Source organism: Raphanus sativus, chromosome 7 (genome assembly GCF_000801105.2).
Source record: "Raphanus sativus cultivar WK10039 chromosome 7, ASM80110v3, whole genome shotgun sequence".
In the NCBI taxonomy this organism is placed as follows: domain Eukaryota; kingdom Viridiplantae; phylum Streptophyta; class Magnoliopsida; order Brassicales; family Brassicaceae; genus Raphanus; species Raphanus sativus.
This window is the reverse complement of record NC_079517.1, coordinates 21014257-21158435: the sequence shown is the minus strand read 5'-3', so window position 1 is coordinate 21158435 and position 144179 is coordinate 21014257. Positions and strand designations below refer to the sequence as shown.

Sequence of the window (144179 nt, the reverse complement as noted above, 5' to 3'; positions counted from 1 at the left end):
AAATATATAATAAAATACTAGTATACCATGGTTAAAAACAGGTAAAATCCATGGTATATCAATCTCCCAGAAGTCGCTCGCTTTTGGAAGAGGCGAGAACCTGCAAGATGTCGCATCCTCCTCGAAGCCAAAGATACCGCAGAGCTGGGGGATGGTGAGACCGTCGCCTGAAGCTTAGCCCTGTCGTTGCGGTAGGTGATATGGACAGAGGCCATGAACTGTCGCACCAACGGGACGTGGAGATCGTAGGCGTGCGTGGCTATGGTGCCCAAACCGAGCTGAGCAATCATCGCATACAGATCATCCTCGATCCGCATCTTGTGTGTGACCTCCGGGTCAATGAAGCGTGTGGGCTCGATGTCGACATCGATCCAAGTGTTGTAGTGCAAGCTGTCGTAGTCGTCCCACTGCTCTGTGAGCTCTCTATCGAGACACTCGCTGCTGGAGATGACCTTCCTAGGGTCCGAGAAATCGTGACCCTCTCTGTACTTGATGGGAGTCCTATCCTCACGTGGCCATGGAGGTCTCTCGTCGTCCCTTGGGACTCGTGGCTGCCGGCGGTGTGAAGGGCCAGCGGGATCACTCCTCCTCTTTGTCCTCCGCTCTCTCTCAATGTCCGAATCCGTGCTCATCTGAAAAGAAAAGTAAAACGTGAAGTTAGCATTGGTTCGCAAGGAAGAGTCATATCGACCGATGCACACTCGGGTGTGTCGATCGATAGATTAAATTAGTGTTCATACGGAAAACAAATCGGAAGAGAGGATTTAAGCAAAACAAACTATCCTAGCACTTAGATAATCAATTAAAACATCTAAAACAACCTAGAATTGCACCAAATCAACCCGATTTCACCCATTTCAAAACCCAAACCCTATAGTTTCAATCCAAAGAGAATTTCGGATCAATACCTTGGAGAATGAGAGAAAAGCTAACGAAAATAGATGGAGAACTTGAAGTCGAGTGGTTTTGGGCGAAGAATCGATTGAAATCGTCAAGAAACGAGAGAGAAAAGTAGGTTTTAGAAATCGGCTAGGGTTTGCGAAATAAGAGAAGAAGAGGCGGTTGTCGAGTTAAATGAGAATTTGCCTCGACATCCCCTTGTCGATCGATACAACACGGTTGATATCGATCAATTTTAATGCAATTGTAAAAGTAAATGCTTAGAAAATAATTTAAACATTACTAACTAATAATTATAATTTCTAACTGAAATAAGTAAGTAAATATAAAAATAAAAATAAAAATAAAAATGAAAATGAAAATAAAAATAAAAATAAAATAAGGATGAAAATTAAAATGAAAATGCAATTAAAAATAAATAATAAAGATAAAAAAGAAAAATGGGTTGCCTCCCATTCGGCACTTAGTTTAAAGTCTTTAGCACGACTTAGGATAACTGTATTTAGTTATCACGGGGTGGTAGCAGCGGAAGGGGCTTTATGTCTGGTGGCTTGGCGCAATAATGCTTTACTCGCTGCCTATTTACTGTGAACTCGTCGCTTTCTTCACTAATGATTGTTAGTGCTCCGGAAGGTTTTACTTCCTTGATGGTAAAAGGTCCTGACCAACGAGATCTCAGTTTTCCAGGGAAAAGGTTTAATCTGGAGTTATATAGGAGAACTTGGTCGTTTGGTTCAAAGGTCTAGATATGATCTTCTTATCGTGATAAGCTTTTGTTCGTTCCTTATATAACTTCGAATTCTCATATGCCAAATGTCGGATTTCATCGAGCTCGTTGAGCTGAATTAGACGTCTCTCGGCAGCTGGCTTGATATCAAAATTTAATAATTTGGTTGCCCAGGCTGCCTTGTGCTCCAGTTCAACTGGTAAATAGCATGATTTCCCATAAAGTAAATGAAAGGGTGTCGTTCCCAGTGGTGTCTTGTAAGCTGTCCGATATGCCCATAAGGCATTGTCTAGTTTGCGAGACCAATCTTTTCTATCTATTCGAACAGTTTTCTCCAAGATTTCTTTGATTTGTCGGTTCGAAACTTCCACTTGACCACTGGTTTGTGGGTGATAAGGCGTAGCGACTCGATGGTGGACACCATTCTTCTCAAGTAATCGGTCGAAAACTTTGTTGATGAAGTGTGATCCACCGTCACTAATGACTATTCTGGGAATTCCAAATCTTGGGAAGATAATGCTCTTGAAAAATTTGACAACTACAGATGCATCATTTGTTGGAGAAGCAACTGCCTCAACCCATTTCGAAACGTAGTCTACAGCGACTAGGATATATTTGTTTCCATAAGAAGATGGGAAAGGGCTCATAAAATCTATTCCCCAACAGTCGAAGACTTCTACTTCCAAGATAAAGTTTTGTTCCATCTCATGTCTCTTGCTTATTTTTCCTCTCCTCTGACATCTGTCGCATTGTGCAATATGAGCGTGAACATCGCGAAATGTTGTTGGCCACCAAAACCCTGCTTGGAGAATTTTGGAGACTGTTTTATAAGTGGCGAAATGTCCTGCATATATACCGTCAGAACAGTGCTTGTAGAGATAGGGTTCGTCCCAATGATATCTCCGAACTTCACGAAAGAATTTCTTCCTTTCATAGCCTTTTAAATTTTCTGGTTCAAAATCAGCGGCTAAATAGTTAACTATATCGGCATACCAAGGTCGATCTTTGATGTTTTTTCCAATCGCATGTGCTTCTTGTAGAGAAACATCAGATACTTTATGATTCAAGGCATTACAGGCAACCTTAACTGGTATGTCAATAAATTCTCGTGATGTTCTTTTGCTGATGGCTACGATTGATCTTGTATCAGTAATGGTGGTTGATAATTCGTCATTAGTGTCGTCCAATAATCTGTCAGATTCGAGCGATATGTGGCCTATGAATGACGTGTCTAAAAGAGCGATATTCTCTGTAGGGAAGTAATCATCTATAGGAACTTTATCCTCAATCCGGATTCGGGAAAGATGATCAGCGACTCCGTTGTCTACCCCTCTTTTATCTTTGATCTCAATATCAAATTCTTGGAGTAGTAAGATCCATCTTATGAGTCGTGGTTTAGCATCTTTCTTCTGCATTAAGAATTTGATAGCAGCATGATCAGTGTTGTGGGCAAGGGTCAGGCTGTCCGGAAATATGGAACTGAGGTTTAGTCCAATAGTTCGGATTGGTACCTGAAACAAGAGTAAACCTTTTTATGAGTTTGTATAAGTTTTATAATGCAAACAGAAGCAAATATGAATATGAATCAGAATGATAATATGAATAAAAACAAATAGAAAAGGGATAGATTGATGGAGATGGGATCTTTATTGCTGGACTGAAGTCTCTCTCAACAAGATCAATGGATGGAAGATGGATAGATATGGGATTTGCTTGCTGGACTGAAGTCTCTCTCAAGGCAAATCAGTAGATGGAAATGATGGAGGGATTGAGGACGCCACAAAGCTCTGTGAAAGGAGGCTTTGATAAGTCAGGTTGCTCAAGAGCTGCTTCTCACAACACTCAAAAGACTTAGATAATAGTTTTAAGAAAAACTAGAAAAACTGCATATTCATTCATAAAATTCAAGGGTGATTAAAAGAGACAAACTAAATGAGTTTATATAGGCTCGACCTTGGGACATTCTAACAGTCTAAAAATGACTAAAGGAAACAAATAAAATCGAAATAAAACTCTTGGAAGAAAAGGCTTTGATGGCTCCAAAGAAATAGCCTTTAGCTTGATTTATGCTCTCTTCAAAGGGGAAACTTGATCTGATCTTGTATCTGGACAGCTTCTGGAAGTAGCCACGGTCAAGGAGTCTTCCTGAGATGTCTCTGAGTTGCCATGATGAAGAATATGGCCGTTGGTCTTGAGCAAAAATCAGTAGAAACTCATTTAAACCATTTAGTGTCCATGCTGCCAAAAATGGAAGGTTTGTGCAAATGAAGATCCTCTTGATCTCCTGGGTGCTGGTGCAGCTGAGGACGTCTTGGATGTCTTCTGGATGGTTAAGATGATCTCCTGGCTTCCATAGATAAGTCTGGTTTGGACCAAATCGAATTGGTTGGCAACTTTCCCAAAATAATGTCGGTTTAATCGGTTTTGGGAAATTGATTGTATCTTGGTTTTCCCTGAACCAATTTGCCTGATTCTGGACTCTCTGGATAGATAATAATTCCCTCTTGAAACCCATGATTGATTCTGGATAGGGCCGCTTCATGGTTGGGCTGAAATCATCCTCTAAAGTCTGATACTCGCAACTGGATGGGCTGGAGAACCTCCAATTTGTAAAATCCATAACTCCTTGGTCCGGTAAGCTTTTCTGGAAATTCCAATTGGGCTGGACTCCGTCTTGAGTGTAGAATCTATTAAAATTTGTTGAACTCCAAAAATCCTTTTGGTTGTCGAGATATTTGCCGTGGACTGGACCTATGTCGCTGGCACCTCCAAAGTGGCCGGATTGGATAGTTTCGTTGACCTCCGGTTCAGCTACTGGTTTGATGACCACATCAATCAGTGTGGAAAATAACATGGGCTCCGACTAAGTACTGGCAGAATTTTTCGAAAGCATAAACTACTGCTAGCAGCTCTTTTTCTGTGGTGGAGTAATTCCGTTGCGCTTCGTCGAGTGTGCGACTTGCATAATAGATAGCGTGTAGTTTCTTATCTTTTCGTTGTTCTAGAACTGCTCAAACTGCGAAATCACTCGCATCGCACATAATCTTGAAAGGTAGATTCCAATCCGGTGGTTGTACGACTGGGGCAGTTATAAGAGACTTCTTCAGCGCTTCGAAAGCTTCTTTGCATTCTGGTGTAAAATCGAATTTAACCTCTTTGCATAAAAGATTATTCAAAGGTCTAGCAATCTTACTGAAATCTTGTATGAATATTCTTCTGTAAAATCCGGCATGCCGAAGGAAACTCCTTATGTCTTTAACGTTTGTGGGTGCCGGTAGACCAGCCATCACTTCGATTTTGGCCCTGTCCACTTCTATTCCAGCTGCAGAAATTTTATGTCCAAGGACTATACCATTGTTTACCATGGAATGACATTTTTCCCAGTTTAGGACAAGATTCTTTTCTTCGCATCTTTCCAATACTTTGCACAAGTTGTCTAGGCAATCCTTAAAACTTGATCCGTAAACCGAAAAATCGTCCATAAAGACTTTCATGAAATCTTCGATCATGTCTGTGAATATTGACATCATGCAACGTTGGAAAGTGGCTGGTGCGTTACATAGTCCAAATGGCATTCTGCGATATGCAAATGTTCCATAAGGACAAGTAAAAGTTGTCTTTTCCTGATCTTCTGGATGTATCGGTATCTGGAAAAATCCCGAATATCCGTCAAGAAAACAATAATATTTATGGTTGGCCAGTCTTCCTAGCATTTGATCGATGGAAGGTAAGGGAAAATGGTCTTTCCTAGTAGCAGCATTCAGTTTCCTGTAATCGATACACATTTGATGTCCAGTGACAGTGCGTGTAGGGATAAGTTCATCTTTATCATTTTTAACCACTGTGATCCCACCTTTCTTTGGTACAACATGTACAGGGCTCACCCATTTTCTGTCTGAGATAGGATATATAACTCCAGCATCTAGAAGCTTAATTATTTCCTTTTTCACTACCTCTTTCAGGTTTGGGTTTAGTCTCCTTTGCTGTTCTATAGATGTTTTTGCATCTTCTTCGAGGTGGATGCGGTGCATGAAAAGGTCAGGAGCTATTCCGGGAATATCATCGAGAGAATACCCGATCGCTCTCCTATACTTACGCAGTTTGTTTAACAGAAGTGCAAGCTCTCCATTCGTGAGATTGGCATTAACAATGACATGATATGATTTATCGCAAAGGAATGCATATTTTAGGCCAGCTGGAAGTGGTTTTAGTTCAACCTTGGGTGTTTTTTCTTTACTCCAGCTGGTCGATGAAGAAAATGATCGATCAATAGTTTCCCTAAGGTATTGATCCATGATGATTTCAGAATCATCATTTTCTCCATTTGCGATTCTGATACTTGCGTCCGTAAGGTTCGCATAATCTTCTGTCCTGCTATCTACGCTCAGAATTTCTTGTTCATCAGGAGTGAATGTGTCTTCTGGTGGATTATTGGAACATATATCCATAAGGTATTCCTTTTCTAGCTCAGAAACTTCTTCTGTGTAAAAGGCGTGATCGTCTATTAGAGGGCGTTTGACTAGCTTTTCCATGTCGAAGTTCATTGATATATCTCTGACATTTAAGTTAATCTTTCCTCCTTTAACATCTATGATTGCTCCGGCTGTAGCCAAAAAGGGCCGACCCAATATAAGGGGGTCCTTTGGTACTTGTTTATACTTTAATACAACGAAATCTGTTGGTATGAAGCAATCATCAATTTTGATTGGTACATCTACGAGGATACCTTCGGGTACCCTAATAGAACGATCAGCTAGAACTAGCGTGATTGGCGTTGGAACGAATTCATTATAACCTAGTGAAACTGCCACAGAGTATGGCATGAGGTTTACACTAGAACCAAGATCACAAAGAGATTGAGGAAAGCGCGCGTTTAGTATCTTGCAATCTAGGACAAAACTACCAGGGTCAGTCCTTTTGGTTGACGTTTCTCCTTGTATCATCGCACTTACTTCCTCTGACACCATCATAACGCTTTGTTCTCCACTCGAAGATATCATATCTTTTACGTACTTCTTTACTGAGGGGGCTATCTTAATGGCATCACTGAGGGGTAGCTCGAAAGTGATTTTATCAAAGGCCTTTTTACAAATTGCATGTTTCAATGCCTTCTTAGTCTGCGGTTTGTTTGGAGGGAATGGGGGTGGAGTTCTATAGACTCGTTCAGTCCTGGTAGGCTGCGTATCGCAATCGTTAGTGCCACCAGACTGTTGATCGTTTTCCTTCCCAGTGGATCGATCGATATTTGGTTCGTTTAGATGATCGATTTCGATCTCGGCATCAGGATTCTCTTTTTCTAAGTCTATAGTTCTTCCCTGATCCTTTTTATTTGAAGAGTTCCTCCTTTGTTCGGATGTTCCTGAGTCAGAATCATTGTCAAGAAGCTCTATGGGGTTGGAATTGCTTTTTCCTGCATCATCGATGATTTTTTTATTGCTGGCATCGTCTCTGGCATTTGTTTCAAGGCGTTTACCGCTTCGCAACATCACGGCATATGCTTGGCGTTTTGCCCCAGGGTTAGCATCGGTCCTTCCAGGGAGACGGCCTGTCTCTCTCTTCAGAGTAGTTGCAAGGTTAGCAATTTGGTCTTCCATTCCCCGTAGGTGTTCAATTAATGAATGTATCTTTTGGTTTAGTTTACCGTAAAAGATGTCTATTTTCCCATTAAAGTCGGATTTCATTTTACGGTTTCCTGTAAAAGCTTGTTTTAGATTGTACTTCTCTCTCCCGGTACGAGACTGCACACAGATTTCATAGTCGCGTGTGAAGCTGTCGACGTTAAACACAGAATGATGATCAGTAGTATCTAATTCTTCTGTAAAGTCAAGCTCATCTTCTGATATAGGAGGGGTTTTATTGTAATACTGGCACAGGTTGGGTGGGTTTTGATCAATCAGAAGGGGATGAAGTGAATTTATAGAATTCTTTATTTCGGCTAACTCAGTATTTTCTCTTGATTTTGTAGCTTTTTCTTTTTCTTTATTCATCTCTTCATAAGATCTTCCTGTTGCCATGTTTTCGATTAAGCGTCTTGCCTCTATAGGATTTCTAGTAACGAAATTCCCTTCGCTTGCTGTATCAAGCGTTGTCTTATAGCTCAGAATAACACCTTTGTAAAAGATCTTAAGAAATTGTGATTCTGGATAACCATGGTGGGGGCATTCGAGTTCATAACCCTTGAATCTTCCCCATGCGTTTTTGAATGATTCCTGAGGATTTTGACAGAAGGTAGAAATTCGCCTTCTCACTTCCCAGTAACGAGCATCGTTAAAGAATTGCTTAAGGAAAACGTTTCTAATTTCTTTCCAACTAGTCAGGGATCCTTTTGGTAGACAGTTCAACCATCTTAAAGCTTCCCCTTCTAGTGAAAATGGGAAAAGTCTGCAACGAATGTATTCGTCTGGAATTAATTCCTCTAGACCTTCAATGTGGTCTTGCGGATGTTCCAAAGAAGATCCTTTAAAAGGGTTTCGACGCACCATATTATAGTAATCAACATCAAACTTTTTCGTGGTACCGTCGTCTGGTATTCTAATAGCGGACCTATTGGAATAGTTCCTATTGGGGTTTAAGTAGTCTTGCAAGGGCAATTTAACTTCTTTACCTATGTTTAAGGTAGAGTTTGACTTAACAGGGATTTCAGTCCCCTGCTTTTCAGTAGTTTGGCTAGAAATGTTGCCTGTTTGACCTATTGGTTCAGTTTGGACTACTTTCTCATTAACAGCATCGGTAAGCGGGTACTTACCTGCTTTCGGCTCGGCGGTATCGATCGATGAGGCTTCGGATGAAACAATCGATTTTTCTGTATCTGCGTCGTTCGATTGACAATGTTCCATGTCGATCGATGCTTGGCCGACATCTGTATTCTCCATTCTTTATGTTGTAAAACAAAAGAATAGAAAATTAGCAAAAGTAACAAAGTCTATTCTAAATCCTAAATTAAATCTAAAAGTAATAAGAAAGAGTCCCCGGCAACGGCACCGAATTTGATATCACTCAAATTACCCTAAAAAGTGAATTACTCTCTCAAATAAGAGGTTCATATGTAGTACTTAGGGATCAAATCCACAAGGACTCTAGGATTACTTAAGGTTCAATTAATTAGAGATGAAGATAGACTTAAGGTTTTATATGTTTTAAAGCAGTAAATAATATGGTGATAAAGGAAGTTGTTCAGTAACTGAAATGAAGGTTGTTTCTTATTGAGGAAAATAACTAGATTCAGGTATTTCTCAGGTATGATATTATGCAGTTTGAAAGTGACATTAGGGTTTTTAGTTCTTTGAACTCAAACAATTGGTACGACCAGTAGGGTCTCCTTTGACTAGATCCCGGATCTCAACTGTCGTTTGTTGATCACGGAAAAGAGTCGATCGATATGACTTTTGTCTAATCGATCGATACACCTTTCAAACAATCGATCGCTACAACTGTGGTTGTATCGATCGACGGTAATTCTAGCAAGCATTATCGGTTTGGTTGGAAGCGTTCTCTAATGATCTAGACCACCTTTCGCATGTGTCTAGTCAGTTAGATCACTTTAGTTTATTTCTGGGAATTGAGAGTATACAGTTGGTTATCTCATCAATCCTCAGATCTAGATTTAAGGGTGATCAATCCTAAATCTAGTATTAAGAGCAACTAAAGTAAAAGAACTAATTTGTTCACCCTAACAATTGTCACAATCTCATTACATGATTCACCCTTATGAGAAACCTAAATCTAACAATTAGGTTTACTCAGACATATTCATGAGAGACAAAATCATGTTGGTTTGAATAAAACTTAATATGAAATAAGAAACACAAAGAGTATGAGTAGAATAAAAAGGAAGTTCAAGATCTTCTCTGTTTTGTAGTCTCAGATCTATCTCTCCAACTCTAACTCTTTTCCTAAGGTAGCCAAATATCTAATTTACAAAATATAAACTACTCAGTAATAATATGTTAATTTAAAAAAAAATTCAATTAAAGCTAACCCTAAAGATCTAACCTTTAAAGATATAACATGTTATGTGACTTTTTGTTACTAAACCATAAACATTGTCTCACATGGTTACCAAATCAACATATATTCTTTTTAGTTGTTCACTTATATACAAATTTAATTTATAAACTTTATATTAACCTTTACATTGATGATTAACTAATAATTTCACAAAAAATAATTTTATATATTTTTAAACATAATTAACTAGATCAAATTAAAATGTAAACTACAAATTAATTCAACAGTGTAGACTGTGTACGACGTCTACGGATATGTAGACAATGTTTATTATGTGTAGACTTACGAAGAACAGAACAGTAAAATGACTTTATGTTTTTTTGTTTGGTCACTGATGTCTTGCATATTTACATGTATTTAGCATTCATATCTTATGCATTTTGATCATATAATCTAGGGATTAGGCATCATTAGGATCCATTTTGCATTCATTTGTCCTTATCAGGTGTTGGAGCATGCTTTGGTGTGATTTGAGGTTTTTGGGAGTCTTATGGCCCAAAAAGAAGGTGAAGAATCAAGTTTGGCCATGAAAAGAGAAGTCAATCCATGATCTGGTCGAGACAAAGATGAGCATGGACGGAGGCCTTAGAGATGTCTTCTGTTGCTAAGATTTTGTGGAGACACAGCAAATTGAGTTAGATTTCCAATGTAAGTAGTTTCAAGTAATTTGGAGCTATATTGGAAGAGTTATGATCAGTTTACTAGAAGCACATTAAGCTGGCCGGGGAGAGTGGACCGGGGTGAGGTACCCGGTCGGGAGCTGGACAGAGATGGGCGAGAGAACAGACCGGGTAGAGTGGACCGGGTTGGATTTGTGGCTCGACCCCAGACCGAATTTCAGCCTCTTTTCCTATTGGTTGAAGCCTAATTGACCCCAGAGACCTTTTAGTAATTTTTAATGATGTTTTTAGGTTTTCTAAGCCTTGTATAAATACTCTTGGGTCCCAAAGTTGGGACTTAACTTCTTTTCTATCAAAAACATAATAGATCTTGAAGAAAGCTTGGATATTTGATCCTTTTCATCTCATTTCTTTTGTGTTTATTAGATTATCTTCTTCTCTAATGATGTTTAGCCTTGAATCATCATTGATTTTGCGGTTTTCCATGGCTATTAGTGAGTAGATCTATCTAGGATTCATGGGCTTGGGAGACTAAGGGTGATTAGGTGTAGATCTACGGTGTTCTAGTGTAGATCTATCTTGTTTCTTGCTAGCAGAGTGCCTTTAATGCTATTTTAGAGTTGGCCACTCTAAAGTTGAGCTTTAGGCATTTCATGCCCGAAAGGTGTTTGATGAAATGCCTGAACCAACTCTCCTAAGCTTTTAACATTCTTTACCAAAGAAATTTGTTGTTAAAGGTGTTCAGATGGCTAGTAGACTAGTTCTTAATGATTGCTTAGATAATATTCAGCCTAAGAAATTAGATGCTTGAGTTATCTTTGTGAATGAACATTTCTTCTAGAGATAGAGTTTGTTTAAGATTGTGTCTAGGCCTAAGGTTGCTAGATTGATTGTTGCTGCCATCTTAGATTGAATCTTAGTCACCCAAAGTCAATTCGCTTTTCCCAAGAATCCCTTTGCCTCATTGAGAAAGAAAGTTCAATCTTTTATTGCATTTTTAGTATAGTCTTTGTTCATAATCATCTCTCTTAATGGTTGCACTTAGATTAAGCATAGGCTTGCATTCCCTTTGCATTAGAATCACTTAGAATTGGATTGCCATCTTTTATACTACATCATTTGATTGGACCCTTGAAAAGTCTTTCATCAAATTGGCGCCGTTGCCAAGTTCTAAGTTGATTTTGACATTGGGATTTAGTCACTTGCTTGAGACTAAGTCATTTTTCTTTTATTGTGATATTGGTTCTGCTTCTTCCTCGTCCTTTGCATCTCAGGTGTATGATCACAAGAAGCAGAGGTGCATCAAACTTGGCCCCCACTGTTGAAGAGATTGTTGCACTTGAGAGGGAGATAGCAAGAAAGAGAAGAGAGGAAGAGCAACATGCTCATCTACAAAGGTTGGGATTTGATATGGCGAATCTGCCTCAAGATGGTGATGCCCTAGGGGGCAATGGTCCAAGAGCTGACAATCTTAGACCTCAGTACCAACCACAACATCCACAGCGCCAAGCTAGAGCCATTGGGACCTATGACCAACCCCACATCCATGGTCATAGGAGAGGAATCAGGCCACCAGCTGTGGAGAACAACAACTTTGAGATCAAGTCAGGGATGTTGCATTTGATTGAGAACAACAAGTTTCATGGCCTTGCTGTGGAGGATCCCCTTGATCACTTGGACACATTTGATAGCTACTGTAGCTTGTCCAAGACTATGGAGTCTCTGAAGATGCTTTCAAGCAGAGGCTGTTTCCCTTCTCTTTGGGAGAAAAGGCATACCAATGGGAGAAGGCTCTTCCAAGTAACTCTATTACCACTTGGAATGAGTGCAAGAAGGCCTTCCTAGAAAAGTTCTTCTCCACCTCAAGGACAGCCAAGATCAGAAATGAAATCTCTGGGTTTCAGCAGAAGAATCTTGAAGGTTTTGGTGAAGCATGGGAGAGACTCAAAGGCTATTGGACTCAATGTCCACATCATGGCTTCACCAAGGAGAGTCTCCTTAGTACCTTCTACAGAGGTGTTCTACCAGAGTTCAGGAATATACTTGATACAGCTAGCAATGGTTTCTTGTTGGGAAGAACGAAAGAGGATGCAGAGGAGCTGGTGGAGAACATGGCCAAGAGTGACTCAGTCTACAGTGAGGAGCATGACAGGGTCAACATAAGTGATGATCAGCAGACAAAGAAAGAGATCAGGTCCTTGCAAGAGTCGGTTTGATTACCCAACCAAGCCAAACAAGAGCAAATGAACTTTGTGGGTGGTCCTAGTCAATGAGATTGATGGTTTAGAAGGCCAGGAGGAGTTGTGCTTCATCAATGCTAATGGCACATGGTATAGGAAGGAGCCAAACTTCCAATACCAAAACAACTATCAGCCAAGGCCTTACAACAATCAGGAAGGAGGTTACCAAGCCAAGCTGAATTACCCTCAAGCCAATCAGTCTCCTCAAACACAAGGCAACTCTTCTCAAGCTGAAATTCCAAGTTCAACCATGGATTCTATGTTCAAACAAATCTTAGAAACTCAAGGGAGATTTGCTAAGGACATTGGAGATGAGTTCAAGAGTGTCCATGCCAAGATTGATGGGACTTATTCTGACCTCAACAACAAGTACATGCAACTTGCCTCTCACCTCAAAGCTTTGGAAAGCCAGGTTGCCTCTATGTCTTCATCCTCCAAGAGCCCAAGGGGATCTCTACCAGGGAAACCAGAGAAGAATCCCAAGGAGTCTTGCAATGCTGTCCTCTCTACTACTTCTTCAGAGATAGAGATGAGTGTTCATGAGAAAGAGAAGGATGAGATTGAAAGACTGATGTTTGGAACTGATTTTGGGGAAGTTGAGAGATTTGTTGTAGCCACAGCTGAGGCTAAGGTTGTGAAGGAAGCTGCCAAGAAGGTTGAAGTAAGGATTCTGAAAAGGGATGAGCCTAAGATTGAGAACCAAGTTGAGAAGAGAGCAAAACACCAGTTGAAAGAGGTGAGGAAAGATGATACTGAGGTTGAGCTATCACCCTATGATAAGCCCCCTTTTCCACAAAGAGTTCTCACCAAAGCTTAAAAGAAGGTGATTTCAAAGTTCAGGAAAGATCTTAGTGATATTGGAGTCAAGCTTCTAGAGATCTCGGGTATGCGTAAAGCTCATGTCCAGATGATACTCATCAAGAACATTCTGGAACACCAAGCTGAAGTGGCTGAGCTTTTGGACATCTCCATTCTGAAGATTGATCCACCAATCCCTCCAAAGTCCCTCCCTAAGCTTGAGTCTCAAGGGAAGTTCACATTGTCTTGCTCCCTTGGTAAGATAACCATGGATGATGCTCTTGTTGATAGTGGTGCAAGTGTGAATGTGATTTCCATGGCTATGGTGAAGAGTCTTGGGATTGAAAGCATGGAACCAGACACTTCTTCTCTGACCTTTGGGGATTCTTCTTCTACAACCCCAATTGGTATCATCAAGGACTTCCCCTTGAAGATTGGATCATGCACCATACCTATTGACCTCACTGTTCTGAACATGGCAACAGCAAAGAGAGTTCCTTTGATCCTTGGCACTCATTTCCTCACAACAGTTGGAGCTTGCATTGATTTTCCCAACAAGAAGGTCACCCTCATGCATGTCAACAAAGTTGTCTCCTATCCTATCCAATCTCCCTTGGATGTTAACTATTGTGGGACAATCACTTGTGGTGAACAAGCTGATGAAAAGCTACAAGATGAAGTGATTGTTTGTAAAAAAGAGGGTCTTGATGGAGAGTCTTCTAAGGAGTTGTGTGTTGAGCACTTGGAAAGTGCTAAAAGAGAGGGGATGAGTGGAGTCTCAAAGGCCACTCATGGCAAGAAGAAGATGGTGAAAGAACCTCATCCTCCACCTCTTGATTTGCTACCACACACTCTTACTCTCCATCCTAAGAAGCTCAAAGATGGTGTCCTTGAGTACAAGATCAAGCACAAGGGAAAACCCACACCATTCTCAAGTGCTAGAGCCATCATCACTCCTCAGCTCCAAGATGACCCAATCAAGCTTCAAGAGCTTTTCTCTCAGGTCCTCACCATCACTCTTGAAGGTGGGAAGGATCCTCCTTCTCACTAGTCCAAGAGAAAAGGTAGTCAAGCTAGTGACTCAAAACAAGCTCACTTGGGAGGAAATCCCATGGTTATCCTTGTACATAGCTTTGCAATTTCAATTTTCCTTTAAAATTTTTAATAAAAGTGGTCAAGGTTTTCAGGTTGAGCCAAGCACTAGAGGAGAGAAGACAGGTGGTGAGCCACCTAAGCCTTATGATTGCCATGTAGAAGCCTCCTCTAGTTGCTATGAACCAAGGCAGCTCCTAGCTCCAAACACCAAGCACCACGACCAAATCTCCTTATGTGGTATCACTCCAACCCCTCTTGTATATACATTTGCTTTTGTCTTGTTGGGGTATCTCCTTCTCTCTTACTCACACAGAGACTGTGTGATTTAAGTGTGGGGGAGGTACCGGATATTTGATCATGTTTGTTTTGTGATTTTGAGTCTCATGCATTGCATTGACATTCATATTTGCATAGAAAATCAAAAAAAAAAATTTAAATTTTTGAATCACGTAGATTGCATCACTTGCATCCTTAAGATTGAGTCTAGAGCATATAGGTTGCATTCACTTGCATATGGAGCATTGCCTTGAAAAGACCACTTGTTTGCACTGAATTTGGCACCCTAGTTAAACATATCAAGTAGCTTAAGCATCTTTTGAAAGGCTTGCATGCTTTGAGCCTTGAAAACTCTTCTTGAAACTTGCTTGCTTGCTTGATATTGGCATTGTTCTTGAAACCAGCTCCATCCTGGACTTTGACTTGAATGAACTTAATTTCTCTTGCATATGGGCATTTGCATACTTGATCATGGATCTCATACACATTTGGGTTATCTTTTCCCATTCTACCACACTTTGTTAACCCAAATGGCACTTCCATACCCATGAACCATATCCATTCTTTGAAGCCTACATTGATTTGCATGAGTGAGGCCTTTTCTGATAGTTTGTCATGTGCAAAATCTTGAAAGTATTGGGGGCGACATGGATTTGTTCTCATCTCTTGCTAGCATAGGGTCATCATTTGAGCTAGCTTCTAGGATGGTGAGTGGGGTCTTTGTTACTTAATGGTTTATATCTTGGGTTTGGAATGTGACAATGTTGAGATTGATGAACAAAGAATGTATTGAGAAAGAAACACCCTAGGGACCTAGAATAGAAATATTAAGATGCTCTTGGTTGATGTTTTTGACCTTCCCCCTTCATATATATAAAAAAAGGAAAAGAAAAAAAGGAAAAAAAAAGAAAAAAGAAAAAGAAAGATTCAATAAAATAGTGGGGAAGGAAAAACAAAAAGTACTAGAGCTTAGAAGTGAAATTGTGAATAAGAGGTCTTTAGTGGTTGAATCTGAAAGAATGAAAGTTGTTCATTGGGTGAGTGATGTGAGAATGTTTTCATTTTGGGTTATGGGATGAATAAAAGGGGAGTAGATCTTGTAATCACCTAGGAATTGGGTGGAATGATGAGGATAGATCCATGTATGCATGAATTGCTCCTAGTCTTAGATAAATTTTTCAAAATGATCAAGCTCCTTGAATTTTGAGTGATTGCCACTTTGAAATGATGCATTGAACCCTCATTTTCATCCATATTAGACCATTTGATCACCTAGCCAAATGATTGAGATCATGTGCCCATTTGTGAGAATTCACCTTGAGTGTGTGTGTGTGTGAATCAATGTGAGGGCTGGTTAAGAGAGCATGTTGGTTGATAGGCATTGCATCTTGTGTAGAGGCATAAGAGTAATTGATAGGCCTTGTGAAGGTAGAGTATAATAAGAGGGTTTGCTCATGCTACTTGCTATGTTTCTTTAGGATGTCAAGTTGAGTGCTATGAGTGTTTCTTTTGACTTTGTTCCCATCTTTGCATCATTCCCCCTTGAGTTTTGAAAAGTTTACTTGAGGACAAGTAAAGGTCTAGTTTGGGGGAGTTGATGTCTTGCATATTTACATGTTTTTAGCATTCATATCTTATGCATTTTGATCATATAATCTAGGGATTAGGCATCATTAGGATCCATTTTGCATTCATTTGTCCTTATCAGGTGTTGGAGAATGCTTTGGTGTGATTTGAGGTTTTTGGGAGTCTTATGGCCCAAAAAGAAGGTGAAGAATCAAGTTTGGCCATGAAAAGAGAAGTCAATCTTTGATCTGGTCGAGATAAAGATGAGAATGGACGGAGGCCTTAGAGATGTCTTCTGTTTCTAAGATTTTGTGGAGACACAGAAAATTGAGTTAGATTTCCAACGGAAGTGGTTTCAAGTCATTTGGAGCTATATTGGAAGAGTTATGATCAGTTTACTAGAAGCACATCAAGCTGGCCGGGGAGAGTGATCCGGGATGAGCAACCCGGTCGGGAAAAGAGCAGCTGGATGAGATCTGGCCGGGATGACTAGGCTGGGGAGAGGTACCCGGTCGGAAGAAGGACATTTGGACCGGGGAGAGTGGACCGGGGTGAGGTACCCGGTCGGGAGTTGGACAGAGATGGGCGAGAGAACATACCGGGTAGAGTGGACCGGGTTGGATTTGTGGCTCGACCCCAGACCGAATTTCAGCCTCTATTCCTATTGGTTGAAGCCTAATTGACCCCAGGGACCTTTTAGTAAATTTTAATGATGTTTTTAGGTTTTCTAAGCCTTGTATAAATACTCTTGGATCCCAAAGTTGGGACTTAACTTCTTTTCTCTCAAAAATATAGTAAATCTTGAAGAAAGCTTGGATCTTTGATCCTTTTCATCTCATTTCTTTTGTGTTTATTAGATTATCTTCTTCTCTAATGATGTTTAGCCTTGAATCATCATTGATTTTGCGGTTTTCCATGGCTATTAGTGAGTAGATCTATCTAGGATTCATGGGCTTGGGAGACTAAGGGTGATTAGGTGTAGATCTACGGTGTTCCAGTGTAGATCTATCTTGTTCCTTGCTAGTAGAGTGCCTTTAATGCTATTTTAGAGTTGGCCACTCTAAAGTTGAGCTTTAGGCATTTCATGCCCGAAAAGTGTTTGATGAAATGCCTGAATCAACTCTCCTAAGCTTTTAACATTCTTTACCAAATAAATTTGTTGTTAAAGGTGTTAAGATGGCTAGTAGACTAGTTCTTAATTATTGCTTAGATAATATTCAGCCTAAGAAATTAGATGCTTGAGTTATCTTTGTGAATGAACATTTCTTCTAGAGATAGAGTTTGTTTAAGATTGTGTCTAGGCCTAAGGTTGCTAGATTGATTGTTGCTGCCATCTTAGATTGAAGCTTAGTCACCCAAAGTCAATTCCCTTGTCCCAAGAATCCCTTTGCCTCATTGAGAAAGAAAGTTCAATCTTTTATTGCATTTTTAGTGTAGTCTTAGTTCATAATCATCTCTCTTAATGGTTGCACTTAGATTAAGCATAGGCTTGCATTCCCTTTGCATTAGAATCACTTAGAATTGGATTGACATCTTTTATACTACATCATTTGATTGGACCCTTGAAAAGTCTTTCATCAAATTGGCGTCGTTGCCAAGTTCTAAGTTGATTTTGACAAGGGTTAAATAGTAGTTTTAACATCTCTTTAGGTTGGGTTTGCAATTGATTGAATATGGGGTCTACTTTTAGGGTTGCAATCAATATTTGGGTTGGTTTTAGCAATTTCCCCTTAAAATGTACACATTTTTCTTGATCTGAAAATTATCGGATAGTGTAGACTTCTAATGAAGTTTGCTTATAAGCTAAGGCTAGTAGACTTTATATGAAGTCTACTAAACCACAAAATTTTAAGTAGACTTCATTGGAAGTCTACAAAAATATGATTTTAATTTTTCCTATGTTCTTTAAATAATTTTATCTAATTTTTGCAGATATTGTTCTCCATGGTTGTTATCTCCTCCTCCCAAAAATGTAAGATTTACATCTATAGATTTTAAATATGTGTTTTTATATTTATACTTAAATAAAATTACATATTTTTTTTAATTATACAGATGTATCCTGGCCCCACAGAAGTGGTCCAGACTAGTCATGTGTTGCCACATGTCGGTCCTCTGTCCTTGGCGATGCCGAAATGTTAATTCCCAGTGGCCGGGATTCGAACCCAGGTGACAGAATTCACAGCTGTGAACCCTTTACCAACTGAGCTAGAAGCCCCGGTTAAAAGACATATAGTTTAAAATTACATATTTAAACTATATGTCTTTGATTTATTACTATTTTGTCTTATAAAATATATTTTCTAAAGTTTTTAGATTTAAACTTATTTCTATTTTTAATGTATATATTTTTCAGATTTAAGGAGATTTCATTAGAAGTTTACTCAATTATGATTTTATTTTATCTTACTTTGCAGATATTCTCCTCCAATGTTTTCAAATCATCTTCCAAAAATGTAAGATTTACATTTATTCATTATAGGTATATTTTGTGTTTTTATTGAACATAATTTATAGATTCATACTTTATGTTTTTCTTCTTTACTACAAAGTTGAAAAAAACTACTTTTAAATATTTTACAGAACAAAAAAGTATTTCAAATTTTCTAAATGTACACTAATAGATCTGATAATTTTCCGCTAGTGTAGACTTCAACTAAAGTCTGCTAACCCATAAACTTTAAGTAGACTTAACAAAAAGTCTACTAAAATATAATTTATATTTTTTTCTTATGTTTTTCTCATAACTTTATCTTACTTTGCAGATACTCTTTTCCAAGACTTTATTTGAGGCATCAAGATTATGAAAAATCAAACACACTAAAAACATATTTTAATAAAATGATTTGTAATAATTTCTCATAATAAATTCATTTGTAAGTAATTCTTTGATGCATACTTTATAAATATTGTATTCATCTTTTAGTTGTGTTTCACTTGTATGATATTATTAATTTTTGTTAGGTGTCAATTTTTACACAAGATACTCTAATCAACCAAAAAATTAAAACTCATGTAGTAGGCTTTTGTACCAGACTTGTAGCTGTAACAGACTATGTAATTTGTATGTAGCAGACTTCTGTGAAAATCTTCTGTAAAAGAAGACTAATACTTAAGTCTACTGCTATTATGCAGCTTCTTTTGTATTGGATATTATCAGTATTACTCTTGTTTTCAAAATGTTATCACAAATTCAACGAAAATACAGTAGACTAACCAAGAAGTCTACGTTAAAAGAAGATTAAAAAAAAGTATGCTCGGCCGAAAGCAGATATGTAATAAACCTGTCAAAAGACCTACAAACTCAACATTCATCACATAAGACATCATCCAAAGCAATAATACAATTCATAAGTTCAACACTGACTAAAGACCCACAAATCCAACATAAGTTCAACACATAAGACAACATCCAAAGCAACAATACAAGTCATAAATTCAACACATACGACATAAGACAAATCATAACACTAAACCTTTTATCATGGACAATTAAGACGGGTGTGGCCCGGTTTCTTGCACTGGGAGCAACTATAATCTTTGTTTCCCCTCATAATTTCATGTTTGATAAAATTATAAACTTGATTTCCAAAGACGTCTACACATGTTAGCTAACTACATGCTCAAACCAAAAAATTGATAGTTTCATAATTATAAAAGATTATCTTTTAAAATAACGACCATTATTACTAACTAATAAACATTTTCAAACAAAAAAATCTTGAAAATACATTATGAATACTACACAAATTCACTTTTTATAGATTTTCTAGTGTAGACTTTCTTTTCTGTCAACAAAAATGTAGACTTTCTTATCAGTTTACGACAGTAGACTGTCATATAGGTCTATAGTTGGGTTAGTTTTTGCAATTGCAAAATTCATGGGTTACTATCTATATTTAAAAAAACATTTCAATTTTATACATGCCGACTTTGTTTTCAGTTTACATTTTGAAAAGATTAGTTTTTGCAATTGATCAGAACCCACCCAGATTTGACTTTGAAAAGTAGACGTCATATACAGTCTACAGTTTTTTTTTTGGAACATGTTAGTTTTTGCAATTTACCAAGTTGGCTTTCTACATATTGACTGACACGAACGTCTACAAACGTGTAGGCATTATATGAACTATACGCAATAATCCGAGGGGTCAGTTTTGCATTTGACCAAAATAAAATAGTAGACTTCATATGCAGTCTACTTTTTTCCCGAGTTCAGTAGACTGAATAAGAAATCTACACTTTTTTCCATCCTGGTCAACTTTTTAACTTCTTAGTCAGATACAAAATTAACTTATTCAATAGAGTCAAAATTTGGGTCAAATACAAAACTGACCTTGTGTAGACTTCCCTAGCAGTCTACACTTTGTAGACTATTTGAGAAGTCTACTTTGAAAAATCAAAAGTTCGGTCAAATGCAAAAACTAACCTCTTTACGTAGACCTCTTGGTAAGTTTACGCACTATTTTTTTGTTATCAAAGGAAAAGTCGTAGATTTCCAGGAAAGTCTTCTTTTCAACAAAACTTTATTTTGGTCAATTGCAAAATTAACTTGTGCGTTGACCTGTAGACCGCAACGTAAGTCTACAACTACCCGTAGACATATAAAACAATCTACTTTCGCGACACAGATCTGAAAAATGACGAAAACCATGTGAATAGTTACCTTTTTGCGGTGTGAAACTCGTTTCCACCTTTTTCCACTGTCCAAACTCCAAATATGAGCAAAAAGAGGGAACTTTGAAGACGAACAAGAGAACACACTAGAAATTTTGAAATTGTGCCTATAAAAATGAAAGTTATAGGAGTTTTTTTAGATGAAAATGGAGAGAAAATTAGAGGAAATGAAGATTTGTTTGTTTAGAAACACAAAAAATGGTTGAGAATTGAATTCTAGAGGTGAAAAGAGCTAAAAAATGGTTGTTAATGGTGGTCGAAGAATTGATGATAATGGCATGGTTGTAAATAAGAAGATATTTTTAGGGTGTTGTAGGTTTTTTAGAATTTTCGAAATAATTACAAAATTAATTAATAATGGCAATTCTGTAAATATTTCAAAAACATAGGGATGAATAGGAACTTTCAATGGTGAATAGTAATGACAAAAAAAGAAGGTTGGTTTTGGGGTTGACTTGAATTTGTAGTTTGGTTTTGGAAGCACCCCTACTTTTTTGTTTAGATTTGTTATATGAAGAGTTGATATTATAATTTCCATGAATTCTTTGTCCAATAAAATGTATTTTTTCTGAAGCTGATAAAAATAAATACTTTGGACATTGATTTAGTGGAGAAGTGAATGAAGTGTATTTAATACAAATTTAATTTAGGAAAACACATTAGTCTAAGTGGAAAAAACAAAACATTAAAATATGTAGTATTATTTAATTTTCAATGGCACAATAGTGTAAATTAGTGTGAAAATTAAGGATTAATTTTAAATGGTACTTCTCTTTTAATAATATAGACTAGATCTTGATCCGTGCGACCGCACGGGTATTAATTTTCAGTTTTAGTTTTTATTTATTTATACTAAATAATGTATTTGTAATATTTGATCGTTTTACATTGACTAAGGTAGTGGTGGGTACTTGGGTATCCATTCGAATTCAGTTAAAATCTATTAGGGTTTGAGATTTTCGAGTTTAAAAATTCTAGCTCTATTCGACTTGAAATAAATGTGGATCCTCTAAGACACTTCATATTTCACTTCCCATGCTTAGGAATCCAACCTACAATGCTTCGTTCGGGCATCACCTCTCAAAAAACCATCCATATTACAGGTTCCTTGCCGCTTATGCCTTTGGTTGGAACTGGAGCATAATCATTGGGTTTTTAAAAATCTGTTTAGAAAACTGTTTAGATAAAAGTGTAGAAGAGAGTCAATTTTAATATACCTTTCACAAACAAACTGATCACCTAAAATGCTTCCAGCTTTGGGGGTTAACCTGAGAAGAAAGCGCTTGAATCAGAGAAGATATTGCTCAAAACATCGATATAGTCAGACCAACAAAATATTTAAAGAAGGAACAAATGAATATACCTTGGAATCAAGCAGCTGATGCCCATCAATTGATCTCCTTTTTTGACATTCCGAGCCTCACAAAAACCCAGGAGTCTCGTTTGAACCACATGTCTACAGCGGCAGCCTTCAACTGGGAGCTGTGAAGCTGTGAAGTTGCTTGAAAGTTGCTTGTTTTCGAATATGGTGTGAGTTCGCATGGTAGAAGGGGCGATATACATAGGTGGAGATTCAGAAGTTTCAGAGGAAACGAAGAGGTAGATCGTAATCTTAATGAAGGAGGAGTGGATTAGTCTAGGAAACATTCAAAGTAAATGACGGATTAAAGAAGCTAAGAGACATTACGGGAAGTAAAAGGGGTGGTTAGCTGCTGTTCGGCGAGCTCTTTTCCGCAAGAGGAAGAAGACGGAGAACCTTAGAAAAACAATGGGCCAAAAAATGATAAACTTTTATGATATAGTGGGCTTAAATTGAATCTAAATATAAGCCCGAATTGACAGTTTTGGTGCATTGGACAAAAACAAACGCGTGGGAACACAACATCAACCACAGACGCGCGAGAGAGAGACATAACGTGTGACAAAGAATGCTCCACTACCGATTCAACAGGTGTCGAAAAACTCCCTGCACAACAAAGAGACGTGGATAGCTTAAAAAGACAGAAACTTCAACTTTATATATAAAGATAGATGTCGATGTTAATTATATTGTAGTCGAAAAGTTTATCACTTTAATTTAATGGTTTTGTCCTTTCCTTTGGTCTATAGGTGATGAGTTGGAGTGCACAATAAATTTTTTTGTCGAATAACTGATAGTCATATATATATCATATTTTTTCTTATGCCAAGAATATATGATATGTACGTGAATATCATCTGCTTTTAGATGAAAGTAGTGGATCCCAATATCATAGGAAGTAAAGGGGTTTACAAAGTCTGTTCTTATAAAAAAAGAGTCACGTATACCATGTTGGTTATGTTTAGAAGGTGGTTATGGATGTGATTACATAATATATTTAGATAACAATTTAAATGCAGTTATAATTGAGTTGGACTGAACATATATCAACTGGTCATGATCCAGGTTTAATAGTATTGATGTATGATAAAACAATATGATCGTTTAGTCAAAAAAATGATATGATCTTAGTTCAGATACTAATCAACTATTTTCTGATTTTAGTTCCTGAACTTTTCGTCCATCTCTTCTAACCATACGTAACAGTATTTAAGCTTTTCAAAAAAGTCTAAATGAATTTTTAACTATCATTTTATTTTTAAATAATATATAGTAAATATGATATTTTATAGTTCCTTCGTTTCATAATAAGTGGTATTCTAGTTTTTTTTCTTGTTACACAAAAAATATAACTTTATAATTCCAATGCAAATTATAACTTATTTATCTCAAATATTATTGACTAGAAATATGAAAAATAACAATTTATATATATTTCCGTCATTTTTTAATTTGTGTAAAAAATGTCAAAGTAATACTTATTTAAAAACGGAGGGAGTACTTTTTAACCTATTCTTAAATTTACATTGAAACTAAACTATTCCAATTATGATGACATAAATGTTATATTTAATTCTCACTAAATAACATAGTAACTATGTCATATTATCTTTGATAAAGAAAACTATACCATATCATCACAATTTTGGTTTAAAAGATTTCTTAAATAAAAAATAAAAAATAAATTTATCAGAATTATAGATATTTTTTTTTAAATTGATTGAAAATTTATGTAAATTAATAATAAGTAAATTATAATTTTATCAAGTTTTAATGATGTTTCTAATAATTAATTACAATCGAATAAATTAAAATGATGGAAAAAAACATAGTAATGGTCTCTAGAAAAAAAACACAGGATGGACATGGCGATGGCTTACCAAAGGAGGCAAAGAAGTATTGATTAAATGTATCCTTCTGGTCTTACCCACATATGTCATGTCGACTTTACTTCTACCGCTGGAGACGTGCGAGAATTTAGCTAGTGCCGTAGCACAGTTTTGGTGGAGCTCAAACCCACCTAAGAGAAATATTCACTGGAAGACGTGGAATAAGAATTATTTACCTAAGGAGGATGGTGGACTAGGGTTCAGGATGATTCATGAGTTCAACCTGGCATTACTAGGGAAACAATTGTGGCGATTGGTCCAATTCCCAGATTCCTTAGTAGCACGAGTACTGAGGTGTAGCTCGCCTTGAGACTAAACAAGTGTTCATGTCCATCATATGGTTGGACAAGCATTATGGCAGCAAAACCATTAATCTTACTGGGAATTAGAAAAAAAGTTCATTCAGGGAATGAAATCAGAGTATGGGAAAACCTTTGACTGCCTACAACCCCGTTAAGACCAGCGAGGCCCATTGCCCCGGTGTTCCATCCCATGATGACAGTAAATAACTTGCTGACAGGGAACCCGAAAAGTTGGAAACAAGAAATGCTAGATCAATTTGTAGTCCCTGAGGATATCCCCATGATTCAATCCTTGGCCATAAATTAGGAATTTAAACGGGACGAATACTGTTGGAGTTATACTACTTGTGGCAAATATACTGTCAAGTCAGGATACTGGGTTGAGAGGAACATCCTTAATAAGGAAATGGTAGAAACACAGGAGCCTAACCTTACATTGTTCAAGGCCTTTTTTTGGAAGATACAAGCCCAACATAATTAAACATCATATATGGGAAATGCTTTCGGGTCAGCTAGCAATGACAAGCTCTTTGAATCATCATCATATGCGATGTGATAATCATTGTCTCAGATGTGGCGAAGAAAATGAAACTATTAACCATGCCATATTTGAGTGTCCTCCAACTATTCAGACTTGGGCATATGCAGCAACTCCGACTCTGCCTCACTGTTCCCGGGTGCTAGTCACTTCTCAAACATATACTACCTATTCTGGAGGAAAAAATGATATTGAAGATCCTCAGCTTGATAGACTATATCCTTGGATCATATAGTTCATTTGGAAAGCTAGGAATGATAAACTAATTAGAGGAATTGACAGGGACCCATGGAAACTGTTCGCCATGCTGAATCAGAGTGCAATGCTTGGTTTGATGCTAATCACAAGGAGGAAATATTGAGAAATATACACCAAGAGCCAACTAGACGGGATGAAATATGTATGATCAAGGGATCAGGAAACATGACACACTCTTTAGTGATTGTGGTTGGACATGGACAAACTCGGAGGCAGTAACTCAGTTGTTAAGAGCGAGAAATCAGCTACGACGGGTTTCTCCACTTCATTCAGAACTAGAAGCATTATTGTGGGCGATATATTGCATGCTTAAACATTCTACGTGTCAGGCTTTTGGCACAGATTGCAAGGAATTAATATCGATGGTTCAAGACCCTGAAAAATGGCCTAATTTTTCAACGGAGCTAAAAGAGCCGGCGAAGCTAAAGAGCAGATTCTCGAACTTCTCTGTAGTTTTTTATCCACGTGCTGTCAATGTATCTTCTGATTCATTAGCTAAGATAGCAAGATATTTCCATAGGTGCTTGTACTACATTGATTATTTTATTTCGGTTTGATTTTCCAGACCACCTGAGTAATAGATCAGCCGTTTTGATGAAAAAGAAAGTGGTCTCTAGAGTACCCGACCCTCGTTTTGATGAAAAAGAAAATGGTCCCTAGAGTACCCGGCCCTAGTTGACCTAATCTATACTAATAAAAGTAGGCTTTTGAGGCTTTAGGGAGCGTCTACATCATCGAAAAAATCTCCCAAAAGATGCCACGTGGCACTAATATTTTTTTTAAAGAATATAATATAAAAAATATTACATTAAAATGTCTATAATGTATTTTTACCATTTTATATTTAAAATTTGAATAAATAAATTCTAAAATTAGAATAAAAATATATACAACATAAGAAATGTAGTATTACATTTTTTACATTTAGTTTACATTTTTATTATTTCCAAAAAAACTAAATGTAATATTTCCCAAAATATGTCAGCTGACATTATTAAAAAAAATTAGTAAATATGAAATATAAAGAAAATGAATAATAATTAAATATAAAATATAAGAACCTTTTGAGGCTCCATAGAGCGTCCACCCTAGCGTTAAAAAAATCTCTAAAAAATGTCACATTTAACTATTATTATTTAAAAAATATATAGAATATAAGAAATATTACATTAAAATGTCTATAATGTATTATTACTATTTTATATTTAAAAGTTGAATAAATAAATTCGAAGATTAGAATAAAAATATATACAATATAAGAAATGGTAGTATTACATTTTTAACATTTTTATTATTTCCAAAAAGAACTAAATGTAATATTCCCAAAATATGCCACCTGACATTATTAACAAAATAAGTAAATATGAAATATAAAGAAAATGAATAATAATTATATATAAAATATAAGAAATATAAATATTACATAAACATCTATCGTAGTATTAAAATTTGATATAAAAGAAATAAAATTAGAATAAGTACATATACAAGATAAAAAATAAAAAATAAGTAAATTTTTAATATAAGTGATAGTACTCAAATCACCCAGTAGAGCGTACTCTCTCAAATAAGAGGTACAGCTGTAGTACTTAGGGATCGAATCACGAGGAGCTGGGGAACCACTTAAATATAATCTACTAATCAATCCTAGGTGAAGTTGGTTTTAAAGATGGAAATATAAATAGCAATTCCTAAAATGAGCAAGGTAGTTGCTCTAACTAACAATATGATGGGTTGTTTAAATGAAATGAAGAGTGCTAGATTTAGGGCTTTTATTCAGGAATGGAGATTATAATGTCTATAAATGCCTAACAAGTTGTTTGCATGATATTATAGAACTCAGTTGCTTAACTCTTAGTGATGTCTCACTAGTTAAATAATCTAGATCTCTGGCCTCAACTGTCGTATGTTGACACAGAAAAAGAGTCGATCGATATCCTTTAGAGATATCGATCGATACACCTTTCGCTCGGCGATCGATTCACCTGTCGGGATATCGATAGACGGCTTCTAGATATGCCTAGGCGCGAGCTGATAATGAACACTAGATCTCAAGGAGGACGGTTAGCTCTTCTCCAGAAGATACTAGTTCAAATAGATAATTCAAGATTATCAGAGATCCTAGTGATCTATATTCTAGTTAGCTACTCTAGAACAAGCTTAGGGTGCAATCTATTTTATGAATATCACAACTTAGCAATTATAGTTTGGGGCTAATCTCACAAACCTATTTAAACCCTAGATCTAACAAGTAGACTACTCAGACATATCTAAGCAATTCATGACAATAGATATATGAAAGAATTGCATAGATAGAATAGAGTAGAAATACAAAAGGAGATAACAGATCTCTCCAATATCTCAAAACAAGTAAAACTCTAGTCTCTCTCTCATACTATCTGCTTTGTGGTAACTTAGACTTGCTTCTCTCGAAGGTCTTCAAAGCTTTCCGTCAAAAACACTTAGCAGGAATATTTAAGCATTTTCATTAGGTTAAAAACTCGTCAGGGGCAATCTCGTAATTTGGTGAAGTCTTGGTGAAGTCGTCGGCTAAACCATTTCGTCCTCGATATCGATCGACAACACTGATGTGTATCGATCGATTATAATCTTCTAGTACGCGGATCTTCTCAGCTACATCGATCGACAACTCTGGATGAGTATCGATCAATTCTTATCGCAATGTTGACTTCCGACTTGGTCTTGAATGGTCAACTCGGGTGTATCATCTCTTGTACTCCAAAATGCTCCAAAAACATCACTTTATCACAAAATGCTCCTTAACCTGAAAACATACATAACATGCTAGATTAAAGATTAAATATATAATAAAACACTAGTATACCATGGTTAAAAACAGGTAAAATCAATGGTATATCAATAAGAAATAGAAAAACTACATCAAACATATATCTGAAAATATGTAGTAAAATAAATAATAATTAAATATGAAATATAAGAAATAGACATTTTACATTAACCATCTATCATAAGATTAAAATTTGATATAAAAGAAAAACAACTAGAATAAGTAAATATACAATATAAGAAAAAGTAAAAATAAGTAAATATACAATATAAAAATATAAAAACTAAATTACACACCTATCTTAAAAATTTTATGGTTTTACATTTTTATTATTTCCAAATATTTTTATAAGTAGATATACAATATAAGAAAAATAAGCATACAATATAAAGCAAGAAAATTAGAATAAGTAAATATACAATATAATAAAAATAAAAAATAAGTTAATTAATATACAATTAAGAAATAAAATATTACATTAAACATCTATCGTAAATAGAATATTACGATTTGATATAAAATGTTAAACAATTAGAATAAGTAAATACACAATATAATAAAATAAATAATAATTAAATAAACAATATAAGAAATGGAAAAACTACATTAACATCTATCTAAAATGTATAGTTGTACACTTTTATTATTTCCAAATATTTTTATAAGTAAATAAACATTACAAGAAAAACAAGCATACAATATAAGAAATATAAATACTATATTAAACATATATCATAATATTATCATTTGATATAAAAGCAAAAAAATTAGAATAAGTAAATATAAAATATAAGAAAAACAAAAATAATAAGTAAATATACAAAATTTAAAATTTACATTAAACTTCTATCGTAAAGAGAAATAGAAATATTACATAAAATATAGTAAAAGCCTCTTCTATACAAAAAAAAAATTGTTTGGATAAGTTCACATTTGTGTTACAAAAAAAAAATAATAAGTCCACATGCAAATAGTGAAGAATCAACTTAGATGAAATATTTCTCATATGGCTTCATTGTTGGGGTCAAAAAAGGTCACAACGAAATTAACGTTCGAAAATATTCCTCGAAAAAGATAATTCCCGTAAAAATTACTTAAACTAATTTTTACGATAAAATTATTGAATAGATTTTTCCGCAGCGTCGAAACAAGCTCCAATGGTTCGTATTGACGACGAAGTTAGTATCAAATCATTCGTAAAAATTGTCGACTGTGTCTTTGCGAAAGGTATTCAAGCATTCAAATCTCTACGAAGAACTTTTTGACAAGATCATGTTTTTGTCGTAAAACTGAAGCTTAAATACTCGGACAACGGGTTCTCGAAACAAAGACTTCAATCCGCGGAACAAGCTCGCTCAATACGAAGCTCGCTCAATACCGAGAGCTCGCTCAATACAAGCTCACTCGCTCAATACAAGCTCACTCGCTACAAGCTCACTCGCTACAAGCTCACTCGCTACAAGCTCACTCGCTACAAGCTCACTCGCTACAAGCTCACTCGCAACAAGCTCACTCGCAACAAGCTCACTCGCTCCAAGCTCACTCGCTATAAGCTCATTCGCTACAAGCTCACTCGCTATAGGGAGTGAGCTACAGAAAAGCTGGGTCGCTATAAGGAGTGAGTTACGGAAAAGCTGGGTAGCTATAGGGAGTGAGCTACAGGAAGCTCGGTCGCTATAGGGAGTGAGCTACGGAAAAGCTCGGTCGCTATAGGGAGTGAGCTACGGAAAAGCTGGGTCGCTATAGGGAGTGAGCTACAGGAAAAGCTCGGTCGCTATAGCGACTGAGCTAAAGAACAAGCTCGGTCGCTATAGTGACTGAGCTAGAGAACTAGCTCAGAGCGACCGAGCTCACCAGACCCGTCTCGGCGAGGGCTTCGATTTGATATCTTGATCGTTTTCTGGGTCCTCACGATTTGAGAGAACGGCCTCTTTGAAGTTCCAAGGCAGATTCCTTAAAATCTTGTTTTAAGACAACGATTCTTTAAAACAACGATTCTTTAAAACAACGATTTCTTAATCAACTATTTAAAAAATCAACGATTTCTTAAAACAACGATTTCTTAATCAACAACTTAGGAAATCAACGACTTAAGAAATCAACGATTTAGGAAAGTAACGATTTCTTAAATCAACGGAACAATGTTATCAAAGGTCCAAACATCCGCAAACAAACATCCTAAGAGCATCGTAGCTTCGCAATGGTTTCGGACGCTGGACAACGGATCTCAGTCCACGGCACAAACCCGATCGCAATGGCGATCGGGTCACGAACAAGAGCTCGGTTGCTATAGCGAACGGATCACGAGACTACGCTCGGTCGCTATAGCGACCGAGCTTCGTATATCGATCATTCTCCGAAACGTCCAAAGTCTTCTAAAACGATGATACGACGTAAAACTATGCATTCTCGACTATCCGTATAGCCGTTCTCCGCAACTCGCGACTATCCGTTTCTTGATCCCTTGATCAAATGGGGTCGTCCGTTCGGTTTACGATAAAACCGCGGAAACTTAACTTTATCGGAGAAATCATAAAAACGTCTAAATACGGCCCAAAGGGATCCTAAACTTGATTCGAGGCCCATTTACAATTTCTTGAAAACCCATAAACCTTATGACGGTTTATGTTTGGAGGATAAGCATTAGTTTCCGCGGATAAATGGAAACTTTCCGCAGATAATCATGAAGATCGGAAAAAATAGAATATTCCCATTTTCTCGACTATGACGGCTTAAGGGCAAAAGGGGGAAGCGTAAACCGACCTTGGAGGGAGTATATAAGGAGTTCAAGGCGAGAGGCATAGAGGGATGACTTTTCCAGAGCAACTTAGCACTTAGAACATTTTAGGCAACTTTCCGTTTTTGTTTTTCGAGCTGCGACTCAATTAGGTTTAGCCACCTTCGGGTATTAGAACTAGGATCTCGCCGACAGCTCTCGTAGCCGAAGCACGTTATCCTGTTGTTGTTACACTCATACGCAGGTTCGGAATAAAATCCTTCTTGCTCTCTTTTTACGATTTTTATTTTTATTTTCCGTTATTGTCATGTTCTGATTGCTTGATGTGTGGTTTCTCAGAAATCCGTGACCTCTGGGAAATTAGGATTTTCCTACTTTCCTAAACGCCGTTCGTTTTGTCTCAATCAGTGTTTCCGTTGAGATTTTACGACGAAAACAAGTTGGACTCGTCTCAGCTTGCTGTCACTCGCTGACACCGGACGGCCAGACCGACGTCACGGTCCTGGGCACCGGGCTGCGGGTCGATCAGCGAGTGCGGCATATTCCTCGTGAAACCATCCCGACACTAGTCCAATCACGTACTTTGCATCCTCGCTCGAAGCCACGTAGTGCAAATTCTTAAAATCGTGAATCTAAAAACCGTCGATCAGAACGATCGGGAAAGTTACGGAAAAACTCGGAAGGTCCGGCTAACAAATGGGTTGCAATTCATCGTATAAAACGATTACGGTTACTCTAAAACACCAATCATCTTAACTATACGAGGAATTGGGATTCATTCGGAAGACCGATACCATTACCGTACTTCTTCCAAACAACTTTTCCGAGCAACTCCCGTTGTGAATGTGGTTTGTCTCGACTCTGTCCCGACCAGCTCGCCATCCTTCTCAACCAGTTTCAAAAAATGGAGTGATTTCTATAAAATCACTCGAAACTTAAAACGGTTAATTAAGACTAAACAAAGCCAAAACGAGAGATCATATCCCTCACTGCTAAGACGTTTCCTAACACCTAAGATTTCGCTCGTTACGGACTCTCGACTTTTGTCTACTAATCTTACTTTCGAAAAACTACTCAAAACTCCTTCGGATCAATCCCACGGAAACAAGAAAGTTTATAATTAAGATTAGTCACCAAAATTACACCTCACCGCAGTTAGGGATTCCGATATTAAAATTCGATAACTTTTACGAAACACCTTTCGTTAAAAAAAAAACTTGACAAATATTTCACGAGAAAGATTTTGTACAACTAAACTCGACAAATATTTTACAAAACGACTTCCGTAAAATTAACTCGGCAGCAGTTGTGAAATAACTCTCGAAAAATAAAAGCTCGACAGCGCTTTAGGAAACAGCTTTCGTAAGATCAAGCTTGGCCATATTTTACGAAACATCATTCATAAAGCCAAACAATATCGTATCTGGAACATAACCAGTTCGCTCGCAGCCTGACGAACTGATAGCCTCACTCGAGTGACGCCTTGTCCATTGACCCGTCTTTCCAAACGCCCCTCTTTGTCTGCTTCTCCCTTTGGTTCAACGATTTCGTAAAATGTCTTCGATGCATAAAAAACAATGTCATTTTACCAGATTCTGCCACGTTAAGTCGAAAACATCTATTCATACTGTTTGATAGACTTTTCAACAATATACAAAGCGCACCTGGTCAATTTGGTAAAACCAGAGATACAAAGAAACGAGGACGAACTTGGACATTCATATCCCTTCCTCATTCCGATATTCTCGTCAGGATTTCATCGGAAACCAATTCATATGAAATTCGGTAACCGAATTTTCGAAGTCCATCGACGTTGAATCGAAAGTAGCCATTCCTAAACGCATAAAAAACTTTCGATAAAGTCAGAAGAAAAGAGGAGAAGAAGAAGGAAGAAGGGGCAATCTCGAATCATCAATGGGACTAAGGTACGTCTGACTAAAAATTCCGTGAAGGTTTTAATTTTTGGTAGGAAAGGAACGAAAACGTCTTGAAAACTGCCGTAGAACTTAGGGAACTTAGAACCTAGGTGGATAGTCTAGCAAGCTAAGTCTTAGGCAAATTTTCCAGTCTTGTTCCATTGTTCCTTGACTTTCCAGGCAGAACATGCAAACCGACCTAGTCTCTCGAAAAACCGAGAAACAATCGCCACACATTCTAAGGCACACTCGTCCTGCTTCATAAAGAAAGAAAAACCTTCGAAAGAATGGTTAACCCATTTTTTTTTGTAAAATAAAACAACGGATATCAGTCGTAGATAATTTTTGCTCCATAAGGTTGCTGATTCCTGCTTTTACTACCCTCGGCTACGCAAAGCAGGAAATGACCCTGCAACCAAGTCCGCACATATTCTACGACGATCCGTTACCAACAACTTCCCTAGCTATACGGCTGCACCTAGCCTCCATGCCAATCCAAAACTACTGAGCGACCACCGCTCCAACCGCTTAAAGGCTAACGGCTAAACAACAATCCACGATTTGTCGTAAAACGCCAAGTGACTATTATGCAAGCAGTTTGTCGTATAACCCAGAATAGGAAATCATACGATGAATTCTTCGTGACGAAACTCAGTCCTAACAACCATATGGTTAACGGAAGATTTAAACTTATCATCAATCGATTAAGTTCTATACGCTCCATAAAACGCGGCATAAAAAGAAACACTCGTAACAAAGCTCCTAGAGCTATACGAGTCATTCTTAAAAATTCAAAAACAAGTTCCGGAAGGCCAACACTTCACGAAACACAGTGAAGTTAGACGCTTCTCCCTAGTAAATTTACACGACCCTTCGGTCCAAAATCCTCAAAATAATTCGCCAACTACTAAACGGCTACGACAACGGATCCAGTGTCCACAAAACGATTATCATATCCAGACACATGTCTCTCATCGCTTACACCTAAAAACGCTCGTTAAAAAGTAGCATACGGACCAAGCGACAAAATCAAAATCCGAAGTGACTACTCGGATTCTACCATTTGCACTTGACGAAAGTATAAATCAAATCATAAGCGAAAGCCCATAAATCTTCTTATGGCATAAGAAAAATAAAGTCGCAGCATTGCGAGACGTCGCTTCATGCTCGAATAAACATTTTTCGACCAAAATTTCATACGCCTTCTAAACGGCATCATATCGTTGTTGCTGATCACAACAAACGAACTCTAACGTCCTAAACAGACAAGCCACCTAAGGGTAGGCTCTCTTGCATCCGACCAGGATACCATAGCGCGCTATACAAGAAAACCGAAATTTCGTTTGAGTGCTTCGTAAAGGAAGTAGCTCCGACTCGTACCCAGACAAATCATAATAAGCCGATAACATTTCACGGATTTTAAAACGGTACGAGTCAGGTTAAAATCGCAAACAGGCAAAACGAAAGCCGATTTGTCATCGGAAAGCCTCAGTCAGAAAGTAAACCTAGGTCTTTCCCTAAACCCAGCCTTGCTGGTACTTAACAAGTATCAACACCCGATACGAGATCCCAAAACTTGTCTCTTCACTTAAGTCTATCCGTTTCACGAACCTTCGCGTAAATCATTGACCGTGAAAAATCTAGCTTTGTACAATCGATGGATCCGGTGATCATCGGAGAGGCAGGAATGAGACGACAACTCACACCCTGTCCCTCTAACTTCCATAAACGGAAATTCTCTCGATTTATAAAAACCACGATTTTATAGATTTGAGCAAAATATTTTTTACAGGCCAAACTTGGCCAAAATAAACAGCCTCCGAGGCTACTCTTGCGGCCGACAAAGGTCCAATACGAAATACCATCGACAGCAACATGCTCGAAATAACTAGACAATAAAGTCTCACTCTGGAAAACAGGTCATAAGAATCTTAACTCCAAGACGAACTACGAATGGCTTGATCCCTTTTGACAAAGGGTACGTAGGCAGCTTTCATCAATCGCAGCCCAATCTTATAAGATTCCACTCTTCTTAGAATGAACGTACAACTTTCAACGGACATTTTCAACCGTTAATTCCGCCTAACTTTACTAACTTGTCTTATTGCACGCTAGAACCTCACATATACGATCCACGGTTCTAACGGGCTGGGGGGCTAACTGTTGGGGTCAAAAACGGTCACAACGAAATTAACGTTCGAAAATATTCCTCGAAAAAGATAATTCCGGTAAAAATTACTTAAACTAATTTTCACGATAAAATTATTGAATAGATTTGTCCGCAGCGTCGAAAAAGACTCCAATGGTTCGTATTGACGACGAAGTTAGTATCAAATCATTCGTAAAAATTGTCGACGGTGTCTTTGCGAAAGGTATCCAAGCATTCAAATCTCTACGAAGAACTTTTCGACAAGATCATGTTCTTGTCGTAAAACTGAAGCTTAAATACTCGGACAACGGGTTCTCGAAACAAAGACTTCAATCCGCGGAACAAGCTCGCTCAATACGAAGCTCGCTCAATACCGAGAGCTCGCTTAATACAAGTTCACTCGCTACAAGCTCACTCGCTACAAGCTCACTCGTTACAAGCTCACTCGCTATAGGGAGTGAGCTACAGAAAAGCTGGTTCGCTATAGGGAGTGAGCTACGGAAAAGCTGGGTCGCTATAGGGAGTGAGCTACAGGAAAAGCTTGGTCGCTATAGGGAGTGAGCTACGGAAAAGCTCGGTCGCTATAGGGAGTGAGCTACGGAAAAGCTGGGTCGCTATAGGGAGTGAGCTACGGAAAAGCTGGGTCGCTATACGTAGTGAGCTACAGGAAAAGCTCGGTCGCTATAGCGACCGAGCTCACCAGACCCGTCTCGGCGAGGGCTTTGATTTGATATCTTGATCGTTTTCTGGGTCCTCACGGTTTGAGAGAACGGCCTCTTTGAAGTTCCAAGGCAGATTCCTTAAAATCTTGTTTTAAGACAACGATTCATTAAAACAACGATTCTTTAAAACAACGATTTCTTAATCAACGATTTAAGAAATCAACGATTTTTTAAAACAACGATTTCTTAATCAACGACTTAGAAAATCAACGATTTCTTAATCAACGATTTAAGAAATCAACGATTTAGGAAAGTAACGATTTTTTAAATCAACGGAACAATGTTATCAAAGTTCCAAACATCCGCAAACAAAACATCCTACGAGCATCGTAGCTTCGCAATGGTTTCGGATGCTGGACAACGGATCTCAGTCCACGGCACAAACCCGATCGCTCACGAACAAGAGCTCGGTTGCTATAGCGATCGAGCTTTCGTATATCGATCATTCTCCGAAACGTCCGAAGTCTTCTAAAACGACAATACGACGTAAAACTATGCATTCTCGACTATCCGTATAGTCGTTCTCCGCAACTCGCGACTATCCGTTTCTTGATACCTTGATCAAATGGGTCGTCCGTTCGGTTTACGATAAAACCGCGGAAACTTAACTTTATCGGAGAAATCGTAAAAACGTCTCAAATCAAAAATACGGCCCAAAGGGATCCTAAACTTTATTCGAGGCCCACTTACGATTTCTTGAAAACCCATAAACCTTATGACGGTTTATGCTTGGAGGATAAGCATCAGTTTCCGCGGATAAATGGAAACTTTCCGCAGATAATCATGAAGATCGGAAAAAATAGAATATTCCCATTTTCTCGACTATGACGGCTTAAGGGCAAAATGGTGAAGCGTAAACCGACCTTGGAGGGAGTATATAAGGAGTTCAAGGCGAGAGGCATAGAGGAATGACTTTTCCAGAGCAACTTAGCACTTAGAGCATTTTAGGCAACTTTCCTTTTTTTTTCGAGCTGCGACTCAATTAGGTTTAGCCACCTTCGGGTATTAGAACTAGGATCTTGCCGACAGCTCTCGTAGCCGAAGCACGTTATCCTGTTGTTGTTACGCTCATTCGCAGATTCGGAATAAAATCCTTCTTGCTCTCTTTTTACGATTTTTATTTTTATTTTCCGTTATTGTCGCGTTCTGATTGCTTGACGTGTGGTTTCTCAGAAATCCGGGACCTTTGGGGAATTAGGGTTTTCGTACTTTCCTAAAATATACGAAATATTGACGGTGCGAATTTCGGTTCCCACATTCATCACTCATAGTTTCTTCATCTCTAGGCATAAGTGTCTTGGACATTCTCTAGAAAAAATGTAAATATGCAAAAAAATATGCTCATCATTCAATTTTTCAGTTATAGGGTTTGCAAAGGAAATATAGAGTAGAGACTGCATTTCAAAAATAAAAATATATTGTTTTCAAATCAGTAAGATGGAGAGAATGGCAAGTGAAAGTCATGAATTTTTTACCATGCACATGACTGTTTTCATTATTCTCCTTTCAGTTCATCACACAAATGAGCAAGAATCATTATTTCTTAAGAACAAAAAGAACAGAAAATATAACGAGTTACAACTTTCTGGAATGATGGTAAGTATTATTGAACAATAATTAAAAACCCAAGTCCATATCTATCATAAGCAAACACACCAGCAATAAACACCCACAAGCAATGGTAAGACACAACCAAATCTTTCATCATAAACAATTGCAACACAATGAGTGAGGGACACAACCATCTATTATAAACAAACACACCATCCATAAACACAGCCGCGATTAATATTACAAGTTAAAGAGTATACGATATTGATCTTTAAGATGTACACAGAGCAAGATCTTGAAAGCAACAAGTAGTGGCGTTGCCAAAACATAATGAAAATGACCCCACTGCTACGAACCGGAACTTTAAAAGTTACAAAATAAAATGATGCTAACAAAAAGCAAAGGTGATAATCACAAAAGATTTCATAGATGGAGCACACAGCGAAATCTACCACGAATCTATACTAATAAAAATAGGCTTTTGAGGCTCTAGGGAGCGTCCACATCATCGAAAAAAATTCTCCCAAAAGATGCCATGTTGTACTAATATTCTTTTTATAAGAATATAATAAAAAATATTACATTAAAATGTCTATAATGTATTATTACCATTTTATATTTAAAAGTAGAATAAATAAATTCTAAAATTAGAATAAAAATATATACAATATAAGAAATGGTAGTATTACATTTTTTACATTTAGTTTACATTTCTATTATTTCAAAAAAAAACTAAATGTAATATTTCCCAAAATATGTCAGCAGGCATTATTAAAAAATAAGTAAATATGAAATATAAAGAAAATGAATAATAATTAAATATAAAATATAAGAAATATAAATATTACATAAACATCTATCGTAATATTAAAATTTGATATAAAAGAAATAAAATTAGAATAAATACATATACAAGATAAAAAATAAAAATAAGTAAATTTTCAATATAAGAAATAGAAAAACTACATCAAACTTATATCTGAAAATTTGTAGTAAAATAAATAATAATTAAATATGAAATATAAGAAATAGACATTTTACATTAACCATCTATCATAAGATTAAAATTTGATATAAAAGAAAAACAACTAGAATAAGTAAATATACAATATAAGAAAAAGTAAAAATAAGTAAATATACAATATAAAAAATGTAAAAACTAAATTACACACCTAGAAAAAAACATAGGATGGATTTTAAGTGGTTATGCTAACTACAAATAAAAAACAGCAAGTATGGTAGATAAAAGCATAGATCCATAAGAAAAAGCAAATTGTGATAAACACAAAGATTGCAATTTAAAATCCATGGGAAGAAAAGCTAAAAACGAAACAGACAACATCTTTTAGTGTAGCAAAAAGTAGGAAAGCAAACACAGATAACAACACAGTTAGGCAGAGATATAATCGAAGAGTTTGACAGCCAAATGCTTGGATGCATCTGGAAGCAGACGAGGAGTGACTGCCTTGCAACCAACAAGACCATCGACGGCGTGAGCTTCAATAAACAGCACTGTCATGACTGCTGCATCCGTCTGAGTGGAGATTTGCGGTATTCCCCTGCAGCTGGAGACTATAAAGGGCTTCATCACTGCATCAGCTTCTGCATATCCAAGGTACTTCAGAACATAAGGGATGAGGTTAGCAATTGGGGCGAGCTCGTTCTTCAGCAAACTGTCACTTCGAATGGAGGTTTTGCAATCCAAAACATGGAGAGTGCTCGCTTTTGTATCAATGCAGACTCCAACCCAGTGTTGCCTGTCCATGTTAAATGGGAAATATATCCTCTCGGGCACCTTTGGAATGGGGGTTACAAGCGGGATATTGGTGAATTTAAGCTTCACACGGTCTTTAACTGCTGTCTTGACAAAGCGGGGGTGGTGGTCCATTATAGCAACTGGAAGGGTGATGTCATATATCACAACTTTGGGGCTGGCAACGGGACCAAGATTCACAACTCCGATCAAAGCGTCCACGATCTCGCAGGGTTGAAATCAGTTAGTATACATGTAAAAAGTAGAAAGAAAATAGAGGAGTTTTTCATACCCCCGAAAGTAATATGGACTTGCGATGAGCAATATCACAAAACTCGGCCGGAGTCACTGCATACCCCCTGCGAAGAAGGACAATCCTGTAACATATAAGGTTACCGGTTAGTTGTTCCGTTAACGGTTACGTAAAAAATATCAGGATCTATAATAACGATTGTTGTTTACTTACGATTCATTTAGCAACTTCTCCTCCATAAGCTGAAAACGTTGGTCGAGATCAGGGATTATGGCTTGACCAGCTGTTACTTTAGAATCACACTTGTAGTCTTGGAGACCAATCAGAGCGATCTTAGGCCTTTTGCTCTTACGCTGCACCACAGCGGCTTCATCCTGTTCCATGGGTGCTGGAACGTTGTTTGTCGGATCAGCCGTCTCCTGGCCAACGATTGAATCCTCCTGCGATAGTCCGAGTGAGAAAGACGGCATTTCGAGAAGATAAAAAGGTATATGCATCTGATTTAGTGTAAGCAGGCATTAGCAAAATGATAGTAATATAGAGATAAAAACGGAGCAAAATGATTACCTCATCCATGTCAACTTCTTCTGACACGGTCTCCTCGCATAGAGGAGGTTCCACAGGCACGTCTTGATTGTTTTGCTAAATCGCAAAACAGAGCAACATAAAGGACGATGTTTAGCGGTCAAATAAAAGTTTATGACGTTATTGAATATATTACCTGAACTTCATGTGCATTATCTCTCACATGTCCCTCTATCTGCTCGACCAGGGCTTGAGACTCATCAAAGATTGGGGTCTCTTCCAATAGTGCGGTGGCGTTGGCTGAGAAAAGCCGTGCCTGCACAAATGCGCAGAAATTGACGTGTGAAATTGACAGCAAAATCACAGTTACAACTTAGCGGGGGATGTTTGTTCTTACCTGCTCCGTGTGGATGTTAGCTTCCACTTGCTGATCCAACTGTTTTAATAGTTATAATATTTTTAGCAGACACAAAAAGCATTTATACTCCAAGTTATGTAGTTACCTGATCCATAGGTGCAGATTCGTCTACGTGCTCCTCTGTATGCTCCGCCTGGGGTTGTGCGTCATCAGCGTCTGGTACTCCTTCAGTCTGTGGTACCGGTGAGGCTTCTGTGGTTGCAGGGAGAGAAACATCCGAGACTACATTCAGATCACGCAGAACGTCATTGATGCGGGAATCAGCAGCTTCAGATGGGTTGGTGAAATCAAACACGGGTGGTTCTTTGCCTTCTCCAGGGCTAGCGTTGCTGGTATTGCCTACGAGACCAGCGCGAGTGGAGCAGGGTTCGCCAAGGACATCAATTACACCCTTTATTATTGCAGCTGCATATCCTTCAGTTGACGAACGAGAGAATCACCGATCTTCTTATCCAAGTCCTTGAGGCATCGTGACATGGTAGACTGGAGGAGAGCAGCTTGCTGAGATTGACTGGTAGGAGGAACAAGCTTCTCTAACTTGGCATCCAGAGCTTGATATATACGCTTCTCCAGTGAGCTAATAATATCGAGGAAATCAGAGGATCCCTCGCCTTCTGAAACCTCCGCAGCGTGATCCTTGTCGTTTTGTCTTTCGGTTCTTTCTCCTTTAGTTTCTTTTCTGCCCTCAACCGGGAAAGTTGAATGGCGGTAAGACCACCTTTAAACATTTCCTTCCTGAAAACAAAACCCTCAAGGATCAATCGGACCATGTTGTCAAAAGCCAGATCTTCAGACTCATCATCCCATTGGAAATCTAAGCCAGCAGACCATTCTTCGTATGGATCATCGAGAATAGACTTTACTGGCACCTGAAATATACACGTCAACACATTAGCAGCTATGTAGAAATTTAACGTGTAAATATTTTGGTTACGTTGAAACAATATTTTAGCAGCTACGACATAATTTAGCGGTGAACCCTTAATCATAGTTATTTTAGCAGCTGAGGTGTTAGCGGTGAAAATAAAATCTTAGATGCTATTGAATAATTTAAACTGGCAATTAAAATCTTAGCGGTTAAATAAATTGTTGAAGTGTAAAGGTACCTGACACTCGGAATCTGCGGTCTTAGCGTGACCGGGTATGAGACAGAACTTAGTGGCCTGCGGTGGTTTGACCTGACCGGCAACGTTATCATCCGCAGTCGTTGTTTCTTCGCATGTGTTGGTCTCGCCGTCGCTTTCTGAATCCACTATGACAACACGTTCATAATGGGTGACTTCTTCCTTAAGCTGTGGGATCGCAGCAAGCATAATCAGTTGAATTGCCTCAACATAACCACGTATCGCAACGGAGGTTTTTGATAATGCGATCTCATCTTTCCCTTTAATTGAGGACGCAAGCGTAGTGTACGAGGCTAGGGGAAAGCGAGAAAATCGTCTAGATCTCGAATCAACTCCACATGTTCCGGGATGATGCGGGGTGTGTGTGAAGACGCAAAGAGAGTCGACGAGGTAATCCCAAGACACTCAATTTTGATTCTCAACTCTCTTGTTTTTACGACCTTATTCTCCAACATGTCGATGGCTGTATCGACAGTGCAGAACTTCAACGAACCAAATAGTTCATTCCAGTACAGCTTCTCTTTCAATGGATTTTTTGTCGTCTTCTTCACCGGGATCTTCCCGCAGTTCAAGCCGGTGACGATGGCAAACTCTCGGAGGGATATTCTAATTGGGTTTCCCGCAAACAAAAACCAAAAATCGTACTTTTTGTTGACTTTAAGGACTCTAACGAGGACGTGTTCTCCAAAAGCCCTAGAAAACGGAGGGTTGGCATCAATCGCAAGAATCCTCCCGAATGTAGAATTCATTAGAAACTCCAACTCTTCTTGTTCGAGTGCGGCAATAATTGCTCTGGTGGTCTTGATTTTGTGATACGAGTTGATACGCTCACCCACTGGTTCATCGCCCGCAGCGAACATTCTGGGCGGTAGCAAAATCTTTTCCATCTCGCTGATTTTGATAGTAGGGTTTTCAGAGGGAAATTGGGGATTTTCTATGGAGAGGGCGAAAGAGAAGATGAGAGAGACGCAATACTGTATAAAAGAGAAGAGGTTGGTTGGGGGATTAAATGACAACTTTTGAGAAAATGAAAAGGGAAATAGTACTGTAACACACTTCTTCGACAGGGAATCTGAACAGGCATGAACCTTCTAATTGTCCAATGGTGAAAAGGAGTAGCCTGACAACTCCCTGCATGCGACGCGCGTCTACTCGCCGAAGGGTAGAGCAGTTTTAGGGGCAAAATCGTCAACACGAAAAAGGATTTATGTGGCAAGTTATAGGTATGTTTAGGTGCATTCTTGTCAATTTCTGTAACATCTATCTAAAATGTATAGTTGTACACTTTTATTATTTCCAAATATTTTTATAAGTAAATAAACATTACAAGAAAAACAAGCATACAATATAAGATATAGAAATACTACATTAAACATATATCATAATATTATCATTTGATATAAAAGCAAAAAAATTAGAATAAGTAGATATAAAATATAAGAAAAACATAAATAATATACAAAATTAAAAATTTACATTAAACTTCTATCGTAAAGAGAAATAGAAATATTACATAAAATATAGTAAAAGCCTCTTCTATACAAAAAAAAATTGTTTGGATAAGTTCACATTTGTGTCACAAAAAAATGATAAGTCCACATGCAAATAATGAAGAATCAACTTAGATGAAATATTTCTCATATGGCTTCATCACTCATAGTTTATTCATCTCTAGGCATAAGTGTCTTGCACATTCTCCAGAAAAAATGTAAATATGCAAAAAAATATACTCATCATTCAATTTTGCAGTTATAGGGTTTGCAAAGGAAAAATAGAGTAGAGACTGAATTTTAAAAATAAAAATATTTTTTTTTTCAAATCAGTAAGATGGAGAGAATGGCGAGTGAAAGTTATGAATTTTTTACCATGCACATGACTGTTTTCATTATTCTCCTTTCAGCTCATCACACAAATGAGCAAGAATAATTCTTTTCTAAGAACAAAAAGAACAGAAAATATAACAAGTTACAACTTTCTGGAATGATGGTAAGTATTATTGAACAATAACTAAAATACCAAGTCCAGATCTATCATAAGAAAACACACCAGCCATAAACACCCACAAGCAATGGTAAGACACAACCAAATCTTTCATCATAAACAATTGCAACACAATGAGTGAGGGACACAACCATCTATCATAAACAAACACACCATCCATAAACACAGCCGCAATTAATATTACAAGTTAAAGAGTATACCATATTGATCTTTAAGATGTATAAAGAGCAAGATCTTGAAAGCAACAAATAGTGGCGTTGCCAAAACATAATAAAAATGAATCCACTGCTACAAACCGGAACTTTAAAAGTTACAAAATAACATGATGCTAACAAAGAGCAAAGGTGATAATCACAAAAGATTTCATAGATGGAGCACACAGCGAAATCTACCACGAAAAATCACGCCACGAAACTGCTACAAGGGTATAAATATAAAAATGCAAAAAACAAAGCCAAATGATGATAAAAAATTCTACTTTAGACATCGCTAAACACATAAGGATCCAATTTTAATAGTTGTACATCAACTGATTCATATAATTATCCTATTTTTAGCTATACAAAAGAGAAGTCAAGGCAACAATTACGAAAAATAAAGAAAGAAACTGATCACCATGATTGAAAAAGAACATGAACAAGCTTGAGAGTGAGAAGAAGGGTGAAGGAGAAGAGCAAACTATGCGCTGAAACCGATTCTCTACACCAATATTTCCTTACCCTTAAGTCTCTAATTCAATAAGAGAGACCCTTTTTGACACATCTCACAATTCAAAGTTTGATTGTATGAAATTGGTGATTTTTTCGCGGAAAATTTCAAGAAGCAAACACATAAGAGAAGAGAGAAGGATTTGTTATAAAAAACGGTTTTTAAGTCATCGACAGAGACTGAGTTTCCATGACAAATGAAAATGATGGCAAGCTTAGTTTATGATAATATTATTTTACTTTTTGCATGTGATTGTGTGTAGTGAAAAACAAATTCGAAAAACTAAGTTAGATTTATATTAAGGATACAACTATTAGTTATATGTTTCTTTGTTAAAAATAATCGAAGTGACATAATGTTAGAAACTAAATTAGAAAAAACTTTAAAAACATGATTCTATTTTTGATTTGTAATTTGATTTGTAAAATAATAGAAAAATTTGACGTGATAAAAATATAAAATTAATTTACGAACACGATTCGTTTCCGTCAACGTGGAGATGAGATTAGGATCTGGTTTATGTTTTTGGTTATTGACACTTGATTTGGTTAGGTTAATGTGGATAGGAGATTGGGATCCGGTTTATGTTTTTGGTTTTTAATTGATATTTGATTTGGTTAATTTGAAAGCCAATTTTCATGAACAAAAACAAAATGATAGGAAAAAAATATTTTTAGTCAAAAGAAAAAACATATATAATATCAAATGTTCTGATTATATAATATAAAGTTTCATTGGAAAATATTTATTAAATCCCATAAAAATAATAAATAAGAGTTCAAATATATACAAAACTTTCAAAAGTTAAACTATCACAAAAAAATACAAACAAAAAAATTCAACTATCACAAAAATATTTACATCAGTGTAAAATAAAATAACTTCAAACTAAAAAAATATTCAAATTCTTTATTATGCATTCTATAAATATAAAATATTCATAAAAATTCACAAAAATATATAGTTGAGAATACAACATCCAACGAAATAATTGTATACAAAATATTTGAAAAATCAAAATTGTACCGAGCGTAGCCCGGATTAACCCCTAGTCGCCCCTTAATGACAGCCTTCCAAGTAACATTCGGAATGTTACTTTTTTACATTCCTAATCTCACTTCCACCGCGTCAACTGAGAGAGAGAAAGTACAAAGTTGCGAAGAATATGGCGACCGAGAATGTGAACGAAGCCCTTAAGGCGGCGGAATTACCGATAGAGTCGACTGAGACGCAGGCTCACAAGCTCGAAAGGAAGTGGTGTTTCTGGTTCGATAACCAATCCAAGCCAAAGCAAGGCGCCGCGGCTTGGGGAGCTTCCCTTCGTAAAGCCTGCACCTTCGACACCGTTGAAGATTTCTGGGGGTGTGTCCTCTTCTTGATGTGATCATGGACAAGATTGCTGATGAAGTTAAAGATGGAGAACCTAGAGATGATCCAGCTGAAGAAGATAATGTCTTAACCATTCCTAGAGGTCCCATGACTCGATCTAGAACCAAGCAACTTAAAGAAGCCATTGTAGGACTGATTAGGAAGTCTTTGAAGCAAGAAGAAAGTCTTGAAGGAAGCTTGATACTTCAAGACACTCTCATCACCATTCAAGCCATCTTACCATCAAGCTGAGTATCATCTAGGCTAGCAAGCAATGTGTGCTCTTTTCATATCATTGTTTTTGTCCCACTGGGTTTTGCAATGATAGGATTTTAACGAGGCCATTGTCTTGCTATCTCATCACCTAGTTGATACTCTCGGACCAACCACATGAAGAACCTTATGTTATGTTTTATTTTCCTAAGTACTTATGTCTTTTATTTCGAAAACTCCATCTATGTTGTGTCTTTAATTCTACATTGACTAAAGGAGCGTATTCCTTTTAGTTCGAGTTGATTGGAGCCTGTTCCAAGTCTCTCACTATATATATGTGTGTGCCGCAACCCTAGTAATCTATCAAGTCTTCTTTTAATCAAAACCTTTGTGTTTTCTTCTCCCTTTGCTTTTGCGAGTTAAAGAGAGTGTCTGGTGTGTAGTATCCAGTCTGTTGGTGTGTAATATCCAACGCCCAAGGGCTTTAGAAAGGTGTGTCATATCCGATCTAAGCCTAGGAGTATCAAGGAGCCTTTCCGCAGCCTCTTGTGTCACCATTCGCTCCACAGCCTTGATAAACTTGAGTCTCCGATTCGTTTATGCAAGGATCTATCCCATACAATCCAGAGAAGAGTCCTAGGATCTCATTAAGTGGTATCAGAGCACTCTGGAAGGGGAGTTTCGATTTCTCTTTTGTGTGTTCTTAAGATCTAATATTTGTCGTTTCATATCATTGATCTCTTGTGTTTTTGTGTGTTGTTTCTTACTCGATCTCTTTGTTTTCATTATCAGGATTGATAGATCTGTTGTCTCGTGTTTCATCATTACCAGATCTAAGAGTTTCGATCAAGTTTTAAACAAAACCCTTCGCATTCTTGTCAATCACGTTACGATTTCGTTTGATCTAAAAGTTTCTAGTGTTTGTTTGCTTCGATTTGTTATTACTATCATAGATCCTTGTCTATTGAATCTTGAATCATCATCTGTTGAAACTGATCTGTTTTGTTTCAATCTCGAAAGTGTTTGAATTCGAACAGTTGTGTATTGATCAAGTATCTCAATTTGCCGCTTTGTTTAAATCTTTTTTTTTCCTTATTTAAATTTTTTGTGTTTTGACTCCTTTGAACTACTTACTTGTTCAAGTCTCTTTTGTGAATCAGGAAGCAATGGGATCCGAGGATGATGAGGCAACTCTTATGAGAAGAAATAAACTATTACAAGAAGCAATCACCAAAGATATCCTTGCAGCCATGGAGAAGTTGTTGGAGGATAAACTCGATCAAAGGCTATCTGATAGACAAGACCAGAATGAGGCGTGAGCCAAGGAGTAATAGGCATGGTCGTCGTGAGCATGCTGGTTCAGAAGAGACTGATAAATTCTATGAGAGAAGTAGCCATAGCTCTGGATCAAGACACAACAGTAGGAGATCGCGACATGATCATGAGGGCAGAAGGTATAGGCGCAATGAGCTGTCAGGATTAAAGCTTAAGATCCGTCCTTTCCATGGCAAGGCTGATACGAATGCATATCTTGAGTGGGAAAAGAAGATAGAGCTTGTCTTCAATTGTCAACACTACTCTGAGATTAAAAAGGTTCAAGTTGCTGCTACTGAGTTCAATGACTATGCATTGAGTTGGTGGGATCAGTTGGTTACAAACAAAAGGCGTAATGGTGAGTTTCCTATTGAGACATGGGCTGAGATGAAGTCTTTGATGCGTAAGAGGTTTGTTCCCAGCCACTATCACCGTGATCTTCACCAAAAGCTGAGGCTGCTTACCCAAGGATCCAAGTCTGTGGAGGAATACTTTCAAGAGATGGAGTTGCTCATGTTGAGAGCTAAGATTTCTGAAGATAGTGAAGCTACCAAGGCACGGTTTCTTGGTGGGCTCAACCGTGAGATACAAGACAGAGTAGAGATGCAGCACTACTTGGAGATAGAGGAGATGTTACACAAAGCTATCTTGGTGGAGCAACAAGTTAAGAGAAGAAGTCATGTGCGTAGCAGTTATGGGTCTAACCGATACCAAACCTCCAAGGAAGATAAACCGAGCTATCAGAAGGAGAATAAACCACAGCCTAAGGAAGACCATAAGCTTAGTAGCACCTACAGCAAGGATAAAGGTAAAGCAGAGGTTACCAGCTCGCGTGCAAGAGATGTGAAGTGCTTTAAGTGTCAAGGGCGTGGCACTATGCTAATGGGTGTACCAACAAGATAGTTATGGTTCTCTTGGAGAATGGCGAGTATGAATCTGAAGATGAAAGACCAGAGACTGAGCAAGAATCTTCAGAAGCCGAGTATGAAGAGAAACCAGTTCATGGTAGGCTTTTGGTTGCAAGAAGAACACTCAGCCTACAAAGCAAGACCGAGGACCAAGAACAAAGAGAGAACTTGTTCTACACATGCTGTATGGTGCAAGGAAAGGTCTGTAGTCTGATCATTGATGGTGGAAGCTGTGTCAATGTTGCTAGTGAGACAATGGTAAAGAAGCTTGGCCTACAAACTCATAAACATCCTAAACCTTACCGACTGCAATGGCTTAATGAAGAAGGTGAGATGAGGGTATCTGCTCAGGTTTCTATACCCTTATCCATTGGGAGATATGAAGATGACATCCTCTGTGATGTTATACCCATGGAAGCCAGTCACATCTTACTTGGAAGACCTTGGCAGTTTGATAGGCGTGTCACTCATGATGGCTTCACCAACAAACATTCTTTTGAGTTCAACGGCAAGAAGACTACCCTGGTGCCTCTAACTCCTAAAGAAGTACATGAAGATCAATTACAACTTCAGAAAAAGAAAGAGATTGATCTCAGGCTTGATAAGCAACACAACTTCTATGCCAAAACTGGTGACATCAAAAGATCTCTCTACTCTAATCAATCAGTTCTCTTATTTGTTTTAAAGGAATATCTTGTTAGTCTAACTGATTGCACACCGGTGTATCCGAGTGAGATGTCAGCTCTTTTACAGGATTATCAAGATGTGTTTCCAGAAGATAGACCCACGGGTTTACCACCTATACGAGGGATTGAACATCAGATAGACTTTGTACCAGGTTCTACTCTTCCCAATAGACCAGCCTACAGAACTAACCCGGTTGAGACCAAGGAGCTACAAAGGCAGGTTGAGGAACTGATGGAGAAAGGCCATATCCGTGAGAGCATGAGTCCCTGTGCTGTTCTAGTGCTCCTGGTGCCTAAGAAAGATGGAAGCTGGCGCATGTGTGTTGATTGTAGTGCAATCAACAACATAACAGTGAAGTATCGCCACCCTATTCCTAGATTAGATGATATGCTTGATAAATTGCATGGTTCTAGCATCTTTTCTAAGATAGATCTTAAAAGTGGATATCATCAAATTAGGATGAAAGAGGGAGATGAATGGAAAACTGCTTTTAAAACTAAGCATGGGTTGTATGAGTGGTTAGTTATGCCCTTTGGATTAACCAACGCTCCTAGTACCTTTATGAGATTGATGAACCATGTCCTTAGACCTTTTATAGGCTTGTTTGTGGTAGTATACTTTGATGATATCCTAGTTTACTCTAAGAGCCTAGAAGAGCATATAGATCATATTAGGTCTGTTCTTGATGTTTTGAGGAAAGAAAAGCTATTTGCTAATCTTAAGAAGTGCACTTTCTGTACGGATAACTTGGTCTTCCTAGGTTTTGTTGTGAGTGCAGATGGAGTAAAGGTGGATCAGGAAAAGGTGAGACCGATTCAAGAATGGCCAATCCCTAAGACCATAAGTGAAGTGAGGAGTTTTCATGGGCTTGCTGGCTTCTACAGGCGGTTTGTTAAGGACTTTAGTACTATAGCAGCTCCCTTGACTGAGGTGATAAAGAAAGAAATCGGATTCAAGTGGGGAGAAGCACAAGAGACTGCTTTCCAATGCCTTAAAGAGAAGCTTACTAATGCCCCTCTTCTTATACTTCCTGGTTTCAATAAAACATTTGAAATTGAATGTGATGCCTCAGGAATTGGTATTGGTGCTGTGCTTATGCAGGAAAGGAAACCAATAGCATACTTTAGTGAGAAGCTTGGAGGAGCCACCCTCAACTATGCAACTTATGATAAAGAACTCTATGCTTTGGTGAGGGCTTTGCAGACTTGGCAACATTACTTATGGCCCAAAGAGTTTGTTATCCACACGGATCATGAGTCTCTCAAGTACCTTAAAGGCCAGAACAAGCTCAGTAAGAGGCATGCTAGGTGGGTCGAATTCATAGAAACCTTTCCCTATGTGATCAAGTACAAACAAGGTAAAGAAAACATAGTGGCTGATGCCTTATCTCGGAGGTATGTTCTCTTGAACACTCTTGATGTTAAACTATTGGGTTTTGAGCAGATTAAAGGTATGTATGAAACTGATCCTGATTTTAAAGATGCTTACAACGCTTGTGAAAAATTTGCTGCTGGACATTACTTTAGGCATGATGGATTTATTTTCTATGATAATAAACTGTGTGTGCCTAATTGTTCTTTGAGAGATTTATTTGTTAAGGAAGCTCATGGAGGCAGTCTCATGGGTCACTTTGGTATTGCAAAGACTCTTAAAACTTTGCAGGATCACTTCTTTTGGCCTCGGATGAAAAGAGATGTGGAGAAACTTTGTGAGAGATGTGCAACTTGTAAGCAAGCTAAGTCTAAGGTCTAGTCTCACGGTTTGTACACTCCTCTACCTATTCCTTATCATCCTTGGAATGATATATCTATGGACTTTGTTGTTGGATTGCCTAGAACTAGGACTGGAAAGGATTCCATCTTTGTTGTGGTTGACAGGTTCTCAAAAATGGCACATTTCATAGCATACCATAAGACTGATGATGCATTGCATGTTGCTAACCTGTTCTTTAAAGAGATTGTGCGCATTCATGGCATGCCTAGGACTATAGTTTCTGATAGAGATACTAAGTTTCTTAGTTATTTTTGGAAGACTCTTTGGTCTAAGTTAGGCACTAAGCTCTTGTTCTCCACTACATGTCATCCACAAACTGATGGGCAAACTGAGGTAGTTAATAGAACTTTAGGAGCTCTCTTGCGTGCATTCATTAAAAAGAATCTGAAATCTTGGGAGGATTATCTACCACATTGTGAATTTGCATATAACCATGCTGTGCATTCTGCTTCTAAGTTTTCACCTTTTGAAATTGTTTATGGGTTCAATCCCACCTCTCCTTTGGATTTAATACCTTTACCTGAGTGTGAAAGGGCCAGTATGGATGGCAAAAAGAAGGCCGAGATGGTGAAACAACTCCATGAGCAGGCTAGGCTCAACATAGAAGAGAAAACTAAGCAGTATGCCAAACACGCCAACAAGGGAAAGAGTGAGAGGGTTTTTAAAGAGGGTGATCAAGTCTGGGTGCATCTAAGAAAAGAAAGATTTCCTAAGGAGAGGAAATCCAAGCTTATGTCGAGAGTTGATGGACCTTTTGAGATCATAAAGAAGATCAGCAACAATGCCTACAAAATAGATCTCCAAGGTAAGTATGATGTGAGTAATAGCTTTGATGTTACTGTCTTGATTCCTTTTATTGCAGATGAACCTGATTTGAGGTCAAATCCTTTTCAAGAGGGAGGGGATGATGTGATCATGGACAAGATTGCTGATGAAGTTAAAGATGGAGAACCTAGAGATGATCCAGCTGAAGAAGATAATTCTTAAACATTCCTAGAGGTCCCATGACTCGATCTAGAACCAAGCAACTTAAAGAAGCCATTGTAGGACTGATTAGGAAGTCTTTGAAGCAAGAAGAAAGTCTTGAAGGAAGCTTGATAGTTCAAGACACTCTTATCACCATTCAAGCCATCTTATCATCAAGCTGAGTATCATCTAGGTTAGCAAGTAATGTGTGCTCTTTTCCTATCATTGTTTTTGTCCCACTGGATTTTGCAATGATAGGTTTTTAACGAGGCCATTGTCTTGCTATCTCATCACCTAGTTGATACTCTCGGACCAACCACATGAAGAACCTTATGTTATGTTTTATTTTCCTAAGTACTTATGTCTTTTATTTCGAAAACTCCATCTATGTTGTGTCTTTAATTCTACATTGACTAAAGGAATGTGTTCCTTTTAGTTCGAGTTGATTGGAGCCTGTTCCAAGTCTCTCACTATATATATGTGTGTGCCGCAACCCTAGTAATCTATCAAGTCTTCTTTTAATCAAAACCTTTGTTTTTTCTTCTCCCTTTGCTTTTGCGAGTTAAAGAGAGTGTCTGGTGTGTAGTATCCAGTCTGTTGGTGTGTAATATCCAACGCCCAAGGGCTTTAGAAAGGTGTATCATATCTGATCTAAGCCTAGGAGTATCAAGGAGCCTTTCCGCAGCCTCTTGTGTCACCATTCGATCCACAGCCTTGATAAACTTGAGTCTCCGATTCGTTTATGCAAGAATCTATCCCATACAATCCAGAGAAGAGTCCTAGGATCTCATTACTTCCTCCTTGATTTCCTCATATGTGTTAGGGTTTTGTATTATTAGGGATTCATCTTCTCTTCGATCTGTAATTCATGGTAAAGTTAGATCTGAATGCCTCTTTAGATTTCTCCGATATCTGAGTTTCTGTATCTCAGTCAATGTAAATCTATAGACTATGTTAATTTCTTTTGGCATGCGTTTTGCAGTTTGCACGAGAATATATTCATTCCCAGCAAATTGACACCGAATGCTGATATTCACTTGTTCAAAGCTGGTGTTGAGCCAAAGTGGGAAGATCCAGAATGTGCTAATGGCGGAAAGTAGACTTATGTTGTTTCCAACAACAGGAAGCAAGCTTTAGACAAGGCTTGGCTTGAAACTGTAATATCGTCTACCCTTTTACTATTTCTGTGTTTAGACAATTTTGGCTTTCACTTGCATCTTGTTTATGTCCTAATGACTATTTCTCTCTCGTAATTGGGCAGTTGATGGCTTTGATTGGAGAGCAATTCGATGAAGCAGATGAGATTTGTGGTGTTGTTGCTAGTGTGCGCCAAAAGCAAGACAAGCTCTCATTGTGGACATGGACTAAATCAAATGAAGCTGTCCTGGTAAGATGTTTCTCTTCTCACTATATGTTGTTGTGCTATTCATGATTACCAATGTTGTTTTCTTCTAGTTGTGTGGTTGTCTTTTTTTTTTCTTCACTTTCTTGCTTGTTGGTGGTGTCCGATGAGATGTGTACGTACTATGGACTAGCTTCCTTTGTTGAACGTGTTGATTGCTTTCTACAGTAAAATAGCATAAGCTGTTGAATATATCAAGAACGCTACTCTAAATTATCAACGACAGATGTAGTTGTTGGGGAAAAATATCCAGATACAAGTTTTTTCCAGCTTCCAGATAGGTCCTCGACTTCCGGACCCTTGCTCAAGAAGATACCAGGGATCGATCCCTACCTCGGGTCCGACCCCTAGATTGGACCGACCCCTTGGAGCAAAATAGAAGTTTTCTACCTAAGGGAAAACTTCCATTTTTCCGATTATGGAAGAGTCCTATTACTTGAAGCCGGCATCTACAACTATAAAAGGGGAGCTCAAACCCTAGAATAAGGGATCGACAATTCCAGACTTAGAGATTAGAGTTTAGGCGGCTAGAACTAGGGTTCATACACCATCAAACGTTGTAGTCCCGATCAATAACTCAATAACAACTCTTTGTTCTCGATTTACAACTCTTACAAACAAATCCTCTAGTGTTCCGTAGCACTTAAACGATCCTACACAAAAATATCCTAACACTTTGGCGCTAGAAGGAGGGGAGTGATCCAACTACGTGACAATGGCACTAGAGGACGACGTTAACCAGACGGAGATGTCCCCGAGAGAGATCGAGCTCCTCAACAAGCTCGAGTCTCTTCAGAGTCAGGTTACCGATCTTCACAAAGCTCGGGAGACAACACCCGGAGGTCCTGAACTTCTCCTTGAAGTTCAAACCCTAAAAGACCAACTTGGAGAACACTCCAAGCAACTACAGCAAATCGCCGAGAAGCTAGACGCCATAGAGGCGGAGAATCTTGTCCTCCGGCAAGAGAACCATAACCTCGGTGAAGCTAGCAACAAGCGAAAGCGGTTCCGGACTTAGGTTCGACCCATGGCTTCACTCTACACCCCACGCGATGGCGAAGAAGTACCTCGTCGACCCGCCTCCACCGAAGACGAACCCGAAAGCCGAGGAGCCGCGAATGATGGGACCCGAATACAAGTGGATAGCGATTCCGATATGGAGGACGAAGAGTACTCACCCGATGATCCTGGGATCTCAGATCCGGCTCTAGCAGCCTACTTAGAAAGAGTGGTTTCCGAAAGGTTCGGTACCATTCAATCTATGGTAGAAAGGCTCCCGGGGGCAGCTCCTCCTATTCGAAGAAGCAATCAGGGGTCCTACTCCGATACACCTTTTGTGGAAGAGATTGCTTCGGTGGAGATGCCGCGAAAGTTCTCTTTCCCAAGCGTAAAGATGTACGAAGGTACTGGGGATCCCGACAATCATATTGCTCAGTACAAGCAATGCATGCCAGCAGTACCAATCCCTCGGGATGCACGGGAAGCCACCATGTGCAAAGGATTCGGATCGACTTTGACCGGCCCTGCTCTTCAGTGGTATATCAACTTGCCCACCAAATCCATCAGATCCTTTGCAGCCCTTAGCAATAAGTTCGTAGAGCAGTTCACTAGCAGCTGTGACCTAGAGAAGAACTCGGATGATCTCTATGAGATCCTCCAGCATAGGAATGAGCCCCTTCGTTCTTACATAGCTCTCTTCAACCAAGCGAAGGTAGTTATCCCTGAGTGCAACGCTGATACGGCTATCTCAGCCTTCAAGAGGGGTCTACTTCCAGAGGGAGATCTTTACAAGGAGCTGACCAAATACAAGTGCAGGATTATGGAAGACGTGCTGTCTCGTGCTTGGGCTCAAGTAAAATGGGAAGAAGATGTTGCTAGTAGGGCTAAAGCCGGTCCGAAGTATGATCAGAAGTCATCAAAGCCTACAAGGAGTGACCGCGATGAGCCTTCTCACTCTAAGTCCGCTAGGGAGACTAGTAACCCGAATAGGGGCAGGTATCAGCATCGACCTTTGCCTAAAACCGAAGGGATGATGGTGTCTACTTGGCCTGACATCTCCCATCTTGCGATATCCAAACCGGATGTTGGGGTCAAAAACCGTCATTACGAAGTTAGTATCAAAACATTCGATAAAATAAAATTTTATTTTATTTTTACGAAAGGAAATCGTAAAAATAAAATATCTTACGAAAAGTTCCGCAAATTAAATAAAGTTCTCGTCAAAACACGATCATCGGAAATAACAAAGAGTCGTCAAAACACGAGAAATAGGAACTTGATAATCGCAGGATCATACGAAGCTCGGTCGCTATAGCGACCGAGCTCGAGAACCGACCGAGCTGCGGTAAAAGTTTGGTCGCTATAGCGATCGAGCGCTCGTGCATCGATCATTCTCCGAAATGTCCGAAGTATTCCGAAACGACGATACAACGTAAAACTATGCATTCTCGACTATCCGTGCAGCCGTTCTCCGCGACTTACGACTTTCCGTTTCTTGATCTCTCGATCAAATGGAATCGTCCGTTAAGTTTACGATTAAAACTGCGGAAACTTAAACTTATCGGAGAAATCGTAAAAACGTCTCGAATCAAAAATACGGTCCAAAGGGGTCCTAAACTTGATTCGAGGCCCACTTACGATTTCTTAAAAATCCATAAACCTTATGACGGTTTATACTTGGGGGATAAGCATCAGTTTCCGCGGAAAAATGGAAACTTTCCGCAGATAATCATGAAGATCGGAAAAATGGAATATTCCCATTTTTTCGACTATGACGGCTTAAGGGCAAAAGGGGGAGGCGTAAACCAACCTTGGAGGGAGTATATAAGGAGTTCAAGGCGAGAGGCATAGAGGCATCACTTTTTCCAGAGCAACTTAGCACTTAGAGCAATTTAGGCAACTTTCCGTTTTTCTTTTTTCGAGCTGCGACTCAATTAGGTTTAGCCACCTTCGGGTATTAGAACTAGGATCTCGCCGACAGCTCTCGTAGCCGAAGCACGTTACCTTGTTGTTGTCACGCTCATACGCGGATTCGGAATAAAATCCTTTTTGCTCTTTTTTACGATTTTTATTTTTATTTTCCGTTATTGCCATGTTCTGATTGCTTGACGTGTGGTTTCTCAGAAATCCGGGACCTTCTGGGAAATTAAGGTTTTCCTATTTTCCTAATTTATACAAAATATTGACGGTGCGAATTTCGGTTCCCACAATTTGGCGCTAGAAGGAGGGGGGGGGGGGGTACGGATCAATCTTACCCGCAAAAACCGCTCAACAATCAGACGCGAGATGGAAATCTCATCCTATCTAGACGAGATCTCATTCAGGGAGGAAGCAACGGCCGAACAGGCTAAACCACGCGACGACCTCCTGGTAATTGAGCTGACGATCCACGACATCGACGTCGCGAGAGTACTGATCGACACCGGAAGCTCGGTTAACATCATCTTCAAAGAAACTCTCGCAAAGATGCAGGTCGATCCGTCGAAAATTACGGAAGACTCCAGCCCGCTGGTAGGGCTTTCAGGAGAGCCCACCATCGCGTCGGGGTCGATCAGTTTCACGGTCAAATAGGGGTGGGCATTTTACCCGATAACCGAACCCGTACCCGAACCCGACCGAAAAAACCCGAACCGAAACCGAACCGAAGTAGCAAAATATCCGAACGGGTATTGAATTAGGAGAGATTGGATATCCGAACCCGAACGGGTAATACCCGAACCCGAATGGATATCCGAAGATAACCGAACATATGTATACTTAGGTCTATATTCCTAGTTTACTTCTTTAATTTTATTCAAAATGTTTATTTTTATTATGCACATAGTTCAAAATTAGATAATTTACATATAATTGGAAAAAAGTGAAATTTTTACTCACTTAAAATGCATGTCAAGATTTTTATTTCATGCATTAACAAAAGTTACATCCAAAATTTAAAAATAATAATCAATTTATTATCTTTTATTTGTAAAATGTTATCTTCAAATTTATTAATCATTCGATTGTCAGAAAATAAAAAAATCAGTTAAGTGAAATTTATACTTTTTAAATACAAAAAAACTTGAGAAATGAAAATTTTAATATATTTTTTCCAAAATCTAAATATCCGAAAACCCGACCCGAAATACCCGAACCCGAACTAAAAATACCCGAACCCGACCCGAAGTAAATAAATATCCGAACGGGTATTATACTCCTATACCGAAATATCCGAAAATCCGAAATACCCGATCCGAACCCGAACGGGTACCCGAACGCCCACCCATACGGTCAAAGCCGGAACGGCAGAAAAACTGACGGAATTCCTAGTAGTGGATATCCCGGCATCGTACAACGCCATCATGGGCACTCCCTGGATAAATTCCATGAGAGCAGTTCCATCAACATATCATCTGTGTCTTAAGTTTCCAACTCCCCCGCGGGATCGAAACGATCTGGGGAAATCCCAAAGTATCGCGGATATGTCTCGCTGCTGAACTCAAGCGCAAGAGGTCCGACCTCGACACCGCTCCCAAGAATACTAAGAAAACTTCAGACGAAGACACACATGATCTGGCTGAACTCTTCTGGCAATCTCGAAGGGCTGATGCCCTAGAGGAAAAACGCGAACCAACCTGTGAACCCGTAATTACGGTTTGTCTTGATGAAGCGTTCCCAGAACGTTGTGTCGAAATTGGAGCCAATCTCCCCGAGCCCTTGAAGACGAAACTCGTAACCTGTCTTAAGAAAAATCTCAACACATTCGCATGGACTGCGGAGGACATGCCAGGAATCGACATTAACATTACCTGCCATGAACTAAATACCGATCCAACATTCAAACCAATCAAGCAGAAAAGACGAAAGCTAGGCCCCGAACGGGCAACCGCAGTCAACGAAAAAGTTGAGAAACTTCTTAAGGTGGGATCCATAACGGAAGTCCGTTACCCCGATTGGCTTGCAAATCCCGTCGTGGTCAAAAAGAAGAACGGAAAATTACGAGTATGCGTTGATTTTACCGATCTCAATAAAGCGTGCCCAAAAGATAGTTTCCCTTTGCCGCATATTGACCGGTTGGTCGAAGCAACTGCGGGAAATGAACTCTTGTATTTCATGGACGCATTCTCAGGATACAATCAGATTATGATGAATCCCGATGACCGCGAGAAAACAGCGTTCATTACGGATTGCAGAACTTATTACTACAAAGTAATGCCTTTTGGTCTTAAGAACGCCGGCGCAACATACCAACGACTCGTCAATCGAATGTTCGCTGATCAACTCGGAAAAACAATTGAGGTTTACATTGACAACATGCTCGTCAAATCCCTCCGCGCTAACGACCATGTCGACCATCTTGAGGAATGCTTCGCTCGGCTGAATTCGCATAACATGAAACTAAATCCGGCCAAATGCAGATTCGCCGTAGCATCGGGAGAATTCCTCCGATACCTGGTGACTTATCGCGGGATTGAAGCCAACCCAAAACAGATCGACGCACTCATCGGGATGGCCTCTCCCAAAAACAAGCGAGAAGTACAAAGGTTGACCGGGAGGGTCGCAGCACTCAATCGGTTTATATCCCGATCAACGGACAAATGCTTACCCTTCTACGATGTCCTGCGGGGAAACAAAAAATTTGAGTGGTCAGATGAATGCGAAGACGCTTTCAAACAGCCAAAGCACTATATGGCGACTCCTCCAGTTCTCGCAAAACCCGTAGAAGGGGAACCTCTATTCTTATACATAGCAGTATCGGCAACTGCCGTTAGCGGCGTCCTAATACGGGAAGAACGTGGGGATCAGAAACCCATCTTCTACGTAAGCAAAACACTCCTGGACACCGAAACCCGTTATCCCCTGATGGAAAAATTAGCGTACGCAGTCGTAACATCGGCACGGAATCTTCGACCTTATTTTCAATCCCACACTATCGTCATCCTTACAACGTTCCCCATTCGAACTATCCTGCATAGTCCGAGCCAATCGGGAAGGTTAGCCAAATGGGCCGTCGAACAAGTGCAAAGTGTCAAGTCCTCGCAGATTTCTTGGTGGAGTTGCCAACCAAGCCATAACTAATAAAGAGCCTAACTCAACTTGGCTCCTCCACGTTGACGGATCGTCGTCGAAGCAAGGATCCGGGATCGGCATCCGTTTGACGTCGCCGACCGGAGAGATCCTCGAACAATCGTTTAGATTAGAGTTCCACGCTCGAATAACGAGGCAGAATACGAAGCCCTTATTGCGGGATTACGACTAGCCCACGGTTTGAAGATACGAAAGATCCACGCTTACTGCGACTCTCAACTCGTTGCAAGCCAGTATAGCGGGGAGTACGAAGCCAGGGACGAAAGGATGGAAGCATACCTCAAACTGGTCCAAAACTTATCCCAGGACTTTGATTCTTTTGCCCTGACCAGAATTCCTCGTTCCGAGAATACGCAAGCAGACGCACTCGCAGCCCTCGCATCGAATTCAGATCTGTGACTTAAAAGAGTAATCCCGGTAGAGTTCATTTAACATCCGAGCATCGGACCTCCCGTCATCATCAATCTTATTCAAGATGATAACGAGGAAGAAATCACAGTCGAATCAGAAGGAACGCCAGAACAAAACGAATATGGCTGCGATACACCGTGGCTAGAGGCGATACGAGCGTATATCATCAACGGAAAATTACCTCCCGAGAAGTGGGCAGCTCGAAAAGTCCGAACCCAAGCCGCCCGTTATGTAACGGTCGACGGAGAAATTTACAAATGGAAATTTTCCGGACCACTCATGACTTGTTTAGAAAGACATAAGGCTAGAAAGGTAATGGAAGAAGTTCACTCTGGTTCCTGCAGAAATCATTCCGGCGGAAGATCGCTCGCCGTAAAAATAAAACGCCACGGGTATTACTGGCCAACGATGATCGGAGACTGCAAAAAGTTCACACGAAAATGTGAAAAATGCCAGAGGCACGCTCCAACTATTCGGCAACCTGCAGAAGAACTCTCCTCCATACGTCGCCATACCCCTTCATGCGCTGGGCTATGGATATCGTAGGACCTCTTCACAAATCCAAGGAAAAACACTTTCTGCTGGTCCTCACAGATTTCTTTTCAAAATGGGTAGAAGCCGAATCATACGCAAGTATAAAGGACGCACAAGTCAAAAATTTTGTATGGAAAAACATTATCTGTAGGCATGAAATCCCATACGAAATAGTAACGGATAACGGATCCCAGTTCATCTCTACCCGCTTCGAAGCATTTTGCAAAAAATGGAAGATATGATTAAACAAATCAACTCCCAGATATCCGCAGTGCAACGGACATGCAGAAACAATCAATAAGACCGTCCTTGACGGACTTAAGAAACGCCTGGACGAAAAGAAAGGAAGATGGGCGGAGGAACTCGAAGGAGTCCTCTGGTCACACAGCACAACTCCGAGACGAGGAACGGGAGAAACACCCTTCGCCCTCGTATACGGCACCGAATGCATGATTCCCGCTGAAGTCGAATTTCCCGGGATCCGTAGACGGCTTCTCCCAGAACAGGAAGAAATAAACAAGATTTTTTTACTTCCCTGGACACTTTTTGAGTTTCATATATCAGGATAAGACACATTGCACTTGAGGAGTAGTTTATTACTAGTCAAAGACCTCACTACCCTTACAGTAACAAAACCAAACCGAGTTAGTATTTCTCTAAACCAAAATCATAATACCACGACTACCTAAACCAATTACGAACCCTAGTTTGCTTATTCCCTCATTTCTCCTCTTTTCTTACACTCTCACTCTCTCCCAAAACAAGCGGCGCAGACGAACCCTAAAATCTTAATCTCGCGTTTTCATTTCTTCCATATCCCAGCCGTCACGACTTTTCAGACTGCCTTTCTCCGGTGTAGACATCTAACAAAAACTTCTTCCGACATGAAAGGTACGAATCTCTGTTTTGAATCGGACTTTCTGAAAAGTGACAGAGATTTTTCCATTTTAACCATGATCCGAATCTTTTTCATGTTCTTTTAGGAAACAACAAAATGGGATTGACCGTGGACGAGCTCGGGGATCCGCTGTGGCTGACCTCATGATCCGCCGTGGCTGACCTCGGGATCCGCCGTCACTGAGCTTGGGATCAGTTGTGGCTGAGCTCAGGGTATCCGCTGTGGCTGAGCTCAGGTATCTGTCATGGAGTTTTAGAGAGTGGATAATCTCGAGATTCAGCTATAGTTTCACCGCCTCGAGAACCCTTAAAACTCACTGGACATTTCAAATCCACGGTAAGATAACCTTTTTCCAAATTTCGTTGAATAGTCAACTAGATCTAAGCATCAGTAAGAGGTTCTTTGATCTGTTCGAGGAAACATGGCAAGGATTAAAAAATTGATAAGTTTGATTAACAAAATACAGAGGGATTGAACTGTTCTCGGAGATCACGACGGTGAAGGAATGTCGCTTTGGGAAGCTCTCCCAACTGTAGATGTCATTAATGGCCAGGTTTGATATCTTTCTATCAACAAAGATACATATTTTGAGCTTTTGTTGTTATGGTGAATCAAAGATGCAACATATGTATATAAAGATTGGATTTTGATGTTCTTATGGATGGTTTCTAGCTTTCTGTTTCCAGAATCATTGAGCTACTTGTAATGGTTTTATCACTATAGAAGCTTCTTTATAAGAGCTTTGGCTTTGATCTCCAAAGACTTTGCTTATGTTATACTGGAGATTCATTGTCTTGTAGGAAACAAGAAACCCATCATACAACATGTCTTAAGGAACACGAAGGAGCTCCAGTACATCAAAGACTTTTTTGGGAAGTTGTTTGAGTTCTGATTACGCTTCATCCGTCCACAAATCCCCAGTCCACAACACTCCTGTCCACAACACTCACGTCCATAACTTACTTTCCCGTCCACAAGTCTCCCGTACACACTACTCCCATCCACAACACTCCCATCCACAACAATTCGCAGACTCTTGTCTCTACCACACGAGTCACCATCAGCTGAGCAAGGCCGTTTACTCAAGATTCTCCGACAGAGTGATGGAGCTTTGTGGAAAAGTGGTCCGAGTGAACAGATGGTGCGGCATGTCGTCGTCTATTTTCTCCACCACGATTGCTTCTTTCCCAATCTTAACTATCTATTAGCCATCACTAATGCACTGAAATTTCTATTTGGTTTCAATTTTTTATTTACTGTTTATCCATTTCGACATTGTAATAGACGAGACCTTGGAAAAGATACTGATTGAAATAATAGATAAGATGATATATGTGGATAGCAAAAGAAATAAAATGAATTGAAATTGAAAGAAATAACAATATAAATAATAACAAATTTTAATGTTTTCAAACCAGAGACACTTCCATCAAACCGGTTCGGTAAACCATTCACACAATTGATTTTGCTTCATTAAGGGTAAAAATGTCCTATCACATGCTACAAGACAAGAAAAAGTGTCTAACATGTTGAATGTGTCTCTAGATGCAAGCTAAACTCAAAATGTGTCCTATTGTGTAACAAACTCAATAAACAACGCCATGTTATTGGATAACCTCGATCTCGTCAACGAGCAACGGGATCGGGCCCTAACCCGAATCCAAAATTATCAACATGCAGCCGCAAAATACTATAACTCCAACGTCCGAAATCGCCGATTTCACGTATGAGACTTAGTTTTGCGCAAAGTTTTCCAGAACACTGCTGAACGAAACGCAGGAAAGCTAGGAGCCAACTGGGAAGGACCATATAAGATTATAAAATTCGTCTGGCCTGGTTCCTACGAAATCGAAAACATGCAAGGTGTGAAAATCCCAAGAACTTGGAACATCATGCATCTCAAAAAATACTATCACTAAAACATCGCAATCAAAGAAATACGAGATGGCTTGATCCCCGAAAAGGGGTACGTAGGCAACTCGCTAACCGGCGGGTTCAGCTATCCCCCCCGATTAAAAAGAGGGGGGAGCGGGGTGCGTATATTCGTATATTCTCACGACTTTCAAAACCTCCGAATTTTCGAAATTCTTTACAAAGATTCCGAATTTTCGAAATCTTTCACAAACAAACAACGGGTCCAGTATGATGCACCCAAAATCCAGCACCGTCGTTCTTGGTTCATGGACATGGTCCAAGGTGGTGACCTTCTCGACCAGCTAGACCTAGCCGAGGTTTTCTCATCAGATTATGCAATCTTGGATGAGCTGAATACTCAAGTGAGCTGGACTGACACTATCATGGACGATCTGAGCTGGAATAACACTCACCCGGACGAACTGAGCAAGTTGGTTCGACCTTCCGAGCTGAATCGACCATCAAACCACCCGAGAAGCAACACAGATATATGTTCATTGTTCGAAGCATATCTTCTAAACCATGATGTTTATTCACTTGAAACCACTTGGAGAATGTGCTCAACTCAATTATGGAACTCCTCGAAGAAGAATCAGATCAAACGGAGTTCAGATAAGGGAGTTATGCCATGTACAAATCAGGTGATTTTCAGTTCTCGCGAATTCAGACATGTGTGGATCGTCCCGCGTGTGTCCGTATCCTTCCCAGCATGGTGTGCACGACCAGAATGAACCTGGACATCTTTCTGAATCTGGACTAGTCAACATCAGAATCCGCACTTTGACTAGTCTTCCTTGCTTTCCACACTTTGACTAGATCTAGTCAAATTTATGTTTTCTATGCCTTGTTTTCTGCACTTTTCTTTATTCTTCTTTGACTCAAAACTCTATATAATGTAGTCTCATTTCATTGCAACATCATCAACGAAATTTCTATTTTTATTTGAGTTTTTACTCTCTGTTCTTTGCTTAGAACACTTTAGTTTCTTTGGTGTGGTTAGCTCCAAACGAACGCCTCTTTCTAGTTGGACCGGTGCGTCATATCCGGCAACTGATTGAGTTTGCTTCCTTGTTGGACCTGTGAGTCATATCAGACAACAATCAAGCACCCCGGCAGTATCATTGGGTCCTTCCGCAACCCATTGTGTCGTCAAACAATCCATCAGTTCTCTTCGGAGTTCATATCTCTTCATACCGGTCGAGTGATCAGATTTAGGGTGTATCAAGTGGTATCAGAGCCACTCTTCCGGTAACTCTTTATCATTCCATCTTCTCATCTCTCCATATTCTTCTAAACACTTCTTCTTCTACCTTTCTTGAACCCGGGCCCCTCATTACCCACCATAGTTAAAAAAAAAAAATAAGATCTAAGTTTATGCTGTAAAAAAAAAAAAGAGAAAAAAAAAGTTATAAAAAAAAAAAAAATTTCAAAGTTTGATTTGTTTGTGGTGTGGTGGTGGAAGAGAAAGCCTGCTGGCCAAAGAGAAATCCGGCCTTTGAGGTGGTTAAGGCGGGTTCCCTCTAAATCTCTTATCTTTCTATCTTTAAACACCTTTGTTTGTTTGGATCTACCCGTTGGGGATTTCTAGAGTTGTTCTTCTTAGAACTTTGAGTATAAGACTTTGAGTGCACACTTTAAACTGAGATAAACACGTGTGTGGGTGAGGATCAAACACTTGAGTGTGTGAGGTTTTTATCTAACGTTTTGTGTTTAAGAATTTTCAGGAATCATGAGCAGTGAGGATGAAAGGAGCCGACCAGGAAATTCTTTTGTTGGTTTATCTAACTTGCAGATGAGGAAGATCAATGATTCTGTTGCTAACCTTATACATGCAGGTCTAGAACAGATCCATCAGAAGCTGGACAAAATTCAAGGTGTCCAACAGACTCGTCCTAGACCCGCAGCAAGGAGCAAACGCCCTAGGCGGACCAACCGATCCAATGATGATTTTGGAGAAAGAGACTTCCCTGATGGCGACAGCAAGAGCCAAAAGAAGAGCACATACACACATGCACCTGTAGCTGGGCCATCCATATTCATCAGTGAAAAGCCCAAAGGTAAATCTGAATGCAGCTTTGAAGATCTAATAGATTTTTCAGATTCATTACCAATTTTTGATGAATATGATGATGAGCCAATTGAAAGTCTGATGAATTGTGAGGATACTTGTGATTTTCTTACTCGTGAATCTGAGTTGATGCTTGATAGTAAACTAACATGTTTTGAGCCGGAGCTTCCGAGCAGTCTTGTTCTTAGTTCACATGATTTTGAGGAAGAGCCATTCAACCATCCACATCATGGAAGACTTCCTGGCACTAGGACACCTTTGGATGATGATCTAGGTCCTATCTTTGATGAGGAGGACGAACCTGGTCCAGTCTTTGATGAGGAAGCAACAAGCATCACATCCATCGCTATGGAGAGTCATCTATGCTTTGATCCCGGCACATCTCCTCTCCCTTTGTCTCCTGATCTTCAAAAGCACAGTGAGAACTCTGATTTGTTTAATTCTCTGCCTGTCATGTTTGTCAAGATTAGTTCTCATGATGTAACTCGTTTTGGTCTTGAAAGGACGAAAGAATTTTGTGTTTCGAAGTCTGTTTTTGAAAACATGATTAATTCTTTTAAAATCTTTAAACCTGATGACGAACCTTAGCGTCTATGACGAACCTCCAGGTTCAATACGGCCTCAGAGTCTATATAATAACCTCCGGGTTTAATACGGCCTCCGGGTCTATAAAAGAACCTCAGGGTTCAATGCAGCCTCCGGGTCTGTAAGGAATCTCCGGATCACCTAAGGGTCGATCAAGGGCCTTCGGGTCTAACTGATCTCCGGATCTAGTAAGAACCTCAGGGTTCAAGGATCTTCGAATCCTAAATACCAACCTTCGGGTTTGCCAAAAACCTCATGGTTCAAAAGCATCAACCTCCGGGTTCGAGGTATCCATAGGGTTTAATCATGGTCCCTGGATCTAAGGATTAAACCCCAACACTCGGAAAACCTCAGGATTCAACGAGCAAACCCTCGGGTTCAATAAAACGGCCTTCGGGTCTAGGTAAGGGACCTCAGGGTTCAAGACCTTAAGAACTTCCGGGTTCTAGGGCTCAAGAATCTCAGGGTTCAAACCAAGCTAGAACTCTAGGGTTCCAAGCAAGGATCTTTCATTCCAAATCTAAAACTCAGGTTTTTAATAATGGATTACAAGATCTAACGCTTTTTTAATCATTTCAGGATCCAGTTCCTAGACATTGGTATCCATTCAAGGGGTCAATCCCTACAAGGATCCAAACCTCATAAGGAGTCAGCTCCCCCATAGGGTCCGTCCCCCTCGTATTATTAGCCCTTTCAAGGATCCGCCCTTTACAACACGTCTACAAGCCTATCCAGATGCCCCTGTATTCTAAAGATACGAAATGTGTTCGGCAAGGGCTGTATCCCCGAGGTATTGGTGCCGCAAGAGGATCTCGATCCTAGACCCTAAAACTCCGCCCAGGAGATCGTGCTCAAAGGTCTTATGAACCATTTCGAACGAAAGACGAACAAAGTGAAAGGCACAAAAGCAAAGGGTATTATTTAACAATAAAATTCAAGGGACAAGAAAAGCATATGAAAAACATTGTTTTAGCAAGGACGGACCGCCAAAGGCCGTTATTACAAAAAGCGCGGATATCCTCTAAGACCTGCCGCACCTAGATGTAGGAATAGCTGGTTCATCTTCAAAGGAGGGAGGTTCAGTACCCTCGAGTTCCGCTTCAGCCAAAACCACCGTCTTGTACTGAGAGAACTCCTTGTGCAAGTTCCGTTTGAGCCACTCTCTCATTACTTCCCAACGGGCGATGATCCTTGCACCGTTCACAGCCATGGTCGTCATATTTTTTTGAAGTCTCCGCCTCCGTTTGAAGTTTAACGATAGTCTCCTCCAGCTACTGCTTCTCTCGGCTCAATTGAAGCGATTCAGCTGAAGCAATTTCTACTGAACCCTCGATGGCCCGAACCTTTGCTTGAAGGTCCCTCAGCTCCAGTTCCTTCGCGACACGCCTACTCTTCTCCTCAGACAATTGATGGGTTATTTCCGAAACCTCATCTCGATTAATTGATGAACCCTCCTCCACTATTCGGTCCTTCAGATGATGCAAATCAGAAAGGACCTGCTTAGGAAAACAAATCTTATAAATTGCGGACTCATGATACAAGGTTCTCTCCATATCTCACCTGAAGAAGTTCACCCTGGACCTGCTGAATAATCCCAGAGGAGTCCTTGTCCGAAGGAAGGGCCTGCATCCCTGCGAATACATTGGCATTCAAATCAGCCAGCACGTCAGACAACCCTCCGGATGGGTATCTAGTCAGCGACGGTCGCTGTGAACGCGTGCTTACACCTTCCCTAGGCCTACCGCCTCGTGATGGAGAGGAATCGCCATCCCTCATTATCATCCTACGCTTTTTACCAACATTCGCGGCTATATCACCCGAAGCATTCCTGCTGGATGAGTCCCTTCTTGCTGATATGGCATCCGTGGCCTTCTTAAAATCCACCATTGGATCTTCAGGATCTCCTTCCCTTCTGTCTTCTGAAAAGAAATATTTCGCGAGTTATTATGTGAGAGAGGGATACCTGTAGGTCACAAAGAAATAACTTACCCCATAGCTTGCTACGGCGCAGGACCTCCAGACTAAGAAGATGGGTCATGCGGCTTTGCTTGAGGGGAAGCTTCCGTACCTGAAGAATATTGCGTTCACCCTCGACGGGAGCTGAGTGAGTTCCCTCTAAAAGAAAATAAGGGGGAATGCAAATCAGATAGATTCCATCACCGGAACTCGTGAGAAAGAGCGTCTACTAAAACCCCTTACCTACGAAGTTCCACCGATAATGGGATCCTGGGAGAGTCATGAAAACATATCTCTCTGGCCATTTCTTCACAAAAGCCAATCCCTTCCGATCAGTCTTGGGAAGTTCCTCGACTATGGGAAGCCCCGATCACGGAAGGAGATGAAAACGCCCCTCGTGCCCATTGATCGGAGCCAGATGATAAGCAAAAAGTACTTCGTTAATTCCGAAAACCAGATCTTCTTCATCTCCAAGGTTTTGGATAGCTATGAGGATGCGCCAAGCTGGAGGATTAAGCTGATATGGAGAAATATGAAAGTAGCTGCAGGGACTCGATATCAACGATGGTATGTCGCCTCTGAAGCCCGATTCGAAGAAAGCCTCATAGATAGCAATCTCCTCGGGCATACCACCGGAAGCCCGCTCTAACAGTCTGGGAACGCGAAGAACGATAGAAGAAGGAAGCGAATACTTTTTTCGCCAATCGCGTAACTCGTCCTCCCTAACCGTTGATGCGGGACCCACTTGCGGAGATCCCGAAGAAACAAACGACAGGGGAGCTGGGCTCAAAGGATTTCGCACGTCTGTGTCACGGCGGGAAGGAGGGCTGCTGGATCCGGATGACAAGGAGTTCACTCTCTTCTCCAATTCGCTCATTTCTGCCAATAAAAAAGCTTCGGGAGTTGGCACGAGAAATGGCAAGATTCGGGGTTAAGGAGATGTTACGTGAAGAGGAGAGTATATATATACAAAAAAGGATAGAGAGCCGTTGGGAGTTCTTCTCGGAAAATCCGCCGATCCGGGATCTCGGATTTCCCAAGACTGGGCTCAGAAAATTCAAATTCAAATAAACCCCGCTACCCAGATCTCTTGGAGTAAAGACGCGATCCTCGAAAGGAAAGTGAGATCCAAGAGTGAAGGTTATAGTAACTATGGATGATCCGAAGGATCTTTCGGCGATTGGGTCGAGAAATTCAAAATCCTTCTTGAATCATAGATTCCAGTTAGGGTCCCGGACTGACCCACTGCGAGAAGATAAGATACCCAAGAGAAAACTACTAAGGCTCGGAAAATACATGTTATCTCTTGATTTCCACGAGCAAAACAAGGAATAAGGGGCAAACTTCTGGGGAAAAATATCCAGATACAAGTTTTCTCCAGCTTCCGGATAGGTCCTCGACTTCCGTACCCTTGCTCAAGAAGATACCAGGGATAAGGGGCAAACTGTTGGGGAAAAATATCCAGATAGAAGTTTTCTCCAGCTTCCGGATATGTCCTCGACTTCCGGACCCTTGCTCAAGTTTTCTCCAGCCTCGGGTCCGACCCCTAGATCTGACCGACCCCTTGGAGCAAAATAGAAGTTTTCTACCTAAGGGGAAACTTCCATTTTTCCAATTATGGAAGAGTTCTATTATTTGAAGCCGACATCTACAACTATAAAAGGGGAGCCCAAACCCTAGAATAAGGGATCGACAATTCGAGACTTAGAGATTAGAGTTTAGGCGGCTAGAACTAGGGTTCATACACCATCAAACGTTGTAGTCCCGATCAATAACTCAATAACATCTCTTTGTTCTCGATTTACAACTCTTACAAACAAATCCTCTAATGTTCTATAGCACTTAAACGATCCTAAACAAAAATATCTTAACAGTAGTCTTACCAGCTTCTGATGATTGAGATAACCTTGCTGCTTTAAATTACCATTCAGAAGTAAAATTTGGTTTTATACTGTTATATAGGTTCGTTTAACTATTCATATTTCTATTGTATTGCACCTATTTAAAAGTTTTCGCTGTATAAACATAGATAAAATTTCCCAATGGACAGCCCTTTATAACATGTCAGTATCTAGATGCTAAAAGACTGGTTTCTGAATCTGTCTGCTTAAGTTACTGCTTTGTTGTTTGTTATTGTAAATCCAGATGGGTATTGGAAAGAAGTGGAAGGAGCTTCTTGACGTCACCGACAAGATAACTTTCACTAACCATGTAACTAACGTTCTCGTATTGAAGCTAATAATAATATTGTTCATGTTTATCCTATCATGTGGCTTACTAAATGTGGTCTACTTATTTGTTACTTGCAGGATGATTCAAGAAGAAGTCGGTTCACTGTCTGAAACGAAGACGCAAGAGGAATATGAAATATGCCTTTTTCTTGCATAATTTGGTCGGTTTACTTAAATAGCTGAGACTTTTAGGGCCATTCGCTTTGAGGTGTAACTCTACAAAAATAATTATGTTTCAGTGAGATTTTTTTAATATTATGTTCAGTTATATAGTGGCCCAAAAACAATGTTCAGTTATATAAATCACTTTTTGAAAGCATTATTTTTGAAAACCTTTTTTATTAACTTGAAACACTGTTTTTCTTGATGCTATTTTCTATTTTTATTGGTATATTCCAGAAAGTACCATTTTGTATTGTTTATTTTCATCTGATGGATAGACCGATGTTTTTGAACATGGAATTATACATGAACCAGCAAGTGATGTTGTCGATTTATGTTTTCTGCGATCAAATGGTTCCACTGCGGTTGCCGTTTCATTTGGGTTGTAGTTGGTCTGTCATGGCAGGTTACCGTTTCATTTGGGTTGTGGTTGGTCTGTCATGGCAGAACCATCCCAAAACACATTATCAATTCACAGGTTCCTTAACAACTTTTCTTAGCTATGAGTATTTGCTCATTTAAGAGTTTAAACATTCACTATCAATGCATTAGACAACTTAGAGATCATGTACTAGGTGCACACTCCAAATTAAGCTTTGTGATTAATCCAGATGAAGAAACAAATGATTTATTTCCTATCTAACATATTGGTTTCATGGATACACATACAAGAAAACAAAACAAGGGTTCAAAAAAAACTCATCAGCGAAGAGTATATATTTCGTATAAAAAAGAACTTAACTTACTGATATAGGATTTTATCCATTTTTGGCTATAGTATATAAGCAGTAGCGGAGCCACATTAGAAGCAAAGATGTCAAATGACTCATATGAAATCTATAAAATTTAGTTTTTAGGTTTATTTGCAGAGTTATCATTGTGGTGAATTGGTCCAAAACTTTTCTTTTGACCCACATGTCTCAGTTTCAAATCTCAATTGTATATCTTTTTAATCCATTCTACATAACTATGACCCATATCAAGTCAAAATCTAGCTCCGCCATTGTATATAAGTGGATATATTTATTGTATTTTGGAGTTTTTAGCACATCTACAGGTCTAGATATATGATTTGGAGTAATGTAGTGATTTTAGAGAATTTTGGAGATAAAGATAGAAAAACTCGTAATTGACCATCGAACCAGTCCAGAGTCAGACATTCAGAGTCAATAGTTGATCGACGAACATCATCTATCTTCAATCGACTGCAAAGCATGCTATGCCCGACTGAGAGAAAAATTTCCCCAAAAACAATGTAGCCGTGGTTATTAAACTTTTTAAAAGCACAATCTTTCCGAGATTTGAAGTTTCTCAGGTAGTTATAAGGGATGGTGGAATCCATTTTATCAGTAAAGAATTTGATAGATTGCTTAGAAAGCACATAGTATATCACCGGGTAGCCACATCTTATCACCCACAGACGAATGGACAAGTGGAAGTCTCCAATCGTCAAATCAAATAAATATTAGAAAAACTGTAGAAACCACTAGGAAGGACTGGTCTAAATAGCTAGATAATGCGCTTTGGACCTATAGGATAGCATTTAAAACGCCACTAGGAACCACACACCATTCCATTTACTTTATGGAAAAGCGTTTCACTTAGTTGAGTTAGAGCACAAAACAGCATGTGAAGTAAAATTATTCAATTTAGACATTAAGCATGTTGGGGAAAAATAATCCATGAAGAGATTACTCCAGCTTCCAGGTTTCTGCCTCCGGCTTCTAGGATCCTGCCCCCGGGTTCCGGCTTCCGGCTTCCAGGCCGAATGATTCTCCTGTCTTAGGATAAATAGAAATCTTCCTTAATATAAGGTAACCAGCTTAGACAAGAAAGAATACTCCTAAATCCGAGAGAAACATGAAGTATTCTAATATATATGGTCATCCTTAAGAAAAACAAAAATATTCTATTATCTAAGGGTTATAATGAATATTTCCAAATTCTAAAGGAGAGACACGACCTCTACTATAAATATAAGGTTTCTAAACCTAAAAGGGGGGGGGGGAGAACACATCCATCTACAGAGAGAGACATCCATCTACAGAGCACAAATTCCACAGTCGCCAAGACAAGAATTCATACCTAGAAGACCATCTTCGACATGCCTACAACAAGCGAATACATGTGATTAATATCAACCAGATGAAGATATATGCTCACTGCAGCACGTCAACAACTAAACTTACTCGCTCAGGCCATGATCTCCAGCTCATCAGCAGGAATCCTCCATGCTCATTGAAGCAAATCGACAAGTTTACCATCTGTTTCGGCCATGCGCCCTCTAGAACAGATGACTCCTATCAACTACAGAGCCACGTGCTCCCAAGGCCACGTGCCGGCCAGGCTACGTGCCCATCTAGGCTACGCGTCTCTAATGGCTTGATCCCCCACCGAAGGATACATAGGCAATCCCCACTGAAGGATGCAGTTATAAATCCAAACTCCTTCCGTGGTTCCTCGAATTAGAACCGAGAAGATATATTTAGAAGCAAAAACAATTAACTATAGATCCTGAAGAGCCTGCGGTTATCACTATAGACATGCAGTTCTTGCTAAACAATTCATCTCTTGTGCTTCTACCAAGTTATTCACGACATATACTAGCTCATACCCATATGGAAGTAACCCAAGAGCAGGATCTCCTGGTTTATCAACAATCGAAGTAGGATAATTCACTACAATGACATGTCTCCTTCTCCATATCATTCCGTAGAGCTGAGCACGAATTGCTTGTTCTTAAAAATACCCTAACAAAGCCAGCTGCTGAAAGGAAAATGATTCAGCTAAATGAATTAGACGAGATCAGATATCTCACTTATGAAAATTAAAAGATATACAAAGAAAGAACGAAAGCCTATCACGATAAAAAGATATCTCACTCTCGGCTCACAATTTTTCCTGGAAAGCTTCGTTCTCGCTGGTCAAGTCCCTTTACAATTAAGGAAGTAAACCCTACAAAGCTATTACTCTGATCAGCAATGAAGGAAATGAATTCATAGTGAATGGACATAGAGTTAATCATTATTGGGCCAAGGCACTTATACCATACATTCGAACTGTAGGATTGGGCCTTCCAGCCACTGACTAAGTTTCATTTGAAAGTCGAGCTCAAAACTTAAAATAGGCGCTGAGTGGGAGGCAACCCACTAATAGATTTGAAAATTTAGATTTAGTTTTAGATCTTTCGCATTTAAAAAAGTAGTAATATTTTAGGGTATAGTATATATATACACAATAAAATAATAAATAAGTAACTTAAGGACCAAAACATCGATCAACGTCAAGGCCATTGCATCGATCGACGGTGAGTATCGAGTCACAGGCCTATTTAAGTTGACACTTAGCCAATTTTTGCCAAAAACCGAAAAACACTACGAAATATCCGCCCCTCGAATTATCTCTTTAGCTTAATCCACTCGATTTCAACCTCTTTATCTGTTTAATTCACTCAATCAACCATTCTACAAGGTATGATCTCAAAATTTTCTAACTTTGAGGTATTTAGGGTTAATGTTGAAGATGAACTAGAACTTCAACATCTGTGTCTATCGATGTTTTTAATATGCTGATGATGGATGTCGAACTCGTTTGTCGATCGATGTCGAACTCGTTTCTCGATCGAAGTCGAACTCGTTTGTCGATCGACATTACTGTTTCATCATCCTCGCTAACTTCTTATTTTCTCTTGCGTCTTTGGTTGCAGATGTTTGAAAGAAGAACGAAGAGTCATCTTGATCGTGCTGGAAGCTCTAATGCACCACCTCCACCACCAGTTCTTGAGCAAGACCATTGGCCAAGGGAAAGGGAAGGAGAACACATTAAGGCATGAGAGCAGAATTGTAACATCCCGAGTTGTGATATGTGAAAAGGCTTAAGAGAATTGATTTGGCTACCTATGTCACCAAAGTTGACTTACCTTTCCGTCATACATCCGTTTAGAACTCCAGAGTTAAGCGTGCTTGGGCTGGAGTAGTGAAAGGATGGATGACCTATCCGGAAGAAGTGATTCGCGATACCGTGCGAGTGAGCTCAAAGCATGGAGAAAGGTCAGGTGGTGATTGCAGGGTCAGTAAACAATGATTTCGAGCCTTGGAAAATTAACAGACCGACCGTCGGATGGGATGAGGCCTATGGGCCGAGAGAGCGGGCATGGGCGGCCCATTAGCCGTGTACGGGTTGGGGCGTTACAAGTGGTATCAGAGCTTGTTAGCCGTCTCGGTTCTGACCTGAGAGGCATCTTGAGACCTGTCGTGGGGCGCAACGATGGTGTTGCGTTCTTTGAGAGGGGTGAATTGTAACATCCCGAGTTGTGATATGTGAAAAGGCTTAAGATAATTGATTTGGCTACCTATGTCACCAAAGTTGACTTACCTTTTCTGTCATACATCCATTTAAAACTCCAGAGTTAAGCGTGCTTGGGCTGGAGTAGTGAAAGGATGGGTGACCTATCGGGAAGTGATTCGCGATACTGTGTGAGTGAGGTCAAAGCACTGAGATAGGTCCGGTGGTCATTTCAGGGTCAGTAAACAATGATTTCGAGCCTTCGAAAATTAATAGACCGACCATCAGATGGGACGGGGCCCACGGGCCGAGAGAGCGGGCGTGTGCGGCCCATTAGCCGTCCGGTGGTCATTGCAGGGTCAGTAAACAATGATTTCGAGCCTTGGAAAATTAATAGACCGACCATCGGATGGGAGGGGGCCCACGGGCCGAGAGAGCGGGCGTGTACGGCCCATTAACCGTGGACGGGTCGGGGAGTTACAGGTATGCTGCTCCTCGAGCTTCTGTCATAAGAAAAGATTGCACCCACCATGAGATTACAGAGACGTGGGCTGACTATGACAGCCTGTTCTACAATGCATGGCATGATGTCATCATTGAGCCTACACGTTTCATCGACTGGTCAGCTGTATATCAATTGGGGCTCAAGGAAGATCTGGAGGAGATGATCAGAGAGTTGGGCTATGGCCACATGGTCACTAGATCATTCGACCTTTACCCCGAGCTGGTCAGACAGTTCATAGCCACGATACAGGTCTACTACACACACAAAAGGGTGAAGAGAACAAACGAGGGCACTTTGACTTTCTTGATCCGAGACGTCAGATACATGCTCCCTCTCACCAAACTATGCGAGATCTACGGGTTCGAGAACCTTGAGTACTCACGCTGCATTGTCCCCACCTTTCCTGGGCAGTCACATTTATGGGGACTATTGGCTGCATGATACCTTGATTCAAGGCTTGATTCAGGGGCAGTCACCCAGACCGATATCCGCTACCCGAATCTGCGCTACTTCATCAAGGTGCTTCCCAACACGCTGTTGTGCAAGATGGAACGAAACAAGGTGTGAGTGCAGGAGCTTACATTGCTTATGTGGTGAGGATTTGGTCGACTTGGGTGATTTGCAGGGACCAGCGGACGATCAGTTGCCTAACCTCCGGGCTGTTTTTGCTGAGCATTTGGTTAAGCTGAAGATGAAGCCATTCCTAGGGACTGGTACAAAGAAAGAGATAGGCGGGAGTCTACTTACACCGATTTGCAGGCACTTCATGCTTTTTTGGAGCAGGCCACAGTCATTAGGGATTGTAACTTCATGGATGCAGTGCACCTTACGATCACACAGTGGCTCCAGGAGGTTTGTTTTTTGAGTTTTAGGGACGGCGCAGGTACACACTTACTACAGTTACCCCATCGGACAGCTACAGATTTCCAAGGCGAGCTCACCAGGCTCAAATTCCATCCATACGCGCTGCTCCTCCGCAACACGGCCATAGGCCTCGCAGACATGCTGTGCCCCGAGCCTCCAGAGCACCTCACGGGCATCCAGAGGGTTCTCTTCCTGACTTCCCGGTAATGCCAAACATCCTTATACACGATCATGTTGATTTCCATCGCATTGTAGTAGATGCTCTCACTTCCATCTGGGCTAGAGTGTCGCGATGCTGCTGCATGAGTAAAGGTATTGTCAGAGCGAGATTACCATAAGCTGCAGGCCCCTCCCAATGGTGGGAACATCGCTACCAGGCTCTGCTTTCTTGACTAAGCTACAAAGACGTGACCACCTTGTCTCCAGTAGTGACGTACTAAATTGGCCGTCTTGGGATGTGTTGGTGAAGTTGCAGTTCCTCTCTAGTCAATCTTTTGTATACCGGTCATGTATCAACGGTGTCGTCTTGAGATGTGATTGATTCTCAGACCTACTCCGTATCGATATCGATACATAATCAGTCGGTTTAAGACATGTTTTCAACATATGGGTTTATACTTTGCAACTTCCCTTTTAATTAGATTAGTTTGTTTAGTATAGTTTTTGTTGTAGCTAGTTAATAGTCTCTTGTGCACAAAAAAAGAAGTTAATCGTCCTGTATCTTTGTAATTTATTGTCAAAATCGAAAATATTATATAATCCCTACATTTCTTAATATATGATGTTTTGGTTGGATGCATAAAGATTAAAAAAATTACATTTTCTAAAAATTATTTTTAAAATGATATAATTTTAATATTATTCAACCAATTATAAAAAACCTGTAAAATTTTATTGGTTAAACAATTTTTAATAAAGTTTAAGCTAACCTTAAAACTTTAAAATATCTTATATTTTGAAAGAATTTAAATCTTATGAAACTTACGAGGAAGCAATATTGATACAAAAGAAGTTACAAAAAAAAATATATATATATTGATACAAAAGAAAAAAAAAACTTATTTTAATATATTTTAGCATTTCTTCCGATTTTTAGTGGCCTGTTATTCTTTTTGTTTTCTTTGGTATAATTGTACTATTTTTGTTTGATTTGTGGCCACATATTTTGGGTCTTACCTCCGTAGTAAATCCATAGCAGAGGGATTCTACGAAGGTTCCTTTATTATCTCAATAATAGAAGCATTTTATAGATTTAACCAGTTGCTAAAAAAAACCCTGTCAATCCCTTTCTGCAATTGCTTTCTAAAAAAGCGGTGTTATATTGCTTCAATCTCAATCATACTATAATGGCTTCGTCTTCTTTTTCTCTTTCTCCTCTATCTTCTCTGCCACGAAATTGGAAGCATCATGTCTTCCCGAGCTTCCATGGAGCAGACGTCCGCAAATCCTTTCTCAGTCACATTCTGAAGGAGTTCAGAAGCAAAGGAATTAGCACTTTCATTGACAATGATATCGAGAGGAATAAGTCGATCGGTCCCCAGCTCATCGATGCTATTAAAGGATCGGAAATTGGGATTGTCTTGCTCTCCAAGAACTATGCTTCTTCGTCTTGGTGCCTAAACGAGTTAGTGGAGATCATGAAGTGTAGGACAGAGCTTGGTCAGACAGTAATGACCATTTTCTATGAAGTGGATCCAGCTGATATAAAGAAGCAGAGGAAAGATTTTGGGAAGTCCTTCAGAAAAACATGTAAAGGCAAAACAAGTGACGAGATTGAGACATGGAAAAAAGCTTTGGAAGGTGTGGCCACCATCGCTGGTTACCATTCAAACAACTGGTATACATATATGCCATTTTTGTTTTTTACTTGTCCTAGCTGATATTTCACATTAGGACGTCAAACTCTATTTCTCTCCCTTTTTTTGTCCCACTACTGATATTACATAATTTTTTTTGTATAAAAATACCAATAACTACCCATTTTAACGGAATTATAAATTAATTTCTTTAGGGATAATGAAGCAGCCATGATCGAAAAAATAGCAACTGATGTTTCAAACTTGTTGAATAATTCCACGACATCAAGAGATTTCAAGGAATTGGCTGTGTCCGGAGCTCATATGGAAAAAAGGAATTTTTTTTTTTTGAATGTCTAAGAGGTTCTGGACATGTAAGCCTATGCATTCTCTTATGGCGAAGTCTGTACCATCTAATTTAATTTTTATTTGAAGAGTAAACCTTTTTCAACTCGACTTGAATATGTGACCTTCAGAATCCAATATAGAAAATAAAGAACATTACTATTGACAAATTTGGATTAAATGAGGATAATTGGGATTTATCAAATGCCTTATCAAGGTATGTCCAATGCGCAACTAAAACTACATAGCAAATATCTCTCAAATGATCAATTAGAAAGATATTATGAATCTTTATGAATAGACAAGAAATTGTTTCTCATTCTTGATGATGTAGATCATCTAAGACAAGTAGATTATTGACAAAAGAAATTTAATGTTTTTGCCCTGGAGTCATATTATCATTACAAAAGAAGACCTAAGGATTTGATGAGATCAGTTTTGCTTAAGCTTCGATTCTTGTTAGGTAACCAAAACGAGTTTTTCTGTTTCTGATCTTGAACCTATCATGGATATCTTGTTCTGATCAGATTATACGTGTGTTCAGCTTGAAGCTTATAGCAACCCAGATCATTTAAATCTTGAGAAAAACCGGTAAGCCTTAGTTCTAGTTCAGAACAGTTTTGTTTGGAACCAGTGGACTGCTTTGTTAAACTTACTATCTGGATCAGTTGAGCTATGATTAGTTAAGTTCAGTATAGGCTTAATTTTGTTGGTTCAGTTGAATATAGCATGTGTTCAGAGCAGTACGAGTTCAGCTTGTGGTTGGATCAAATTTCTTTAAGCATTTCTGATCATAATCAGGTTATATGCCTATGTTTGGATGCCTCAGATAAGTCATGGTCAGTCTGATGGTCCGTGTGAGACCTTGCCCATCTTGGAGTATTAACACGTTCTGTTTTGGTTCAGTTGGTCGGAAGAAGTCTGAAGATCAGTCTGGGCAACCTTATGGACGTTTTGAAGCAGAAGTGAAGTGTACTGTGATTAGCTAGAGTCTAGTCTTTCTTAGCCAATCTCATAGATCAAAGGTGCGTCTAGATAGATGAGTTTTAGGAATGAGTGTTGCGTGATTAAAATTACTGATTATGCTTGATTGTTAAGCAAGTCTCTTAGTCAATGATTATGGTGATGTGTTTACTTGTGTAAACACTTAAGAATTATTAAGAATTATTCTTTGAGATTTATTCAGAGCCTTAATACTTGTTCTCAAGTACTAATATATAAGTATATTATTTCACATATGAGTATGAATCATGTGAAGTCTTATTGTATATTCACTCTCCCGAAAGTTCCCGCATTACCGTGAATTGTTCCTGCGATATGGAACAAGGTCACGAACACACGATGATGGGGTCGCACCCTGGAGGCCGTGTAACCGCATGCAGCGTTAGATGTTTAATCTTGGAATATCTATTGGCGATGATGGTTATATTTATTTTTCCGCTAGGATCGGTTAGCCTTGGTGGTTTTCCGGGTTTAGTCTATATATATATATATATCTGTATGATAGAATGGCGGGTGTCGTGGAGGTGATATTTAAGATAAGATTCACATCGATGGAATGATATGCCTTATATATGTATTTTTATTAGTTATGTAATATATTTCCACTGCATACAAATGGAGTTGATTGCTCGGAATATTATTGATATATGTTGGGGTGCGGGATTAGACTCACTGAGTAAACTAGTTACTCATGACTCATTTGTGATGCAGGTAACCAGTAGAGGGGAGACCTTACTCTAGGATGGGAAGGAACAGCATTAGGCAGTGGTTAGTTTGATATTTTATCCTTGCAAAATCGTTTTGATATTTTTTATGTATAAGATTTGTTGACCGAAAACCGCAAGGTTAATTTGTAACAAATTTTGCAAGATGATTTTGAATGATATATATGTATAAAGAATGTTTTTAAAGTACGGGGTCCATATGATATTAGTCCTTGTCTGGACGAACTAACTATCAGGTATTGCTTTGTCGGGTTGAAAAGCCTAGAGTGATATCCGATACGAGCGTTGGTGTTCTTTAGTTGTTGGTCTAAGGCGATCAGAAGTATTCTGTGAACCTCGGATCAACCATCTAGGAACATCGACCATGTCATTTCCGGTCATCTACGATCCGGGGTGTCACACCAATAACCACTGCCAAATGACATGAAACCTTCAATTCGACATGAAAATCACCTTCTTCCAGCTTCTCTTGCTTAGCCACTTCCCAAAGATCATGACCTATGATGACATTGACCTAGTGCCTCTATTTTGCCTCAGATTCCCCAATTGGAGTCTTTGCTTCTTCACAGCTTCTGCAATCTAAACAACCTAGGTCTTTATCTTATTCACAACCTTAGAAATCTGTTGAAACTGAATGTAAAGCTCCTTGTCATGAGTGTTCAGAGCTTTAAATTTCCCATTCAGCTCAATGTGGACGGAGTCCAACTTCTGATTTAAATCAACAACCATCTTTTTCTGACCTTCAAGGATCTGTTCACTTGGCGTTTTTCGACTAATTGTGGATTGTTGTTTTGCCGTTAAGTGATTGGATGGAGCAGTGGTCGCTCAAACATTTTGGCTTGGTCTGAAGGATGTGTTCAGCCGCATAGCCGACGACGTTGCTGGTCTCAGATTAGACCATGGCACGTTCGTGTTAACGTTAAGGTCATGTTAGTTTAGAATTTTCCTAAAGTGGATGTCGAATTCTGATTCGGACTTTTATAGGATTAGCTGAGGGCTAAACAGCGTTTTTCGAGATTGATGGGCCAAGTCGGAGTTTTTCGTGCTAAGATGGCCAATGGTGTTAAAAATGATTTTCCACTTTAGGTATCAGTTATACGATGAATGTTTCGTATAATGTTTCATATAGTCGTACAAAAATTATTTTGTTTTTCTATGGTGAAGACAAAACCTAAGAGGCTCGATAAAGAATCTGTGCGCGATGACCGCCTGCTCGGACAGAACCGAGGGAAATGGGAGGCAGACGCCAGCGAGCCGCATGGCTAAAGAATTAGATCTGTAAGATCTTAGTGCGAAGAGATAAAGTTTTGTTTTTTCGTTGCGAGACGAGTCATATGACTTTGTTTTTAGCTATTCTCAAATTGTTCTTCGTAAAACTTGTTACGTTTGTTTCGGAAATTTTCTTCGCATAACTTGGTGTGGCTAAACGAAGGATGTTTCGCGTAAGTTTTACGAGAAGTGAATATCATATAAGTAAAAGGAGTGTGTTGTACGCAAATTACTTGTAATGCTCTCGAGCGAGGTCTAGGTTCTTCTCGTCCATGTTTTTGCATAGCGAGGTCTAGGGTTCTCGTCCATGTTTTTGCATAACCGAAATTCGAACTGTCGATTTCCGTAAAATAAGGAAAGTTAGGAAACCCTAAATTTCCCAGAGGTCCGTATTCTCTGCGAGAGCCAACGAGAAGTAACCGAATAAATGCGGAAAATATTTGAAGACAGTAAATCGAGTTTAGAAAACAGTAGATCCTTATTTCGAATTTGTGTATGAGCGTTCCATAGACAAAAGCGCACATAACGATTGTATGGAAACGAGATTACAAAGGAAAATCATAAAACATAGACAGTAAAATGAGACTAAGTTTTCTAGCGCTACCACCTATGTCGAGAAAAACCTATGTGGCCGCAACTCACTTAACAATAGATGAAAAAGACGAAAAAGGTTTTAAAGATTTTGAACTGGACCTTATGAAAGACTGCTTTCGTACCCCTTTCGAAGATCAAGCCGTGTGTAGTTCAATTAAAAGAGTGAACAAAAGATCGAACTGCATGGGTAAATTCATCTAGTAATCAAGTGCAAGCCATAGAAACCGAACTTGTCGAGAACAAAGCCTATGGTCTCTAAGTGCAGAGAGTTCTAAGAACTAAAAGTTATTTTCGTCTTTGGCCTTAGCATCGTTTATATACTTCTTCTTAAGTCGGTTTGAACTTTCCTTTTATGGCCTAGGCAGTGTTTATCTTCTTGTGGAAATATTCTATTTTTCTCAATCTTCATGATTATCTTCGGACCCTTAACATTTATCTTCCAGACTTGACATTTATCTTCTACTGTGAGTAATAGATAAACCGTCATAATATCCTTGGACTAAACTTTGTCTAAAATTGTAAGTGGACTTTTGCCGTGTCTTAGACCCTTTCGGGCCATTTTACGACTTTAAGTGTTTTTACTATTTCTTAGAGAAATCATCCTTGATACAACGTCGGTTGTTATAAAATAATTCAAATCACTCGTATATTCAAGGCAGTCTTGGTGTTATGTTAACCGTTGCCGTTTTATATGATTGATTTGAACTTATACCAGAAAACAAGTCTTCACAGTTTTTATCGTAAATTTCAAACGGTAACTCCAATCGAGACGAAACAAGAGATAGTTTGATCGAGACCCAGATGTGGAAGTTTCGGAGACGAGAATGCATGGCATAGGACTGGATAAGACTGATCCAACTCTCCATTGGGCGAATTGGTCGCTGTGTATCCAACTTGTCTGATGGTGTGTCGGATAATGTTGGGTCGCTTGTTTCGATGCTCGGGAATTGTCCATTCGAAGTGTGTAATAAAATACGATGTTTTAGTTTTCCTTATTTTTATTTTCTCTTTAGAAGAATTTTTCCGAGGACTTTCAGGCATTGATTCCGTCATGACCGAATTTGACCCCAACACTCTCTTTTAAAATCACACACACTTTCTCCATATAACTTATACTCTCTAGCATATACCCATCATTTATTCTCCACATTTATTCTCCCTGAGCCATTCTATTGTATACTCTCAATCAGACTCTTTCATACTCAAATTCTCACCATTCTCATTTCATTTACTCATCAATTCTAAGATATGAATCCTATAAAAGGGACGTTGGGTTCTCATTTCTGTCATAAATTTTAAATATAGTCTGAGAGATAAGTCAAAGAAAGGACATAGTTTTAGAGAGGCAATTTAAGAAGTGAAGACCGAGGAAAGAGGATAGCAAGAAGTCTCATCAGAGTCTTTGATCTCTTTGGATCACTCGAGTTGAGGACGTGATTCCTGGCAACCCACTAGTTTTTGTTTTAGTGAGTTTGATTCATATATTTGATATTATGCACATTCGTAAAGTGTTCTATAGAAAGTTTCTACAAAAACATTCTTCAAGAATCAAAAAACTTTGTTTGTGTTCTTAAGATCTAACATGTTATATTTTGGGTGATGATGGTATGTTTAAATCGTTATGTTTTTGTGAAAACGTAGAATTAAAATATTAGATTTGCTTAATCGAATCTTAACCAAAATAAATTTCCAATATATTTCCTAATGGATTTTATATTAACATATTAATTTTTTTTTTTAATACTTATTAGTAATAAATAATAAAGTAAAGAATCACACATCATAATCAATTTATATAATATATAAACAAAATATAAAATAATATATTCATAACTAGTGTAATGTTTTCATATATATATATATAAATCCAGTTAGTTATAAATATTGGAATTTTTTATATGATACACTATTACTAAACGGTTAAAATCACAAAATATAATTATTCAAAGTAACAAATAATATTTATATGTTTTAAAATGTTATATGACCAATTATGTAATACATTTAAATATATAAATATATTTATACCATTTAGTACAATTTCTTTTAAAAAAACAATTTTTCTTTAACATAATTATTTTATTAGAAATTATAATTCCAAATTTTAATATATTTTTTGAGTTTATAAATTTTCTTTTGGGGAGTGCTAGAATTGGAAAGAATTAGGACCCATCCCTATATTTTTTAATTAGGATAATTGTAATTTATATTAGAATATTTTATTAAGATTTTAATCTTAATTTATGTTACAATGGCAAAGTTTAGTTTTTGATTTAAATTTATGACCAAATATTACAAATATCATTTAAACAAAAAACTAAAAACAGAAAATAAATATTAGTGCGGTTGGACGAGTTAAAATCTAGTTTTATTTTAAAATAGTCAATATATTCATAATTGAGTTTTTGATGATAGAAAAATCAATATTTACTAAAAACTTTGTAGATGCTTAGGTATGGTATACTCTTGAAAAATTGGTCAATTCATACATCAACATAGAATTACGGTCCCGATCAATACATACACTCGGACCCTATGCTAAAAGATACATGAACATATAATATATTCAAATTTCATACACCAACAAAAATATTTAGATTTATGCATACATTGATTGTGTCATCATTAGTCAAATAATATAAAATATAAACCCTAGATTCTTGTTTTTTACGGGTACTTACGCTATTTTTACGGGTGTTTACGCGGTTTTTACATCTAAATAATTAATAAAATATTACAATTAATTTTTACAACGGTAAGTGGGGGAGGTTGAACCTAGGTTCATATCACATTTAACGAAATGCTAAACTACTGTTTCAAAGCAGATTATTGGTTAATTATATTTTATATCTTATTTATATATAATAAGTGTTATTCAGATATTTCTATCATGTATATTTTTGTCATCATCCAAACAAAACAAGAAAAATATAATCTCTACATCACCTAAATATGTTAATCTTTCTTGTTATGCGTTTTAAGGATCTAGAATTAATTCTACAAAATACATAAATTCTAAGTAACTATATTTAATTATCTTTATCATTGTTATTTTATTTATTTTTTTTTTTTTATATAATTTCAAAAGGAATATTCGAAATTTAAAAATAAAATAAGAAAACAGTTGACAAAAAGTCCCAAAATTATTATAAAAAGTTTGAATTTAAAACATATAATTCAACTATTTAAATAATGTTTTTTGTTATTTAATTCATTGAATCCATTGCTTTATAGATATATAAATATAAATAAATTATTTAAGTAAGTAAAATAATAAAAAAAATTTAAAAAAATTAAATATTTTTGAATCATATGTTTTCAAATTCAAAGTTTTTATAACAATTTTACTGAAAATTGTTTTCAAATTTGTTTTCATATTTTCGTTTTAAATTTCTAAAATTCTTTTTGAAACTATTTTAAATTTTTTTTTTACAAAAGCAACAAAAAACACTAAGTTAATTAAACACAATTACTTCAAATTTTTATATTTTTTTTTCGAACTAATTCTAGATCATTAAAAACTACAACAAGGAATATGAACATATTTTTAGATGACTTTTTCATGGGTTCATTAACGAATAGAAATCAGTTATTTCACAATCGATATCTTTTAAAAAAAGAAATAAATATTGTTAATTTATATTATATTTTAAAAATAAAAAGGTTATAAATAAATAAAAATAGTAATATATGCGAAAAATTTTAACACCTTCATCAAAACACTAAACCCTAAACTCTAAACTTTAATCCCCTGGGTAAACTCTAAACCCTTGGATAAATCATAAACCCTAAATTAAAAACACTAAAGACTTATTTTAAAAAATACTAAATCCTTAATCCTAAAAAGAGTTTAAGGATTAGGATTAAGGCTTTATTATTTTTAATATTTTAGTGTTTACTGTTTTTGATTTAGAGTTTAGGATTATCCAAGGGTTTAGGACTTAGAGTTTAAAGGTTAGGGTTTAGTATTTTGATGACGGCGTTAAAATATTAAAAATTGTTTTTTTGGCCTATATTAGGGTTTAGGATTTAGAGTTTAAGATTATCCACGGGTTTAGGGTACACCCAAGGTTTAGGATTTAGGGTTTAGGGTTCAATGTTTTTTTGATGATGTTAAAAAAAAATTTTAAAATTTTTTTGTAACTAATATTGTTTTTATTATTATTTTTATTTTTTATTATTTTTATTTTAAAAACATAATATAATTTGACAATATTTTGTTTCCTTTTTTAAATGATTTCGATTTTGAAATAACTGTTCTTATTGGTTAGTGAACTTAGAGATTCACCTAGGGGTGAGCCCAAAAATAATTACTTTTAGATGATGTTTTTAAACATTTCACCTATTTTCCTTGAGAAATTGTCTCCAACGACCTTCTATGAAAAACAAAAGCCTAAGATATCCTCATTATATTATTTTTGTTTTCTTTTAATATATATTTAATTTACAAAGTATCAAAATTACAGATATACTCTTAATCTTACTAAATAATTACATCCCATGAATTTTTATTTTTTCACGATCGTATCTTTTCTCTTCTCCCTCCCTCCGACTTTCAGACATTAATTTGTTATGGGACAAATGCTTCAAAAAAAATCTGGAACCACCAAAATAAATCTGTCATGGGACAGATGTATGTAAATTATGATTTTAACCTTAATGATAGTTGAACATGAACCATTGGATCAGAATTCTTCACGATTTAATATGAGCCGTCGGATATTAAGGATGAAATATTTACAACAATGTCATTAATGAATCTTATCTCTTACCCGTCGGATCTTATGATCTTGTTCTAATCTTGGCCATCAATTTCATTATTCACATCCTTCTCTCTCGCCTGGGCCCCACAGAAATTTAAATCACTCTTCTTCTTCTTCTTTTTCTTCTTCTTCTTCTTCTTCTTCTTCTTTTCTTCCTCAACCACACTCAACCACCACGAAAATTCATTCATTTCACTAACCAAAGCTCTCTTCTTCAACTCTTCATCCACAAACCTTTACCTCTGTTTTGTTGAGTCTTTACACATATTAGGACCCCGTGAAATATCACATGTGTGTCGTCCTTGGTTCTGAAATTGGGAGGTAAGTGTAAACTCTCACCCTCTATCTCTCTTTTGTCTCTTTTTTTTATTGTTGTTTGTTTCGGTTTAGTCATATAAAAGGTATCTTAACCTTATGAGTCAGACTATAATGTTTAATATAATGTTGTTAAACTATGAAGCATGATATTATAGAATAAATAGTTTTTTTCTATGGTACAACCGGTAAAACTTCTAACACAAAATTCGTGTACAACCGGTTTCACTGGTACAACTGATATAGTAAGTTGTTCTGATAGTATAACTGGTACAACTCTCATAAAAAGTGAAAGTAGTTAAACTGGCAAAGCTAGTATTACTGACATTGTTCATAGAAAGCTTACCATTAGTAAATGTGGTACAACTCGGTGTAACACATTGAGTATGGTATAATACAACTCGTATAACTTGTAGTAACTATGTGCGAAGTGAACGTGGTATAACTGGTTTTACTAGTATAACTTATAACTACTGTGACATGTAAACAAGTGTAACTGGTAATAGTAGTATAATCAACATTATTGCGATAGTATAACTCGTATAACTAGTATAAGTACTAATGGTATTGTTGGTTTTTTACTCATTTTCAGGAACGATGGATAGTAATGGGTCTGTGGTGATACATTTTGAACATTGTGTAGACCAACCTTGGTTCGAGAAAGCGAGCGTTTTAAGCGCCAAGGCGCAAAGCGACCCTAAGCGAGGACCTCATCGCTTGCGGACCTCATGGCGAAGCAAGGTACATAAATCCCTCGCTTTCCCTCGCTTTGTATCGCTTTGGAGATTCGAATAAAGCGCTAAAAACATCGCTTTGTTGTACCTGTAGAAAAAAGTAGATTTTATTCAAATTTGTGAAATTACAAAACCGTTTTAAGAAGAATATTTACCATATCTAAAAGTATATACTCTTTTCACGTATTAGTTTTGACAAGGAGTTGGAGTATGAGGACTCTGAATTGTCTACTTCTCTGTTTTAATTTGCTTTTGAACTTTTATTTTGGTGTTTGCATTTGTTACTTTCAGTTTGCATTTGCTTTTTTCAGTTATGTTTTAAGTTATGGATTGGTTTTTTATTATATGGATTTGGTTTTTCAAGTTATGTTGTTGCCTGATATACATATAGTGTTCGAGAGGTTACCTTTTGGTTGCAGGATACACAAAGCACTCGCTTTATGTCGCCAAGGCGCTAAGCGCTAAGCGCTCATCTCCTCGCTTCGTCTCGCCATGTGCTTTCTCGAACCAAGAGACCAACATATTTCTACATTAGTGATGAAAGGAAGATATGAAGAGATCACATATTCTCACCTGGTTGATAGAATAAGCAAGAAAATGAAGATCGATGTGGCTGCGACCAAGCTTCAACTGTGATACTTTCCGCTGGTCTTGAATAATAAAAGTCCTTGTTATATATTGGATGATGAAGATGTTTTGGGATACTTAATGAAGGTAGATAAGAAAAACCGACGTAGTATCTTGCATGTGGAGGTTACCGAAATTGTTTCAGAAAATCAGAGTAACGAGATGTTTTCTATGAATGAAGAAAATCTGAGTGCTAGAGCTAATGATGGAATTGTTGGAGTTGAGGAGCTGGAAATTGTTCTCATATTCAAGAGGATGACTGTGAGCATATGAAAATCAATGAAGAGGGTGATGAAATGGATGATAGGGAGGAGTTGCCGGCTGTTACAGCAACTGAACCTCCAGTTGTAGATTTTGAGTGGGATGATGGCATTGATATGAGTTTGCATCAAGAATTTGCCACTAAAGATGAAGTGAGGGATTTAGTGGACAAAGGTGTGCATTCGAATTGTTTTGAGGTTGATATTATGAAGTCGAATCCTCGGGTTTACATATTGAAATGTCGTGGGGTTGGATGCAAATGGTATTTATGAGCTGCACAACTACAGAACTTTGCATTTTTCTCTATCAGAACGTATAGAAAGATGCATACGTGCTCTCGGGGAGATGAAAGTGTAACCAAGAAGGGGAAAAGAGGCACACCAAGATTGGTCGCATCAGTGGTGCACTCTGATTATCCTGGCCAATACAAGACTCTGGATCCAAAGACTCTCATAGCTCTGGTGAAGAACAGACTGGGTGTTAAGGTTTCATATGCTATAGCTTTGAGAGAGAAAAGTAAAGCTTTGAGTGACTTGCGTGGTATCCCAGAGGAGAGTTTTGCTAGGCTGCCATCTTACTTGTACATGTTACAAAGGATGAATCCTGATACCATTACACGATTAGAAGTGGACGAGAAGAACCAGTTTAAGTATATGTTCTTTGCGCTTGGAGCTTGCATCGAAGGGTTCAAGATGATGAGGCAAGTGATAATAATGGATGGAACGCACCTAAAGAGTGTGTACAAAGGAGTGCTTCTCATTGCCACTGCTCAGGATCCAGATCATCATCATTATCCCCTTGCTTTTGCGGTAGTAGATGGTGAGAAAAATGCGAGCTTGGAGTGGTTTTTGACCATATTTAAAACTTTGATACCAGATGATCCTCAGCTTGTATTTTGTATTGATAGAAACCAGAGCATCATCAAGGAAGTACAAGAGGTGTACCCGTTGGCGATCCATGGATATTACAATTATCACTTGTCTAATAATGTCAGCGGAGCATGCAGCAATGTTCACAAGAAAGGGGTTGCCAAAAAATTTAGAAAAATTGCTGGCATGTACAACGAGGTGGAGTTCAGAAAGAGCTACAATGATTTCTAGAGAACGTATCCTCAAGCGGTCGAGTATCTTGATGACAGTGTTCATGAGACCAAATGGGCAAGATGTAAATTTCCGGGAGAAAGGTACAACATAGACACAACCAACACTGTTGAATCTATCAATGGTGTAATGAAGGAACCAAAGAAATATGCATTGTTGCCAATGCTTGATGTGATCGTGGCAAAGATGACATAATGGTTTAACAAATACCGTCTATTATCTTTACGCGTACCATAGAGGCAGATACTAGTCCTGCATGTGCATGGGATATTGCATCACAATTATCCTAAGGCAAAAAAGCTCGAGGTGACGAGCTAAATACATTTGAAGGTCACTACAATGTGGTTGGCAAGGACGGTCATGGTTATTTTGTTAATTTGAGCAACGGAACATGCTATTGTAGGTGTTTTGATATTGATTGGTATCCTTGTGTTTATGCACTTGCTGCCATCATGGCGCGTGGAGAAATGGCTGAACATTATTGTTCTAGGTATTACTGGACGGAGCAGTGGACTTTGGCATATTACAGGACAATATATCCTATGCCTCATCATTCAACGTGGGAAAGTTCTGAAAAACCTGAGGAAATCCGATCTAAGGTTGTCTTCCCTCCATATGTAGAGAAAAAGAAGGAAGACTACAAGTTACTAGATTCCCATCTGCAGGAGAATACAGGAGGAAGAGAAAGAAGAAGTATCCACCATTGGTTGGTGAGAATGATGGAAGTGGCAGCGAGGGAAGTGGCAGCGAGGAAAATAGCAGCGATGGAAGTGGTCACGATGGAAATGGACACGATGGAAGTGAGAACAATGAATGAGCCTTAATTATGTTTTATGTATGTTTTAATATATTGTGTACGTTCAAGTGTTTGCTACTCTTTGTAATGGTCGAATTCTGAATGTTGCTCTAACAGGTACAACCGGTAAAACTGGTACAACTTCGCATACCGACAGACAGGACAATAGTTTGTACAACTGGTATAACTAGTAAAACCAGTACAGGTTCTACTGGTCTAACTGGTACATCTCTGTATTATTTACAAGACTAGCGATACTGGTATAACTAGTATAACTATTTAGGTTCGGAAATTCAAAAATTCCTTTATGTTTTCCAAATAAAACAATCAAATGGCCTAACTGTGAAGTGTTTAGATAGTTTCCTTATGATTTTGCATTGTGTTTTTTTTTGTCAATTCTAACCCCATCACTTAAGTTTGCATGATCTACCTTATACTTTTAAGGTTTGTTAACTTGTTTGTCCACATTATTTTTGAAAACATACAAAAAAAGTATTTTAATAACTGTGATGATTTCATTGAATCCAGGCAAAGCCATGTAAACGTAAAGATACGGTACAACTGAGATAATATTACATTTTATGCAGTACAACTAGGATTTTCTGATTTTAGTGACAAAGTACAACTATGTACAAAGTGGTGCAACTGTAAAACTATATACAATTTTTTTCTGCTTTCATTTTGTATTGTTTTTAATGTGAATCACGTTTTTAATGGTTTCTAGATGATTCCTACACGTTTTAATTGAACACTAGTTGTACTAGTTTTACTAGTTTTATTTTTTTGGTGTAATTGATGTCATTTTACAAGCATTACCAATTTTCCACTTGTGAATGCAAGCTCTTTGGCGTAAACAACATAATTCTTTCACCAAATCAGTTATAAAACACACTTACAAGTTCTAGGTTTTAAAAGACACACATATAAGTTATAGGTTTTAAAACACACACATACAAGTTCCAAAAACAACTTAGTTCAGCAACCAAATCAGATTGGCGTAAAAGGAGACTTCAACAAATGAGAACGCTTGGGCATCTCATCTCCAACCTTGGTCTTGTCCGCAGCAGCCTTTTCCACAACTTCTTCCTCGAGCTGTTTCTCACCATCCTTCTCAGTATCTTCCTCGCCATCATTACCATCCTTCTCAGCTTCTTCCTCGAGCTGTCTCTCACCATCCTTCTCAGTCTGTTCCTCGCCATCATCACCATCCTTCTCAGCTTCTTCCTCGAGCTGTCTCTCACCATCCTTTTTCAGTCTGTTCCTCGCCATCCTCACCATCCTTCTCAGCCTCTTCCTCTAGCTGTCTCTCACCATCCTTTTCAGTCTCTTCCTCGCCATCCTCGCCATCCATCTCAGCTTCTTCCTCTAGCTGTCTCTCATCGCCATCATCAACATCTGTCTCACCATCATTCTCAGCCTCTCAATCACCATCCTTGTCACCATCTTCATCACCATCATTCTCAGCCTCTCAATCACCCTGCTTGTCACCATCTTTCTGAGCCTCTTCATCACCATAATAAAAACGAATACGGCATCAAAACAAATCCAATGCAAATTCAGCATCAAAACTAAAGCAATTAAAAAACCAATTACCTCTTCTTGTGCCTCCTGAAGCCTCACCGGTTACATATTCACCAAACTGGAATGACCAATTTTCTCTTTGAATCTTGTCTTGTTCCAGCTCCTTTACTCTTTCTTCCAGAAGACGAATTGTTTCGTCCCTCAATGCAAATCCGTCGTCCATTCTTTTATTCAATCTCAAATCCAGCTCTTTTACACTCTCACGACCTGCCTCGCCCCCTGCCTCGGGTTCCTCACACACCCTTTCTTCCTCCTGTCCTTCCAAGATACCAAGAGGCTCGGATTGTTGCTGTGTGGTCTGCTGGGTCCTCACATCCATCTCGAATAGATCCTCCCAAAATATTTTTCCTTCTGGTTCCATAAGGATCAGGTTCCAACCGTCAACGGCTATGCCTGGCTTATCCGAATCATCTATCAGCTCCACGTCTTCCGCATCCCCTTCATCCATGATTTCGTACAAGAGTTCTGCTTCATCTCCATGTGATACAAGAAATCACCTGAAATATGGCCAACAACAAATCACACTTAAAATTAACTATGAACTTGAAGAAAAAATCATAAACAATGCTTAAAAATTAAAATCTTTTACCTTTGTGTTTCCAAGCGCTTGATAATTATCCTACAATGGAAATCCGGTTGTCCCAGTCCTCTTGTACTTCCATTTGCACATACTTGGGCAATCTGCGAGACATTTTGGATCAGGATCTCTGAAACGTTCCCTAAGGACATGGATACATTCAAAAGCCAATATCTGCACAACTTTTCACATAATCATATTAGTTATATAATAACAAATATGCTTATGACAAATATAATTCATATACCTCCAAAGGGTTAATAAACCCAGGTCCACTGCATATTATCTTCGAGTTCTTTCATAGCGAAATGATCTCTGAAGTGAAAAATCTCCTTCATGCAATCATCAAATGTATAACGGCCCCATGGAAATTTGATGCAAAAATCCAGATCATCTACCGCCTGGGGAATGAAAGGCTCAATGAAGTACCCATTCCTGGACCTTCCTCTTATTACTCTGGTCAAAAAGTAAAGAACCGCCATCTTCAGATGTTCATCACTACCCCTCTCAGCCTTCATCTTCAGAAGCTTCTCTAAAACATCAGTTTCTGTCACTCTCAGACCCTGTTTCTTCCTATTCTTCTTTGTAGACTTCTTCTGCAGGTGCTTAAAATGCTTTGTCGCAAACGTCATCCTCCCTCTGCTCGCAAACTTCATCTTCTCTATGCTCGGATAGTTTTCAGGGTATGCTCTACAGTGTAAACCAGAGAGGAGGGCATGTTCTCTGATGGAGTATCTAATTGGAACACCGTTTACTCCAAACCAAGCTTGTCGATCCTTTTTCGTATGCATACAACGAAGTAGCAACATCCACAGTCCCTGAACCTTTCTATGTGTGCTACAATCCATGTGAAATAAATGCTTGAACTGAGGGTGATTCTTAAACCAACTCTTCTCTGACTCCTCAAATTTATCAATTTTCTCCAGAAAATCATGTTGGTTGCACCTTGAGGAGAGCTTACAAACCGTCTCATACTTGCTCGGCTTGAAGAAAAAACCAACAGGTCTCATTGGTTCTACGTCCATATTCTCCTCCCCAACCTGAAAACACAAATTAAAACACAAAATACACTGAATAAATAACTGAGTTATACAACAGAAAATCACTTAGCTGTATCAGTTACACTAATTAAACTAAAAAAAATATTACCCGTTGTACCAGTGAGCCTAGTTATTAGGAAAACAACACCATATAGTTAAACCAGTTATACATAATAAACTAAATGAATGTTCTGGTTAGACAAATAATACTTCTCTAGTTGTACCAGTCAGATCACGTATAAGATGTGTAGTTGTACCAGTAAGACAATTTATACTAGTTGCACCAATTCTGTTTATAACACATTATTTCTAGTTGCACCATATTCACTCTTTTAATTTCATTCATTTATTTGTACTAGTTACAACATTTTATTACCAGTTGAACTACTCAATCAAAACCATTTTAAATTGAACTGTTTACCATTCTTTGTGCTTCATTGTCAATGGCAGCCTCGGGTGGGGTGGGGGTGAGTCTCTGTTGTTAGATCCAATCTCCTCATCTTCGTTGTGGATTTTCCCTTCGTTGTCTACACGATGAGAAAGACTCTTTGGAGAAGAGCCTGAAACTAAAAGTGAGGTAATTGGAGGTTGCACGGGATTCTCGGCCTCACTAGGTGCAGGAGTAGTTGATTTTTGTGGCTCACTCGGAACCACTGGGCTTGGTGTAACCTCCATATCTGCCGGTTCCCTATCGGCCTGAGAAGGTAATTCGTCTGATGGTGCATGGGAACGATGGCCTTGATGTACCGGTGGAGATGTTACGGTTTCTCTTACGCGGTTCTGAGCCCTCTTGTTTGGATTCGTCGAGGACTCACCATCGACACCACTGTCTTGTTTTCTCTTCTTCTCTGCGGCTCCACTCTTTTTCTTCCTGGCAGTCTCTCTTTTTTTCTTCACGGCGTCCCTCTTCTTTCTTGCCGCCAGTTCTCTTCTCTTCACGGCGGCGGCATTCTTCTTCTTCTCTGTCACACTTTTCTTCTTCGTCGCAGGCGATTTGTTCTTCTCCGGCGTTCTTTTCTTCCTCTTCATGGCGAGTCTTGTTTTTGGCGGCATGGTTCAGTGTGTACATAAAATTGGAGATTGAGAAGATGATTGATGCTTGAATCTGAGTTTGATTACTAATTAGAGGGATTTGAGATGAGATATTGAGAGATGAGATTGTGAAATCTCTGTTGGTTTTAGAAGTGTCGGGATATTGAAAATGAGAGATTGGGATTTAGGGTTACAAAGTCGGGTCGGGTAGATGGGTTTGGGTGGTTGGGTTTGTAATTAAGTTGAAGTTCTTAGTTTTAAGTCTTTTCCTCCTATTTCCGAATTATTTTTATTTCATCTTTTAAATACAAAAATAAAAGGTTCATTCCAGATTTTTTTACTCCTTTTGTGCCATTCCAGCATTTGATCCCCGACTTTCTCGATCTATCTTCACTCTTCCCCCTTCCCTATTCCCTCTTCTGTCTTCCCCCTTCCCTCTTCCCCCTTCCTCGACCCCTATCTTCTTCTTTTTTCTGTTAAATTTTTCTTCTTTTTCTTTCTTTAAAACTTTTCTTTTTTTTTTCTCTGCGGTTCTTTGTTCTTCACTTTTTTTTCTGCAAAAAATATATGGCGGCTGAACCTAATTTAGTCAGACCACGGCGGTTCAACCATGGCGGAAGAGATGACGAAAGTTGAAATGGCGGTTTTTCTTAAGATTGTTCTACCTAAAACTAGATCTATGATTCTAGGTATATAGAATTTTTTGGATATACAATTCTAGACCTATGATTCTGGGTTTTCTTTATGTAGGATTCTGTTTTTGTTCTTTTACATTCTAGATATATGATTCTGAATTTTTTTTTGTGTAAGATTTTGTTTTCTTCTTGTAAATTCTAGATCTACGATTTTGTATCTGGTCGTTGTTTTATTTGATAGTTATTTTGTACAATTGTCAACTAAGTCAGTAATTGTTAATAGTTAGACTAGTATAACATATAACTCAGTAGAATTTGGTATAACTAATTCAATGTAACTCGATATAACTAACACAATAGTACTTAGTATAACTTGGACTATATGCAATGAGAGTGTTGAAACAATTATTCAACTGTTGATTCAAGTGCAGTAAGGGTGTTGAAAAACAATGAAAAATGACCTGGTTTTGTGTTGAATCTATTCAATTAGTTGAAACAACAGAAATTGGAGACCATGGATAAGTTTTAACCAATCAGACAGAACTTATAAATGTTTACTAGAGCCTGACCCGCCCTCAGAGGACCGCCCTCAGAGGGCGGGTATGTTTCCTTCTTACGTAGTATTTTTTTTTGTAACAAATTTGTTTTGACATAAAATATATATCAAGTGTATTAAATTTTTTTTTGTTATTAGAAGTTTTTTTTAGGTGTCTAACACGTATTAATCTATAAAAAATGTTTGTATTGTAAAATTAGATTTTTTTATTAGGGACTACATCTATACTAATTAAACTTACAATTATTTGCAGAAAAATAATGTGTACAGTTACTTTTAAAATTAATTTCTACAAAACTCTAAATGAATTGTAAATTTTATGTCAAAACAAATTTGTTCCTATCATGTTATTAGACTTTTGACATAAAATTTGTTTTGACATAAAATGTATATAAAGTGTATTAATTTTTTTTTGTTATTAGAAGTTCATTTTTAGAAATTTAAAATTAATTTCTACAAAAGTATAAATGAATTGTAATTTTATTTAGATTACTAATGGGTATTAATATAATCCACTAAATTCATAATAGGGCTTTTTAATTGATTCTGGTGGATTATAATATACTCAAAATGAGCCTAATGCATTGATATGGGCCATTTCGGTCAAGTAACATTTTGTGTGAAAAACAACCTGGAAAATGTTTTATCCGAAAAAGACATTCTTAATCGATGAATAAAAAAAGTCTCTCTGTCTCTCTAAAGCACGAACCTGTTTGAGTTCTAGATCAATGGGCAACTCACCTTCTACGATCTATAGCAGGTAATCTTTTCTCACTTTTCTTTTTGATTAAATAGAAAGAGTAGTTTTAGGTTTACAAATCATCTTAAACATCTTCCATCGGCCACAATTTTCATTTCAGTTAGTTTTGGAACTGAATTTGCCGTCTGTCTTCATCTCCGACAAGTTCAAGAGCGTCATAGAGGGTTTCGGAAGACAACAATTTGGTAATTGTTTTGACCCTTCTTCCCTTCTGTTTACCAAATTAACAATATGTTTATCTTGTTTGTTTTGAAGTGTTCGAGAAGAGTCGAAGCAGTCGACATCCTAGTGTGTTCGATTCGATTGAGAAAAGCTTTGGAAACAAACATTCAAATTCCTTTCAACGATCAAAGTCCAAAATTGAAAAGGTTTGTATTAAAATCTTGCTTCTAAATAAAGGTTTGAAAAGGTTTGTCTGAAAGGATATTTTAGTAAAGGTTAGCCTGTGGAATTATACTTCCCATTTGAAGTTGTCTTCAAGACTAACATATAGGATCGTATGTGTTTAATATTGAATATATATTATATATAGTAACGTCATATTTTCTTGTTAAGATATGTATTTTTGATGTTTGCTTGTGCATAGTTTTAAGTTATAACTTAAAATTAGGTAGAACTTTCTATTTTCATTCTCTGCTATATCTACTCATGGTGTATAAGAATTTTGATACTCTTATAAATGTATATACAGGAGTCAAAGTTCAAGCAAAGCTTTCCAGTAGACATATAAGTATCCGACTGTATCTTTTTTACATTTAGTGAGTCTGTTTACTTACTTAAAAGATATAGTCCATGTGCAGGTCGAGCAGTAACTTTGATAGAGAAAGAGATTTTCTGGCTTTGAAGAACATCGGAACTGGGACATAACAGCATAGGAATACAAACAAAAGTAAGTGTATGTTTAGTTAGATTCAAATTCTAGTAATTAGGACTTGAACTGAAACTGGTAGTTAGGAAAATAAACCGGAAGTTTTTTTTGACTAATGTTGATTGCAATATAGGTCTTTGAAAAAAGTTGATTGCAGTGTATGTAAGATTTGTTTTTGAGATTATTATCAGACATCTGACTTCTCTGGCATAAAATGTATGTTTTGTTAGAAACATACATTGTTTGTTAGTGAGGCTTTCGAGCCTCATCCATTATGTGTTTTCCTCGACATGAATTAAAACATTATAATCCTCTTAGAACCAAATCACGAGTCAAAACAAAAAACATTTCAAAAGCAAATAAACTCTTTTAAAGTTATAAAAACTTGCTAAAAAAGACAATCATAGATTACCGAAAACCTCTCTAAAGACAACGTTCTTTGTTTTGCGTTGAGGCTTGCCTTCGCTGTCAACAATAAGAATCTTCAAACCTTTCTTAGAAGTCACTCTGGAGACAGCAACATATAGTTGTTCGTGTGAAAACACCGGTCTAGGTAGAAAAATACACACTTCAGACAATGTTTGTCCTTGACTTTTATTGACAGTGATAGCAAAAGCCACGGCAGTAGGTAGTTGACTCCGCCTCATTTTGAATGGCAATTTTTTGTCAGAAGGAATTATTGAAAGCCTGGGAATAAAAATAGTTCGACCAACCTTTTCCCCTGAAATAACCTTTGCCTTTATCATGGAGTCATACAGTTCTGTAACCTGGAGCCGAGTTCCATTCATCAATCCTCCAACAGGATCTATGTTTCTTAGCAACATGACTGGACAACCAACTTTCAGATGAGACTATGATTTGGTAGTCATGACGCTTTAATTTTGTTTAAAAAATCTGGAGTGAGAGCCTGGTCGTTGTGTGAAGATATATCAGAAGCGTCGATGGAATCAGAGCTTAAGTAAATTTTTTCATCTCCTGCAATATATTATAGTTCTTAGAACGTTATTCTAGTGGACAAAATGGAAACATAAAAATTAGAAACTCTGTACTTACCATCAAGCTTGTCCAGCATGTGTTGATTGATCATGTTTACATCCTCGTTTGTAGGACATAATATAGCTCTTTCTTGAAAAAATTTTGGTTCCTTCTCGGTTAACAAAGTGGAATCTCCATTGACTTCTGTGCTTATAGCTTGTATTGGGTCATCAATATCGAGTATTAGAAACTATTCTAGAATGTCAATAAGTGCTTCTCCATCGTTTCCGTCACCAATCTTTCCGTCTCCAATGTCTAATATCCATTGTGAGAACTCCTGCAAATATTTTGCCTCTTCAGGGGACAAATTATTTGACTGAAGCCGCATATTCTTGGTTAAATGCAAAACCTTTACATGCTTCCATAGATGAGAAAAAATTAGAGCAGCCAAAACAATCTCAGTCCTTCCAGCTCCATTAACGACAGACAATACTTGTCTAAAATCACCACCAAAAACGACAACTTTCCCACCAAAAGGTTTGTTTTCGCTATCTCGACAAATGTCCAACATACTCCTATCCAATGATTTGAAACAATACTTGTGCATCATTGGAGCTTCGTCCCAAATTATAAGTGAAGCAGCTTTCACCAGATCCGCTTGCTCAGATCCTCTTATAAGATTGCAAGTAGAGAACTCGTCAGGATTGATGGGAATTGCAAATCGAGAATGTGCAGTCCTTCCTCCCTGAAGCAACAGAGAGGCTATCCCGCTTGAAGCAACATTAGACATATTTCACCCCTGACAAGTACTGCATCAGAAAGACATCTCCACAGGAAAGTTATTCCTGTACCACCAAATCCATTTACAAAGAAAACACCTCCTCGTTGTGTAAAAACCGCATCAGTAATCTCATCGAAAATCTTTCTTTGTTCCTATGTTAGTCTTGGAATGTCATGTTGAAGCACATAATGTAACTCTTCACGGTCGTAACTGAGCTCGTCCATGATCAATACATTGTTATTAACAACGTCTGGAATCGGTTGAGGCATAGCTTTCCAATTCTCCAAAGACAAACCGTTAATCTTTAGAAGCTTCTCAATCTCTATAAGTGCATATTGTTTTTTTTTTCATCACTTAAACAAAGATCTGCATATAAAAAATTAAGTTAATAACAATAATAATCATGTCAAGACCACAGATATTTAACAAATCTAAATGCATCTTACTGTACCTGGTATGTGTAATAGCCTTCTTCTCATATGCTCAATGTCTTCGGAAAGTAATTCCCAAGAGTGTTCCCAAACGACTTCTGGCTTTGACAAAGTATTTGACATGAGCATAATCATAACATCCTGACGCATATAACTTCCCGTCTCGGTAAAACTTGCTCTCAAGAGGTCGTGAATATACTCCTGATCATCTTCTAACAGCCCCATCGCAAAACATGTTTCCTTGTATGTTTCGTAAACAACGTCTTGATACGTTCTAATCTCCTCATCACATGTACAACCTCTCACGATGTTAAGCAAAACCCTCAGATAGAACGCCTCTTCGATCTTTCCTGGAGCATAATTGATTATGCCAATCGCGAATCCTCTTTTCCTATCATGGAACTTCTTGGCTCCTTTATTCCACGTGAACATTGTTGGAATCTCAGCTAAAGTGAGTGTCCGAGCAACTGCACTTACCTTATTCAATTCAAACCAGCCCATAAACATAGTGTTCTCAATTGATTTCCGGCTCACTTCTTCCCATGTGTCATCATCTTTGAAAACTATGATTTGTTTACCTGGTAAATGAAACTGGATTCTCTCGACCGGTGTTGATCTATAGTGAATATCAAACGTAAAGATCCTCCAAGCACCTTCGCAGGCAGAGACATACCTGAATAATGGATAAGTTAATTTACTAAGAGCTCACTTAGAAAAAACTTGTAATATAGAAATTGAGAAAAAACAGTTAAGTAATTAAACCTGGCTGCCCTTACCTGCAATTAAAAAAGTCTTTGATCTCGTTTTTCTTCTTTTCATTCATCTCTTCTGTGTTTGGCGGCTCCACAGCAACATTGACACGATCCTGGCCATTGTTGATATACTTAAATAAGTATTTTATAGACCCTGATTGATTGCACCATTCCACGTTGATATGAGCTCGAAAGAGAAGAGACAATTCTTTGTTGTATGGTATCACAGAAGTGTTGTCACACTTAACTCCATTCTTCTCAACATATCTCCCCGGTTGTTCTCGTCTTCTATAAACAGGAAAGCCGTCTTTGTTCACAGTAGTTTTATCAGCAAAATTCATAGCAGCTCCACAAGGATCATGAATCATCATATCTTTGACAATATCATAAAGCTCTGGTTCTTTCTCTTTGTCTGGAATTTCCGCAGAGATAACCTTGTCGATGTCATCAGTGGTTGGAAATTTTGAATCATGATGCATAAATAAGAGAATATGTGCATGAGGTAGACCACGTTTTTGCCACTAAACAGTGTACATTGCTGAAAACAAAAACAAAAAATGTTAGACTATCCTCTCATATTTTTAGCAACGCCAAGAAAATTAATCATTTGAAAATAACATATAAATCACAGGTGACTGTCTTCCCCAGTAACTCTTTATCCGTTAGATGATACATGAGAGAATCTAGCTTGATTTTGAAAATCCTTCCAATGATTTTGGGTCTATCATCAGCAATAAGATTGCGTTTCTCTAGATATCTAGTGACTTCAGGCCACTTAGGATTGCAAGTGAATGTTACAAACAGATCAGGAAACTCATAATATTTGCATATGGCCATGGCATCTAGGTAGCAGTTCTTCATGTATCTCGGTCCTCCTGTGAATGAGGCTGGTAGCAGAAATCCAGTGCCTTTGTCATGCATATCTGTTTTTCCACCGTTTTCTGATTGAGCTATAGAGTCATAGCTATCTGATCTGAGGCTTTTTTGGTTCATCCGTAGAAAACAGAGCCTGTTTGCCTCAATAGATGTATAAGAATCGACCAATAATTGCTGAAACAATCGTTTAGAATTAAGTAGTGTGTGACATTCGTTCTCTCTCTCAAATAAAAGAAATGCATACCACTGCCTCATACTGATATCCTTCTTCTTTAGTTTAGCTGTAGCCGCTGTTTCTCTTTTCTTAATCCCAAGTCTGAAGCCATTTTCCCCGTAAGTGAATATGAGAGGATATTGAAGTGCGAGATAAGATGGGTGAATCTCACTAATCCTCTTTAGCCAACCGGTTTGCTTCTCTTGCAAGACAATATCTCTTTTATCCATGTCCAAATTGAAATCACCCGGAATTAATGCTGCTACCTCAGAGGCTTTAGGAGTGTCATATGTTCTTCCATCTTTTTCACGACTGCTAACAATGCGCATATGGAATGCTTGTTCCGGATTCGTGTTGAATCTATCCCTAGCAGATCTAAACTGATGCACATATGGGTTCACTTCATTTATCATCTTGAGTAACATCTCAATTACTTCCTTCCGAACGTTCTCCTTTTTAGAGGATTCTGTAGATTTCCTGTACTTTCTGCAAAACAAAAAACCAGCACAATAGTCAGTATTAGAAAGTTTGTATCAAATCATAATACATGTAAATCATTCGTGGAAATAGTAATACCCAATAATAGAAGCACGGATGGCAACTTAGAGGATATTCTCTTACTTTGAAATCTCGGGTATACCATATATTTACATCCTTTATAACTAACAAATCTTTTATGTTATTTATAAGTATCTTGATTAGGTAACACCTTTTATTATTTCACAATTATTGGTACTAACAAACTATGGTTATCTATAGGTATCACATGGTTCGAGATCAAACCACACATATCCAAAACGATGGGGATCACATTTGTACAAAGATTGTTTACATCTCGGGTGATAAGGTATGTTCTATAACAACCAAAAATAATTTCACCAAAAATTTAGATATGATGATTCATGTTATACAATAGTAAATCCTGTTATTGGAGATATTAATAACTTCACTTATACTTGTGTTAAAAACAATATCATTTAATATCTCTATAGTAACAAACAATAACATAGTCAACGACCTTTAAAGATATTGATAACTAACATATTAAACATAGACAAATAACTCAAAATACATTGATCATTTCACATATAAATAGATAAACATAGAAAAACCCAAAGGTAACTATTACATTTAACGGAAGTTTCAAGAACAACACATGCAAAGGAAGATTACATAGAGAAAATAGCATAATACATATAGATAGTTATTGCATAGATGAATAGATAAACCACATAAACCGCCCTTTTAGACTGCATTTCCAGCAAATTGATAAAAGAGGCTGCACTCTTGTAGTAGTAACATTTAGTGCACACCAAAGCCATGTTATCTTCGAGATGGCAGCTTTTGCGTGGCCGGAGATTAACAATATTAGTATAGTAGCGGGTCTCGTACTCCAATAGGGATGAAGAGTAGTGAGTTCTTGATTCTTTCCCAGCATTGATCCGACGTAATGGGGTTCTCTCTCCAATTGAGTTTGTCCAAATACTTCTTACCCCTAGGATAGTAACCTAGAGAAAGCATTAACAAACCAAAGAGAAACGTACCGTTGTCATTGTTGCCTATGGACGATTGGCGTAGATGGTAAATACATTTGTGTTTGTCTTTGTCTGTGAAGTATTTAATAATGTCTTCAATGTAGTGAGCCTCAGGATTTCCATGCTCCAAGCAAAGCTCCATGAGCTTTCTGTTTTCATCGATTATTTCGATTGGACAGCAAGCAAAATAACGCAGGTTTAGGTTTTTGAAATAGGTGTGCGTTTCCGGGTTTAGGTAATCGTCGTAGTCATCGGTATCACCGGTGTTGTTAATGATGTTGTCGTTGTTCACAGAACCTTGAGAACTCATCTGTAAAAGTGTGATTTTTGGCGGATAGAATGTGAAAGAAGAGGAAGAAGTAGAACTCTGAGTGTTTAGTGCGATAACATTTAGTGTAGAGGAAAGCCAAAAGATAAAATTTAGTGATGAGGAATAGGTAATGAGAGTTGGTATTTAAAGAGGTGAGAAAATATGTTGAAAATTGTTTTGTGGTGCATGCCTCTTGAGATGCACAAGTGTGTCATTGATACATCAACTTTATATCACATAAAGTAAAATTGCATATTGTAAATGTCTAAAAAAGAAAAGCTTATTGACATATCATCCCAAAATATTATTTTATGATAAAAGAGGGATACTTTGTTTCGTGAAGAACAATGCTATAGATTTTAAACTGACTAAAAGACAATAGTTGTGTATTTCAATCATAGTGAAACGAATTGGGTATATTGAAAATAACAATTAAGCAAAAACTCCAGCATAAATATAAAAAACCAATGTTAACAATGAGGAAAACAAAAACCATAATAAGTATTTCTAAATAGAAAAGCAGGAATAACTGAAATTCAAATGAAAATAAAACGATTCGAAATGAGTCTTCAATCGTTCTTCTTAGCCTGCTCGACTTTCTCAAGCTTGATAAGCCTTATGCAAGGCTTCTTTGATGTCGAACTTAGATCACCCTGCTCGTTAGTCTCCTCTTCTTTTCTCTTAATGGATAGTGTAGAAATAGCATTGGCAGTTTCTTGACTTTCACTTATGTCATGTGAGTCCTATATCATATGGAGTTAATAAATAGTGTTAAGACGAAACAACAGAGAAGAGTACATAGATATAGATATTAGTTTAGATAATGGTACCTCATCAACATAAGTAATTGACAAAGGCTTATTGTCTTGACCAGTAGTGATTACATTAGAAACAGAGGGGGTTTTGTCTTTGTAGATTTTCCCCACCTTATAAATTTCAGCACCGTAGGCAACATTTTCTTTCTCAACATAGACTCCGAAGGTGAAGTCTTTGCCAATCAAATCAGTAATACATTCGGGCAATAAGGTAGGATCTTCAAGCTGAACAATATTTATATCAGTTTCATTAAAAAAATAGATATAGCAATCGATGAGGTCATGATAGTTCACAAAAAAATACCTCATCCCAGCTTCCATTCAAAAGTTTTTCTGGAGTTTCAGAAACAATCCCATTAGCAACTTATCTAAGATCATTATCTTTGATACGCCTGTATCATCATTGATCATCAAGTGCAGCCAGAATCTGTTAAAAATAGATGATATAAGTATAAAACTAAGATAGCCTCGTTTTTTAAAAATAATTTAAAATGCTTTTACCTCGGTGAAACTTCGAAGACAGTGTCTTTGCAAGTCTCACACCACCAACTATGAGTGACGATCTCTTGAACATTCAGTTTCTTAACTTGGGTTCCTGTTTTGATCACTTTTTTGTTGCAAGCTTTACATCCAAAATAATACCACGACCAATCTATATCAATGGCGTACACTGTGCATCTCACCAGGCATCTATCAATCTACAATTACAATGCATTTAACACATATGTATAGCCAAAATATATATACTGAATACAACAACAAACATACTTGAGTTGATGTTATCATTTCTTGGATGCTCTTAGAGGGAAAGAGTAACCACTTATCACGATTTCCTCGCTTCCCTGAAAGCGAAACTTGTTTGTTGTTGTCCTCATGACTGTCCTCATTACTCATAAATGATGTTAGAAATTTCTCATCAGCATTGATCCTGTCGAAAACACATTAGCAATATCAGTAGTATGTTTAGTAGAAGAGAAGATTAAGAACATTAACTTACAAAGTTTTAAATGCTTCAGCTTTAGGTATTGGAGGATTTATCAGCATTTGGGATGCATCAAATGCATTGGAGATTTGCAAGTCTCCTATAAGGTACATAAAAAGAGATTTAAATGTAGATAAATAATTCTCATCGAGTTTAGTTTCTGAATAACGATTCCAATCTAGATTTTATACCTCTAAACCTCCCAACCTTAGCAAACCTCAAGCAGCATAGTAACCGTTCTATCTTCTTGGTTAATTGCAGAATGGAGTTTCTCAGCTAAGTTGCCCCATATGCAACAAGGCTGTTGGGAATCACTACGAAGGTCAGTGAAAATAAGATTAGAGATATATTTATGCTATAGACAAATGGCATAGATTTTTTCAAAAAATAATCTGGTAACTTACTTGATGTCGCTTAGAATCAAATCTAGCTTTTTACGTTGCTTTCCCCCGGCACACTGGATGGTTTCGACCTCACCACAATCGACAACTTGACCCAGAACATCTAGCAAAAAGTTTGAGAGGAGACTTATAGCTTTAGTATAGGTTATATATGCAATAAAGTCTATACAAAATTTAGTACAATAGAGTCTTACCAATTAGTAGATTGTCATCAAGTGTTCCAGACAAAACCGTCTGAAAGTCGACCAAATCTAGGTACAACTCATCGTTAGAATGATTAGATCGGGTAATGGACGTATTCTGATTGAAAACAATCTTCCAGGCATGATTCGTGGTTCGATACGCTCCACCAGCAGGAGAAACCTGGAAATTCCGGATGTAGCGCCAACAACCAACCGTAAGAAGTCTCCCTTACTCTCAATGTAAGTCCTCTTGCATGTTGCATGGATTTTTTGTCCCTTAAAAGTGTTTCACAAAAAAATAAATATAAGTCTCTAGTTATAATCTCACGATGGAATTAAGATATAACTCATAGAAAAAAGAACACTTACAGTCTCATCAACCAAAACGAATTCCATGGTATCAACTGATTGAATGGTTTGTCTCCAAGCGTGTAGAACCTTGACATGAACAAACCAGGTGTTTTCCATGGTTTCAACTCCTCGATTACGGCAACCTTATCATTAGAACCTCTCGATGGTTTTATTAGCATTTTAGCAGCCATTGTTCTGTTGTTAGTTTGATTGGAAGCGTGAGGTTGAATAGGAATACGGTGCTAGCTATTTATATATAGAGCATTTTTAAGTAACGTGATTAGGTTTAGGAGAAACTTGGGGAGAAAGTTGGGGGATATTATTTACTGTTAGACTATATTTTAGGATTAGTATTTGGAAAATAGAATTAATTTGTGCTCGTGGTATATTCGGTGATCTTTTTCGGGTTTGCTTGATAATCGGATTTATTTTTAGGATTCAAAAATTGGTAAATTTAATTAATTAATTACCATATATGAGATTTTGTGCGTGATGATCCCGTAAAGCAGCCACAATATAATAAATTTCTGTTTTTATGTTGCTACTTTTGAATCGATGACATTAAATCGGGAGATCTTTTGATATTTATTTCTATATTGTGTTATTCTGATAATTAATAGTTGGTAACAATTACAGATAATATAGAACTATTAGAGAGAATATTCAATGCTATATTTTAAACAAATATCCCGAACTTCCAATTGGATTCAAAACTGTGTATTTGATCATTGACATTGTTTGGTTTGTGTGAATGTGATATGTTTTGAATAATTATCCGGAACTTTTGATTTAATAGTGTAGATAATAAGACTCCCAAATTATGTGTATTGACTAACACGTATACAATGGATGTGCAGAATGATTATCAAGGACATGAGGCAAAGTTAAACCAATAATATTCATTATAAGTTATTTTTCTTCGAGTTTAGATTTTGTCTAGTTGAAATCCTTTGATAGAGATAGAACTTAAATCCTTTGAATTAAATGGGAACTTTGACATAACGTTTTATAGAAATACAAACCAAAGTAAATGCATTTTAAGTTTCTAAACAGATTCTAGTATAGTTTTCCAAATTTTGGAAGGTCTTCTGTAGTAGGCTTGTAACTTCCAATTGGATGATAGTTCTCCCCTTGAAGTACAAACATTTTTAAATGACCACATCCGTTTGGAACTGAAATAGCATCGGCTTCATCTTCTCTTTCACTTAATTCGGACGAAACTTGTATCAAATTCATTAACAAAAACATGTTAATATAAAACCATCGAGTAAAGATTATGAAAATTGATATGAATGTAGATAATGGTACATCATCACTGCGTTTAATTGTCAAACTCTTATCAAATTGACCTGGGATGATTGCATTAGTTTCTCTCGATTCTCCTCTTTGCATATTAATAGACATTGTTTTGTTTTTTTCGTTTGTTGAAGGTGCGTGTTCGATAATGAAAGTGGCTATTTATAATATAAGAGGTTTATGTTTTAGGAGAGACTTAATATATAAAGATGGGTTAAGCAATCGGAAGCCCAATACGTTGTATAAGCAATCAATCGAATTAATGGGCTTTAATAAACGATTTGCAAGGTAAACAGTAGATGTCAAATAATCTTTATGGAAACACGATACACGGTAGATATCAAATATTATTTATAACGAAGAAATTCTCTCTCCTAGGGCGACGATAATGGCGATTTTGAAAAAATGAAGATCAAATTGAGTTTTGTGAGATTATGGTTCGATGATTGTTCGATCGATTGGGTTCTCAGCACTTATGGTTTCTCTATGGGTTCTCGCGGTTTTCCCTTTCCTCAGAGGGAGATTAATGATTGCGAGGAAGTGGAATCGGAGATGGTAGATTGCGGTAAAAGGGGATCTATACAAAACTTGCGGATCGGGTTTCCTAAAGCGAGATCCGATGGGGTTTGTAATCGATTTCATTTACTCCGAAGGGGATCTGGGATTTCTATAATCTCGCACACTTGGTATCAGATTGGCGGGATTAGAGGTAGTTTTATTCAATCAGGGATTCTGCTTGATTTTTGGTATTATCATCATAATTACCTAGGTTTATTCGGTCTCGTGATGGATGATTGTCAGGACCTGATTCATTTTTCTTTACAAATCTCGAATCTTGTCATTGATGTCACTGGCTATTTTGGGTTTCAGAAGGTGGTAGTATATATAGTGAGTTATGTTAAGTCAATATCTCTATCATTTCATATCTCTCAAAACTTTTATCACTCACTTACATACGGCTTTTTCTCTTGGTTGGTCTTTGATTCCAAGATGACGCAAGGTCAGTGGATAGCCAAATCAGGAGAGAAGAAGGGGGATGGTCTCAAGGCGGGGATAAGGATCTTGATTCCAAGGTTCGATAATACGGAGATCATTGCACGATACGAGAGGACACTTATTGGGAGGTGTATGAATCCTCAGAAACAAGACATGAAAATCCTTCTGTTTTTGTTTCCGAGGATTTGGAAAGTTGAGGGCCGTGCTGTGGGTACAGATTTGGGACTGGGACGATTCCAGTTTGATTTCGAGCAGGAGGAGGACATCATTGAGGTGCCCAAGATGGAGCCCTTCCACTTTGATTTTTGGATGGTGTCACTGGTGCGGTGGAAGCCGGTTTTAGAGCCAAATTATCCTACAAAGATCACCTTCTGGGTTCGTGTGTTGGATATCCCACTTCAGTTCAGGGTGGCTCAGATTTTTCAGAGTGTGGGAGAGGCAATAGGCAAGGTTCAGGGGCCGGTGGATCTTGCAGAGGGAAGAGTCCGGGTGGAGCTCGATGGTTTCAACCCAATGGTGTTCTCCATGGATATTAAGTTTGAGGAGGGCGTGGAGATCAAGGTCGCGCTCCGGTACGAGAAGCTCTTCGGGTATTGTAGAGAATGTTTTAAGCTTACGCACGAATCATCTCGGTGCCCAAGCCTACATCAGGAAGAACCCGCAAGAAGGCAGGCTGAAGGATCCGGTCCTGAAGGTGCTCAGGTTGCAAGTTTCAAGGCGATGGTGACTAATGGTGGTGACCAGGTGGGAGCGAGCAGAGAGGGGCAGCAGCTCAGGCCTCAGAATGCAAGGGGGGATAAGGGCAAGGGTATTGCTCGGGAGAAGCAAGGGGTTTTCAAACGTGAGGGATCTTATCATCCATATAAGGAAAGGATGACAATGATGCACGGTGGAGGATCGTCTTTCCATAGTAAAGACTCAGGGTATGGAAACCGGAGGAGTGGGATGCATTCTCGTGATGTGCAGCCTCGTGGTGTGCAGAATCGTGGTGGGCAGGCTCGTGATCAACAGTCAAGCGGGTTGGGTGGGGAGCAACAGGTACCTGACCCGACAAAGCTCATGTTGGATGCATTTAAAGGGGCTTATCAGTCGCCAAGTGTGGTAGGTACTAGACCGACAGTGACAGAAGGTTGTGGAGGAAGCTCTAAAGCACGTAAGGCACTATTGTTTGAGGAACCAACACGAGAGATAGATGGACTTGCAATTGCAACAGTGGTGAATGAGACAGAAGATCTCCAAAGGTGCAGATACAAAAGGCAGATAATTCAGAGTCCACTAAGGAAGATACAAAGGCTCTACACTCTCAGGCTTTAGATGATGCTAATATGATGTTGGAAGGGGAGATTCTAACGGATTCTGAGTTGTTGTTGGAAGAGGGAGAGGAGTTAGAGGATTGGGAACAAGGAGAGATTGCTGATATTATGGAGGAGGAAGAACTGGCTACGAAGGTGATGGAGGGAAGTGAGCCAGATGCGGTTGCTGTTTTGGAGTCCAACACAGGTGATGAGGAGACTGCTGATATCGGGAAAGTTCCAAAGAAGAAGGGAGCTAAGGTGGGTGCGGGTGGAACGTCTAAGAAGCGTTTTGGACATGGGTTTGTCTCTCCCCGAAAGCAGCTTTTGGCAAAAGCGGTGGCAAAGGCTGGGGAGAATGGAGCTAAGAAGGGTTGTAACAAGCCTTAGAGCTTGTTGACCTTATCTTTGTTTTGGAGTTTGTTTCTTTTGTTTTAAATAATGGTGGATTCGCTTATGAAATCCTTAGGAACCGGATGTGGTCCTAGTTGTTTAGTTTGTTTCTCTGTTAGCTCCTCGGGTGATTCGAGGGTATGGTTTAAATTTGTGTCTCGATTGTTGGTTCGTGAAAGGGCTGAGGGCTCTTCTAATAATAATGGCCTAATTTGGTTACTACTTGGTGCAAAGGAAATTTGGTCTTATTCATTGGTTCTTAATCAGAAGGTGTACTGGATAGAGAGGATGGGAAAGAAGAGATATACTTTAGTGGTTGCCCGAGAGACTTGGATAGTTTTAATACTTGATGTTTTGTTTTCTCTGGTGTTGGTGAATTGTATAAAGTGGCCCTATAATGGTAGTGTATTGAGTAGGCTACTGTTTGTGGAATTTGGTACATGAAAGTATACAAATATAATAAGTTATGCTATAATGGGTATGATTGGAGACTGTTGTGGTTGCTGTCTACAGCACTATTTTAACTTACAGCAATAAATGTAGAGCAATCAGACTTTAAAGACAATTTTATCTCCACAGCTAATCTGTAGAATTATGGCTGTGCATGTGCTTTAGAGAGTCAAGTTTCTACAGCCTAACTTTGTGGGCTTTCTAACATAAAATATAGTTATTTTAGTTTATTAAAATATTAATTTGTAAACAATAAAACCCTAGTTCTAAATATATATATACATGCTGTCGTATAATGAATTTCTCTCTAACTTAAACTTTTCAGTGAGAAACATAAAAGACAAAAAGGTATCATCATCTCTTTTTTATGTGCTTCATGGTTTAATTTTATAATAAAGGTTGTGTTTCTTGTTCTTATGGTTTATTCATATATATTTATTTGATTTAGAAAAATTCACTATTTGACTTGTGGTTTGTTCTTTACGGTAGAAAATCTGTTGCAATTGATTATTACTATAATATTAGTCTATGGTCTAGGTCATAAGTTATCTTAGAAAAGCAAGAACTTATTTTTGTTTTTGATCAACGCTTACGACTTGCTTCCTTCAATACTCGTATCAAATACTTTTATTATCTGTGTATACTTTTTTTTTTTTTGCTAAATAAAAGGGTTAAACCCGGGTCAATGATGACACAAGCCTAACCCCCGGGTGGAGGTACAGCCCACGGATAGACCCTCTCCTGGGCATTCAAATGAGTCGAAAGCAATGGACCCATATCCGTGTGGCCAGTGGGAATCGAACCCGGGACCGTATTGAGGCCGAAGCTCTCTCAAGTACCACTAGGCTAACCCCACTGGTTTTTTTTTTTTTTTTTTTTTGTATACTTCAAACTATATTGTTTGAGTTTAATATTTTTAATAATATTTGTAGGATATGGCAAATAACAGTGGGGGAAACAATGGTGGTGCAAACAATGGTGTATCAAAGGCAGCATCTTTTTCTCAAAGAGAGGTAAATAATCTTCATATTTTATTTATTTAAAAATGATTTCGAAAAATTTATTAATATAAGTAAAAAAATTATTAATATATGTATTATTTTTATAGATTAATATTAAGTGGACAGATGAAATATCTCGAACATTCATAGAGATGTTTTTAGTTCAACTTGATAAAGAAAATTGGGTAGACAAATCTTTGACGAAAGAGGGAAAACTAAGTGTGAGGAAGAGATTCAAAGAAGCTACTGGATTTGATTTAGCATGGAAAAATTTTGCAAACCATCTTCGTAACTTGAAAAGTTGGTATGATTGCTACAACCGACTTTGCAAGTATACTGGAGTGACAGTTGATCGTACCACTGGAATAATTAATATGGAACAAGAATAGTGGGATGATCATATACAAGTAAGTACTTTAGTATTTTAAAATATTATACTTTAAATATTTTTAGTATATTTATGTATTAACTAATTTATTTAAAATAGGAAAATGAATTGGCTAGAAGATTTAGGAAGAAAGCTTTAGCAAATGAAGACTTATTGGAAAAATTATTTAGTGGAACTCATATTGGGGTTGAAGATGGATGGTCGGTTGGAAATGGTCCTGATGTGTACCGGCCTTAGCATGGATATGAGACTGGAACACAATTTGATGTGAACTCATCATTTGTCAACGAAGATCCAGACTTGCTTTCTACTCCGTTAGATGGACAAAGCCAGAACGTGCAGTCCACACCAACCACCGTTCATACACCTTCTGATGAAAGACCAAACCATGAACTACGAAACAAACGAAAACGTGGAGCATCCAACGTTGACATTCAGTCTGATTTATCAAAAGCTTTTCGTGAACGATCTGATGCGATAAAACATGCAGCATTGGAGATGTCATCGGCTTTAACTTCTGACATAACCATTGCTGCACGACGACTGCATCAAATTGATGAGATTGAATTTGGCACATCATTTTACTGGGATGCAACTAATTTATTGTCTTCAAATGAAAGTGCTCGGAGATGGTTTTTGGGAATTCCAGAAGACAAGTTTGCACTTCTTTTTTTGGAGCAAATGATTGGTCGTAAACCTAATGATTAGGTTTTTTTTGGGAGGGGCTGGAACTGTTTTTTTTTTATTTTATGAATTATTTAGTTGGTTTTTTATTCATTATTTAGTTGCTTTTTAATCTATGGATTTAAATAAACATTATTATGGAATTTAATATTCATTTTTTACTGTTTAGCTTTATTTATATTTATATTTACATTTATATTTTTATTTAATATGCAGATTGTCCAATTGTTTTGGCAAATGATAGATGATGCTGATGAAGATGATTCTCAGTTAATAAATGACTATATAACAATGACTATTGTTAAGCAGCCATTGTGTGCACATCCCGACCGAGGTCGTCAATTTGTCGAGGAGATGATACATGGTCATCCAGATCAATGTCATTTTTTTCTCAGAATGCGTCCTGGAGTATTTCTTGAGCTCTGTGATACCATAGAAAAGAAATATAAGATGAGATCATCTCATAATGTGACGGTGAAAGAAAGTGTGGCAATGTTTTTGCACATTTGTGGTCATAATATCACTCAGCAAAATGCCATGAGAACATTTGGGCATTCACAAGAGACGATATCCAGAAAATTCCATGAGGTTCTTGATGTCATGGAGAAGATGGCAATGGATATGTTTAAACCCGATCATATGAGTCTCACTCAGGTTCATCCTAAGTTGCGATCTGACAAGCATTATTGGCCGTATTTCAGAGGATTTATTGGTGCAATGGATGGGACACATGTGCCTGTTATGGTATCGGGGCGAGATCAACAGCGATACTGGAATAGAAAAAGCGTTTGCAGCATGAACATTCTTGCAATTTGCAACATGGATATGTTATTCACATACATATATGTTGGTATGCCTGGGTCTGCACATGATGCAAAAGTACTTGCTTTAGCTATGCAAGGTGATCCTAATTTTCCACATCCACCTGAAGGTAAGTATTACCTTGTCGACTCAGGATATGCTTTACGGCGTGGGTATCTAGGACCTTATAGGCAAACTCGGTACCATCAAAACCAGTTTCAAAATCAAGCTCCACCTAGTAATCATAAAGAAAAATTTAACCGTCGTCATTCCTCACTTCGATGTGTCATTGAAAGAACATTTGGAGTTTGGAAACGGAAATGGAGGATAATGCAAGACAGGGCAAGATACGACATTGGAACAACAAGAAAGCTTGTGGCAGCAACTATGACGCTACATAACTTTGTACGTAAATCAAGCATACACGATCCTGATTTTGATGTTGATTGGAGGGAAGATAGTGATCAACAACCTCCAATGAATGATGATGAAGAAGCAGTTTTAGAAGAAGGGACCGGTTCGAGGGAATACATGGAAGGTTTACGAGATAGTATTGCAATGGATTTATGGAATACTCGTGGGTAGACGTAACTATCGATTTACTGTTATACCAAAAGTTATTTTTTTAGAGATTCATACTTTATGAAAATTTTAGAATTTTTTTTGTTCAGTAAAATTATTATTATTATAAAATTTTAGTTCATTTTATTTATATGTTGTTTATTATATATATATATATATATATATATATATATATATATATATATATATATAATAGTCTACAGCCCAATTTATATGCCAATCAAGATTTAGAAAAGGAAAACTACAGCTACAATCTCACAGCCAAAAATCTACAGCAATATAATCTACAGCTACAGCAAAAAGTCTACAGCAATTTTTCTACAGCATAAAAATGAAAGCTACAGCCTTTACCAATCGGACCCAATATTTCTTTATTGTGAGGCTTTATTCGGGTGGTCTAGAGATTGCACTTATTGGAAACAGGATTTTGGTTTCTATCTTCAGTCTTATATGGTTTTTAATGTAAGTTTCCGATTATTATGGTCCAAAAATTTTGTTTCTCTGGTACTGATATATGTTAAGGTTTTTCTGCAAACAATTCTATGGTGTAATATGAATGAAATTAGTTTTAATTGGTGGAATAATGATTCATGGGAACTACCTATGAAGGTGGTTTCGATTAGCTTGGTTATATGGTGGTTGTCTTTCGGAAAATTTTACTTCTGGAAAAGCCAGTGGAGAAGTAGATGGGTTTATGGTAACAATGTATGCCCACGGATACAAATACAGTGAAAATTGCAGGACTCGAGTGATGCACGGGTAAGTAGAGGTTTACAAACTTTCTTGCATTTTCGTTTGAAGTGGTCTGGTTGTGGGAACCGAAATTCGCACTGTCGATTTTAGTTAAGTTAATCGAAGGAAAACTAAGTAAACCTAGCTTTCCCTGAAGGCTCGGATTCTCTGCGATAACCAAACGAAATTGATAGAAAAAGCAACGTAGCGGAAAAATTGCACTAAGGTGTTTTATTGAATAGATGGTACAATATTCTTCCGAAAAAGGGAAGTAGAGAAACGCTGAAGCGAAAAAACGACGGAAATAAAGGAGACAAAACGTTCTAAGCTTTGCTCCGCTAGTCTAACTCCTAAGTCCTAAGCTAGCAGGAATTCTCTAAGTCCCTAAGTTTCGGATTTGCTCTCTCTCTGAGATTTTTGCTCTCTCTGAGATTTTTGCTCTCTCTGAGATTTTTGCTCTGCCTTTCTTCCTCTCCCAAGGCTCCTTTATATACTCCTCCTTATGACGGTCTAACCTTCTTCTGGGCCGCAGGGCGGGCTTCCTTCCATTTTCGTCGGCCTCCATGCCTTTCGGGAAACTTGACATTTTATCCTTCCGGAGATTTAACATTTATCTTGTTATGTAAAGATAAACGTAAAATCGTCATATCTATCTTAGATAATCGTAAACGGACTGTCCGATCGTGTTTGGTCCCTTTTGGGCCGTTTCCAGGACTTCCGTGGTTTTCTACGATCTCTCCGGAAGTTCTTCATTCGTTCGTAGAGTTGAGACGAGTGGTGTCTTAAGATAACCATCGCTGTTTCGTACGAAGAATTTAAGATCTTCCTTCCTGTCGATACTTTACGAGTTTCCGAAGTTTTCCCGACGGTCCTAGATTGGAGTAAGAACCGGAGTTTCGTATGCGGAATCTCAATGATTCGTCCTGCGAAGACTTGGGAAAGACTCGAAATACAGACTTCCGATGGCCGGGGACTGGGATTCGTGTACGAAAAATCGTCATCCGAAGACCCGAGCCAGCACGGGGCTAGCCGCCCGGCGGCCACGGCCAGCACGGGCGCTAGCCGCCGGCGGCCACGGCCAGCACGGGGCTAGCCGCCCGGCGGCCACGGCCAGCACAGGCGCTAGCCGCCGCCGGCCACGGCCAGCACGGGGCTAGCCGCCCGGCGGCCACGGCCACCACGGGCGCTAGCCGCCGGCGGCCACGGCCAGCACGGGGCTAGCCGCCCGGCGGCCACGGCCAGCACGGGCGCTAGCCGCCGGCGGCCACGGCCAGCACGGGGCTAGCCGCCCGGCGGCCACGGCCAGCACGGGCGCTAGCCGCCGGCGGCCACGGCCAGCACGGGGCTAGCCACCCGGCGGCTACGGCCAAGGCCAGGGTCGACTGCTCGGCTCCTTCGGTTCACGGGTGTTCGCGTTCGTTTTTCGGAAGGTTTTTCGTATGACAAATAGACTTAGCCGTTGATTTCGAGATAACCGTTTTTGACCCCAACAGTTAGCCCCCCAGCATGCAAGATGCGGGAGCGATTTTGTGTGCGAAAGATTTGAAAATCGAAATTCTCGGCTAGGAATATTTTATTCCGAAAAACTCTACCACCTTTGATTTCTTATAAGTAGCACCTCATCTCCCTCTCATTTTTCACTCACTCCCTTTTCTAAATTTTCAGAAAACATGGCTTTCTCTCCAAATGAAAAGAAGGATTCCGATGTTGAAATGAGTGAAGCCAACCAGGCCTCGCCGGCGCAGGATACTCCTGCTCTTACGCAGACGTTCGTCGAGGGGTTCAGTTCTTTTCAGGAAAAGATGGAGCGACGCCGTGCCGAGATGGAGTCTAGCGTGGCAGGTCCTAGTGCTACTTCCGTGGTTCCGACTCCCGGATCCGATGTCACTTTAACTCCGGATCCTGCGGCCTTGGTTCTTGGACCCGATGTTACTCCAGTCCCGATCTCCACACTTCCAGCCTCTGGGCCCGATGTCCCTTTGCTTGCTGGAGAAATTGTTGTTTCGGAGCAAGCACCCGATGTCCAGGCTCGTCCGGAGGGTTCTCCTTTGGCGCCGATAGTGGTTTCGGAGGATGCGGTGGAAGTCATGCCTCCTCCTCCAGAGAAAAAGAGGGAGATCGTCTTGGACTTCCTGCATCCAACGCTGTTCCACCATCGAGGGGACGTTCAAGAGCTGGGGCTGTCGGATCAGCGAAGAGAAAAAGGTGTACTAGGAGTGAGGAAGGCGAGGTTTCGGCGAGATTATCGCAGCATCGCTCCAAGGTATTTTGTGAAAACCTTTTTTCCTTTGCTATCCCCATGATTCTTACATTCTCTCGCGTGATCAGTTTGTGTCGTTGATCGACGGGATGCTTGGAGATTGCGGACTGGAAGTTACACGCTTGTCCAAAGAGTTGGATTCGTCGCGGGAAACTCTGAAGCGTACCGAGGCTGCGCTTCAATCGATTGAGAGCACTCATGCTGCCCAGACATCATCGCTTGAAGCTAGGATCAGCGATCTCGAGCGTGATCTGGGAAAGACTGTGAGCTCGCTGCTCAAAGCGAAGGAGGAAAGAAGAGCAAGTCCTCGGAAGTTCGACGTCTGAAGCGGCGGATCCAGCGCTTTGAGGAGACGGGAACTTGCACTGCGGTGGAGCTTGCCGGCCCGTCATCCTCGGGTACCCTGGTCCCGGGTTCGGAAATTCCAGAGGTCCAGGATGCTAGAGTTGTTGCGGACAAGGATGGTGAGGAAGTCGGCGAGGGCAATGGCGAAGCCGTTCTTGCTTTGGGTGAGTCGGAAGATGAAGGCGGTGTCCCGGAGGACGCCTAGGTTGATCAATCCCTGAGGGGATTTTTATTTTGATTGTATTTTGGCCGTTGGCCATCATGTATGGTTTCGGGACTGGCCGTTGGTGGCTTTGAATCCCTGCCCTTTTTAGGGCGCTGTATTGAAGTCGCGGCACGCGTTTATAAAATATTTTGCGTTTTTAGAACTTCTGTTTGTCGAAGTTAGAGGGGCAGGGTGTGAGTTGTCGTCTCATTCCTGCCTCCCTGATGATCACCGTATCCGTAGTTTGTACAAAGCGAGATTTTCCTGCGGTTTACGATCTACGCGAAAATTCGTGGAAACGTACAGACTTGAGTGAAGAGACAAGTTTTGGGATCTCGCGTCGTTGACGCTTTGCCTATGAGATGTTAAGATACCAGCAAGGCTGGGTTTAGGGCACGACCTAGGTTTACTCTCAGACTGAGGCTGTGCGATGACAAATCGGCTTTCGTTTTGCCTGTTCGTGATTTTAACCTGATTCGTACCGTTTTAAAATCCGCGAAGTGGTATCGGCTTATATGATTTGTATGGGCACGAATCGAGCTACTTCCTTTACGAAGTGCTGAACCAAATTTGGATTTTTTGTATAGCGCGCTATGGGATCCTTGTCGGATGTAAAAGAGCCTACCCTTAGGTGGCTTGTCTGTTTAGGACGTTAGAGTTCGTTTGTTGTGATCAGCAACAACGATATGATGCCGTTTAGAAGGCGTGTGAAAGTTCTAATCGAAAAACGGATGTTCGAGCACGAAGCGACGTCTCGCAGTGCTTTGAAGTTTGTTTTTCTTATGCCATAGAGGACTTATGGGCTTTTTAGAAATCGCGGAATGTTTCCGGGCGATAGTTTTATGGATACTGGATTCATTGTTAAGGCCGTTAGGCGAATTGATTGTGGAAAGTTTTCGAAAGTTCGGTTTTTTCGAAAATTGCGGGGGCGTGCGGGTGTACGCACCCCACTCCCCCCTTTTTGAATCGGGGGGATAGCTGAACCCACCGGTTGGCGAGTTGCCTACGTACCTCTTTCGAGGATCAAGCCATCTCGTAGTTCTGTTGTCCACGTTTGCGCTCTAGTGGTAGTATTTCTTGAGATGCATAGCATTCCAAGTTCTCGGGATTTTTACGTCTTGCATGTTCGCGATTTGGTACGAACCTGGTCGGACGACTTTTATGATTTTGTATGGTCCTTCCCAGTTTGCTCCCAGTTTTCCTGCGTTTCGTTCAGCAGTGTTTTGGAAGACTTTTCGCAAGACCAGTTCACCCTCTTTGAATCTTCGATGACGCACGTTCGCGTTGTAGTATTTTGCGGCGGCCTGCTGGTAATTTTGAATTCGGATGAGGGCTTGGTCGCGACGCTCGTTGATGAGGTCAAGATTATCCAGCAGCATGGCATTGTTCAGATCTTCCCGTTCGGGAAGAAATCTCCCCCGTACGCCGGGGAATTCTACTTCCGCCGGAATCACGCATTCTGCTCCGTAAACGAGAGCGAATGGAGTTTCCCCCGTTGCTCGTCTCGGAGTGGTTCGATGAGACCAAAGGACCCCTTCGAGTTCTTCTGCCCACCGTCCTTTTTTGGCTTCCAAGCGTTTTTTCAATCCGTCTAGGACGGTTTTGTTTATGGTTTCAGCCTGTCCATTGCACTGCGGGTATCTGGGAGTAGACTTGTTAAGTCGTATTTTCCATTTTTCGCAGAATGCCTCGAATCGAGTGGAAATAAACTGGGACCCGTTGTCCGTTACGATCTCGTATGGGACACCGTGTCTGGTTATGATGTTTTTCCAAACGAAGTTCTCGACTTGCACGTCTTTGATACTTGCGTAGGATTCTGCTTCCACCCATTTTGAAAAGAAATCAGTGAGGACCAGCAGGAAACGTTTTTGTTTTGATTTGTGCATTGGTCCGACGATATCCATTGACCATCGCATGAAAGGGTACGGAGACGAGATAGAAGAGAGGATCTCGGCGGGCTGATGAATTGTCGGGGCGTGCCGCTGACACTTCTCGCATTTCCGAGCGTACTTCTCGCAATCCTTTACCATAGTTGGCCAGTAGAATCCGTGGCGTTTTATTTTTGTTGCGAGAGACCTTCCGCCGGAGTGGTTTCCGCATGATCCGGAATGAACCTCTTCCATGATTTTTCTCGCCTTCTCTCCTTCCGCGCAAGTCATAAGAGGTCCGGAGAATCGCCATTTGTAGATTTCGCCTTCCACGGTTACGTATCGTGCTGCCTGGATTTTTATTTTCCGGGCTGCCCATTTCTCCGCGGGTAGGGTACCATCTACGATGTAGGCTTTGATAGGTTGTAACCAGGGAGCGTCGCAGCCATAGTCTGTTTGGTCTGCGTCGTCTTCCGGTTGATCTTCGTTTTCTTCCGCGCCTTCGATCTGTGTTCTGATCAGGTTGGCGATCACCGGCGGTCCGATGCTTGGATGCTCTATGAATTCGACGGGAATTATTCTCTTAAGCCCTGGATCCGAGCTTGAGGCGAGAGCGGCTAAAGCGTCAGCTTGGACGTTTTCCGAGCGGGGAATCCTGGTTAGCGCAAATTGCTGAAAATCGTGGGCCAGGTCTTGGACGACCTTCAGATATGCGTTCATCCTTTCATCCCTTGCTTCGTATTCTCCGCTGAACTGGTTTGCGACTAACTGAGAATCGCAGTAAGCGTGAATGTTTTGGATCTTCAGCCCCTGGGCCAGTCGCAGGCCCGCAATTAGCGCCTCGTATTCTGCTTCGTTGTTGGATGCATGAAAATCCAAGCGGAATGATTGCTCGAGGATTTCTCCTGTCGGCGAGGTGAGCCGGATCCCGATTCCAGATCCTTGCTTGGTCGAAGATCCATCGACATGGAGATCCCATGTTGACCCTGGATCCTCGTTAGTCAAATCCGTCGTGGGTAATTCTACCAAGAAGTCCGCGAGTACCTGCGATTTCGTGCAGGTCTTCGGACGATATTCGATATCGTACTCGCTTAGTTCGATCGCCCACTTCGCGAGTCTACCAGACTGGCTTGGACTGTGTAGAATCGTCCGTAACGGAAAGGTGGTAAGTACCACGATGGTATGAGATTGGAAATACGGTCTAAGTTTTCTTGCCGAAGTTATGACAGCGAGTGCCAATTTTTCCATCAGCGGATACCGAGTTTCGGCATCTAGTAATGTTTTACTAATGTAGAAGACCGGTTTCTGTTCTCCGAATTCTTCTCGAATCAGGACGCCACTGACTGCTGATGTGGATACTGCGATGTAGAGGAACAAGGGCTCTCCGACTACGGGCTTTGCGAGGATAGGAGGGGTGGCCAGATACTGCTTCAGCTGTTGGAAAGCTTTCTCGCAATCCTCTGACCACTCGAACTTTTTGTTCCCTTTAAGGTTTCGTAGAAAGGGAGACACTTATCCGTGGAGCGCGAGATGAATCGGTTTAAGGCCGCGACTCGTCCCGTTAGCCTCTGGACTTCCCGCTTGGTTCTCGGGGAAGCCATTTCTATCAGTGCGTTGATTTGTTTCGGATTGGCCTCTATTCCGCGGAATGTTACGAGGTAACCGAGAAATTCTCCCGACGCCACGGCGAATCTGCACTTTGATGGATTGAGTTTCATTTTGTGCTGGTTCAATCTCTCAAAGCATTCCTCTAGGTGGACTACGTGATCGCGTTCGTCAAGAGATTTTACCAACATATCGTCGATATACACCTCCATGGTTTTTCCGAGTTGCTCGGCAAACATCCGATTGACGAGTCGCTGATACGTGGCGCCGGCGTTCTTAAGACCGAAAGGCATTACTTTGTAGCAATAGGTTCCTCGGTCGGTAATGAATGCTGTCTTCTCGCGGTCTTCGGGATTCATCATGATTTGATTGTAACCGGAGAACGCGTCCATGAACGATAGGAGTTTGTTTCCTGCGGTTGCCTCGACTAGACGGTCGATGTGCGGAAGCGGAAAACAATCCTTCGGGCACGCTTTGTTGAGATCGGTAAAGTCAACGCATACTCGCCATTTCCCGTTCTTTTTCTTGACGACGACGGGATTGGCGAGCCAGTCGGGATATCTTACTTCTGTTATTGATCCAACTTTGAGGAGTCTTTCGACTTCCTCATTGACCGCAGTTGCCCGTTCGGGGCCTAACTTTCGCCTCTTTTGTTTTACGGGTTTGTGGGTTGGATCAATGTTGAGTTCGTGACATGTTATGTTAATGTCGATTCCCGGCATATCTTCCGCAGCCCAAGCGAACGTGTTAAGGTTCTTCTTGAGACATGCGATGAGTTCTGCTTTCAACGGATCGCGAAGATTGGCTCCAATCTCTACGCACCGCTCTGGGTTAGTCTCATCGAGGCAGACCGAAATTACCGGTTCGCAAGTGGGCTCACGTTTCCCTTCCAGGACCTCAGCTCTTTGCGATTGCCAGAAGATTTCTGGAGGGTCCTGCGATGCTGGTTCGTGAGTTGCTTGCTTTTTTGGTTTAGTTTCGGGCTCAGAGTTTTTCCGTTTTAACCCGGTGGTCAAGCAGACTTGCGGTGCTTTACGATCTCCTTGTATCGTTTCCACTCCGGAGAGGGTCGGAAATTTGAGGCACAGATGGTAGGTCGAGGGGATCGCTCGCATGGAATTTAACCACGGAGTTCCGACGATCGCGTTATATGCTGCTGGACCGTCGACTACCAAAAATTCTGCCGTCTTTGTGACGCTCCCGGCTCTGACCGATAGGTCGACCGAGCCGAGGGTCATTGTGATGTTTCCTGAGAGTCCGATTATCGGATTGGGATTGTCCGTGATAGCGTTTAGGTCGATTCCCATCCTCTCGAGGGTGTTTTTATATATAATATTTGTCGAGCATCCGGTGTCGACCAATATTCTCGCTACGTCGATGTCCTGGATCGTTAGTCTGATAACGAGGAGTTCGTCGTGAGGTTTGGCTTGACCAACCGTTGCTCTATCCCCGAATGACACGATGTTGCGGACAGGTGATGTGGCCATGCTGTTGTTATCAATCGTAGGTTTTTGAGTAAGAGAATCCGACCCCCCCCCCTCCTTCTAGCGCCAAACTGTGGGAACCGAAATTCGCACTGTCGATTTTAGTTAAGTTAATCGAAGGAAAACTAAGTAAACCTAGCTTTCCCTGAAGGCTCGGATTCTCTGCGATAACCAAACGAAATTGATAGAAAAAGCAACGTAGCGGAAAAATTGCACTAAGGCGTTTTATTGAATAGATGGTACAATATTCTTCCGAAAAAGGGAAGTAGAGAAACGCTGAAGCGAAAAAACGACGGAAATAAAGGAGACAAAACGTTCTAAGCTTTGCTCCGCTAGTCTAACTCCTAAGTCCTAAGCTAGCAGGAATTCTCTAAGTCCCTAAGTTTCGGATTTGCTCTCTCTCTGAGATTTTTGCTCTCTCTGAGATTTTTGCTCTCTCTGAGATTTTTGCTCTCTCTGAGATTTTTGCTCTGCCTTTCTTCCTCTCCAAGGCTCCTTTATATACTCCTCCTTATGACGGTCTAACCTTCTTCTGGGCCGCAGGGCGGGCTTCCTTCCATTTTCGTCGGCCTCCATGCCTTTCGGGAAACTTGACATTTTATCCTTCCGGAGATTTAACATTTATCTTGTTATGTAAAGATAAACGTAAAATCGTCATATCTATCTTAGATAATCGTAAACGGACTGTCCGATCGTGTTTGGTCCCTTTTGGGCCGTTTCCAGGACTTCCGTGGTTTTCTACGATCTCTCCGGAAGTTCTTCATTCGTTCGTAGAGTTGAGACGAGTGGTGTCTTAAGATAACCATCGCTGTTTCGTACGAAGAATTTAAGATCTTCCTTCCTGTCGATACTTTACGAGTTTCCGAAGTTTTCCCGACGGTCCTAGATTGGAGTAAGAACCGGAGTTTCGTATGCGGAATCTCAATGATTCGTCCTGCGAAGACTTGGGAAAGACTCGAAATACAGACTTCCGATGGCCGGGGACTGGGATTCGTGTACGAAAGATCGTCATCCGAAGACCCGAGCCAGCACGGGGCTAGCCGCCCGGCGGCCACGGCCAGCACGGGCGCTAGCCGCCGGCGGCCACGGCCAGCACGGGGCTAGCCGCCCGGCGGCCACGGCCAGCACGGGCGCTAGCCGCCGGCGGCCACGGCCAGCACGGGGCTAGCCGCCCGGCGGCCACGGCCAGCACGGGCGCTAGCCGCCGGCGGCCACGGCCAGCACGGGGCTAGCCGCCCGGCGGCCACGGCCAGCACGGGCGCTAGCCGCCGGCGGCCACGGCCAGCACGGGGCTAGCCGCCCGGCGGCCACGGCCAGCACGGGGCTAGCCGCCCGGCGGCCACGGCCAGCACGGGCGCTAGCCGCCGGCGGCCACGGCCAGCACGGGGCTAGCCGCCCGGCGGCCACGGCCAGCACGGGCGCTAGCCGCCGGCGGCCACGGCCAGCACGGGGCTAGCCACCCGGCGGCTACGGCCAAGGCCAGGGTCGACTGCTCGGCTCCTTCGGTTCACGGGTGTTCGCGTTCGTTTTTCGGAAGGTTTTTCGTATGACAAATAGACTTAGCCGTTGATTTCGAGATAACCGTTTTTGACCCCAACACTGGTTATATAATTTCTGGAATGTTCAAAGTGTGGATATATATGATTATACGGGTTGCAGTTGTTAGCGGCTCACTCTGCTACGTTGCCTGGAATTTGGGTCAAATTATGTGTACTTCGAGTATTTTTTGGACGTTTTTTCTGGCACGGTATGAGTGGTATTACTTGCAGTGCAAGACTGAGGCATCTCTTCTTTGGTATAGAAGAAATCTTTACTTTATTTTAAAAGATACGGAATAATGAAAATTTTGAGTTGGAATTGTCATGGCATGGGTAGTCATTGGACGATTAGTTATTTGAGAGAAATTTGGGGTATTCATAAACCGAGTTTTCTTTTCTTGTCTGAAACAAACAACAGTTTGATTTTGTTCAGTCGTTTCAGTTTCATTTCGGGTATTCGCATTTACATACAGTGGATCCTCAAGGAAGAAGTGGGGGATTGGCTCTTTACTATGATTCAAGTTTAGAGGTGGATATTATATCCTCGAGCAACCGAATTATTGATGTGGCGGCGATGTATAATGGCAAACGTATTTTTCTATCATTTGTGTATGGAGAACCGAATCAAGGTCTGCGAGATCAGGTTTGGGAGAGGCTTACGAGGATGGGTATTACCCGAGACGATCCATGGTTTATCATTGGTGATCTTAATGAAATAACGGGAAACCATGAAAAAGTGGGTGGGCCGCTACGTCACTCGGATACGTTTATCTCTTTTAATAATATGATTCAAAACTGTGGCTTGATGGAGTTTCCGAGCAGAGGAAATACTCTTTCCTGGAGGGGAAGGAGGGGAGGCCATGTGGTTAGATGTCGCCTTGATCGGGCACTGGGAAATAATGAATGGCATAATTTATTCCCATGTTCTTTTGTCGAATATTTGGCAATGATTGGGTCGGATCATCGACCTATAGTGGCAACTATTGATGATAAAGTTCTTAAATTTCGACGTCAGTTTAGATTTGACAAAAGGTGGATTGGAGAGAATGGATTAATGGATTCCATAGAACGGGATGGTCGAGGCAGACGAGAGGACAAAGGGGGGGGGAATTGTGGAAAAAATTCATAATTGTCGTCATGAGATATCAGTTTGGCGAAAGGATAACCCGTCAAAGGGGAAGGAAAAAATCAGTACATTACAAAAGGCTCTCGAGGAAGTACAAAATGATATGACGAAATCGCATGACGAGGTGGTTGAGGTATCACGTAAACTGAAAGAGGCTTATAGAGATGAGAAACTTTATTGGGAACAAAAGAGCAGGAATACATGGCATATATATGGAGACAGGAATACAGAGTTTTATCATGCTTTAACCAAGCAGAGGAGGGTTCAAAATAGGATATCGGGTTTGCATAATGAGGAAGGGATTTGGACTAACTCAGAATTAGAAATCGAAAATATTGCAGTCAAATATTTTCGGAATCTGTTTAAGTCCACTTCCCCATCTGATTTTGATGGCTTTCTAGAAGAAATTCCTGCATCGGTTACAATGGACCAAAATAGGAAATTAACGGCTGTAGCTACGGAGAAGGAGGTGAGAGTGGCTTTGTTTATGATGCATCCTGAAAAGGCGCCGGGACCAGATGGGATGACGGCTCTGTTTTATCAACAATCGTGGTCGGTCATTAAATATGATCTGGTTAATATGGTTAATGACTTTTTAAGCTCTGGGAATTTCGATGATAGACTTAATTTGACGAATATCTGTTTAATTCCTAAGACTGCCCGGCCTAGTCGAATGACGGAGTTGCGGCCTATTAGTCTTTGCAATGTAGCTTATAAAATTATTTCAAAGGTTCTGTGTCAACGGTTAAAAGGTCTGCTTCCAAATCTAATTTCTGAAACACAGTCTGCTTTTGTCTCGGGGAGATTAATTTCGGATAATATTCTTATAGCTCAGGAGATGTTCCATGGCTTACGAACTAATAACGCCTGTAAAGAGAAATTTATGGCTATAAAGACGGATATGAGTAAAGCGTATGATAGGGTAGAATGGTCTTTTATGGAGAGACTTCTCCCGAAGATGGGTTTCTGCTCGATATGGGTGTCTCGAGTAATGAAGTGTATCTCATCGGTTCAATATAAGGTGCTGCTGAATGGACAACCCAAAGGACATATTGTTCCAGAAAGAGGGCTTAGGCAAGGGGATCCTATGTCCCCTTATTTATTTATTTTGTGTACGGAAGCGCTTATAGAGAATATAAAGAAACAAGAACGTGATAAGAAATTAACCGGATTAAAGGTATCTCGCGGGAGCCCAGCGATTTCCCAACTTCTTTTTGCGGATGATAGTTTGTTTTTCTGTAAGGCTACTTTGGCGGAATTTGGTGTTATCCCAAAGCTTCTTAAAGATTATGAGGCTGTTTCGGGGCAACTTATCAATTTTGATAAATCTTCTTTACAATTCGGGCACAAGGTTCCAGAACCAAATAAGAACGAAATTAAAGCCCAGTTAGGTATTAGCACGATTGGTGGAATGGGAAGCTATCTGGGTATACCTGAAAGCTTAGGGGGATCGAAGATTCAAGTGTTTGGATATGTCACTGAGAGGATTATAACCAGAAGGTTAATAACTGGACAGTTAGATTTGTTACTAAGGGTGGGAAAGAAGTGCTGATTAAATCGGCAGCTACTGCAATGCCGAATCACGTGATGTCTTGTTATAGATTACCAAAAGGGGTTACAAAGAAAATTACTGGTGCGATCTCCCATTTTTGGTGGGGAGGGAGTGGTAATAAGAGAGGAATTCACTGGCTTTCCTGAGACAAAGTGTGTAAACATAAGAATGAAGGGGGTTTGAGTTTTCGAGATATTCAAGACGTCAATACCGCACTTCTGGCAAAACAACTATGGCGGCTAATAGACAATCCAGAGTGTTTATTTTCAAAGGTTTTTAAAGGACGTTATTTTAAAAAAAAACAGATCCTTTGGATCCACACAGATCTTATTCACCCTCCTATGGCTGGAGAAGCATCTGTTCAGCTAGATCTCTGGTTAAAAAAAGGCTAATCAAAAGAGTGGGGAATGGACAGTCTATCTCAGTATGGACTGACCCATGGCTCCCTGCTCCTCGTCCGAGATCAGCAACACCAAAAAACATATCTCTGGATTTGTCTTCATCTCTTAAAGTGGACTACTTTATTGATCGGACAAATTTCTCCCGGAATGAGACTTTGCTTAATGAATACTTTCATTCTGATGATGTCACATTGATAAAAGGGCTGGCAATTAGTAGGTTCGGCAGGGTAGATACCATTGGTTGGGCTTTTACCGATTCTGGTAAATACACGGTTAAATCAGGTTTCAAGACAGAAGCGAAGTATCCTGATAAAGTCATTCAGGAGCTCCCGTTCGATCCAGATATTAATCCGTTATTGAGTCATACTTGGAAATTGAGGTGTCCGCCGAAGTTACAGCATTTTATTTGGCAAGTTATTAAAGGAATTATCCCAGTGGCAAATAATTTGAGGACTAGAGGTATTAATTGTGATCTACGGTGTAGTCTATGTGGTGCTGAAGAAGAATCCATCAATCATGTATTCTTTGAATGTCCACCGGCTATCCAGGTATGGGCATTGTCGAAAATACCTTCAGCCCCAGGTTTCTTTCCCGGTTTATCGGTTTTCTCTAATATCGATTATCTTTTTTGGAGATTACCGAAGGATTCAGATTTTAGATTCTTTCCGTGGATATTGTGGTATATATGGAAGAATAGAAACAGTAAAATTTATACAAACAGATCAGGTGATCCACAGGAAATCCTTAGGAAAGCAGAGGTGGAAGCAGTGATTTGGGCTGATGCCCAATTAATGGTTCCGGCTACAAACCAGACATCTCACATGGTTTCTGAAGATCGATCGTTAGAAGAATCAAGAGTTTGCTATATTGATGGAGCATGGAGGGAGCAAGACAAATTCTCAGGACAAGGGTGGTTCTGCAGAATGAATGGTTCAGCTGAGAAGATGATGGGTGCAATGAGTCTCCGAAGAAGCTTATCTGCTTTGCATGCTGAATGCGAAGCTTTGATATGGGCTATGAAGTGCATGAAGATTCTCAACTTTTCAGACGTAGTTTTCGCAACGGATTGTTCTCAACTGGTGAAGATGGTGTTATATCACCTGGAGAATGGCCAGCTTTTGCTACACACTTGGAGGAGCTCCAGCACAGTAAGACTTTCTTTCCTACCTTCAAGATTCGACATATTTCGAGGGCACAAAATCTAGTGGCGGACAAGCTGGCACGAGGTGCTAAAAGTTCCCCTTCTGCTATGTTCTATGTCGATTCTACGCCTCCGGTCTGGTTCTCTGGACAAGATGAGCATAGATAATAGTTTTAGTTTCATTGTTGTCAAAAAAAAAATAATAAACGATTTTCATTTGGAAAAGGAAATAAAATTGGAATGTTTTGTAATTCATTAAAAAGTTCAGGGGCAAGTTCCAAAACAGCCATCTGCTTTAATAGTATAGATGCGCAAGAAAGAAGATGAAATTACCCTTTTTCTTTTAACAAAAAGAGAAGACGTGTGTTCAGGTGTATTATTGGTCGATGAAATTTTTAGATTTTTCTTTTCATTCTTAACTGTTCCAGATTAATTATTTTGTAGAAAATTGATATTTTTAGAAAAGTTTTTATATCAAAAATTCTATTTTTTATTCTCTATAAATAGAGATTTGGTTCATTTAATTTGGATAAATATTTTTATTTTACTATAATGTTGTCATTATTTTCTAAATATACTTGAGTTTTTTTCATCCAAATGATTTTCATATTTCTTTTCTAAAATAAAATAATAAAAATCTATTTCGGATTTAGTTAAAAAATTATTTGGATTTTAAATATATTTTATTTGATTATTTTTTTCTATAAATAAAAATATAAAAAGAATATAAGATAAAATGGTGGAATAGAATATTAAATTTTATTACATAAAACTATTGTAAAGTTAAAAGTTAAATATATATTGAATTAATAGGTGGAATAAATAAGGTGATGTGGAATGTTAAAACTGTAATATATGGTGTTGAATAAAACATACAATTGTACATAGTCTTAGTATAATTAACTCAGTAGTATATAACAGTATTCGGTATAACTAGTATAATTCAGTACAACTAAGTTAGTAATACGCAGTATAACTTAGTACAACTAAGTCAATAATACTCGGTATAACTGAGTAAAATTAAGTTAGTAATACTCGGTATAACTTAGTACAATTAAGTCAGTAATACTCGGTATAACTAATTTGACAAGTATAGCAAAGATGTACAGTATAACATAGTTAGACCGGTATAACTAGTTATACCAGTATAGCCAGTTGTACGTCAATAATTAAAATTTAAAATTTAAAATTTAAAAGACCATAAATTTTGAAATTTTTGAAGTTTGAAATTTGGTTTTTTGAATTTTTAAATTCAAAAAAACAATAATTCAAAAATAAACAAAGGTAAATTTAGATTTTCATATTTTCATTAAAGAATAAAAGGTATTAATATTAGTGAGGGATATAGTAAATTTTTTTTTCTTATATAAGGATATATTAGATTTATACTGAGATTAGATGATGGCTCGTTTTCCTTTGAGGCAATTGCTCCATTGCCCTTAAATGTGATAGGCAAAATCCCTTATGGGTTCCGTCAATCGCCTATGCCCATCTGGAGTTAATGAGCGATGAAAAGACAAAAACACCCTTCATGGGCGAAATTAAAAAATTTTTTTTTTGCAAAATCGAATTGGTTTACTTGTTTAGACTGGTTTTGGTTGAGGTGGGTTTGGGATGAGTCAACCCAGATGGATAGCTCGGTTTCGGTTTGGAAAATCGAATTGGATTTCAGTTGAATTGATTGGAGTGGATCAATTAATAAAATTAAATGACAAAAAGAAATAGAAAGCTCCCAGCTCGACGTTGTCCCGATTTCCAATAGATCAAAGCTCCCTCTTTGATCCCAGCTCCTCCCGATATCTGATTGGCTTGAGTCGACGTTGGTAGATTCTCTAGGGACGCAGCCGGACGAAAAAATTTCCACCGGCGAGGCTTCCTTCAGACTAGAGTAGTAGGCCAGAATGCAGGTTCTCTTCTCCTCTCCCTCGATTTGCATTGGATAAAAAGTGTTTGTAGGGTTTGCAATTGGATATATATATGATTAATTTGAGATTTGGTATGTGAAACAATGCAAGCATATGGTTGAATGTATGAGATTGAGATATTGAGCTTATAGTACCTGAAACCTCAATTTCAATTGTAGTTGAAATAGAACTAGGTATAACTGATTAAAACCTAGTAGAACAAAGAGCACCTGGTATTAACTATAACTTTATTTTGTTGTTTTCGCAGGATGCAATGTCGAAACACTTGTGCTTACATTTCAAATTCAGAGATCGCATCTATTGTATAACCATCAAGACAACAGTGGAGGGGATAAATTTAGCAATGGTAGAAGAAATGTTGTATAAAAAGCTGAGGTTGGATGAAAGGAATGTAAAACTGGCGTTGAGGTACAAGCCGATGGTGGTTGGATGTGAAGAATCAAAAGAGTGCACAATTTGTGATGATGATTTGTTCGGTTACCTTCTTTCCATTGATAAAGACAACCATAGAAGTCTTTTGTTAGTGGAGGAGACGAGTAACTCGGATCAGTTAGATAAGCTGTCGAGGATGGCCGGAAGTTCGTTTGGTATGAATCACGAAGTGTTGCAGGGAAATGATGATAAAGTCGGACCTAACGCCATAACTCTGTACGTTGAAAAGGGGCAAGCAAATCAACAGAAGGAGGTGATACATGCAGAGAATGGTGACAATACAACACATGATGATTTTATGGATATACACAACACTGCAGCTGAGATGGATAGCAGTGCTTATATAGAAACCAATATGAGAGTTACGTATATTGAGCAGTCACCTTTACTAAAATGTAGTCAATTTATAGAGGAATGGGGAGACGGTTTGGGTCTGTTCAAGCTGAAGGAATTTCCAAACAAGAGATCACTTCAAAAGGTGGTGGATAGAGTTGCATTTGGCGAAAGCTTTCGTTATGCTATAAAAAAATCTGATCGTAAACGGTTGGTGTTAAAATGTTGTGATGAAAGCTGTAAATGGGGATTGCGAGCTGCGAGGATTCCAGAGACGGAAATTTTTTCTGTTAGGAGGTACGGGGGTGTGCATACATGCTCTGGACTAATCAAAGTAATAGCTGCAACATCAAGAGGAAAGGCTCTTCAGAATTAGTTGCAACTTTTTTTGAATGAGGAATATCCTGGAAAACTGAGGACTCCTGTTCCGAGAGATATCATGGATTTAATAAATTTAAAAATGGGTGTATCGGTATCTTACTCCATAACCTTGAGAGGGAATAATCTAGCTATGCGTGAGTTGCGTGGTAATTCAGAAGACAGCTACAAGATGTTGTATAGCTACTTGTACATGTTAGAGCAGGTTAATTTCGGAAGAACAACAAGGGTGGAGTTGGATGAGGCAGGTAAGTTCAAGTACCTTTTCATAGCTTTAGGAGCTTGCATTGAAGGGTTTAAGGTCATGAGGAAAGTGATTCTTGTGGATGCTACGTTTTTGAAGAACGGATATGGTGGTGTACTAGTATTTGCTAAAGCTCAAGATCCTAATTGTCACCATTATCCCCTCGCGTTTGGGGTACTCGACGGTGAGAATAATGCTAGTTGGACTTGGTTTTTCGAGATCCTTACAACTGTTATACCGGATTCTTCTGAAATAGTTTTTATGAGCGATAGGAATCAGAGCCTCATCACCGCTGTAGCTAATGTGTATCCACAATCTCACCATGGCCATTGTATATGGCATCTAGCTCAGAATGTGAGAAATCATGCTTGTAACACCATCAAAGCCGTAGTGGCATGGAGATTTATGGAGTTGGCTAGGTATTACACAGTGCATGAGTTCGAGACTGCTTATGCATCTTTTAAGGTGAGATATCCTTCAGCCTTCAAGTATGTGGAGGAGAACACTAACAGAGAAACATGGGTTAGGGTCTATTTTCCAGGTTGTAGATACAACTTGGACACTAGCAACAGTGTGGAGTCGATGAATAGCGCGTTTAGGGACGCAAGAAGTATGCCTTGATACCAATGTTGGATACAATAATCAAAAATATTTCTGACTGGTTTAATGAACATCGGAAGGACGCCGTGTCTGGATCGACTGATACCAAACTGGTTCCTCTGGTTGAGATCCATTTGCACAACTTATGGGGCAAAGCTGAAAAAACGCCAGTGCGTGAGCTTAATAGTTATGATCTTGAGTACGAGGTAACCGATACTGACGATGGGAAGGTTTATTTGGTGAACTTGACAGCGAAGACATGTAGCTGCAAGGTATATAATTATGAAAGGTTTATTTGGTGAACAGGACCATTTATCCTGTGCCGGACAAGTCTGAATGGAATGTACCAGATCACATCAAAGAGCTCCAGATCATACCTCCAAAAAAGCTAACGGGGAAGGGAAGGAAAAAGGTTAATAGGAATCCATCTGGTGGAGAACGACGTAAAAGGACACAAAATGTAAGGCGACCGAGGACAAATTCCGGGTTTAACTGGTTGTTGTTTGGAATGCGTACTAATAATCCAAGTGAACCAAACTAGATCTTTTGGTATGTTGCTTTTTGGGTATGTTGCTTTTGGTATGTTGAACTTGGAGTGTTGCTGTTGTTTTTGCTATCTTGGTTTTGGTATGTTGAACTTGGAATGTTGTTGTTGTTGTTTTTAATCGGATTTGGATAATTACTTGGAAAATTGGTATAACTAAGTATAACTAAGTATATCTTTTCCTGAATATACCCGAATTTCTTCTTTATAAATCTAATAAATGAAATAAATACTGCATCTTCTTCACATATCTCTCTCTTCTCTCGAGAGAGACTCTTCTACTTCTGAGGACAAAATATCGAAGATGCAAGGAGATGGTTCGGGATCGTCTATGAGAAGGCAAAATTCTGGAAGGAAATTGTGTTTCCGTCGCTTAGATGCTGAAATAAGACACGCTTGGACAGACAAGAATCCGGGGCGACGATTTTATGGTTGTCCGCGTTATAAGGTATCCTAACTGATGATAGAAATTTTGATCCGAGATTGAAAAATAAATGATTTACAATGGAATTTGTGGCAGGAGAAAAAATGGATGCAAGTACTTCAAATGGTTTGATGTAGAGGATGGTATAGAATGGCAAAAAATGGCTTTGATTGAAGCCTGGGATGAGATCCGAGAGCAGAGTAGAGTGATCGAACAGTTAACGAAACCATTGCAGAACTGACAAAAAATTTGGAGAGGATTCAACAAGAAGAGGAAATTGTTAGAGACTTTCAAAATCTCTATGTTTAATGTGAGAATGTTTAAGGGTTTAAGAACCTATGTATTCTCTGCGTTTACTTATGTTTCTTTGTTTTGAAATTTTCTGTGTATTGGAAAACCACGGATAACTAGTAAAACAAAGTGTTACTAAGGTAGTAAATAACAGATATTAACATGACATAATCCCCTCTAATCCAACACACATAATTGTTAATGCACAAGCACAATCACTTGACTAATTCATCAACATCACATTCATCGACAATACTAGTGAAAATAACAAATATTAACTAACATAATTCATCGACATCACATTTTCTCTTATGCATTATATAGTCTTTCCAAGATCACTTTCTTAATAAAGAGCAGCTTACAAAGTAGTACTCTATAATTCTCGTGATTTTAACAATATTCTTGCACTTATCAGTTATGCTTACATGGTAATGAGGAAAAATAACAAGTAAAACTTTATTCACAAATGTAAATTATACGTAAAACTAAAAAATGTTGAAATCACGAAAAATAGAACTATGAAGAAATTTGGTAACACCTGAAACTTCAGTAAAACTATGAGCAAATTTTTTTGGGGGAAAAAAATATTTTTTTGTGCCAAAGCGAAAATATTCAAAAATTTTCAATTATTTCTGTCAAAGTTAGATTCCCTCTGCTCTTTTCCTTTCTCGTGACTCTCTCTTTTGTCTCGTCAACTGTGCTCTGTCTACTCACTTTTGTCACTTCCCAAGCACTCTCTCTCTCTACTCTCTTCTCTCATCTCGTCCTCCCACTCCCACACACATCTCATAATCCATTATCTTTCCTCTCTATATTCTATCTACATCCACGATTTTACTCTTTCCCTTCCCCTTTACTGACCATGACTCATCCGTACGAAGAGAAAAAGGAGATGAAGAAGCTGAAGAAAAACTACGACATGTTAGGCTTCATTTCCGATGCCCAATATGGAATTCCTACCCGTTGCCCATGTGGTGGTGAAATCGAGACGGATGTGTCTCCACGACTTAGTATCGCCACGATTTCGATACCTTGCCTGGAAGTAGGTACTTCACCTGCAAGAATTATGAGGTAATTTTATTCTTTGTAGAAACTGTGTTAATCATACTGGGAGAAACTGTTTTATACTCTAGGTGAAACTGTGTTATACTCCGGGTGAAACTTTGTTTAGTCATACTGGGTGAAACTGTGTTATACTATGGGTGAAACTGTGTTTAGTCATACTGGGTGAAACTGTGTTATACTCTAGGTGAAACTATGTTTAGTCATACTGAGTGAAACTGAGGTATACTCTGGGTGAAACTATGCAGGACGATGGGATGCACTTTCGTCAGCCATGGGCTTTTGGTGTTGAGGGTGAAATGAGGCGCCTAAGGATGGAGGTCAATGATATGGCTGAAGAGATTGCTAAGCTTAAGAGGCTTATTACCTCGACCTCCCGTCCATGAGATGATGCTCTCAAATCTAAATACTGAATTCATGGATGTGCTAAAAAACTTTGTATTTCCCTATCTATTTCCAATTTCGGTTAATACAAGTCTTTGTTTGTTAAGACTTGTATAAGTGTCTCTGTCAAAACTTATGTTATAATTCAAGCTAGTCTTGAATCTTATCTAATATTAGAACTCTTATGTTATCTGATGTTCATTTTAAAATTTGTACTCTGTCCAAGAATTATAATGAAGATTCAGCTAATACCTACAATTCTATTAAATTTGTAGCTCTCACTTCATGGTCAACAATAACAACATAACAAAATAGTCATAACAACATAGTCATAACATAGTTAAAGTTCTAAATCCACATCACAAACTAGATAAACATCCAAAGACTTCGTTTGTCTACAAAATAAAAACATTTTTTTTGCCATTACAAACTAGATAAATCCACATCATAACATAGTTAAAGTTCTAAATCCACATCACAAACATAGGTTCTTCACTCGACTTCACTTAGCTTTTCTGTTTTTTGCCTTTCTCCAAAGACTTCTTGCGTTTCTGTCTTTTACCTTTCCCTTGTGATTCTGCTTCATCTACCTCTGCTGCTTTGCCTTGTGCTTCCTTGACAAACTCCTCAAGCGGGGCCAATCTCCCATCCAACTGGTCAACCTTCTTGTCAACTATCCTCAACAGTTTCATTGTTCTTTTCACCAACTTCATAACATCCCCTAGTTGAACTGACTGCTCACCTACATGTACTCCATCCTCTACTGTATCTTCAATCGGTTCTGGCTGTTTTGCACGTCCAGATACATCTTCGTCGAACATGTTTTTAAAAATATATTTTCGCCTGCATCCAGACACTTCTCCCAACTGTCCACAGCTATATCGGATACATCAACATCATCTTCATCTTCCAAAATCTCATCCAACAACCTTTCTTTTTGTGGAGTACAGGGGGGATGATGCTGTCAATAACCTGCCACAAACATAATTAATTTTTAAACTTATTCCATAGTTCTACCATAGTTCTACCACAGTTTCACTTTATTCCTATCCTAGTTCTACCACAGTTTCACTTTATTCCTATCTTAGTTCTATGATATCACTCAAATTACCCTAAAAAGTGAATTACTCTCTCAAATAAGAGGTTCAGATGTAGTACTTAGGGATCGAATCCACAAGGACTCTAGGATTATTTGAAGGTTCAATTAATTAGAAATAAAGATAGACTTAAGGTTTTATATGTTTTTAAGCAGTAAATATTAATGTGAACAAGGAAGTTGTTCAGTAACTGAAATGAAGGACTATAACATGTGCTCCGACTAAGTATTGACGGAATTTTTCGAAAGCATAAACCACTGCTAGTAACTCTTTTTCTGTGGTAGAGTAATTCCGTTGCGCTTCGTCGAGTGTGCGACTCGCATAGTAGATAGCGTGCAGCTTCTTATCTTTTTGTTGTCCTAGAACCGCTCCAACTGCGAAATCACTCGCATCGCACATAATCTCGAAAGGGAGATTCCAATCTGGGGGTTGTACGACTGGGGCAGTTATAAGAGACTTCTTCAGTGCTTCGAAAGCTTCCTTGCATTCTGGTGTAAAATCGAATTTAACTTCTTTGCACAAAAGATTATTCAGAGGTCTAGCAATTTTACTGAAATCTTGTATGGATCGTCTGTAAAATCCGGCATGTCCACGGAAACTCCTTATGTCTCTAACGTTTGTGGGTGTCGGTAGACCAGTCATTACTTCAATTTTAGCTCTGTCTACTTCTATTCCAGCTGTGAAAACTTTATGTCCAAGGACTATACCATCGTTTACCATGAAATGGCATTTTTCCCAGTTTAGGACAAGATTCTTTTCTTCGCATCTTTCCAATACCTTGCACAAGTTGTCTAGGCAATCCTTAAAACTTGATCCGTAAACCGAAAAATCGTCCATAAAGACTTCCATGAAATCTCCGATCATATCTGTGAATATTGACATCATGCAACGTTGGAAAGTGGCTGGTGCGGTACATAGTCCAAATGGCATTCTGCGATATGCAAATGTTCCGTAAGGACAAGTAAAAGTTGTCTTTTCCTGTTCTTCAGGATGTATCGGTATCTGGAAAAATCCCGAATATCCGTCAAGAAAACAATAATATTTATGGTTGGCCAGTCTTTCTAGCATTTGATCGATGAAAGGTAAGGGGAAATGGTCTTTCCTAGTAGCAGCATTCAGTTTCCTGTAATCAATACACATTCGATGTCTAGTGACAGTGCGTGTAGGGATAAGTTCATCTTTATCATTTTTAACCACTGTGATCCCACCTTTCTTTGGTACAACATGCACAGGGCTTACCCATTTACTGTCTGAGATAGGATATATAACTCCAGCATCCAGAAGTTTAATTATTTCCTTTTTCACTACCTCTTTTAGGTTTGGATTGAGTCTCCTTTGCTGTTCTATAGATGTTTTTGCATCTTCTTCGAGGTGGATACGGTGCATGCAAAGGTCAGGAGCTATTCCGGGAATATCATCGAGAGAATACCCGATCGCTCTCCGATACTTACGCAGTTTGTTCAAAAGGAGAGCAAGCTCTCCATTCGTGAGATTGGCATTAACAATGACAGATATGATTTATCGCAAAGGAATGCGTATTTCAGGCCAGCTGGAAGTGGTTTCAGTTCAACCTTGGGTGCTTTTTCTTTAGTCCAGTTGGTCGATGAAGAAGATGATCGATCAATAATTTCCCTAAGGTATTGATCCATAATGATTTCAGAATCATCAGTTTCTTCATTTGCGATTCCGATACTTGCGTCCATAAGGTTCGCATAATCTTCTATTCTGCTATCTACGTTCAAAATTTCTTGTTCATCAGGAGTGAATGTGTCTTCTGATGAATTGGCAGCACATATATCCATAAGGTATTCTTTTTCTAGCTCAGAAACTTCTTCTGTGTAAAAGGCGTGATTGTCTATCAGAGGACGTTTTACTAGCTTTTCCATGTCGAAGTTCATTGATATATCTCCGACATTTAAGTTAATCTTTCCTCCTTTACAATCTATGATTGCTCCTGCTGTAGCCAAAAAGGGCCGACCTAATATAAGGGGGTCTTTCGGCACTTGTTTATACTTTAGTACAACAAAATCTGTTGGTATGAAGCAATCATCAATTTTGACTGGTACATCTACGAGGATTCCCTCAGGTACCCTAATAGAACGATCAGCTAGAACTAACGTGATAGGCGTTGGAACAAATTCATTATAACCTAGTGAAACTGCCACAGAGTACGGCATGAGGTTTTCACTAGAGCCAAGATCACAAAGAGATCGAGGAAAACGTGCGTTTTGTATCTTGCAATCTAGGACAAAACTACCAGGGTCAGTCCTTTTGATTGAAGTTTCTCCTTGTATCATCGCACTTACTTCCTCTGACACCATCATAACGCTTTGTTCTCCACTCGAGGATATCATATCTTTTATGTACTTTTTCACCGAGGGGGCTATCTTAAGGGCGTCACTGAGAGACATCTCGAGAGTGATTTTGTCGAAGGCCTTTTTGCAGATTGCATGTTCCAATGCCTTCTTAGTTTGTGGTTTGTTTGGAGGAAATGGGGGAGGGGTTCTATAGACTCTTTCAGTTCCGGTAGATTGTGTATTGCAATCGTTGGTGTTGCCAGACGGTCGATCGTTTTCCTTCCCAGAGGATCGATCGATATTTGGTACGTCTAGATGATCGACTTCGACTCGGCATCGGGATTCTCTTTTTCTAAGTCTACAGTTCTTCCCTGGTCCTGTTTATTTGAAAAATTTCTTATTTGTTCTGATGTTCTTGAGTCAGAATCATTGTCAAGAAGCTCTATGGGGTTGGAATTGCTTTTTCCTGCGTTATCAATGATTTTTTTATTGCTGGTATCGTCTCTGGCATTTGTTTCAAGGCGTTTTCCGCTTCGTAACATCACGGCATATACCCGGCGTTTTGCCCCAGGGTTAGCATCGGTCCTTCCAGGAAGACGACCTGTCTCTCTTTTTAGAGTAGTTGTCAGGTTAGCAATTTGGTCTTCCATTCCCCGTAGGTGTTCAATTAATGAATCCATCTTCTGATTTAGTTCACCGTAAATACTGTTTATTTTCCCATTGAATTCGGATTTCATTTTACGGTTTCCTGTAAGGGCTTGTTTTAGGTTGTACTTCTCTCTCCCAGTACGAGACTGTATACAGATCTCATAGTCTCGTGTAAAGCTGTCGACGTTAAACACAGAATGAGGATCAGTAGTATCTAATTTTTCTATAAAGTCGAGCTCATCTTCTGATATAGCAGGAGTTTTATTGTAGTACTGGCACAGTCTAGGTGGGTTTAGATCTGTTAGGAGGGAATGAAGCGAATTTATAGAATTATTTATCTCAGCTAACTCAGTATTTTCTATCGAGTTTACAGCTTTTTCTTTTTCTTAATTCATCTCTTCATAAGATCTTCTTGTTGCCATGTTTTCGATTAAGCGTCTTGCTTCCATAGGATTTCTAGTAACAAAATTCCCTTCGCTTGCTGTATCAAGCGTTGTCTTATAGCTCACAATAACACCTTTGTAAAAGATCTTCAGAAATTGTGGTTCTGGATAACCATGGTGGGGGCATTCGAGTTCATAACTCTTGAATCTTCCCCAAGCGTTTTTGAATGATTCCTGAGGATTTTGACGGAAGGTAGAGATTCGCTTCCTTACTTCCCAGTAACGAGCATCGTCGAAGAATCTCTTAAGAAAAGTGTTTCTAATCTCCTTCCAACTAGTCAGGGATCCTTTTGGTAGACAGTTTAACCATCTCAAAGCTTCCCCTTCTAGTGAAAATTGGAAAAGTCTGCAACGAATGTATTCGTCTGGAATTAACTCCTCTAGACCTTCGATGTGGTCTTGTGGATGTTCTAAGGAAGATATTTTAAAAGGGTTTCGACGCACCATATTATAGTAATCAACATCAAACTTGGTTTTCGTGGTGACGTCGTCAGGTACTCTAATAGCAGACCTATTGGAATAGGTCCTACTGGGGTTTAAGTAGTCTTGCAAGGGCAATTTAATTTATTTACCTATGTTTAAGGTAGAGTTTGACTTAACAGGGATTTCAGTCCCTTGTTTTTCATTAGTTTGGCTAGAAATGTTGCTTGATTGACCTATTGGTTCAGTTTGGACTACTTTCTCATTATCAGCATCGGTAAGAGGGTACTTACCTGCTTCCGGCTGGGTGGTATCGATCGATAAAGTTTCAGATGAAACGATCGATTCTTCTGTATCTGTGCCGCTCGATTGACAATGTTCCGTGTCGATCGATGCTTGGCCGACATCTGTACTCTCCATCCTTTGTGTTGTAAAACAAAAGAATAGAAAAATTAGCAAAAGTAACAAAGTCTATGCTAAATCCTAAATTAAATCAAAAAGTAATAAGAAAGAGTCCCGGCAACGGCGCCAAATTTGATATCACTCAAATTACCCTAAAAAGTGAATTACTCTCTCAAATAAGAGGTTCAGATGTAGTACTTAGGGATCGAATCGACAAGGACTCTAGGATTACTTGAAGGTTCAATTAATTAGAAATAAAGATAGACTTAAGGTTTTATATGTTTTTAAGCAGTAAATATTAATGTGAACAAGGAAGTTGTTCAGTAACTGAAATGAAGGTTGTTTCTTAATGAGGAAAATAGCTAGATCCAGGTATTTCTCAGGTATGAATTTATGCAGTTTGAAAGTGACATTAGGGCTTTAGTCCTTTAAACTCAAGCAATTGGTACGACCAGTAGGGTCTCCTTTACTAGATCCCGGATCTCAACTGTTGTTTGTTGATCTCGGAAAAGAGTCGATCGATACGACTTTCGTCTAATCGATCGATACACCTTTCAAACAACCGATCGCTACAACGATGGTTGTATCGATCGATGGTAATTCTAGCAAGCGTTATCGATTTGGTTGAAAACGTTCTCTAATGATCTAGACCACCTTTCGCATGTGTCTAGTCAGTTAGATCACTTTAGTTTATTTCAGGGTATTGAGAGTATACAGTTGGTTATCTCTTCAATCCTAAGATCTAGATTTAAGGGTGATCAATCCTAAATCTAGTATTAAGAATAACTAAAGTGAAAAGACTAATTTAATCATTCTAACAATTGTCACAATCTCATCATAAGATTCACCCTTATGAGAAACCTAAATCTAACAATTAGGTTTACTCAGACATATTCATGAGAGACAAAGTCATGATGGTTTGAATAAAACTTAATATGAAATAAGGAACACAAGAGTAATGAGTAAGATAAAAAGGGAGTTCAAGATCTTCTCTGTTTTGCAGTCTCAGATCTATCTCTCCAACTCTAACTCTTCTCCTAAGGTAGCCAAATTGCTTCTCTTCTCCACTAGGTCTCTAGGCAAGTCTGCCTCTAAAATGATACAAAACCCTAGTATATAAAGCCTAACAGGCGGCCAGGGACTAATTGTGTAAATAGCACACTTTGTGATACTTGAAAATCTTCTAAATCGTGATCCATCGAATGGCTTAATGTCGATCGACACTCTTCGATATCTGTCGATCGATTTAATTGACTCTAATCGTCCGATCTCGCATGATTCCTATCGGTCGATTCTTCATTCGTGAGAATACTCCAAAAATGCCTTAAAAGTATTGCTTTCTTCAATTAAGTACATGTGCCTGAAAATACTCTAAAATACTTTGAAAACGTAGTAAATATGATTGAAAAGTCTCATATACCATGGCTAAAAATGGGTGAAATTCATGGTATATCAACTCCCTCAGACTTATTCTTTTGCTTGTCCTCAAGTAAAACAAATGGTAGTCTCTCCGAAAGAGGTTTGAAAACAACATGACTCTATTTTTGAAAACTTAAAAATCCTCACTTCTTCGTCATAAGAATCCAGATGGTCTCAACTACAAACGCACGTTTATACCTTATCCTAGTTTAGCAACCAAATTCATCTATCCAACAACTTAGCAGATCTTGTCTAAAAATTCCCTTTACTAACCTCATTTCTTTACGTAAGATAAAAGTGCATGCTTTACCTTGGGAGTATCGATCAAAAGACACATGAATTCAACTCAAACAAGTTTTCTGAGCAGGTAGTCTTTTCTGATCATTTTCTCCCCTCTTCTCTGTATCTCTTATTAGTTTCGATTTCAATAGATCTTGATGCCACAAAGGTCATCTAATCTATCTTATTGACATTTGAATTGTAACTCATACATTTTTGACAAAGTGTAGCGAATAATGGGGTATTTGGTAATTTACCTATCCCTCGTTTCCACAATGTGTGATCATTCTTGAGTTTTAGAATACTGGGATCGCAGGAGATACTCCTACCCCTCTGCCTCTCAAGAAATCATATCAATCTTTTCTTTATAAACTTAGATCTTGAGATGCCGAAGAGAGAAGGAAGGAAACCAGAATTGCACAGACTTGTACCTTTTCAGTCTTGTAGGAGGATTCCGATCCGATGTATACCAAGCCCCAAGACAAGCTAAGATAGTCAGTATTAGGTTGGAGGTTAGCTTCAGTTCCTTTAAACAATCTGGGCAAGTGTGGCTAACTGACAGGTTGATCCACTTTGGTATCTCTAGTGCAATCTGTGGTTAATAGGTCTAGAGTAGTGCCAAAGAGTGGTTTAGAAAATAAAAATTTATATTTCCTTTTTGACTCGAAAAACAATTTTATTTTTGAAAAATAGATGATAAAAGATAAATGTTAGTAACACCCTCCCCCAGACTTAAATTACACCGTCCCGGTGTAATAATAAGTAGGAGAAGTATAAATAGAAAATGTTAGAAGTGTAGATATTGAAGCAAAGTGTCGTACCTTTCTGTCTTTCCCGTCGATCGATGTACCGGAGATGGTATCGATCGACAGGTGAAGACAGAATGTGTGATAATGTGTTAGCACGGAACTCACTCACTCGTCTAGCTTGGCTCTCAAGTTAGCTCTGTTGTCAGTCCAAACACAAAGAAAATTAAACATACGAAATAGTGCAAAAGCATAAAACATAGATAAGTTTAAAACATAAATCCTGCAAATCCGAAACATAAAAAGAAAAAGTCTGAAAGATATAGAGAAGAGATAAGAAGGCTAGTCGGTGGCCTCCTCGTCCTCCTCCTGCTGGTACTGGTGAGATGGTCCTGGGTCTGCCGCTCTGACACTCCTCCTGCTCGCACATGGGGGTCGCGTGACTCTAGCCCAGATGGCTCGAAGAGCACTCACGACCGTCCTCTGAAAGTCTGCCTCAGGCATCGGGACGTCTGGTATGTCCGGGAAGTCAGGAAGGGGAGCTGCGTGTGCTGCCTGCGATCCTCCAACACCACGCTCCATCGGTTCCTGGCGAGACTCGGTGGTGAGATCCAATAGGAACTCGTCGTCGGGCCTGAACCGGATCCTGTCGACCTGATGGTCGAAGTCAGTGAGTGCGGCATGCGGGAGCTGAAACATACGGAAACGGCGGTCAATCCTGAAGAACCAGAGAAGGCTCTCCTTGAGCCAGCCGCAGTTCATCAGGTGCTGCTCGTCCATGAAGAGATGGCGGCGGTCTGCGGTACTCCTGTCCAGACGGACACCACATAACTCAAAGATCGGTGTGAGAAGACTTCCCACGCTCTCCTTCTTCCTACCCGAACCCGAGAAGGGTTTCTTCTTCAGTGAGATCAGATGCTCGGCGAAGAGAGCTCCAAGGTTGGGGACTACCAGTCCCGCAGTGTCGAGGTGAGAGAGATCGACCAGTCCGTTCACCGCTGGGAAGAGCAGTGAGAGATCATGTAGGCGCACCTTGTTGGGCTCCATCTTGCACAACAGAGTGTTGGCAATAGCTCGTAGGAAGTAGCGGAGCGTCGGGTGACGAACGTCGGACTGAGTTGCTGAGCCGCTCCAGCTGCCTGTGCCTATGATCTTCCAGAAGTCGCTCGCACCAGGGAGAGGCGAGAACCTGCAAGATGTCGCATCCCCCAAAACCGAAGATGCCGCAGAGCTGGGGGATGGTGATAGAGTATCTCTTCCCTCTAGCAAAGAAAGAGAGAACGCCGTCGCCCGCTACTTTAGGACCGTCATGGCGGTAGGTGAGACGGACAGAGGCCATGAACTGGCGCACTAACGGGACGTGGAGGTCGTAGGCGTGTGTGGCTATGGTGCCCAGGCCGAGCTGAGCAATCATCGCGTACAGATCATCCTGGATCCGCATCTTGTGTATGACCTCCGGGTCAATGAAGCGTGTGGGCTCGATGTCGACATCGATCCAGGTGTTGTAGTGCAAGCTGTCGTAGTCGTCCCACTGCTCTGTGAGCTCTCTATCGAGACACTCGCTGCTGGAGATGATCTTCTTCGGGTCTGAGAAGTCGAGACCCTCTCTGTAAGCGATGGGGATCATATCCTCATGTGGCCATGGAGGCCTCTCGTCGTCCCTCGGGACTCGTGGTTGCCGGCGGTTTGAAGGGCCAGCGGGATCACTCCTCCTCTTCGTCCTCCTCTCTCTCTCAGTGTCCGAATCTGTGCTCATCTGAAAAGAAAAGTAAAACGAGTAAGTTAGCGTTGGTTCGCGAAAAGGAGTCATATCGACCGATGCACAATCGTGTGTGTCGATCGATAGATTAGATCAATGTTCATCAGAAAATCGGAAATCGATCGACAGGACAAAGTCTTTGTCGATCGATAGCGACTCGCGAAACCTGCAATTCAACAGTTCATACGAAAACGAATCGAAAGAGAGGATTGGAGCAAAACAAACTATCCTAGCACTTAGATAACCAGTTTAAACATCTAAAACGACCTAGAATTGCACCAAATCAACCCGATTTTCCCCAATTCAAAACCCAAACCCTAGGGTTTCAATCCAAAGAGAATTTCGGACCAATACCTTGGAGAATGAGAGAAATGCTAATGGAAACAGATGGAGAACTTGAAATCGAGTGGTTTTGGGCAAAGAAACAATGGAAATCGTCAAGAAACGAGAGAGAAAAGGGAGTTTTAGAATTCGGCTAGGGTTTGCGAAATAAGGGAAGAAGAGGCGGATGTCGAGTTAAATGAGAAGTTGCCTCGACATCCCCGTGTCGATCGATACAATTTGGTTGATATCGATCGATTTTATGCAAATGTGAAAGTAAATGCTTAGAAAATAATTTAAATGTTACTAACTAAAAAGTAAAATTTCTAACTAAAAGAATTAAGTAAAAATAAATATAAATAAGAATTAAAAAAATAAAAATAAAATAAAAATAAAATTAAAATAAGAATGAAAGATTAAATGAAAAATGAATTAAAAATAAAGAGATAAAAAGAAAAATGGGTTGCCTCCCATTCAGCGCTTAGTTTAAAGTCTTTAGCTCGACTTAGGATAACTGTATTTAGTTATCACCGGGTGGTAGCAGCGGAAGGGGCTTTATATCTGGTGGTTTGGCCCAATAAT

The 144179-nt window shown here is 39.1% G+C and overlaps 7 protein-coding genes, 1 long non-coding RNA gene, 3 other non-coding genes and 1 pseudogene across 11 annotated transcripts; 7 read left to right on the top strand and 5 right to left on the bottom strand.

Annotated features, from left to right (window-relative positions):
• The first annotated feature begins 7771 nt into the window (after positions 1 to 7771).
• On the top strand, positions 7772 to 7878 carry LOC130498179 (small nucleolar RNA R71). Its single transcript, XR_008937100.1, has one exon. It is a non-coding gene; the product is annotated as a small nucleolar RNA R71 (small nucleolar RNA).
• Positions 7879 to 12128: 4250 nt separating this feature from the next.
• On the bottom strand, positions 12129 to 12235 carry LOC130498281 (small nucleolar RNA R71). The gene has a single exon (XR_008937196.1). It is a non-coding gene; the product is annotated as a small nucleolar RNA R71 (small nucleolar RNA).
• Positions 12236 to 20777: 8542 nt separating this feature from the next.
• On the bottom strand, positions 20778 to 22674 carry LOC108861015 (uncharacterized). The gene is made up of 3 exons (XR_008936539.1): positions 22270 to 22674; positions 22124 to 22174; positions 20778 to 22039 (listed from the first exon to the last, which is right to left on the bottom strand). It is a non-coding gene; the product is annotated as an uncharacterized LOC108861015 (long non-coding RNA).
• Positions 22675 to 38527: 15853 nt separating this feature from the next.
• LOC108858704 (uncharacterized) lies at positions 38528 to 42097 on the bottom strand. The gene is made up of 11 exons (XM_056991429.1): positions 41651 to 42097; positions 41193 to 41378; positions 40813 to 40955; positions 40527 to 40765; positions 40172 to 40425; positions 40066 to 40104; positions 39865 to 39984; positions 39711 to 39785; positions 39357 to 39640; positions 39183 to 39267; positions 38528 to 39115 (listed from the first exon to the last, which is right to left on the bottom strand). The coding sequence occupies exons 1-11, from the start codon at positions 42095 to 42097 to the stop codon at positions 38528 to 38530; spliced, it is 2460 nt and encodes an 819-aa protein (XP_056847409.1).
• A 2984-nt stretch (positions 42098 to 45081) lies between these two features.
• Positions 45082 to 69324, top strand: LOC130497585 (eukaryotic translation initiation factor-like; annotated as a pseudogene).
• Positions 69325 to 76241: 6917 nt separating this feature from the next.
• Positions 76242 to 77280, top strand: LOC108859608 (probable disease resistance protein RPP1). Its single transcript, XM_018633520.2, has 2 exons — positions 76242 to 76865; positions 77040 to 77280. Exons 1-2 carry the CDS (start codon positions 76375 to 76377, stop codon positions 77182 to 77184), a joined length of 636 nt encoding a protein of 211 aa, XP_018489022.1. The 5' UTR covers positions 76242 to 76374; the 3' UTR covers positions 77185 to 77280.
• Positions 77281 to 98312: 21032 nt separating this feature from the next.
• Positions 98313 to 102278, bottom strand: LOC108858706 (uncharacterized). The gene is made up of 6 exons (XM_018632588.2): positions 101920 to 102278; positions 100464 to 100919; positions 99980 to 100352; positions 99368 to 99864; positions 98612 to 99264; positions 98313 to 98482 (listed from the first exon to the last, which is right to left on the bottom strand). Exons 1-6 carry the CDS (start codon positions 102276 to 102278, stop codon positions 98313 to 98315), a joined length of 2508 nt encoding a protein of 835 aa, XP_018488090.2.
• Positions 102279 to 102847: 569 nt separating this feature from the next.
• Positions 102848 to 105126, bottom strand: LOC130498082 (uncharacterized). Its single transcript, XM_056991428.1, has 8 exons — positions 105028 to 105126; positions 104671 to 104839; positions 104480 to 104579; positions 103862 to 104021; positions 103595 to 103791; positions 103484 to 103520; positions 103109 to 103318; positions 102848 to 103021 (listed from the first exon to the last, which is right to left on the bottom strand). Exons 1-8 carry the CDS (start codon positions 105124 to 105126, stop codon positions 102848 to 102850), a joined length of 1146 nt encoding a protein of 381 aa, XP_056847408.1.
• Positions 105127 to 111959: 6833 nt separating this feature from the next.
• LOC108858707 (uncharacterized) lies at positions 111960 to 112895 on the top strand. The gene has a single exon (XM_018632589.1). The coding sequence runs from the start codon at positions 111960 to 111962 to the stop codon at positions 112893 to 112895; it is 936 nt and encodes a 311-aa protein (XP_018488091.1).
• Positions 112896 to 124158: 11263 nt separating this feature from the next.
• LOC130498081 (uncharacterized) lies at positions 124159 to 130215 on the top strand. Its single transcript, XM_056991427.1, has 4 exons — positions 124159 to 125555; positions 125657 to 125721; positions 125913 to 127156; positions 129322 to 130215. The coding sequence occupies exons 1-4, from the start codon at positions 124159 to 124161 to the stop codon at positions 130213 to 130215; spliced, it is 3600 nt and encodes a 1199-aa protein (XP_056847407.1).
• An 84-nt stretch (positions 130216 to 130299) lies between these two features.
• LOC108858709 (protein FAR1-RELATED SEQUENCE 8-like) lies at positions 130300 to 131082 on the top strand. The gene has a single exon (XM_018632591.1). The coding sequence runs from the start codon at positions 130300 to 130302 to the stop codon at positions 131080 to 131082; it is 783 nt and encodes a 260-aa protein (XP_018488093.1).
• Positions 131083 to 138360: 7278 nt separating this feature from the next.
• LOC130498192 (small nucleolar RNA R71) lies at positions 138361 to 138467 on the top strand. Its single transcript, XR_008937113.1, has one exon. It is a non-coding gene; the product is annotated as a small nucleolar RNA R71 (small nucleolar RNA).
• Positions 138468 to 144179: the final 5712 nt, after the last annotated feature.

What these genes read in the sequence shown, in the direction of transcription:
- LOC130498081 (XM_056991427.1), top strand. Translation starts at nt 124,159, where the DNA reads ATGACGAAATCGCATGACGAGGTGGTTGAGGTATCACGTAAACTGAAA. An exon ending in TTTTTGGTGGGGAGGGAGTG is followed by an intron (nt 125,722 to 125,912) that starts GTAATAAGAGAG and finishes AAAAAAAAACAG; the next exon opens with ATCCTTTGGATCCACACAGA. An exon ending in CTTGGAGGAGCTCCAGCACA is followed by an intron (nt 127,157 to 129,321) that starts GTAAGACTTTCT and finishes TTGTTTTCGCAG; the next exon opens with GATGCAATGTCGAAACACTT.
- LOC108858709 (XM_018632591.1), top strand. Translation starts at nt 130,300, where the DNA reads ATGGGTGTATCGGTATCTTACTCCATAACCTTGAGAGGGAATAATCTA.
- LOC108858707 (XM_018632589.1), top strand. Translation starts at nt 111,960, where the DNA reads ATGAGATCATCTCATAATGTGACGGTGAAAGAAAGTGTGGCAATGTTT.
- LOC108859608 (XM_018633520.2), top strand. Translation starts at nt 76,375, where the DNA reads ATGGCTTCGTCTTCTTTTTCTCTTTCTCCTCTATCTTCTCTGCCACGA. An exon ending in GGTTACCATTCAAACAACTG is followed by an intron (nt 76,866 to 77,039) that starts GTATACATATAT and finishes TAATTTCTTTAG; the next exon opens with GGATAATGAAGCAGCCATGA.
- LOC130498082 (XM_056991428.1), bottom strand. Translation starts at nt 105,126, where the DNA reads ATGGAAAACACCTGGTTTGTTCATGTCAAGGTTCTACACGCTTGGAGA. An exon ending in TGATGACAATCTACTAATTG is followed by an intron (nt 104,580 to 104,670) that starts GTAAGACTCTAT and finishes ACTTTTTGCTAG; the next exon opens with ATGTTCTGGGTCAAGTTGTC. An exon ending in AAATGATAACATCAACTCAA is followed by an intron (nt 103,792 to 103,861) that starts GTATGTTTGTTG and finishes TTGTAATTGTAG; the next exon opens with ATTGATAGATGCCTGGTGAG.
- LOC108858706 (XM_018632588.2), bottom strand. Translation starts at nt 102,278, where the DNA reads ATGAGTTCTCAAGGTTCTGTGAACAACGACAACATCATTAACAACACC. An exon ending in AAGAGTTACTGGGGAAGACA is followed by an intron (nt 99,865 to 99,979) that starts GTCACCTGTGAT and finishes TACACTGTTTAG; the next exon opens with TGGCAAAAACGTGGTCTACC. An exon ending in AAAGACTTTTTTAATTGCAG is followed by an intron (nt 99,265 to 99,367) that starts GTAAGGGCAGCC and finishes TCCATTATTCAG; the next exon opens with GTATGTCTCTGCCTGCGAAG.
- LOC108858704 (XM_056991429.1), bottom strand. Translation starts at nt 42,097, where the DNA reads ATGGAAAAGATTTTGCTACCGCCCAGAATGTTCGCTGCGGGCGATGAA. An exon ending in CCGCAGATTCCGAGTGTCAG is followed by an intron (nt 40,956 to 41,192) that starts GTACCTTTACAC and finishes TGTATATTTCAG; the next exon opens with GTGCCAGTAAAGTCTATTCT. An exon ending in AAGAAGTTGACATGGATGAG is followed by an intron (nt 39,641 to 39,710) that starts GTAATCATTTTG and finishes ACACTAAATCAG; the next exon opens with ATGCATATACCTTTTTATCT.